The sequence below is a fragment of the Lepidochelys kempii genome, chromosome 1, assembly GCF_965140285.1.
Source record: "Lepidochelys kempii isolate rLepKem1 chromosome 1, rLepKem1.hap1, whole genome shotgun sequence".
In the NCBI taxonomy this organism is placed as follows: Eukaryota; Metazoa; Chordata; order Testudines; family Cheloniidae; genus Lepidochelys; species Lepidochelys kempii.
Window position 1 is genome coordinate 304,738,106 of NC_136380.1, and position 137,013 is coordinate 304,875,118.

General features: G+C 40.9%; 1 protein-coding gene across 4 annotated transcripts; it reads left to right on the top strand.

Annotated features, from left to right (window-relative positions):
• The first annotated feature begins 30,946 nt into the window (after positions 1–30,946).
• Positions 30,947–106,369, top strand: MDFIC (MyoD family inhibitor domain containing). Of its 4 annotated transcripts, none has more exons than XM_073328136.2 (5): positions 30,947–31,187; positions 31,581–31,735; positions 43,252–43,383; positions 76,973–77,248; positions 90,522–94,605. In XM_073328136.2, the coding sequence occupies exons 2-5, from the start codon at positions 31,642–31,644 to the stop codon at positions 90,767–90,769; spliced, it is 750 nt and encodes a 249-aa protein (XP_073184237.1). In that variant the 5' UTR covers positions 30,947–31,187; positions 31,581–31,641; the 3' UTR covers positions 90,770–94,605. The 4 variants fall into 4 exon arrangements, with proteins under 4 accessions (XP_073184237.1, XP_073184239.1, XP_073184240.1 ...); XM_073328138.2 differs by lacking the exon at positions 90,522–94,605 and adding an exon at positions 87,149–87,192 and having other exon boundaries at positions 30,951–31,187; XM_073328139.2 differs by lacking the exon at positions 90,522–94,605 and adding an exon at positions 106,004–106,369 and having other exon boundaries at positions 30,953–31,187.
• The last annotated feature ends 30,644 nt before the right edge of the window (positions 106,370–137,013 follow it).

Consider the following 137,013-nt stretch of genomic DNA (forward strand, 5'->3'; position numbering starts at 1 on the left):
GAACTCTAGAATCAATCTCCGGAGGTGGGTCAGGAAACCCGGGGCCGGGGCCAGGGTGTTGAGCCGGTACCAAAGTGTGGGCAGGACTAGTTGGTTAAGCATCAGTGCTCTCCCTCGGAGGGAGAGACATCGGAGTAGCCTTGTCCATTTCCGGATCCGCTCTATCACCCCGCCCTCTAAAATTTGCCATTTCTCCGGCGGGGAAGGGTGCGTGGCGGAAAGGTAAACGCCGAGATAGAGCAGTGGACCCGCACTCCACCAGATGGTCTGAAGCGCTGGTGGGAGGGAGCTTACCTGCCGCCAGTCCCCCACCGCCAAGCCAGAGCTCTTGACCCAGTTGACTCGGACGGAGGAGGCTGCCGAGTAGATGGCCTGGCATGCCTCCACTCGCGCCAAGTCGCTCGGGTCCTGGACCACGAGGAGTATGTCATCGGCGTACGCCGACAGGACCAGCTGCAGCTCCGGCTCCCGCAGCACCAACCCTGTCAACCTCCTGCGGAGGAGACAGAGGAAAGGCTCGATCGCCAGAGCATACAACTGGCCCGAGAGGGGGTACCCCTGCCACACTCCTCGCCCAAAGCTGACCGGTTTGGTCAGGGTCCAGTACAGCCTAACCAAACACTCCGTGGAGGCATACAGCACCCGGAGAAAACTCACAAACTGAGGTCCGAATCCAATCGCCTGCAGAGTGCTCAGGAGGTACCAATGGTCTACTCTATCGAATGCCTTGTCCTGATCAAGAGACAGGAGGGCGAACGACAGACCATCTCTCCGCCCAAGTTCCAAAAGGTCTCGGACTAGAAATAGGTTGTCAAAAATGCTGCGACCTGGGACAGTATAGGTCTGGTCTGGGTGGATCACGTCCGCCATCACGGACCCTAGCCACAGCGAGATTGCTTTCGCTACGATTTTGTAATCCATGCTAAGGAGTGAGACGGGACGCCAGTTTCGTAAATCGCGGATGTCCCCCTTCTTCGGCAAAAAGGCGAGCACTGCTCGCCTGCACGAAAGAGGGAGGATCCCGCTCTGCAGGGACTCAGCCCAGACAGTGACTAGGTCTGGGCCCAGGATGTCCCAGAACGCACGGTAAAACTCCACGGTCAGCCCGTCCATGTCCGGAGATTTATTGGTGGGCATGTGACGGAGGGCTTCCAAGAACTCGGCCAGGGAGGATTTTCTGGACAAAAGTCAGGATATGCTTCTACGGGCACAAAGCTCTAAAGATTTAGAGCAGGTTGCACAGCGGAGCCAAGAGGCCAGTGAAGAAGCTTGGCAACATGTGATCTCCAGAAGAAGAAGGGGGAATGTCCGGGTTTCAGCAACACGGACACAGGTAACTAACCGCTTTCATGTTCTCTCCACAGGTACCATTGCGGAGAGTGGACCAAATGATACATCTGGAGGGAGAAAGCAGAAGGAGACTCCGCTGGTTGGAAGGCATGAGATGCACTGTCCTGAGATGGGGGGTTCCACGACCACCACTCCCAAGAGAAGGAGGCGGGTGGTGGTGGTCAGGGACTCTCTACTCCGGGGGACTGAGTCATCTATCTGCCACCCTGACCGGGAAAACCGAGAAGTCTGCTGCTTGCCGGGGGCTAAGATTCGCGATGTGATGGAGAGACTGCCGAGACTCATCAAGACCTCGGATTGCTACTCCTTCCTGCTTCTCCACGTGGGCACCAATGATACTGCCAAGAACGACCTTGAGCGGATCACTGCGGACTACGTGGCTCTGGGAAGAAGGATAAAGGAGTTTGAGGCGCAAGTGGTGTTCTCGTCCATCCTCCCCGTGGAAGGAAAAGGCCTGGGTAGGGACCGTCGAATCGTGGAAGTCAACGAATGGCTACGCAGGTGGTGTCGAAGAGAAGGCTTTGGATTCTTTGACCATGGGATGGTGTTCCATGAAGGAGGAGTGCTAGGCAGAGACGGGCTCCACCTTACGAAGAGAGGGAAGAGCATCTTTGCGAGCAGGCTGGCTAACCTAGTGAGGAGGGCTTTAAACTAGGTTCACCGGGGGAAGGAGACCAAAGCCCTGAGGTAAGTGGGAAAGCGGGATACCGGGAGGAAGCACAGGCAGGAATGTCTGTGAGGGGAGGGCTCCTGCCTCCTACTGAGAATGAGGGGTGATCAGCAGGTTATCTCATGTGCTTATATACGAATGCACAAAGCCTTGGAAACAAGCAGGGAGAACTGGAGGTCCTGGTGATGTCAAGGAATTATGACGTGATTGGAATAACAGAGACTTGGTGGGATAACTCACATGACTGGAGTACTGTCATGGATGGTTATAAACTGTTTGGGAAGGACAGGCAGGGCAGAAAAGGTGGGGGAGTAGCACTGTATGTAAGGGAGCAGTATGACTGCTCAGAGCTCTGGTACGAAACTGTAGAAAAACCTGAGTGTCTCTGGATTAAGTTTAGAAGTGTGAGTAACAAGAGTGATGTAGTGGTGGGAGTCTGCTATAGACCACCGGACCAGGGGGATGAGGTGGATGAGGCTTTCTTCCGGCAGCTCGCAGAACCTACTAGATCGCACGCCCTGGTTCTCATGGGTGACTTTAATTTTCCTGATATCTGCTGGGAGAGCAATACGGCTGTGCATAGACAATCCAGGAAGTTTTTGGAAAGCGTAGGGGACAATTTCCTGGTGCAAGTGCTAGAGGAGCCAACTAGGGGGGGAGCTTTTCTTGACCTGCTGCTCACAAACCGGGAAGAATTAGTAGGGGAAGCAAAAGTGGATGGGAATCTGGGAGGCAGTGACCATGAGTTGGTTGAGTTTAGGATCCTGACACAGGGAAGAAAGGTAAGCAGCAGGATATGGACCCTGGACTTCAGAAAAGCAGACTTCGACTCCCTTAGGGAATGGATGGGTAGGATCCCCTGGGGGACTAACATGAAGGGGAAAGGAGTCCAGGAGAGCTGGCTGTATTTCAAGGAATCCCTGTTGAGGTTACAGGACAAACCATCCCGATGTGTCAAAAGAATAGTAAATATGGCAGGCGACCAGCTTGGCTTAACGGTGAAATCCTAGTGTATCTTAAACATAAAAAAGAAGCTTACAAGAAGTGGAAGGTTGGACATATGACCAGGGAAGAATATAAAAATATTGCTCGGGCATGTAGGAATGAAATCAGGAGGGCCAAATCGCACCTGGAGCTGCAGCTAGCAAGAGATGTCAAGAGTAACAAGAAGGGTTTCTTCAGGTATGTTGGCAACAAGAAGAAAGCCAAGGAAAGTGTGGGCCCCTTACTGAATGAGGGAGGCAACCTAGTGACAGAGGAAGTGAAAAAAGCTAATGTACTCAATGCTTTTTTTGCCTCTGTCTTCACTAACAAGGTCAGCTCCCAGACTGATGTGCTGGGCATCACAGCATGGAGAGTAGATGGCCAGCCCTCTGTGGAGAAAGAGGTGGTTAGGGACTATTTAGAAAAGCTGGACGTGCACAAGTCTATGAGGCCGGACGAGTTGCATCTGAGAGTGCTAAAGGAACTGGCGGCTGTGATTGCAGAGCCATTAGTCATTATCTTTGAAAGCTCGTGGCAAACGGGGGAAGTCCCGGATGACTGGAAAAAGGCTAATGTAGTGCCCATCTTTAAAAAAGGGAAGAAGGAGGATCCTGGGAACTACAGACCAGTCAGCCTCACCTCAGTCCCTGGAAAAATCATGGAGCAGGTCCTCAAAGAATCAATCCTGAAGCACTTACATGAGAGGAAAGTGATCAGGAACAGTCAGCATGGATTCACCAAGGGAAGGTCATGCCTGACTAATCTAATTGCCTTCTATGATGAGATTACTGGTTCTGTGGATGAAGGGAAAGCAGTAGATGTATTGTTTCTTGACTTAAGCAAAGCTTTTGACACGGTCTCCCACAATATTCTTGTCAGCAAGTTAAAGAAGTATGGGCTGGATGAATGCACTATAAGGTGGGTAGAAAGTTGGCTAGATTGTCGGGCTTAACAGGTAGTGATCAAAGGCTCCATGTCTAGTTGGCAGCCGGTGTCAAGGGGTTGGTCCTGGGGCCGGTTTTGTTCAATATCTTCATAAATGATCTGGAGGATGGTGTGGATTGTACTCTCAGCAAATTTGCGGATGATACTAAACTGGGAGGAGTGGTAGATACGCTGGAGGGCAGGGATAGGATACAGAGGGACCTAGACAAATTGGAGGATTGGGCCAAAAGAAATCTGATGAGGTTCAATAAGGATAAGTGCAGGGTCCTGCACTTGGGACGGAAGAACCCAATGCACAGCTACAGACTAGGGACCGAATGGCTAGGCAGCAGCTCTGCGGAAAAGGACCTAGGGGTGACAGTGGACGAGAAGCTGGATATGAGTCAGCAGTGTGCCCTTGTTGCCAAGAAGGCCAATGGCATTTTGGGATGTATAAGTAGGGCCATAGCGAGCAGATCGAGGGACGTGATCGTCCCCCTCTATTCGACATAGGTGAGGCCTCATCTGGAGTACAGTGTCCAGTTTTGGGCCCCACACTTCAAGAAGGATGTGGATAAATTGGAAAAAGTCCAGCGAAGGGCAACAAAAATGATTAGGGGACTGGAACACATGAGTTATGAGGAGAGGCTGAGAGAACTGGGGATGTTTAGTCTACGGAAGAGAAGAATGAGGCGGGATTTGATAGCTGCTTTCAACTACCTGAAAGGGGGTTCCAAAGAGGATGGATCTAGACTGTTCTCAGTGGTAGCAGATGACAGAAAAAGGAGTAATGGTCTCAAGTTGCAGTGGGGGAGATTTAGGTTGGATATTAGGAAAAACTTTTTCACTAGGAGGGTGGTGAAACACTGGAATGCGTTACCTAGGGAGGTGGTGGAATCTCCTTCCTTAGAAATTTTTAAGGTCAGGCTTGACAAAGCCCTGGCTGGGATGATTTAATTGGGGATTGGTCCTGCTTTTGAGCAGGGGGTTGGACTAGATGACCTCCTGAGGTCCCTTCCAACCCTGATATTCTATGATTCTAGGGTGAGAGGCAGCTCTAGTCGGTCTCAGTCGCCTACGCTGACTGTGGGGAGTTCCTCCCAGAGCACCAGGATCGGTCGGATCCGGGGAGAAAAGGCTTGTGTAGAAGTCACGGGCCCTCCCACACATCTCCTCCGGATCCGTGAGGGGGTGCCATCTTCCGCTAGAAGGCAGGTGACTTGTTTCTTGGCCCCCCTCATTTTCTCCAGGGCATAGAAGAAGGGGGAGCCGCGGTGCATCTCCCGAAGGAGGCGGATGCGGGACCGAACGAAGGCAGAGGCACGGGTCCTCGGGGTTGGCGGCCAGGCACCTCTCCATCTCTCAGACCTCCCGTTCCAACTGCTCTATCGCCGCATTTCTCCGTCGGCTGGTGCCCCGAGTGTAGTCACGGCAGAAGAGCTTGGCGCGCACCTTCCCGAGATCCCACCATCGCCGCACCGAGGGAAAGGCACGCCACTGCTCTCGCCAGGCCAGCCAAAACTCCCGGAAGGACATCACAAAGCTCTCATCCTACAACAGGCTGTTGTTAAAGTGCCAATAGGCCGGCCCCGGTCTCTCTGCACGGAGGGAGACCGTTACGGTGGCTAAATGATGGTCAGAGAATGGGGCCGGCCGAATGGCGGAGGAGTGGGCCTGTGAAAGATGGAAACGGGATAAGTAAATACGGTCCAACCGAGAGTGGTGTGACCGATGGGCCTCCACCTGGACAAAGATGAACATGGAAGTGTCATCTGGGTGACGGTCATGCCAGACGTCCACTAGGGAGTGATGTTCAACTATTCCTCGGAGAATGTTCGCGGCGGCCGGGCTCGGCTCGGCCCCTGAGCGGTCCCGTTCCTCGAGGGTGGTGTTAAAGTCCCCTCCCAGGACCAGGCACTCGTGCGAATCTAGGGTGCAGAGGAAGTCGGACACCCGCTGATAGAATTGTGGCCGCTTTGGGCTAGTTTGCGGGGCATAAATGTTAACAACCACGAGCCCCTCCATACGGACTCGAAGGTGCAGCAGGTGGCCTGGCACGGCCTCAGTGACCCCAGCACCTCGGGCTGTAGGGTGGGGGAGAACAGGGTCGCCACTCCAGCTTGCCAAGTCCTGAAGTGGCTAAAGTATACCCCATCCCCCCACTCCAGCCGCCACCTGGCCTCGACGGTCGGGTCCATATGGGTCTCCTGCAGGAAAGCTACAGAGTACCCCCCTTCCCGAAGGTAAGAGAGCACCTGGGACCTGCGGAGAGCCATCCTACAGCCCCTGGTGTTCAGGGTTGCAATAATGAGAGGCGTCATGCAGAGGGCTGAGGGGGTGGGGGGTTTTTATTAGTGGGGGTGTCCATGGTCCCCAGCGGGTTGCGCAGCAACCTGTGACCCATCCCATGGACGAGTAAATCTTTTCGGAAGCCGCAGGCCCACTCGTAGGCCGCAGCACCGCGCTTTCCTTGCCTCCTGCCCTCCTTTATAAAGGCCCTTGTGGCCTGAAAAAATTGATCAAAGTCCCCCCATAGCTGAAGAGCTAGCTGTACCCTATTGCGGGCGCCACGGGTGTGTTCTAGGAACTTCCGTAGTGCATGCCGCAGCTCATGGTGGGGGGTTACGATTTCCGGGGTGCTCCCTGGTGGGGCTCTTAATGCAGCCTAGTGGTCCGCTAAGGCCGTAAGGTGGGTAGACAGGGTGCGGACCACCGACGGGGCATCTGACAGGCTGGGGTTATTAAATTCATTTCACGCCTTGGGGTGGAGGGGGATGGCAGGGAAAAAATTGCAACTCCTAATGGGTCACGCCTAGAAAGTGCAAAGACTGCTCCCTGGGGGAAATCTGCGAAAGGCGGAAAGGAAATAACCCCAGGGGTGGCATTAGCATTGCAGGAGGAGGGGACTTGGGCAGGGACAGGGGTGGGGGCAGGGGCAGGAGTAAGGCTCTGGGGTTCAGGAGGCAAGCAGCTAAAGGAAAGTGCCTCCTGAGCAGAGTCAAGGGTTAAGGGGTAAGGGAGGGGGCTCCCAATAATGCTAGGCACTGGCTCCATGGTGGTCTTAGCGGCCATGGCATCAGGGGGTGGACCAGCTTCTGCAGGGTGCTCGCCCGGGAAGGCAATTAGGGGGAGGGAGCATGGGGAAAGGGGGGCTGGGGTAAGGTTGCCCAGCTCGAGGTCAGCCAGCAGTAGATCATCCTCTCCCTGGGTGACCGGGGTCAAATCTAGGGCCTCAATCTCCGCATACACGGGGGAGAGGCCAGCTCCTGCTACCCCGGGGGCCTCTCCTCTAGGGCCCGCCTCAACGGTCACCTCGGGGTTCGCGGGGGGTTCGGGTGGTATCCAGGCAGAAGGGGCGTCCTCAGGAGTCTTGGAGGAGAGGGTGTCCCGTGGAGGGGGGATTCTGCCCTCCAATGCGAGTCCGTCTTCCCCTCCCGACACCAGCGGATGGATCTCACTTGTGGCCGGAGCGGGAGGCTCAATATCAGTGCCTCCTTTCCTGGTCTTCTGGGGGGCTTCCGCGTCGGATGGATGCAGCGGAGCTCGAGCCTTTCGCTTCCCCTGGACTAGGGTCCAGCCCTCCATAGCGTCATCTGGGGGTTGGTTAGCAGGGGTTGTGTTGGGGGGCGGAGGCGATGGTTCAGGGGTGCGGGGGGGTTGCGGTGAGGCAGCATGAGGGGTGGGGGTTTCTCCTTGGGGTGGGCCCTCTCCTATACCCGGTAATATCCTTGCCACACCCTCCTCCATAGGCTCTGCTGGATTGGTAATAGCAAGGGTGGAACTCCCTTGCTCGCCCGGGCATTGTAGGGAAGGTATCTCGTGGGCCCGAACTGGAGCAGCGATGGATCGAGTAGGAGGAGGGTTGGTTTCAGGTGCCGGGCAGCCAGGGGCATCGGCAGCGAGGGGGCCAATGTCCTGCCGGGTCTCGGGGGTTTCGGGTGCCCCTCCCCCCCGGGCCAAAGGGCAGTCTCTGCGGACATGCCCCGCTGAGCGGCAGAGGTAGCACCGGGCCTCTCCGGTGGAGTAAAAGACCCGATAGCGGGCTCCCTGGTAAGGGACTAGGAAAGACCCCTCGAGCGCCTCTCTGTCACGCGCCCCTGCCGGCGGTAGAAGCTGCACTTGCCAGCGGAACGAAAAAACGTGACGGAGGGTGGGGTCCTTGCAGCCCAACGGGAGAGGGCTGATGACAGAGACAAGTTTCCCCAGAGTGGAGAGAGCGGTTAACAGGGCAACATTGGGTAAGAAGGGAGGAACGGAGTAATGTTTACTGGGGTTTCTCACCTTCCCTCTCCTAACTCCTTAGTTTTGTCTTGCTAGAAGGTAGCTCCCTACCTCCTGAAGAAATTAAACAGCTACATCTGCCACAATGAGACAGCAGAATTTCAACAACTTTATACAGGCTTCTAACACCTAACAGGATGGGCTGACAGAAGATCCCTGCTACCCAATTACAATGGCAGTAGGAATATAAACCATAAATTATATGCCAAAGTATGTGAGTTCACTCTTCAGTCTCATCACTCCAATTCTACACAGGTAATCCCCCCACGATTATTTGTTTTTTAGCCTAAGCCTTGAAGAGAATGACATTCACTTTTTGAATTACCACATGTACTTCACTTAAACCTTGCTCTCCGTGTCATATCTTAAGCAGCAACTGCATCACAGAACTTTCAAACGTTCACCTATCTAGAAAAATATTATCCCCCCCCCTTACATTGTTTCTTAAATCTAATTCTGCCTTCCTGGTTCATAGGAATAATGTTTATGGGGTTGGAATAGTCTAGCAATAAATAGCTCTTGCAGTTACCAATGCCTCAGTTCTACTTCAGCATTTAATCACCCTCAAACTCCATAATTGCCTCATATACACCACCACCCTGAATGTTATCCCTTAATCAAACTGGATTAATAAGTTTTAGAGACATTACACATTTACATACATTTGGTGGGTCATGAGAGTGATGAGCCAGATGTAGTGGTGATGTAAATGGTGGCATAAGTTAGACATCAATTAAGTTGCTGTAACTCTTATGAAAGCTGAGAGGAAAGGCAGACATGTCTGTAGCAGGAAAAACTATTAACAGGATTGTTCAAGCTATGTTTATTTTATACCACCATTTAAATTTGGCCCAATGTATTTATTCTGATTCAAGAGCTAAGGTTATTTCTTGCCCCAAATAATAGCTATGGAAAAATTGAGTGTTTTTAAATATGGACTTTCTTGATACTGTATCATAGTTATCTATATTTTACATCAAGTTGTGATATCTATCAAAAATAGTATTTAGCCTAACCAAAAGTTATAGGTTTAATGCAGGAATTAGTGGTGAAATGTTATGATCTGTATTATGCAGTTGTTCAACTACATGATCATATGGTCCCATCTGGCCTTCACATTTATGAATCTATTAATGTTGTAAGTGTTTTACTTATTGAGATGTAAATAAACTAACACCAAAAGATGCTTATAGTGGGCTGTAGGTGCCCAGGCTATTAATTAAAACAAATTAAATACAAAAATCATTACAACTCAAACAGGAGCACAAGCCTCTCCCCACTTCCCTGTTATACAACATAGCACCAGTCCTGAAATGTATTACAAATCAAAATTACCCACCCTCACCTTCCCCAAACTGTCTGAGCCATCCCCACATGCCTGCTGAGCAGAAAAGTTCTACAGTGTGCCTGAAAGGTCACAGACTTTGGCAATTTACAAACAACATGGGTGGGGACCAGGGTTTGAATTCTGAAGCTGACGAGCCCATAGAGATGTTCTGTGAGAATCTCTCTCTCATATATGCACCCACGTATATCAAAGGCTTCTGCTGATCACAGCCGTGTCAGTATGGCTTATGCCATACTAATTTACACTGATGACTGGTGCAACACTGCTCATAAAGAGAAAACTAAAAGCTTTTTTTCTGTAAGTGTATTCAGTGTTTGTGAAAGGTGCTAGAGAGACAGTGCTGGGAACTGAAGTCTTCTGTTTTTGCACAGAATATAACAGAAGCAGCAGCCGTGCAACCATACTACATGACCAAAGTTCCTTTACCTGAATCTGCCCGACTATCAATCCCCTAAGCCACACATGCCTCACAAAAAAGTAATGGTTTGCAAACATTAGTCATTTTATATCGGTTTATTTTTGAATGTATAAGTCATATGCACATTTTTAAAATGTAACCAAAAGCCAAAGAAGGGAAAAGTCAACTTTTTTTTACTGGTAGAGTGAAAAAAATCTGACAAATTATTTAATTTCATTATTTTCTACCTCATCAATAAAAAAGTTTGCAGCACTGTTTGCAATTCTCAGTGTACAGTGCCACCTTATTATTTTCATTCTGTCAACCTTAACTTACCACTTTCACATGTTTACAGTGGTTCTAGCTCCTGTCATCTGAACTGTCATCTGTCACATTGGTGAAGTTAGGTGACAATTATAGTTCTTTGATGCTACATTGGGGTTGAAATAAGTACCCCTCTCACAGAACTCTTTTTAACTATTGTGTAACAAGAACTTCAGCTCTTCAGCTAATGTTTTCCTTTCAAAAGCCTTTTCCTTTTTAGTACTATAGGTTTGCCTTACTATTACCCTGTCTCCCCTCAGATTGATGAGGATAAAATACATTATCCTTTGCCTCTCATGAGTGCTAGCCATTCACCTTCAAAAATGAGGATAAATATATAATCTCATGTCCTACTGTACATAAGAACATAAGAATGGCCCTACTAGGTCAGACCAAAGGTCCATCTAGCCCAGTATCCTGTCTTTCAACAGTAGCCAGTGCCAGGTGCTCCAGAGGGAATGAACAGACCAGGTAATCATCCAGTGATCCATCCCCTGTCGCTCATTCCCAGCTTCTGGCAAACAGAGGCTAGGGACACCATTCCTACCCACCCTGGCTAATAGCCATTGATGGACCTATCCTCCATGAATTTATCTCGTTCTTTTTTGAGCCCTGTTATGGTCTTGGCTTCACAACATCCTCTGACAAGGAGTTCCACAGGTTGACTGTGCGTTGCCTGAAGAAATACTTCCTTTTATTTGTTTTAAACCTGCTGCCTGTTAATTTCATTTGATGACCCCTAGTTCTTGTGTTATGAGTAGTAATCAACACTTCCTTATCTACTTTCTCTACACCAGTCATGATTTTATCGATCTCAATCATATCTCCCCTTAGCCGTCTCTTTTCCAAGCTGAAAAGTCCCAGTCTTATGAATCTCTCCTCATACGGCAGCCGTTCCATATCCCTAATGATTTTTGTTGCCCTTTTCTGAACCTTTTCCAATATATCTTTTTTGAGATGGGGTGACCACATCTGCAAACAGTATTCAAGATGCGGGTGCGCCATGGATTTATATAGAGGCAATATGATATTTTCTGTCTTGTTGTCTATCCCTTTCTTTATGATTCCCAAAATTCTGATCGCTTTTTTGACTGCTGCCACACACTGAGTGGATGTTTTCAGAGAACTATCCACAATGGCGCCAATGTTCTTTCTTGAGTGGTAACAGCTAATTTAGACCCCATCATTTTATATGTATAGTTGGGATTATGCTTTCTAATGTGCATTACTTTGCATTTATCAGCATAAATTTCAGCTGCCATTTTGTTGCCCAGTCACCCAGTTTTGAGAGATCCTTTTGTAGCTCTTTGCAGTCTGCTTGGATCTTAACTGTCTTTAGTAATTTTCTATCATCTGCAAATTTTGTCACCTCACTGTTTACCCCTTTTTCGAGATCATTTATAAATATGTTGAATAGGACTGGTCCCAGAATAGTAGCATATCTAAAAATGGGTGTCTAGACAGATATCTAGATAAACATTTGTGTATATGTATGGTAGTCTGTAGGAATACAACATTTCAAATATTGCTAGTTGCATGGTTCAAGATTCTGATCTCATTTATACCACTGTAAAGCCAAATAACTGTGACTTCAGGACTGGTATAAATTAGATCAGAATTTGTTCTACTATAATTTAAAAAAATAATAAACAGCCTCCACTGCTGCTGATACCTTCTGCAGATGACCATTGTTCAAATATGCATCAGCAGATGTCACAGGAAAGAGGAATTTAAGCCAGTTCTTTCCTGGGGGAAACCATATTTTTGGAACTTTTAGTGGGGGCGAGGGGTGAGAGAGAGAGAGAGTGATGCAGGACAGAATCTGGGCCACCACCTTACTCTATTGTAAAATAAAAATCCTTTACAATATACATTAAGTCTTATAATGTGAGAATACTGTAAGTATCAGAAAATGCTAAAGAACTTTACTTGTGTAAGGTTTTTTCTTTAGCCTGTAAAAATATTGGGTCAGATGTTTGAACCGTCCTTATGTGCTCTCAAGTGTTTCAGAACAACCTTTCAATCACTGACTCAGACCACTTCAGTTAACTCTCTCCAACTTTGTAGGACTCTTTTTATTTCCTTTGGTTGTGTCATTGATAAGAAAATATAATAAAGGTAACCTGGAGTCATAAAGGAGACTTTAGATATTTTGATACAGAAATTCACATTTTTCATGCTTACAAAAATCTGCTATTCTTTTTCTTTTTAACTGTAGAGGTATAAAGAAAATCTGGTTAATGATAATTTAGATATTTCTGAAATTTGATTTTTGTGCTAATTCTTCCCAAATTTCATTAAGACTTTTTTTATAACCGATATAGGATAATTTTGCATACCTTCAGACAATATTTAAATTGCTTTTCTTTTATCATTGTCTGATTTTCGTGTGGATGTTTTGTATCAATTACTCTTTTTATTTTTAACTTATGTGCATTTCTGAAAATTTAAATAAAATGAAGAAAAGATTATAGCTTTTGGAGGCTGTCTTGATGGATTTACCCCTCTTTACCTCCTTTCCCCAGTTTCTTAGGACAGTTTTTCCTTTGCTATTGATTAAGGACATACACTATGGATATTTGTGTTGAAGCACAAGATGTTGGTTGATTAGTCCATGTTTGTACAGTGCATTGAAAATTTAAACACTATTTAACTGCTTGGTATTATTTTTATTTCTGAAGTAAAAAATACAGGATAAATCACAGAGTGGGGAACGAGCCATCATAATGGTTGCTACCTACCACTCACTGTGACCAACATCTTGTAACCAATGAGCTCTACCTTTCCCCCCAGTAGCTCCTCATAGTTTCCTAAATTCTTAGGACCAGAAGGATGAAAACAGAAGCTTTTTTATGTTAGTCTGTTTTTTCTCTGTGAATTGATTAATAGGGGTTACTGCTGGCTAAACACAGTAGTTACCGCATTCTTGGGTCAAAGTGTATCTCTTCTTTGCGACATAATTGGAGCCCAGTTTTGCTCCCATTTAAGTCAATGGTTAAACTCCTATTGGCTTCAATGGGAAGAAGATCATGCATTTATTTCTGGCCTGAACTCTGACTGTATCCTGGAACCCCAGGCTTTTGAATAGCTGTGGAAACACTATGGCTGGAAGACACAATTCATAGATTTTTTTTTTATTAGTACACCTGCTTCACCAGGAGTGACATTTCTAGATACAAATTGGCTCTTTTGTTATATAACATACAATCCCAGCATGCTTTGCTTTTTAAGAGGCCCTACATCATCCTTTCCCAACTTTTAGTCCAAAGGCTGATCTTCCTGAATCCAATGGGAGTAGGATTGAGCCGCAAATGTTTTTAACAAAATGTAGGCTATAATGCTGTAGCTCTTATACAGAAAATTCTCCAATTGATTTATTTTCTGTTATGTAAACTAATTAAATGTACCAAAATCTATTCTAATCTGACTCCATAACTGCAGTCTGAGCACCTGCCAAGGTTAGGAAGTTAAACCAAAAGACTGTCTGTCTATAGGAATCATGCTGTAACCCCAATTTCTGAATTGCCTGAGGCAAGAGTTAGAGGATTTTCAGCCATCTGCTTTTTGGGCCAAGTGATCTTTTAAAACTCTTTGCCCCCACTACTGTACAGTCAGGTAGGCTGTGCACAAATTCAGGGCCCTTTTTAGTAGTGAAGATTAGGCCATAGACAGTATATGACAGCATTTTTGGGGCCAGGCCATTTCCACTGGCATAATCAGGTTGCACTGTAGTTGTCTGCTCTGTGCTTGGCTGTAGCTTGTGTTCTGCAGATCTTTACTTTTATTACCATCAAATAACCAATAATAATTCAAAATCAAAATAATTTTGTATGTATTTTTAAAGACCAATGCTGCTAGGATCAACCCTGGAAGGCCACAGAGGAGTATTTTATTTTGTTGGTTGCTGATATTTAAGGTAATTTGAAAATGACTAGAATTTTAAGCATATATGTTCTTCAAGAAAATGAGACACAATAGCTGTGGTGTTGGATTCTTACTAAGTAATCAAATACTATCTTTTTTAATTTGCCTGTTTAAAAAAAAGCCCACCTCAAACCCCCAAATAGCTGCTTGTATAAGTTTACATAAAGCTGTTTATAAGGCTTGATAACATAAAGTTAAATAAAATGATACTTTAACATTACAACTTTTACAGCATTTTCATTAATACTTCAAAAATGGTAAGAATAAAATATATTAGATATAGAGGAAGAGAGAAATGAATGAATTTGTACAATGTAATAACCTTGCCCACTAAACTGTAATGGTAACCATTTACTTTATAAAGGAGAAAACACTAAAATTTCAGTGGTTTTTTTTTTCTCCACTGTAACTTTGATAAATAATGATGTCATGACATTTACTTGCTCAGTCTACTATGCAGGATTACCCTCCCCCACATTAACTTAATTTCACTGTTCCTGCTGTATTTGGGGGACTTTCTTGGTTCTAGTTTCTATGTTATGACCTCTTAATTTTCCAGCTGAGGCACTATTACATTTACGTGTGGTTTTATAAACATCTTAGGTTGTTGATATTTGATACTTGCTAGGAATTATTTGAGAGAATGTTAAAACATATTCGAGATACTGTCTCAAAAGTAATATTAAAATTATACAATAGCTTATGGACTACGTATGAAATACTTGTTAATAATAATGCTTATTAAAGTAATACATCTGAACATACTTTGAAACTTCTGCCTGTCAGTGAGGTCACGCTCATGTTAACATGCCCAGTAAACGTACAATTCTAGTTGATTGATTTTATTGTTTGTTACCTTATTTTTAAATTACATTGCCTAATAATAATACTAATAGGGCAATCATCATAATCATCTCCTTTTTCCAACACTAGGGTTGGGCTGGGCCAATCCTATGAGCAGATTCCATTCACATCTGTTTTGATCCACCTGTGGAGCTTGTTGGGGGGTTGCCCAGATAGTTTTGTATACTGTATTATACCACTATCTTCTTGGACATCCACGGCCTCTCTCACCATGCACTCTTACATAGAGAACAATTTTAGACAGTTGGTATGGGAACAGTCTAGCTATGTGGTTGAACCATTGTAGTTACCACCTTTTGATGATTGCAGGCATTCATTGCATTTTCAGTCTTCCATGAATGTCATCATTCCTTAGTTTGTCTAGCCTTGTGAAATCTAGGATATGATGCAAGAACCTCATTTCAAATGCTCCTTTTGCTTCACACGCTTTGTCAGGACACATGTTTTGCATTGTATATAATCTGGTTTAAGATTCCAAATGTTTTTATTCGGGCACAGGCATGTTCTGCTGGCAGCAAGTATGTGCTTGTCAATAGAAGTTGCATGTGTTATGATGGAGCCCAAGTAGCAAAAGCTGTCTGCTTGTTCAATATCTATACAGTTAGATACATGACTACTTTAGCCTCTTTCTTGATATTTGATATTACTATTAATTTGGTGGTTTTGTTCATTCAATTTTAATCCTGTTCTCTGGCTGTAGTGTACAGGTTAATTGCTGCTTCTTGGTTGTAGTGCTTCATTGTCATTATCATTAGGATATGATCTGCAAAGTCAAGGTGACTGATAATTTGCTCTGATATCATGCAGCCTCCATCAATATTCCTAAGGAAGGCGGACAAGATGTTTTCTAAGTATACAGCAGTATGCATCCCTGTTTGACTCCAGTTTTCACTTCAAATCACTCTGTCATCTGTCCATTGATTCTTACTGCATGCCAAGCTGTGCTACACAGACCGCAATATTTGAATCAGTTTGCTGCTAAAAGCATACCACTTGAGCATTTGCCACAGATTTTCTCTGTTAATGGAGTCAAATGCTTTCCTCAAGTGAATGAATCTACAAAACAGGAGTTTGTTGAACTCTGTCGCTATAAGATTTGACGAAAAGCATATTTCTGATCTGGAACATCTAGATCTAAAGCCAGTTTGTGACTCAGAAAAGATTTCTTCTGGTCTTCATACTTCAAAATTTGCTCAAAAACAACAATAAAAACACAAGAGAGTTTATAGTTTGAAGTTTTGAAAAATACAGACACTATGGTTTTTTTAGAATACAATTGGTGAACACTTTGCTCCACTTTAGACCTAGAGGGCACCATAGTGGAACAATTCTGGCAGAGGGCATATCACGAATAAGGAGGTTTTAGTGATAGGGTCGAATCCAAAAAAGAAATATTGGGTGACACCAGAGATCAAAAATCTGTGAAGAAGAAAAAAGGAAGCGTATCAAGAACATGTGAAAGTGGAAGACTGTCCTGAGGTAAAAAACAAATAAATACAGCTCAAGAACTAAAAAGAAGACTCAAAAAGGCTAAGAAAGACCGTCTTCAGAGAGAAGGCAAAAAGTTTGAAAGACAATTTCCAAAAAGCAATGCAACAGGCTTTTTCAGAAAGCTTCATTACTATCAAAGAAATTAACACCTGTAGCAAGTCATCTATGTGACACTCAGGGGAATAATATAGCAGAAAAAGGATCAGAAGCTCAAAAGGTGGAAAGAATATTTTCCTCGGCTATTGAACGTGCATAATCTATTTAACTCAGCTATCCTTGAGGCCATCAACTGCAAAGGCAACAATGAAGAAGAACAACACATACTGGAAGCAGAAACTGAAACTGCAATCAAATCCCTGAAAAACAACAATGCACTTGGTCCAGATGGTATACTCCCTGAAGTGTTAAAACATGGTGGAAGAGGAATGGTTATGCTTCTTTGCAAACTGTTTAATCTCATTTAGTTGAAGGATGTAGTACATGGAGAATGACAATGCTACCACTCTAAGAAAGGTGATCCGACAGATTCCTGTAACTACGAATGAATAAGTCTGAATAAGCAGCTATGCTGCTGCAATGCCCCTCTGCCATATATATTGGCCAAACCGGACAGTCTCTATGAAAAAGAATAAATGGACACAAATCAGACATCAAGAAATGTAACATTAAAAAACCACTAGGAGAGCACTTCAATCTCCCTGGACACTCAGTAAGAGACTTAAAAATGGCAATTCTTCAACAAAAAAACTTCAAAAACAGACTTCAACAAGAAACTGCAGAACTGGAATTAATTTGCAAACTGGACACCATCAAATTAGGACTGAATAAAGACTGGGAGTGGATGGGTCACTACAAAAAGTAATTATCCCTCTTGATATTCACCCCTTCTTGTCAACTGTTGAGAATAGGCCACTTCCACCTTAATTTAATTAGCCTTATTAGCACTGACACCCCACTTGGTAAGGCAACTCTCATCTTTTCATATGCTGTGATATATATATATATATACAGCTTACTGTATTTTTCACTCCATGCATCTGATGAACTGGGTTTTAGCCCATGAAAGCTTATGCCCAAATGTGTTAGTCTCTAAAGTGCCACATGGACTCCTCATTTTTTTTTTATGGAGACAGTGATGCAAATACTATGCATTATTTGCACAAGTTTATCATGCTATTCATCTATCAATATAGTAATACTGTCACCTAATTGATCAAAATATTGTATTAGTGTCATACAATTTTATGCTGTAAGAGACGAATTTCACCCAAATGACAGAGCTGGAGTATGAATGCCAGGAGAGAGACAGAGAGAATGTACAGAGAGAGAGAGAGAGCGTGGAAAAATGTTAAGTATGTTTTGCAAATAATTTTGAAATAAATAATCATTACATTCAAAATTTTCCAGTGCATTTTTTATTCTGTTGAAAAGTTGGGTGATTTTTTTGGCTGGTTGGTTGTTGTTGGGTTGGTTTGCTTTTTTACAAAAAATGTTTTGATGAGGTCTATTTATATATGACTTTAATATGAGCTTCTGGCTGCTCTGCACTTTTGAGAAATCAGAACACTTGGGTGCCAAAATACAAACTCAGGAACACAGTTCAGGCATCCATTTTTAAAATCTTGGTCATGGTTATCCCAGGGTGAGAGCAAGAGAGAGAAATGACTGTCTGAAATATCTTGCAGTAAGAAAATAGTTCATTGAATTGTTACAATTCAGAACTGGTTTCAGAGTAGCAGCCGTGTTAGTCTGTATTCGCAAAAAAGAAAAGGAGTACTTGTGGCACCTTAGAGACTAAGGTGCCACAAGTACTCCTTTTCAATTCAGAACTAGTTTTCCTCAACAGTTGCACAGACATAAATAAGAAACAACTCCACAAAATGGCAGAGGTGTCTGAGTGAAAAGCATGAGTGACCAGCTTCTATGTGTATGTATAGTAACTACTTTTTATAAAAGATTTTACTATGCATTCAATATTACGGACTCATAATATGCAAATGCATTCTACTGTTAATACGTATTCACAGCATACACATTAATGGTTCCAAAGGAGCTGTTACAAGATATGCTCTGAATATGTATTAGGAATAATACGCAATATGTAACTAAGAGTATTCTATATTATGAATCCATAATACTGAATGCATAGTATTGTTAATATCCATTCATACCATACACTGTAACAGCTCAGAAGGAGACATTATGGTGTATGTTATGAATGCATATTAAGAATAACACACAAAAAACTTGACTAAATTTTTATGGGTCCCTTGATGTGATATCCTGATGTAACATAGTAATATACCGTACAGTATTCTGTTCCAATGCATTCATTATTCATTCTATTTGTATAATAGGCATATTTTTGATATTTTTCATTTTAATATTTTGAAAGGGTTGCAGAGTCTTTTTTACATGGAAATCTTTGTGTGTGGAGGAGTGTGTGTGTGTGTGTGTAATTCTCTGTATTGTATTTTTACTAGCTTTACTTGATGGTGACAAATTATTAGTATGATACTGTTACAAAACTGTAATGTAAGTACTTATTAAAATTACAATTGTATATGTAAAATATAAATAGTGAGTGACACTGCATCCAAATATCTACTGAATTACAAAAGAGAAAGGAGCACAGTCAACTTGAGAATCACATTTGTCTCAAATTTCTTTTACCTGTTATAGATACAAGTAACACCAAAGATTACTATAACTGGAAGACGTAGGTGAGGAAAAAATTATTTAATCAGTTTGTTTACTTGGTGCATGTGACAGTGCTCTGTGTACAGTCAGTACTCTGTTATGAACTTCCTATCCCATTCACTAGCAATTTTGTGTTGTTGACCATTTGCTCTTCTTTCTGAGAAGATTCTTATAAACATCAGGGGAGCAGAAAAACCTTTAAAAATGTTATGAAGGGATTTAATAAAAAATCAATATACTGTACTGGAAGGGTGCTCTTTCAAAAACCTGAACGTTTATTGAAATTAATGATTCTTATTGATAGGCTCTCTTTAAGGTTGTATTGTAGTGTGAAAAGTTGAATGCTGAGAATATGCTGCAAATAAATTAATTGTTGCAACCCAACTCACCTACTTTTGCTTGATTCTTGAATAATTCTTCTTGACTTATTTGTGGGAATATAGTGAATTGCTCGTTGACCATTTGTTGTGATGAAATGTCAGTTTGCATGCTTCAATATATGATCTATTCCTTTTTTACATCTATTACCTCCTTGAGTAAACTACCTGCTTGAGCTTGCTCAGAAATAACTGAAACTACCATAAACAATGCCATATGTCTGATCTACTTTGCTAGACATGGGATAAAGTTTCTTGAGCCAAATTCATCTCTGGTGTAAATTCTTTGACTTCATTGGAATTGCATCTGCAATGAATTTGTCTCATAATATTTTATTTTGCTTTACAGAGTAAGTTACATTCCTTACATTATAACGTTGCAGAACATGTTATAAGTATTTCTAACCTTCGCTGAAGAAACAAAGATCACTTTATTAAATGTAGAAAAGGGAATGATAAAAAATTATTTTTCAATAAAACTTATTGAAAAGGCCCAGTTTTCCATTCTTATTTACATTGGGTTCAATCCTCCTCCACTGACCTGAGACAGCAAAAAGCATGCAGAAAACTGCCTTAAATGGGTAGCCAAGGATTCCCCCATGAGAGAGCAATCCTCCGGTGGTATCGAGCCATCACAGTCTGCTCTATGCTACCTGCTCCTCCCCTCAGAGGAGCCATGTTGGGGGCAGGGAAAGGCCAAGCCAGCCCAGGCCGAGGTGGCATGTGGTGCCTAGTCCTCAGTCATTACAGTGGGCCTTTGTGGGACTACTTCAGCTAACACAACTTAGAGCAGCCTATAGGCTGCTTTAGGTCACACCTGGTTATTTCAACTGAATAGAAGCCTAGGAAAGGATAGTTTAGGGCCCTCACCATTCTTCACAGCTGCACCAATTGTAATTTCAATGCAGGTGAGGAATGAACCCATTGCATAACTCAATGGAGGTGAAGATTGGGGAATTAGAACTACAGGGCAACACTAATAAGATTACACAGTTTTTTGGCCAAGTCTAGTGGGTGTCATAATTGAATAAAAATGTGGTACCACCACAAGTGGGTCTACACATTCTCATGACATTATTAGGAGTACAGCAGAGATCAACTGCCTCACTTAAATGGAACATATATGATTGCACTGCACTTGTAGCAATGAAATGACTTTATTTTAAATTTTTTCAAGTTAATGTCAGTAATCCATGGGTTGACTGGCTTTGCTGTGTTTTGATTCACTCTGGAGTATGGCAATTTAGGGCAAAGAGCCTTTTAAACAAGCCCTAGAAAAATTTCAGACCATTTGGGGTGGGGAAAAAAAACAAAACAAAAAGCTATGTTGTGGAAACAAGGCCTTGAATACCAAGAGCCAATGGCATCCCACTACCACTGTACCAAGCACCCTTATTCTCCTTCAAATTCCTGTTCAATACCCACTTCTTTTACCTTGCTTTTTCACTGTTGATCTCCACTTATGTGCTGTATACTCCCTATCTCGTACTGAATTTAAAAGAATAAAACATCAGAATGTATAAATTTCACTTGCAACATCATATTCTTTTACAGAATAACATTCTTTGCTTTAATTCTCATCTGTCTATCTCTCTTCCTTACCTCCCCTTTTTTATTTGTACTATTATTTTGCTACATTTGGCTGTTGGTACACTATAAAATTCCCAAGGTGGAGACTACATCCTTATTTTGTTTACGTTTTGTTTTCTTATACTTGAAATAGGGCTGTCTATTAATCACAGTTAACTCACGCGATTAACTCAAAAAATTAATTGTGATTCATCTCAGTTTTAATCGCACTGTTAAACAATAGAATACAGATTTAAATTTTATTAAACATTTTTGGATGTTTTTCTACATTTTCAAATATTTTGATTTCAGTTACAACACAGAATAAAAAGTGTACACTGCTCACTTTATATTATTGTATTACTAATATTTGCACTGTAAAAATTAACAAAAGAAATAGTATTTTTCAATTCACCTCATACAAGAACTGTAGTGCAATCTCTTTATCCTGAAAGTGCAACTTACAACAGTAGATTTTTTTTGTTACATAACTGCACTGAAAAATAAAATAATGCAAAACTTTAGAGCCTACAAGTCCACTCAGTCCTACTTCTTGTTTAGCCAATCACAAAGACAAAGAAGTTTGTTTACATTTATGGGAGATAATGCTGCACAATTCTTATTTACAATGTCACCAGAAAGTGAGAACAGGCATTTGCATGGCACTATTGTAGCCGGCATTGCAAGGTATTCACATGCCAGATATGCTAAACATTCATATGTCCCTTCATGCTTTGGCCACCATTCCAGAGGACATGCTTCCATGCTGATGGTGCTTGTTAAAAAAATAATGTGTTAATTAAATTTGTGATTGAACTCCTTGGGAGAGAATTGTATGTCTCTTGCTCTGTTTTACCTGCATTCTGCCATATATTTTATGTTATAGTAGTCTTGAATGATGGCTCAGCAATCTTGTTCATTTTGAGAACACTTTTGCTGCAGTTTGACAAAACGCAAAGAAGATAGCAATATGAGATTTCTAAAGATAGCTACAGCACTCGACCCAAGGTTTAAGAATCTGAAGTGCCTTCCAAAATCTGAGAAGGATGAGGTATGGAGCATGCTTTCAGAAGTCTTAAAAGAGCAACACTCCAATGCAGAAACTACAATACCTGAACCACCAAAGAAGAAAATGAGCAGAACCTGTCATCAGCATGGATACATGTCCTCTGGAATGGTGGATGAAGCATGAAGACACACATGAATCTTTAGTGCATCTGGCATGTAAATATCTTGCGACGCCAGCTGCAACAGTGTCATGTGAATGCCTGTTCTCACTTTCAGGTTACATTGTGAACAAGAGGCGGGCAGCATTATTTCCTGCAAATGTAAACAAACTTGTTTGTCTGAGTGATTGGCTGAAGAAGAAATAGGACTGAGTGGACCTGAAGGCTCTAAAGTTTTGCATTGTTTTATTTTTGAATGCAATTATTTTTTGTACATAATTCTACATTTGTAAGTTCAACTTTCATGATAAACACTGCACTACAGTACTTGTATTAGGTGAATTTAAAAATACCAATTTTGTTTTTTACAGTGCAAATATTTGTAATAAAAATAAATATAAAGTGAGCACTGTACACTTCATATTTTGTGTTGTAATTGAAATAAATATATTTGAAAGTGTAGAAAACATCCAATAATATTTAAATAAATGGTATTCTATTATTCTTAACAGTGCAATTAATCACAATTAATTTTATCACATGATTAATCATGATTAATTTTTTTATTGTGCGATTAATTGTGATTAATTTTTTTAATCATTTGACAGCCCTAATTTGAAACCAACCAGGGTACGGTTATGCATAAATATCTTAAGAGCACTGTAGTAAATTGTTTTACTGCTACCTAAATCTACCTTTCAAAAAACAAACAAACACCAATATCCAGTAAGGTTCAGTGGCTAGAAGTTGAAGCTTGACAAAGTCAACATAGGAATAAGGCACAATTTTTAACAGTGTGGGTGATGAACCATTAGAACAACTTAATATGAGACATGGTGGATTTACTTGAAATCTTTAAATCAACACAGGATGTCTTTCTAAAAGATATGCTCTAGTTTGACCACACGTTATTGGGCTTGATTCAATGGTGATTCTATAGTCTGTCTTCTGCAGGAAGTCAGACTTGATTATCATAGTGGTCTACTCTAGCCTTAAAGTCCTTGAATAACAAAAAGGAATTCTGTATCTTTTACAGTTTTCACAGAAAAAGGAAATTGATGAAACTCATATAATGCCTCAAAAAAATTGCCTCCTTTCCCAAATTCATCATCTTGATATCAGTGGTAGACTACATCTTTTACACCAGATCTCTATGAGACACAGGCCACTATCTCTGTAATAGTGTCCCCCCATCCCCACCCTCCAGCTGCTGTCTCGATCTGAACAACGATCATGCCCACCTTCCATCTAATCTCTTGAAAACATTTTAAATTCCCCTTCCTACCCATGTCATAGACTGCCATTATGGGCTGCAAGAGTATGCAGGGATTTTATTATCACATAATGAAAGAACATATTGAAATATATATGTGCAACAGCCCAGAGCTAAGGTTGCTGTGGTAACAGGAGTGGGATGGAGGACTTTGTCATATCTCTGCGTCTCATACCATATGTGAAGCATGGTACAGATAGGGAGGTTGATGTTAGAACCTTAACTGAGAACTTCCTGACTATGAAGTACTGCAAATGCTTAATATAACATTTTAGAATTTTTTTTTACTCTACCGTCTACCTTAATTTACATGAACTATGTTTTTATTAGAAGAATTATAGTGTGATGTTACTGAATAGTTCCATTCCCCTTATGTGTCTTATTGCAGTGTCTTTACTTATCCTTGACATATCCCATCAATGATGGCCACAATTGAACCCACTGGGCTCCAGGATTCTTTGTTAATTTCTTGCTGCACTTTCTAGTAAATACCGCACTGAGCTGAATAGGAACTTTTTGCACCCTTGAATTTTAATTATCTTGCTCACCAGGCAAATTTCTTAAAGCTATATCACAGATCAATTAATTACAATATGGCAATCTCAACTGAAAATGTTTTTTGCTTTTGTTCATTTGTTTCAAACTGTTGTAATGGATCCAATCTAAAATATGTAGACTCCCTGCTATCTGAAACTTGGCAGAGTAAACTCATACTATCATCCATGAAGTTTATTGTGAGCATCTTCCAGATAAGACTTGAAAAATTAATGTCTGCTCCACATTGACATTTATGATTCAATGGCATGTTTTGAAGAAGTAGTTTGCCGCAGTGCACTTGGCTAAAATTTTCCTTCACCCACTGTTTTATAGTGTGTGTACTGGAAGAATGAGCATAAACTAGGAGTCAAGAAGCTTTGAGTTCTAATCCCTGCTTTGCCACTGACTTGCTGTGTAGCCTTAGCTAAGTCATTTTACTTTTCTGTCTCAATTTCCTTGTCTGTGAAATGGGGATAACAATACTTTCCCATCTACTTCACAGGAATGTTCGAAGTAATATTTCTACACGATGCTTGTTAGAGGGCTCGTTCCTTCACCCTCCCACTTTCCTGGTCCTTCTCGCGTGAATAGAGAGCAACAATACCTGAAGTCCAAAGGTGCAAACAATTCAATGTTTATTGGGGTGAACTTCCAGCAAGCTTAAATCCAAGTTCCTTTTTTCTTATTTTTGAATCCCAACTTACTTCCTGTTTGCCCCTAATTTATACAGTAATATTCTCAGCTATACCTTAACCAATCATTTTACTGAAATTTACCTAACCAATCCTAACATATTGTAACATGATTAGCTAACCAATTATATCCCACCACTTAATTAGTTTACACCCAGCAAAATTAATTATACAACAGATAGAAACAATCACAGAACCAGACAGAGACCAGGCAAATAAACAATAGAAAAATGGGAACTATAATGACAAAACAATACAGAAGTGAGGATTTCACAACTACATCTATAAAGACATAAGGGTTTCCCAACTAAGTCTATTGATAAGTGAGTTCTTACCAAACAGAAAGCTATCAAACTAAATTTCCTTTTACATCTTCTAGGCTCTTCCCTTTATCTGGAGGTGTCATAAATATAAAGGAAAGGATAACCACCTTTCTGTATACAGTGCTATAAAATCCCTCCTGGCCAGAGGCAAAATCCTTTCACCTGTAAAGGGTTAAGAAGCTAAGGTAACCTCGCTGGCACCTGATCCAAAATGGCCAACGAGGGGACAAGATTCTTTCAAATCTGGAGGGTGGGGGAGGGACAAAGGGTTTGGTCTGTCTGTGTGATGCTTTTGCCGGGAACAGATCAGGAATGCAAGCCTTACAACTCCTGTAAAGTTAGTAAGTAATCTAGCTAGAAAATGCATTAGATTTTCTTTCTTTAATGGCCTGTAAAATAAGCTGTGCTGGAGGGAATGGATGTTCCTGCTTTTGTGTCTTTTTATAACTTAAGGTTTTGCCAAGAGGGATTCTCTGTGTTTTGAATCTGATTACCCTGTAAGGTATTTACCATCCTGATTTTACAGAGGTGATTCTTTTACCTTTTCTTTCATTAAAATTCTTCTTTTAAGAACCTGATTGATTTTTCATTGTTCTTAAGATCCAAGGGTTTGGGTCTGTGTTCACCTGTACCAATTGGTGAGGATTATTATCAAGCCCTCCCCAGGAAAGGAGGTGTAGGGCTTGGGGGGGATATTTTGGGGGAAGACGTCTCCAAGTGGTCTCTTTCCCTGTTCTTTGTTTAAAATGCTTGGTGGTAGCAGCATACTGTTCAAGGACAAGGCAAAGTTTGTACCTTGGGGAAGTTTTTATCCTAAGCTGGTAAGAATAAGCTTAGGTCTTTCATGCAGGTCCCCACATCTGTACCCTAGAGTTCAGAGTGGGGAAGGAACCTTGACAGGAGGTGATAGATTGGATCACCTTTCTAAGAGCCCCAGATTGCCTTATTTCCATGTGACTAGTTTGGAATGTGCGGATGTTACCATAGGCTTCCCAGCTTATGGCTGCCTCTGCTGCTTAGCCAAAGGCCTTAGCCAAAGAACAGGGCCTCAGACTGTCACAGTAAGAGAAGGCCCTCACACAGGCAGACAGTGATTTCGATTCTTTCTTTTATATCTCTAGAACTAGCTAAATGATAAACATATACCTAAATTCTTAAAGTATAGACCTTTACAGACAGGCCTGAATATCTATATCAGAGGTGGACAAACTACAGCCCGCAGGACCCTCCTGCCCAGCTCCTGAGCTCCTGGCCCGGGAGGCTAGCCCTGGTCCCTCCCCTGCTCTTCCCCCTCCCCCGCAGCCTCAGCTCACTGTGCCACCGGCACAATGCTCTGGGTGGCGGGACTGCGAGCTCTTGCCAGGCCACAGCTCTGCAGCTGCGCTGCCCGACCCAGTGCTCTGTGCTGTGCTGCGCGGTGGCGGGGCTGGCTCCAGTCGGGCGGTGCAACTGCCTGTCCCGGTGCGCTGGGTGGTGCAGCTGTAGCACCGCCAGCCACCGGTGCTCCAGGCAGCACGGTAATGGGGTGGGAGCAGGGCAGGGTTGGATAGAGGGCAGGGGAGTTTGGGGTGGTGGTCAGGGGGCGGGGGTGTGGATGGGGTCGGGGCAGTCAGAGGGCAGGGAACAGAGGGGTTGAATGGGCACAGGGGTTCCGGGGGGGCAGTCAGGAAGAAACAAGAGAGGGGGTTGGATGGGGTGGTGGGGGGCAGTCAGGGGCAGGAGTTCTGGGGGCAGACAGGGAGAAGGGGTCGTTGGATGGGGCAGGGGTCCCAGGGGGAAGTCAGGAATGGGAGGAGGGGTTGGATGGGGCAGCGGGGGGCTGTCAGGGGACAGGGAGGGAGGGGTGGATGGGGCAGGGGTCCCAGGGGGGCCGTCAGGGGACAGGGAACGGGGGGGTTGGATGGGGCAGGAGTCCCAGGGGGGCCGTCAGGGGGCAAGAAGCAAGGGGGGTCAGATGGGGGGCAGGGGCTGGGCCACGCCATGCCTGGCTGTTTGGGGAGGCACAGGCTCCCCCAACCAGCCCTCCATACAATTCTGGAAACTCGATGTGGCCCTCAGGCCAAAATGTTTGCCTGCCCCGATCTCTATCCTAAAACTCCATCCCCCCACTTCCCCTTTTTTTTCTTTTGGGATTTTTCTGCCTTGGCCTTTACAGACAGGCCTGAATATGCTGTATAGATATGAAGTTTTATATACTATGCACCAGTTGGCTGGTATCCACTGTCTAGCAGCTGGAAGAAAGTATAAAAGAGGGGAAGTGACATCATCACTTGGACTTCCCCTTCCCCTCCCCATCTCACCTGGAAAAATATTTGTAAGAAAAAGGGTTTGAACTGGGGAAGTTTGGTCCCAGGCTGGAAAGTGGTCTAGTCTGTGTACTGAGGAACTGGAACCTGCTTGTACCATCTGTTAGGGTGAGACATTGCTTGATTCGAATCTTGCTTAGTCTGTTTAAGTAAGAATTTAGGCTGCGTTTCTATTTTCGTTTCTTAGGTAACCAACTTTGATCTATGCCTGCTACTTATAATCACTTAAAATCTATCTTTCTGTAGTTAATAAATCTGTTTTATATTTTACCTGAAACTGTGTGTTTTGGTGAAAGATCTTGGGAAATCTCAGCTCAGATTACAAAGGCTGGTGAATATCCACTTTCTGGTGAACAAGTGGCGAACTAGGTAATGAGCTTACAGGGGCCACGCCTCTGACCAGTGCAAGACGCTACAGTTCTTGGGTGCAATATTGGGGAGTTAGGGGGAATTGGCTGGATCCTCTCTATTGATGGTTCATGAGTGACCAGGAGATCAACTCAATTGTGTGTGTCCCTGCCTGTGGATGGCTGTGTAAGTGCAGTACCAGTCAGAGGCTTGTAGCTTGACATCAGCATCACAGTGTGAGAGGCAGCCCAGGTTGTTGCGTTTGGAGGGCTCAGCAGTCCCACAGTCAAGGTTGTACCCTGGGAATCCCATCACACCCACTGTCCCAAAGGTGACTTTATACATATAGTTTCTGAAGTGCTTTGGGATGCTTCAGGATAAAAGATTCTGCCACATAAATGTAAAATATTATCTGGATTGCTTTAATAAAGTTATACAAATAATTCCATTAAAACTGTATGTATGCAAATGATTATAGAATAGAACATAAATATAAAGAATATCTTTGTAGAAAAACAAAAAAACATGTTAAGAACATAAAAATGGCCATACTGGGTCAGACCAAAGTTCCATCTAGCCCAATATCCTGTCTTCTGACAGTGGCCACTGCCAGGTGCCCCAGAGGGAACGAACAGGTAATAATCATGAAGTGATCCATTTCCTGTCGCTCATTCCCAGCTTCTGTCAACATACTTAACTTCTTATGCATACACCTTTTCAGTTCAGTCATTTTGTTATGAAAAGCTTTAAACAGATATTGTGGGATTGTTAAATCTACTTGAAATTATTAAAATTGAAAGAAAATTGTATACAATCGAATTTAAATTTCACTCGCTGTAGTTTTTCCTTTTTTATTTCTCATCTTGTCAATAAACAATAGAGCGATCAATTTCTCTTTAGTAAGTTTCACTTTCAAGTTCTTTTGCACTAGCGCTATTAATTATTACTTATAGTGGTTGTCATTAAAATGTCTGTATTTTCCAGGAGATACTACAATTAAGTTATTTCCTATTCAAAGAGAGAGAGAGAGAGAGAAATTGTGATGTCTTGGATACCAGTGTGAGGCAACTGATTGCACATGCTATCTTTTCAGTTATGACAATGAATATACAATAGCATCATAGGAATGCAATCTTGTTTTAACTGAAATCAACTGCAAAACTTCCATTTATTTCCACTGAAATAAGGTTGGGCCCCAAAGCTGCACGATACTTTGCAGGCAAATAAGGATGGCTCCTAACCCCAGGAATTTACAATCTACAATGGCTGGTTTGCAAACACTGCAGAGAAATGTTTCTTTAAAATGAAAAAAGAAAAGGAGTACTTGTGGCACCTTAGAGACTAACCAATTTATTTGAGCATGAGCTTTCGTGAGCTACAGCTCACTTCATCGGATGCATGCCGTGGAGCATGTTTCCACGGCATGCATCCGATGAAGTGAGCTGTAGCTCACGAAAGCTCATGCTCAAATAAATTGGTTAGTCTCTAAGGTGCCACAAGTACTCCTTTTCTTTTTGCGAATACAGACTAACACGGCTGTTACTCTGAAACCTTTAAAATGAAACTTCTCTCTAGAACACTTGAGCCATGTCTTTTAGTGCTTACAGTATCAAAACTAGCATCCACCTCTCACCTGCTCTCAAAATTTTATTACTTAGACTATTTTGTCCTTAGTCACATTTTTCCTACTTAGTTGTGTTTTTTCAGTCTCTCAGAGAGAGAGGTGAAAATATGCTTTGATGAAAGATAAGGTTCAAATATGGGGACTGAACCATGGTGTATGATCTGCTAGTGAGTTTAAAGGAAATTACAATTAAATCATACAAATTGCTTTTGTTTTAGAAGTTTGAAATGCTGACATAGAGGAGATTGCTTTATAGGAGCATATTAAGGCCCCCTATCCTGCAAACACTTAATACATGTGCTTCATTTAACTATCAAGCATGGTCCCACTGCAGTCAATGGAATGCTCATGGTAATAAAGCTAAGCACATGCCGAATCAGGGCCTAAGGGCTAGTCTATACTAGAAACGCTACAGCGGTGAAGCACTGCTCGTGCAGATGCTCTATGCCCAACAGGAGAGAGCTCTCCCGTCAGCATAATTTCTCAACCTGCCCAAGCAGCGGTAGCTACGCTGGTGGGACTGCTTCTTCTGCCGACATCGCGCATCCACACCACTGCTTAAGTTGGTGTGTAATTGAGATCACTCAAGGGTGTCTCTTTTCCCACAGTGACTTATACCAAAGTAAGCGCTGGTGTGTACAAGCCCTAAAACTGACAAGAATGTTTTTTCTATATGGATGAAAACAGACCTGCAAGTGAGAGGTGCATGAGATTACAGAAGAGGTGCTGGTGGAAGGAAGTGGTTTAGCTTTCTAGGTATCTGCTCTGTAAAATCTTTGCTCCTTCCTTCTTTATTTATATATCGTACCTGTGCAATCATATGTAAATGTTGCATTGATTTTTTTAAAGTAAATCTCTGCTGTTGATGAAAGGCTTTAGGGCCTACTGCATCTCTGACTTTTGTAAATCAGCCACCTCAACCAGGTTGCTATTTGCAAACTGGTTGAACCTGAAAAGTAGCCTACGTTTTTCAAACCAAAGTGAATAATGTCAGAGTTAGAGGTTAACCCTATTAAAGTGCTACTCTCACCTAGCCCTATGCTACAGCTGCAAGCAATGCTCAGGCATGAAAGCCTCCTTTTTGGAAGTGGAAAGGAGTACTTGTGGCACCTTAGAGACTAACAATCTGTCTCTAAGGTGCCACACGTACGCCTTTTCTTTTTGCTGATTACAGACTAACAGGGCTACTCTGAAACCTGTCATTATTTTTGGAAGTGGTGGCCCCCTTCCCCCCCATTTGCTCAGGGCACTTGCAGGGTTACAAGCCCAGCATGGCCCATACCCAACCCCAGCCACCTGGTAGGAGGATGCTCCCAGTTTGGGCCTGGCTGGTGTCCATGACCTTCTTCTGGCCCAGCCTCCCTGCCCCAGCCTCTGGGGAACGGGTCGGGCAGCGGGACCTGGGGAGCCGCCGCCCCCACGCCTCGATCGCTGCCAGCCACAGCTGGCTGTTTCCAGTCTCCGGAAATGATGAAAAACGAAGAAGCTTTGGGGCGGGGGAGAGAGAGACGAAAAAAGTCCCCGTTTGGTGTGTGCAGCGCGCTGGCTGTAGAGGGCGAGGGCCCGCGCGGCAGCGGGGCGGGGTGCCAGGGGCTGCAGCCGTAGGAGCCCGGGGGCTGCACAGGAGGGAGGAGGCAGCCGCCGCAGCTGGAGAGGGGAGGCGAAGAGGCGGCCGCGCCGCCAGGGGAGATGCTGCTGCTGCTTTGGGAGCCTCGGTAAGTTTCCCTTGCCGGGGCGGAGGAAAGGGACATCCCGCCACAGGAGGTGGAGGAGGGGAGCGTGCCGGGGCCGAGCAGAAGGCAATGCCAAGGTATGGCGGGTGGCTCCAGTTGGCTATGGGGCGCTGAGCATCCCCCGAGCCCCCCAACGCTCAGGCACCCCGGGGGCTGTGCTCCGCCCTGAGCTGCCCGCCAGCACTTTGCGCCTGTGCATCTAAAGGCGCCCTCCGCATGCAGCGGGGAGGACAGGGGCGGAGGGACGCGCCTGCCGCGGAGTTGCAAAGTTGTTGCTTCTTTGGGGCCGGCCCCTCTCCAAGCCCCAGCCCCGGAGCCGTGAGTGTGCGGGGGAGCAACGCACTCGAACGGCCTCTCGTGTGTTTGTCCCTTCAGGGTGGCGTGTTAGGCTGGTCGGGGGGTGGAAGCTCCTAGGACGCGGGGAGAGAGCTGGCAGATGTCCCAAGCGAGGGAACCTCTTCCTCCGGGGCCTGAAGGGCCAGCGCCTGCAGCTCGGACCGAACGCAGCCTTCTGCTCTCGCTGCCTGGCGGTGAGTTGCTTTAAAGTTTCTCTCCAATTGTTGCGCCTCTGATTGGAATGGTACATTCGCTGGTTCATTCGGTGTGGGTAAGGAGGGGGGTGTTGAGCCCTGGTCTCTGCTGTTCCTCTGGACTCCGCTTGTTACTGAAAATGTGTCTCTGCAGTCAACAGAAAAAAAGTAGGTGGGTCTCACCCCTCCCCCCCACCACCCAAGTTCCCTCTTTTTAAAAAACAAGGGGCTTTCAGAGAGCCCCATCATGCTGTGCCTTAAACGCTCCCTTTCTTTCGCTTCTTAGCCTTGTGGTTTTGTTTGTAAGCACGTCTCTGTAATGCCTCTCAAATTCCCAGCGTGTCCTCCGAGCAGATTGCGGTAGGCAGCAGGTCTGTGACCATGACTTGTTCAGGTTGGAGGTCACTTTGTTTTCCCTTTGAGGCTACCCTTGAGATACTGCTGACAAACCCAGTTTGTGCTTTATTAACTTACTTTTAATCCACTATTCAAAGGGATGCATATCATTTGTTTTCATCTTAGTATGACACTCTCAGAATTAAATCTTATTTGATTTTTAGTTTGGCACCCAAATGAGTTGATTTCTGGAAAAGCTGCAGGTAAATTAGTTTGACAACTTATCTTCTGAAGATAAGATACAGGAGGATGTGGTCATTTACTGTACATACTTATGGTCTGTGGCAATCAGGCTTTATCTTTTTTTCTTTTACAGCTGGCAGTTTTGATTTCAAGAATTCTGATAGCGATATAAAATAAGTCTCTGAAGAATAGAAAGGAAGAATCTAATTTAAAATTGCTTCAAGTACCAGCTATGTATAAAGTTACACAGCATGGTAACTCAGTTGTACAACTGTATAATAAAGCCACACTCTCTTCTTTGGCAACATCTTTAAATCAATAGCTACATGGAATCAAAGTTGACATCTCATTTAAGAAACCAGAAAGTATCCGTAGCTAAATAAAAATGATCTGGCATGTAGAAATGTTAAATTGGCTTATACTGATCTTACTGTTTTTTTTGTCCTAGAGAGTGACTCATAACTGCTAAACAGCAATTTTTTTTTTAAATTAGATACAGAAGATCAACCGTGCAGAACTGAACTGTTAGCACCATGTTTTTGCCAGAAAGACCAATGTCTGTAATACATATTTTGAGCATTAAGTGCCACCTTTATTGTGTCATATAATCAAATGTCCATACTGGTTAAACTTTACATGTAGGCCATGCATAGAAATTATTGAAGTTTGGTCAGTGAGATAATTGATTTAGGAACAAGACTTTATTTTTAAGATATATGGCTTGGAATTGGGTTTTTGTATTTTATTAATATGAAATAAAATCATTTAGCTTCCCAAATATTAGGCTTTTTTTTTAACTACCTGGGACAAAATATGACCCTGATCTGGCCATGGGCAAAATATGTGTAAGAAGAAATTTGAATATCTATTACATGTGTAAGTATCATTTTAAAGGATTATATGATCATATTTTGAAGAGCCAATGAATCACAAGCGTTGTAAGTACTTTGGTTTAGATTTATGCACTGGTTGGGGCCTGTCACACTTTCTGGAGTGGTTCATGACTGTAAATGTCAGCCTCAGGGCAGACACCTGTAACTGGTTGTATGTTCTATAATTAGATTTTACCAACCCAGTCCTGAAGCATTATACCAGTCTTACTAGGAAGTCACAGATAGTCCCCTTGGGCACTCCAGTCTATCTTGCCACCTAGGCAAGCTGGATTTAGTGATAAATGGTCACTTACACCAAAGATCACAAAATATTCAGGTTGTTCCCAGTCCCAAGAGACCAGTCACTCACCCCAGATCAATTTGTACCTTAGATCTCACATCAAAAACAGTGCTGGTAACCAATCCTACAGTAAACTAACTCAAGCTATATTAACTAAGAAAATAAACAAGAGTGTTATTTTCAGGTTAAAGCAAGCAGACATATACCCAAAAATAAGTCTCTGGTTCCAAAAAAGTGACAGAGCTCTAGTAATCTGTCAATTCAAAATGTCTTCCAGGGTTACCCCTAGGTCCACCCTGAGGATCTCTTCTTCAGTTTAGTGTCTATGGCCCTGAGAGAGTCCAGACTCCAAAGATGAAAAATTTTCATGTCAGCTATCTTTATTTTCCTCTTTCAGAATTCAAACTGATGGGACAAGGCCTTCTGCATGTAGCCTGTGTTGACGTAATTAGCAGAGTCTTTGTATCCGCATGTCTTACAATGGCCCATTTAGTCTCACAGTCCTCTTTGGTGGGTGAGGGAAGCACTCCTCCTGTCTGAGCTCTCAAGTTCAGAGCAGGCATTTTTACAGCTATAAAGCAAAAGATACATATTATCTTATAGCATGGGATACAGAGATTACAATAAGATTAATGCATTCAGCAATTTACAACCAATTTATAGAGTCTAAACACATCCTTACAAGTTTTACATCTATCTTAAACAATACTAACATAGAGATGAGCTGGTCTGGTTTTCAGCTATGAATTTGTCAGTTCTCAGCTGACACCTACACCTTGTCAAGAGCTGGCACAGGGTCTACCAGTGTCACAGCCCCTGCAAACTCTTAAGCACATGTTCAACTTTAAGCATGTAAAAAGTTCTATCAATGGATTGGGGTCTTATTTGCTACAACTTTAAAATGTGATGTATTTTGATGATGAACCTAAACTTGAATAGTATTTGTGGATATTTATTACTTTCTTTTAGCCTAAATCTGTTTTTGAAGGGAGGGGAGAAGGGAACAGGTGAGTTTATATCATTGTCAATCATTATTCCAGCGCTTCAATCAGTTTAGCAGTATATGGTTACAAAGCCAGGGTAGTTCAGGAATTACAGAACTGAAGGTTTAGGAAAAATATTTAGGACTTGACTCTTTCACCTTTACACATATTAATCTCCTGTTGCTTAGTAAGTTATTACTCAGTGTTAGGGTGAAAGAACTGAGTTCATAGTTTAGATCAGTGGTTTTCAACCTGTGGTCCGCGAACCCCTAGTGGTCCACAGACTATGTCTAAGATTTCCAAAAGATCTGTACCTCCATTTAAAATTTTTTAGTGGTCTGCAAATGAAGAAAAGGTTGAAAACTACTATTTTAGATTAATAAAATTGTTTTGGGGAATCATAAATAAACTAATGTTATGCTTTTTATAAATGTGATCCCAGTACAGTATGTGCTCTAGTAAATTAAAAACTGAAGAAAAATGACATCTACAGACTAGCCGTGGAAGTATATCTTGTAGATCAGTGGTTCTCAAAGCCGGTCTGCCGCTTGTTCAGGGAAAGCCTCTGGCGGGCCGGACCGGTTTGTTTACCTGCCGCGTCCGCAGGTTTGGCCGATGGCAGCTCCCACTGGTCACGGTTCCCCGCAGCCCCCATTGGCCTGGAGCGGCGAACCGCGGCCAGTGGGAGCTGCGATCGGCCAAACCTGCGGACGCAGCAGGTAAACAAACCGGTCTGGCCCGCCAGGGGCTTTCCCTGAACAAGCAACGGACCGGCTTTGAGAACCACTGTTGTAGATTCAGTTAAAGAGATTAGTTGTATGATGTCTGAAGGTATGTTGTATATAATGTAAGGAAAACAAAAACAACGAGGAGTCCTTGTGGACTCCCATCTTTTCATGTACTATGTATAAATATACCTGCTACTGTATTTTTCCACGCCATGCATCTGATGAAATGGGTTCTAGCCCACGAAAGCGTAAAATGTCACAAGGACTCCTCATTGTTTTTGCTGATACAGACTAACACGGCTACCACTCTGAAACCTGTAAGGAAAACTGTGTCCACTTCACCTTCAACTTAAGACCCTTGTGAAATATTTACAGCATTTATTTTAAATAGAGGAAGTTGCTGCTTTTTAAATCCGTATTTAAGAAGAAATATCTCTAAAATACTCTTTGCTTTGTTAGGAAACTGACAGAGGAACGTATGGAAGTGGAGTACCAGTTTTTCCCAATAACTCCAAATATTAGCAAATCAATGTGCATGAATTTTATTTTGAGAACAGGACTTGTGGGGAAATAGCAACGAACATTTGCAATATTCTGTAGCGCGATTTCCTTGTGACTTGACCCTGTTAGGTGCTGCTGAGGACCTATGATTCCACTGACTTCGCTGGAAGTTGTAGGTTCTTGAAAAGCTTTTCTTTAGCGTACTGAAAGACCAGAATGTTTTTTGGAGTAGGTCAGGGGGTTCATGGAAATAATTTGAGTAATTAATTACACAATTCTTGATATCATTTTCTTGAAAACTTCGTCATTTTTAAATTAGGACTCCGTACATTTGCAGTAAAGAGTATAACTGAATTTCTATTTGCCTGAGAAAACTGACCAAGTTTCATTAATTAGATATAATTGGATTCTTGTGTAGAATAGAAAATATTAAATGCACTTCAGTCAGAAAAACTATAATACAACCTTCTAAAATGTTTTCCATATTTGTCCAACTATTTCAAAAGACTCACTTCTTGAGCACATCCATTTCTTCTTCTCTTCCATAATTCTGCAATGTGTTGCAAGGAAAACAGACTCTCCAATGGTGTTCTCCTCACTCAACTAATTGTACTTTCAGTTGCGCTGTCAGATAGATAGCTTAAGCCTAAATGTGCTCTTCCTCTTAAAACAAGACTCTTTATAAGGAAGAACTGTTTAAAGTTTAAATGTCTGAAAAATGCCGCAGTTATGTGACTAAGAAAAAAGAAGTGAAAGAAAATAGCTTCAGCAGCTAGTTGGGCACACCCATGCAAGTTGTGGGGAAAGAAAGATGATGATGCTAGCAAAAGTTATAAAGTGTATACTTGGCCACGTTAAATGTTTTTTACACCATGCTCACTGACATGGCATCGGAGCATCCTCCAATCACCTTTCTTATGAGACCATTTTAAAATTAATTGGTAAATATTTGTGTGAGTAAGGTAATTGGAATTTGGCTCTTCATATTGCTGGGCTTACCATTGGTAGCAAATGAATTAGTCATGTCGTCCCTTTTGAAATTGAGCCATTTTAATGCTTAGTTTTGAATCCTGAGAGCCTCATCGGTACCAGTGAGGTACCTCATCAGTACCAGTGAGGTATACCTGGCACTGAGGAGAGTCCTACGAGTGCACCTTTGATACACCTTTTAAAGGTGCTTGTCCATTTCCTCCCCCCAGTAGTGATTAGATCTGCTTGGGTGGGGCCCTGATCTTTTCTGGACAGGCCCCTTGTAGTTGTTGAACTCGTAGTATTAGCACCTCTCACCTCCTGTGCTCCCCGGCTGCCTGACTGTCCCCTGTATTAGTGTTCTGTGGGATGTAGATTGGACTGTGAAGGACCCCTAACACACCTAAATAAGAAGTCTGACTCTCACCAGTAGCTCCCATTGAAGTAAAATGCCTAAAATGTTAGCACTGACCTGGTGCTGATTATTACTTGTACCCATGGACAGACTTTTTTATATTAAATCCTGTGTATTTAAATAAACTGTATGCTATTAAGAGGTTGATCTTGCACAGAACTCCAGCTGAATAATCAGGCCATATTTTAGACTGTTTTGGAGTCTCATCTAAGAGTACTGAGCAAGCTTTTACCTTGGCCTGTTATTAACTAAAAATAATCTAGAATAACAATTAGTGAACATTGTCTAAGTGTTTGCAAAATAGAGAAACAAACAGTGTTAGTATGAAAGGAAGAATAATCGTATGACAGGAAGAATACTTTAGAGAGTAACAGATATCTAAAGATGATTTAGAGTGTTGAAACGGATTCAAACACATCAGTTGAAAAAATAGAAGAAATAGAGACATTCTGAAAATGACATCCAGCAGCCTCCTCTTTCTCTGCAAAATATACTTCCATATGAATTCAAAATATGAAATTTAATATACTGTTTGAAAAAAGAAGAATTAATGTTCAGTGCCTTGCTCAACTTCAAGCATGTGCTCAAAGTACCATTGACTTTGCATGCTTTAGTTCTTATGTGAATGGGGATTCTTTCCTGAATCCTGGGGCCATTAAAGAACACTGCACCCAAATTGGATTTGGACTGTAATAATCCTGCTTTACGGGGACTCCTAGAATTTCTTAAGGTTACAGCTAGCTACTCCAGTTGCCTTAATAGTCACACTTTACCAGCAGTTTGAGTGTTATGAATAATGGGGATTTTTTTTTTCAACTGTTGGGCAATTTTAGTTGTTTTTTTCCAAACTAGTTAAGTAGTTACTTTGTGTGTTTCCAAATATAAAATTATTTGGCTTATTATTTTTGTGAAATTGGTTTACTTCATAGTTGTCAGTGTTGGTTCTAAAGTGGCACCAAATGAAAAGCAGAAACTCATAAATGCCTAACTGTAGATTTTCCGTAAACCTACTTCTGCTTTCAGTTTCATATGCATAATACCAGTGAAATGATTCATGTCCACAGGGCTGTGATACGTCTGTAAAGCTTTGTGGACAATACCAAGCTGGGAGGGGTTGCAAGTGCTTAGGAGGGATAGGATTGAAATTCAAAATGATCTGGTCAAACTGGAAAAATGGTCTGAAGTAAATTGGATGAAATTCAATAAGGACAAATGCAAAGTGTTCCTTCCTAAGTGGAGTAATCAGTTGCGCACATACAAAATGGGAAATGACTGCGTAGGAAGGAGTACTGTGGAAAGGGATCTGAGGGTCATAGTGGATCACAAGCTAAATGAGAGTCAACAGCATAACACTGTTGCAAAAAAGGAAATATCATTCTGGGATTTATTAGCAGGAGTACGCAAGATACGAGAGGTAATTCTTCTGCTCTACTCTACTCTGATTCGGCCTCAACTGAGGATTGTGTCCAGTTCTGGTCACCACATTTCAGGAAAGATGTGGACAAATTGGAAAAAGTCCAGAGAAGAGCAACAAAAATGATTAAAGGTCTAGCAAACATGACCTATTAGGGAAGATTGAAAAAAAATGGATTTGTTTAGTTTTGGAGAAGAGTAGACTGAGGGGGGCAGAACAGGTTTCAAGTACATAAAAGGATGTTACGTGGAGGAGGGAGAAAAAATTGTCGTCCTTAACCTCTGAGGATGGAACAAGAAGCAATGGACTTAAATTGCAGCAAGGGTGGTTTGGATGATTAATAGAAGAAACTTCCTGTCAGAGTGGTTAATCACTGGAATAAATTGCCTAGGGAGGTTGTGGAATCTCCATCATTGGAGATTTTTAGGAGCAAGTTAGCCAAACACCTGTCAGGGATGGTCTATATAATACTTAGTCCTGCCATGAGTGCTGGGGACTGGGCTAGATGACAACTCGAGGTCCCTTCCAGTCCTACGTTTCTATGATTCTATCAGGGCCTTAGACTGTAGTTAGCTGATAGATCAACAAAGGAATTTAGGCACCTAATTGCCAGTTTTCCTGCCTAAATCCAAGGATTCTAGTGAGAAGGAGGTCAGCTAAAAGTTGTAATGTATAAGTACCTTTGTGGATCTAGTCCTGAGCTCTTTGGGGTAGGGACTGTCCCCCCCCCCCTTTTTTTTTTTTAAAGCAGCAGTTCCTAGCACAAGAAGGACTTGATCCTGAGTCAGTACTGTAATACAAATGAATAACCGTAATAACCAGGGAAAGGGTATGATGCTTTTACTGTATCATCTGAAAAAACTTACAAAAGTTTTGAAGAGAGGTTGGTTTTCTGGATGAACGCATTCTAATGAATATCAAACAAAATATCTAGGATGTTAGAGTTTGGAAATAAGCTGGGTTGAACAGTGTCTCTTTTTCCTACTGGCTGTCAATTTTGAGGGTTTATTGCATATAGGCTGAAGAATGTAATGGAGAAGAGAAGGCTAGTATACAGAGAGAGAAATTTCAAGACCGAACTTGTTTGAACTAGAAAAGTGTTATAAGTTCCTACACAAAACCCATGAAAAAGGAGTGCCTGATCATGCCATTGCTCTCATAGCAGCTTTAGGCTCTGTTTGGAAAACTTTCTGAGTAGGTATGACCCATCAACCAAGGTTCAAGCATTTCCTTGGATTGTTGGTAATAGTCATTGTAATGCTTTAATTTAGTGACCTTGCTTTCAGGCATATTTCATAACAAAATGCAAAAATAAAGTAAAACAACAAAATACCTACAAATGCAATTTTTTAAATTGTAAATTATTGCCGCAAATGGAGGCAATGTTCGTCTTCATACATGCTTGGACAGCAACTAGCACATTGTGTCAGCACTTCCGGAATCAAGAAAATAATCATAAAATCATAGGAGTGGAAAGGACCTTGAGAGGTTATCTAGTCCAGTCCCCTGCACTTATGGTAGGACTAAGTATTATCTAGACCATTCCTGACAGGTGTTAGTCTATTATATAATCCAAGATGTCTCCATTATTTGAAGCCTAATAATGCAATCCAAGAAGCCTAAGATCTCAACTATGGGGAAAATTCCCATTTAAAAAAAAAAAAATTAGATAGTCTAAGGCCAGTCCTTGCCTACAGACAGTCCCCCAACCTGAAGCAAATACTCACCAACAACCACATACCACACAACAGAACCACTAACCCAAGAACCTATCCTTGCAGCAAAGCCCGTTGCCAACTGTGCCCACATATCTATTCAGGGGACACCATCACAGGGCCTAATAACATCAGCCACACTATCAGAGGCTCGTTCACCTGCACATCCACCAATGTGATATATGCCATCATGTGCCAGCAATGCCCCTCTGCCATGTACATTGGTCAAACTGGACAGTCTCTACGTAAAAGAGTAAATGGACACAAATCAGATGTCAAGAATTATAACATTCATAAACCAGTTGGAGAACACTTCAATCTCTCTGGTCACGCAATTACAGACATGAAGGTCGCTATCTTAAAACAAAAAAACTTCAAATCCAGACTCCAGCGAGAAACTGCTGAATTGGAATTCATTTGCAAATTGGATACTATTAATTTAGGCTTAAATAGAGACTGGGAGTGGCTAAGTCATTATGCAAGGTAGCCTATTTCCCCTTGTTTTTTCCTACCCTCCCCCCTCAGACGTTCTGGTTAAACTTGGATTTATGCTGGAAATGGCCCACCTCGATTATAATACACGTTGTAAGGAGAGTGGTCAGTTTGGATGAGCTATTACCAGCAGGAGAGTGAGTTTGTGTGTGTGTGGGGTGTGTGTGTGAGAAAACCTGGATTTGTGCTGGAAATGGCCCACTTTGATTGTCATGCACATTGTAGGGAGAGTGGTCACTTTGGATGAACTATTACCAGCAGGAGAGTGAGTTTGTGTGTGTGTGTGTGTTTTTGGGTGGGTGGGGGGGTGAGAAAACCTGGATTTGTGCTGGAAATGGCCCAACTTGATTATCATACACATTGTAAGGAGAGTGGTCACTTTGGATAAGCTATTACCAGCAGGAGAGTGAGTTTGTGGGGGGAGGTATTGTTTCATGGTCTCTTTGTGTATAATGTCTTCTGCAGTTTCCACAGTATGCATCTGATGAAGTGAGCTATAGCTCACGAAAGCTTATGCTCAAATAAATTGGTTAGTCTCTAAGGTGCCACAAGTACTCCTTTTCTTTTTGGAAATGAGAAGGTAAATCAGTGGTTATTACTTTCACTGTGAAATTTGAAAAAAACATTGGGATAGATTTCATCTATGGACATTCGGGGGCAGATCCTCACTTGGTGAAGTTAATGGTGTTATGCTGCACATCTGTCTTTTGATATCCCTTCAGCAATTTAAGAAACTCATTTTTAGATAATCCTCAGATCAAGAGTTATTTTACTGGTTAGTTGTGACACTCCTTTCTTAAATGCTGCACCTTTGTTTTCTTGATGTTAACAATTTAATCACAATTTCAGGAGTGGTTCACAGAATAGCCAATGAAGTAGTGCTGGCTGGCAGCGTACTGTACATACCATCATAGTTTTTCAAACAGGAATCAAAAATGAGAGAATTCAAGTATGGTTTAGTCCTCAGCAATGAAAAGATGTTGGGAAATGAGTAGAAAGCTAATAGAGAAGTAAAATTAAAGGTAATTAATTATGAATTATTCCGCAGACTTCAGATATTGAGAAGATGTCTACTTAAGACTGAATGACAACTGCTGTAGGTGTGGTGACATCTAAGGAAATTTGACACTTACAGTTGGTTCTACGCTCAGAATTCTAGTTCACTTGGCTAAAATTTAATTTGGAATTTTGACTGCCCCAAAATAGTTATTCTTTCAGTAGGACTGTTTAATATAATCTACTATATCAAGATTTTAAATAGGATTGTGCACTATCACATCTTATACAAAACAGTTACCGCTGCACAGTGAAACATCAATTGTCTTCCAGCAATTCAGGATTGGTTTCATAATCTTCCTAATTTTGCTACTCTGGTTAGTTTAAGAGCAAAATCTTTTAAAATGATTTAAATCGTTATCTGTGTGCTAGAGATACAGTAAATTAATAAAGGTAACATTAAGAATTTCATGCAGTTTCCTCCCCACTATTCAACAGGTGGTAGTTCACTTTATTTTAAAATAGCTTTACATAGCACACGTTATAAAACACATTCCAAAAATGTTATGAAGTAATATTTCAAACTGCAACTTGAAATCTAAGTGCAGTATTTTTATGAACCATTGTAACATGGAATATAGATTCTTAAACTACAAGGAGTCTGGTGGCACCTTAAAGACTAATAGATTTATTTGAGCATAAGCTTTCGTGGGTAAAAACCTCACTTCTTCAGATGCATGGTGATCTATCAGTGACTGGTGTGTTTTGAATAAAATAATTGCCTACGGAAGATACCTATGAAAGCTTTCATTTATTTTGGTGAGTGAAAATATGAGTCAGTGCTTGTGAGCAAGGAGAAACTTCATATGGGAAACTACATCTGAACATATTACTGTTGAATTCTCTAGTACTTGTAAAGAAGGCTTAAGAATCTCTTGGCCAACACGGTGAAACAAGCTTTCTTACATTTGGAGCATGTTTATTACAAAAAGAAAAGCATTTTGTAAATTTGGTTAGAACTTCATTTTAATTCAACAATGACTTTTCATATCTATAAAAAAACAACAACTGAAAGTTCTGTTACCATGGGATTTTTGTCTCCATCAGTTTTGGCTATTAGTCAACATAAGTTGTCTTATTAGTCATATGTTGAATCTCAGACCTTTGGCACAGTTCCTATAGCTTTCATGAAATTCCCACATAGTAAGTAGTTTCTACACAAGAAGCACATCTGCATGGGCAAAAATACTGGATTTTGTGTGTCATTTAGAGGTTTTATCTGAAAATGTTGTTTTGGGAGGTAAATAAACGTTGTTAAATGCCAAACACAGTTTGCCATTAAACTGTTGTCTTAAGGTATATTTGCATATGAACATGTAAAATGCAAGCGCACTGAAAGACTTTCATTAAAGAACTAGTCTGATTAGATGAGCAAAAATGATGGGAAAAGTGGTTGAAACTAACATTATTATGCATTATTTAAAAGGGGAAAATAACAATACTAATGTTATCAGTGATTTGAAATTAAAATATGTTTTTTCTTTGATTTAGAAAAATGTGATAAAGAGAATACAGCTGCAGGAGAAAGAGACATAACACCACCTTCCAATAACCAAAGCATACAACCAAAGATACAAGACCAGTCTGTCTGGGGAAATCGCACTGATGGTGACCTCATCAGAAGTAAGTATTTCCAGAACAAATTGCTGTCGTTTAGGCTTGCTTTACTAGTGTAATGGGGTACTGACTGTTGACTCAGTTAAATGTGTGTCAAATCAATTATGTTGCAACCATAATGTATGTCAACAGAATTTCTTCCCTGGAATGATTCCTGTCAGCATAATCAGCAAAAGGTTGAAACCAAGACATAAACAAGATGTTTTGGTGATTTGAGTGTCTCTGCATAACAGTATGATAGGGAACTCCTGTACAATTTACCTTTTAAAGACATAATATTATGTGATGTGATATACTTTGCCTATAAGTTCATGACCAGATGAGTTTATGTAGCAGACAAACTAGTTGCAGTGTGCAACTTTACTAGGTACTATCACCATAGATTTATCAAGTTACATGTTTAAGTGGCAGAGTAAACTAAGCTCAAAGCAGCTTTTTTTAAAGCGAGAGCTTCCATTCAGATACATTGAGCAACTGAGGAATTTCAAGTCCTAAAGTAGCATGCTTGCAGAAACGTCTTGCATAACAAAATGTAGCCTCTCCAGACACCGAACTAAAAGAATGTTGTAAAACATACCTTAAAGCTTGATTGGTAAGGGATTAACACTAGATAGACTAGGGTGCAGCTTCTAAAACCTATAATTTATTTTAAATGAAGAATGTAAGGCTATTTTCATTTTCTTTTTCAGTCAATGTTTATGCACTGCCCAATGTATTCTGAACAGTTGCACATGCTTAAAGGTCAAATGTTTTGCTAATAACTGTTAGTGCTAATACTGTGTTTACTTTAACATTCTGTAAATAGTTGAGCTTTTGAAAGTCAAAGGAGTGGTAGCATGGGGAAATGTCTCTAATTATAAGGTATATTCATAAATTGAATAAGCTTAAAGCAGCATTTTGCATCTACTTTCAACCTGAGGAATATGGACTGACCATCCACTTAAAGGTTAGCGTTGCGGCATACTCTGCATGTATTGTCCTTCAGCAGCGTGTCAGCAGGATAAATTTGTGCTACTCTAGTCCTCAGAACTCTCCATAGTTAAGCATTTCTTTTCCCTTGTGTGGTCCCATCTCCTCCCCTTTCTGTAAGCAGCTGAATAAAAGTCTCTCTTGAAATATCAACTTCTCCCTTTTTTTAGATAACTAACTCCATAAATATTTTGCCATATCTTGGATGTATTGTGTTACTGGTTAGGTGTTTCTTAGGAAAGCTTAAATTTACCTAAAGGGTAAATCTGCACATTTTTCATAGTTTGGGGTAATAGTTGTTGTTATATATGGTGACATAAATGTATGTAAAACAGCGTGGTGGGAGAGCTGTGCCACCATTAACAGGTTCCTTATCCCAAAGGACTATCAGTCTAAGGGCATAAGCTAGGGCAGTTCAAAATACTGTACTGGGTATTAAGGTGTGTGTGCACTACAAGATCTACAGAGGCAAACCTTCTACTGCACCCCTGTAGTGCAGACATTTGCTACAGCAATGGGAGAGCTTTTACCATTGCTGTAGGACATTCCTCCCCCTTCCCCCAAGAGGTGGTAGCTAGATCTTCTGTGGACCTGGTGGTGTCTATATTGGGGCTGTGGTCATCATACCTACGTTTTTCAGTGAGTGATGTAGCTAGGTTGACCTAAGTTTGGAAAAAGTGGATGTTAAATGGTTTTGGAAAAGAAGAGAGTGATGTTCTAAATGTAATGGCGACAGGCAAGAAGATGCAGAGTTGAGAGTGAGCAAAGAGAGAGATGGGTGTAGTGGAGGAGATGAGGGTAGAATTGTTTGCAGAAGGAGGGGTCTGGGGTTCCTTGTAGGTTAAGAGAAAAAGTTTGAATTTTATGTGGGATTAGAAAAGAGGCTGGGGAAGAAGGCCTAGAGTTCTGGGAAAGTAAAATCAATTGGTAGCAATATTTTAGATGGACTGAACTGCAGTGGAGAGAGAATGATATAGCAGAAGGTTGCAGTAGTCAAGATTTAAAAAAAACAACTAGTGCGTGGATTCTGTTCTTGGCAGTTGGATTGGAGATGGGAGGATGATTTTTTTTTCTCTTTATGGTATAGGAAGAAGCAGCAGGAATTGGCAAGTGCGTGGAAGTAAGGAGAGTCTAAAATGACACCATGATTGAAAGCCTGAGTAATGGGAGGGATCATCTCATCATAAATATTTTGGTGGGATTTTCAAAAGGGTTTAGCATTGGCCTAATTGTTCCCATTTAAATCAATATCAGTTTTACCATTGACTTCAGTGACAGCAGTTAGGTCAGTGCTGAATACCTCTAAAGCTCCCATCCTTTACTGCTATATGAAACTCAAATATAAAGTGCTGCCATTATGATGAAGCATGTGTGAATAACTGTTGTGAAATAATGAATACTCATTTTTTATTTCACCACTGTTTTTTTTTTTCTTAATTTTCTTAATGCAGAGCAAAGTGATCCTCCAAGAAAAAGTAGTAAAAATCATGATACTAAAGCAGATTTTCTCACTGTTCTTCAGTTGTGGGCATGAGGAGAGACGTAGCTTTTACATCACATTAGCAGTATTTGACTCGATTACATACTGCAAGTGTTATTTGTAAAAGTTTTATGCATTGGTCTTCTCGATAATTGAAGCTTGAGTAACAGAACAAGTATAATAAAGAGAACCTTGTGTGTCTAAAACATTGTTTATCATCTTAATAATAAGTACTTCAGCTAAGCATGATAATTATTCAACCAAGTATATTGTATTATTCAAGTATGTTCAAGAAATATTGTATATAAAAACCAGTCTGGGACTAGAAGTAAACAGTGTTTTGGCATATTGTTATGTTTTAAATAAGAAAATTTACATAACGCTGCCTAGTCAAATAATTAGTTTTTCATGTTTTTAATTAATTTTAAACAAAGGACACATTGTAATTTTTGTTCAAAAGTCTTGCCATCTATTTACCACTGTCCTAATGATTCAGTTTCTCTTTTTCCATAAGGATTGTTTTGTCCACCCACACAGTTGATACATGCTCCCTTTTGTAATAAGAACCTTTTAGTTTTCATATGATAAATGTTTCCATCTGTTAATTTTCCAGGTTTTTCTTTTTTACAGATGTTTCTTATCCTGCTGTGTATGTAACTAAATTCATCCGTCAGTTTTACTGATCCAGATACAGTACAATAGATTAGAATTTTAGGGACTCTGTGTAACGAGTTCACTATTTTTATCATTGCTCATTTGCATTTGTAAATTCATGTTACAAGGCAGAATTAATAAACTGAAATATCTCATCCACTCATTGTCTTATACAAACCCCTTCACACCCCTTAGCTTGCAGCCCGTTCCCCAAACCAGCTGCAGTTTTGCTACACCTTTACATGCTTGGACTCCCACATATCCCTCTTGTTACCACCCCCATCCCCCCAAAATCCCCAAACCCAAGTCTCAGAAACCAGTAATGAACACCATCATACTACCCCTGACAAGTGATCTACCCCCAACGTGCATCTTTCTCCCAGTTGATGATCATTCAGACCATAGTGTAGGCATACTTACAAGATGGGGAACTGTATTCTGGAAAGGAGTGACTCTTAAAAGGACCTGGATGTCATGATGACCATGAGTTCCCTCTACACTGCTGTGGCCAAAAGGGCTAATGCAATCCTTGGATTAATGAATGGGAGAATAGGAGTTGGGAGGTCATATTACATCTGTTTTTGGCACTACCTGAATGCTGTGTCCAGTTTTGATGTCCACACAAGGTTATGCTAATAAATTAGAGAGGGTTCAGAGGAGAAAGATTAATAGGCTGGCCCAGCCAGGAAAAAAGAAACCTTCACAAGCACTCATACGCCCATTCACATACACCCCATAACCATATATGCTGAGCCCAGTAATCTTATCCTGTCCTTGCCTGTTGCTGTGCACCCACACCTTTCAAAGGCTCTGTATGTTTTTTTCCCCACTGTTAAGCTGAAATTAAAGAAGGTGCTTAAGTTTCACTGCATTTGCTTTAACTAGTGTCTGTGGGAAAGGCTATGATGCAACAGCACTGCTTGTGGTAGTGCTCATCTCTCCCAGTCGGAGACGGGGTGTACATGCTTTCACCGATCCCAAACTACAGTGGCTTCTGCAGTTTAATACTCAAGCTATACCGGCACAGAAAACATCTTTGTTATAGTCAAAACAACATTCAAAATGATTAAGTAGATAGATTTTAGACACAAGTCTTATAGAAAGTAAAAAGTCGTCATTAAGGTATGTTTTATGTAGGAAAAAGAATGTGTGTGAGAGATGGGGGAGAGTTGCAGTCACTTGATCGTTATTTACTTGTGAGGATTTAATCTCGTTTCTGGTTTTCAAGAAGGATAGCTTTGTAATATTTAAGAAAACAAAAATCATCTCCAATAGATTCAAATTGCCATGAATAATTGATTAATAATAATTCAATTCTGAAAATTAAATAGCCTAAAATATGCCCATGTTTTACAGATAGAAAGGTCATTGCTATCCATCATTTCTCTGCTTCAATTGCCTCTTTCTCCTCTACTAAACAGCATCCTGTGTAAGCGTTCTTCTCTTCGGAAAGGGATACTTTATCCATCTCTGGGGGGATAAACTACTATGTACACTGTGGTGCCCACTATCTTAATTAAAGAAAAGGAGGTAAGGAAGGTGGTGTGATTACATTACTCTAGGAGGTTTATGATCTTCTCTATTACTCAAATTTACCCAGAGATTTTATTTTCTACAGTTAATGAATGAAAACAACTGCTCTAGGAAAAGGTCTGTTTCGGGATTTGCAATGCAGTATTTTTGTTTTTTGGTAGGTTATATTATACAATTTAAAATTAGGACATTTTTATAACTCCCATTATAGTATCTGATTTTTAGAATGATCCCTTCTGCTTGATTTCAGTCCAAAGATGAATTTTTCTTAGAAATCTTAGAATGTATTAAACCGTTTTAAAGTTATGAGAATGAAAAATCTTGTTCTGTTTAAAAAAAAAAAAGTCTTAGTGCTTGGATTAACTCAAATGGCTGTTTTCAAACTTCAGAGCTGGCAAATCCTCTGTGATGGCTTGTTACTCTGTAAGTCTAAAATGCTTTACAAATTAGATTAACAGAAATGAATGAAAATAGCATACTGATCTTAAATAGTACATCCTCATCCTTAAAGACATAATTGTGCCATGTTCCAAATGGGATAGATGCAGTGCCTGAGCAGGCACGTGACCAGAAGTGTATCTAAATAAACAGTCCAGCTTTGTTTATTTCAATGCCCAGACATTCAAATAAAGGCAAGTAGGATATGAACTTGAATGTTTGATCCCCTTTGAGCCATTTAACACATTTTCAGAGGAAGCGTGTCCAGACAACAGATACAGTAGTTGTGTCTAGGAGCACCTTTATGTGTAGCCATTTCTTGGGACACCTAAGCAATTTCTCCTTCAACCAGATCACCCTAACCTCTGACCCATCTACCAAACACCTCCTTTACTAACTTCTACTTTTCCCTCTAATGTGCTTCCTCTCTCTCAACTCTCAGATCTCCTTCAGTATGTATTGACTGGCCTAATGTCATGTGTATTTTAATTTATTCTTCCCAGCCAGTTGTTTAATTCCTTATCTGAAACTAAATCTATTATACATGATGTTTATTCAAGTGAACTATTACAGTGAAGTGGAGAAAAGAGTTTGGCACCCAAAAGGCTGATGACCTACCAAATAGTGAGATTGCTCATACAGTGATTTCAAAAGTATGCACTTTTATTTCAAACTGTTGAGCATAAGCTAATCATTTCAGCACTACATAAGGATGAATAATGTGACTTACTGTGACAGTTTGCAACCAGTAAGTACCAAAACATTAATTCTGATTATTTAACTTATTTTAAAAAGACAACAGAGGATAAGTTATATGTCTTGCACTATATTGGTTATACATCTTGTACTATATAAAGTTTTTCTGATAAGCTTGATCTTACATTGTATGCCAGTTGTTGTGGGAATTCTGATCTTGAATGAGATGTTTAAGGGCTTAGTAAGCTTGGGGCAGGTCATTGCATTATGTGGTGCTTGTATTCTAGAGTGGGCTCTTAACTGGTTCTTTCTATGGTACTTGAGTTTAGTCCTGATACAGGTGCATCAAACCTAGAGGAGGAGAATTTAGAAGATTTTAATAAAAGTGCAGTTGCTGGAAACTGGTAAATGCAAGTGAGAAATCGTAAGCCATTACCAGCAGTACACAGACAGAATAACAATCTTGAATATTCCTAATATAATCATCACAGTTCTGAGGTAACACAACAAGTGGAGTCACATTATATTTTTCCATAATGGATACTATTCACCACTACCTCCTGATGATTGAGCTCTGATGGTTTAGATCTCTTTGCCCCACACTTTCTTCTAATTAGAAATGTGGATGAGTTCTTTCCTATTGTGAGGAAGGCTTTTGCAAAAAGGTAGGCTTTACATTGTCCCTGGAAAGGGTCCATATTGGGATCATTCTTATTTTTTACTGTAAGATATTCCAAGGTGCCTCAGCTGAGCATGCTCTGCCCCTTACTCTGGAGAATTTCACCCTGGACTCTATCAGCTGCAGTATAACCTTGAGTACATTTGTCTTGGTGGCCTTATCAGTTAAGGTCCTTGAAGGTTAGAACCAGGACTTTGAAGTTAACCAGATATCGGAAGCCAGTAGAATCAGCAAAGTGCCAGTGATATGCACTTCGTAGCCTTTTTTGCTTAAAAAGGGGCGGGCAGGATTCTGCATTCTGTATAAATTGAAAATGTCTTGGTTTTTAATCCATAACCCCAGATAGAATGAGTTGCAGTGGTTTAACTACCATGGCTAGTTTTTCATAGTGTGTAACCTCCTGGGTGACTGAATGTGGAAGAAGGTGATGGGTGTTTTTTGTTGTTGTTTTTTGGCTAATCCCACTACTTGTGTATGTAGTAGCAGTCATGATTCCAACAGGAACCTTAGATGCTGTGCTGGGTGATCATAGTGTGATGCACGTATGCTACATATACTAATGGCCAAGGTTATTTGAAACCTTTTGTTTCTGTATTACTGCATGCCTGCCTCAGCAGCACTTTACCTGGTTGCTTGGATGACCATCATAAGTTCTGCATATAGTTTGGGATTTCCAGATAAAATTAAAGATGATCGGGTTTGCCATGTTTTGAATATAAAGTAAATTTTAGCTACATTTCAGAATAGTGTCTGTTGTTGGCACCATGTCAGATAAACTGAATCCAAAACTGTTATATGCTGAATTGGTTTTAAAAATAGTTCACTATAATTGTAATTACTTCTGTTAATTGGAAAATATGTATATTTGTCTTGTGCCTTTAAAGTGAAAGACGAATAAAAGTGTGACCAAATTCAATGAGAAATGGTATGGAGCCCCAGAGTTAGTGTGGCTTCAGTCTGCCATTTTTGGTAATACTCGTTTCAATTAGCCATATTTAGCATTGCAAACAACAAATTACATTCTGTACAAAAACATGATCATACATGGTTTGTACTTTTAGAATACTTTTTTGCCCCCCCCCCCAAAAAAGTCATGAACGTGAACCATTGCAGAAATGGTTAGCCTTTCTCATTTTAATTTCTATGTATTTTTCGTGTATTTTATAGCACAAATTGGTGTAGGTTGCATGGCTGAAGAGTGTTAATGCGTCTTCCATATAATGTGTTTGTGCATGCATATATAGGTTACATACCATAGTGAATTCTCTCTATCACTTAAATCAGCCTCTGTACAGATGACTGGAAGATAGCTAAATGTAATGCCAATTTTTTTTTTTAAAAAAGGCTCCAAAGGTGATCCTAGCAATTACAGGCTGGCAAGCCAACTTCATCTACATGTCTAATAATTCTGTTCTTTACTACAGTTTCAACCAATTTGCCTGGTAGTGAACATGATATGTTGGACTAGAGTCAACACAGCCTTTGTAAAAGGAAATAATGCCTCACCAAGCTATTAGAATTCTTTGGGGGGACTCAGCAAGCACATAGACAATGGTAATCCAGTTTTATACTGTACTTGGACTTTCAGAAAGCGTCTGACAAAGTCTCTTAAACAGGGTAAGCGGTCGTGGGATAAGAATGATCATGGATTAGTAAATGGCTAAAACGTAGAAAACAAAGACTATAAATAAATGGTCATTTTTTAGAATGGAGACGGAGAAATTGTGGGGCCTCCCAGGAACCTGTATTGGGACCAGTGCTGTTCAGCATACTCATAAATGATCTGGAAAAGGGGATAAATAGTGAGGTGGCAGAGATTGCCGTTGAGACAAAATTACTCATAAATCCAAAGCTGATTGCGAAGAGCAACAAAAGGATCTCAGAAAACTGGGTGACTGGGCAACAAAATGGCAGATGAAAGTAAGTGTTGATGAATGCAAAGTAATGCACACTGGAAAACATAAACCCAATTATACATACAAAACGATGGGATCTAAACTAGCTCTTATTCAAGAAAGAGATCTTGGTGTCATTGTGGATAGTTCTCTGAAAATATCAGCTTTTTTGGCTCTTGCTTTACATTGAGCAAACAGTGCTAGGAACTATTAGGTACGAAATCGATATTTTCTGTCTTATTATATGTCACTATGTAAATCCGAGGTATGCCCATACCTTTAATACTGCATGCAGTTCTGGTTGCCCCATCTCAAAAAAGATATATTTGAATTGGAAAAGGTACAGTGAAAGGCAATAAATGTTGTTAGTGTTATGGAACAGCTTCCATGTGAGGAGAGATTAAAAAGAGTGGGACTGCTGAGCTCAGAAAAGACTCAACTAAAGGGTGATATGATAGAGGTCTATATAATCATGATGGCATGGAGAAAGTAGATAGGAAAGTGTTATTTACCCCTTCATATAACACAGGAACCAGGGGTTACCCAATGAAATTCATAGGCATCAGGCTTAAAACATATATAAGGAAGTACTGCTTCATACAATGCACAGTCAACCTGTGGAACTCATTGCCAGGGGATTTTGCAAAGGCCAAAAGTATAACTGGGTTCCAAAAAAATTAGATTAGTTCCTGGAGAGTAGGTCTCCCCAAGCACTATTAGCCAAAATGGTCAAGGACATAATCCCTAAACCTCTGACTACCAGAAGGTATGACTGGATGACAGGAGATGGATCACTCGATAATTGCCCTATTCTATTCATTCCTCTGAAGCATATCACACCATCTGCTAGACAGCATACTGGGCTAAATGGACCATTGTTCTGACCCAGTATGCCCCTTCTTATGTTCTTAAAATGAGAGAGCCAGAATAGTAGTTTACCTCCTAGTCTTTTATAAACACTTTGTGGTTTTGACCTGTCCTGACTGACAAACTAGCAATCGTCTAAGGGAACTTAGGTACCCAATTCCCACTGCAAGTTAATGAGTGATTATGTGAATCTGAATTCTAACAGTCCAGAGGATAGAAGGATTTCTAAACATTATTAATTTATTTTGCATTCCAGTAGTCCCCGCAGTGTGTGAGGCACTGCCTACTAATAATATTGGTCACCCCAGTTTCGAGGGTGATATCAACAATCACAGTGTGTACTAATGGGGCTTTGCATGGCTCAGTAAACTAATTTGGAGAGAACATCATTTCCCGGACTGACCACAGAGCCATTTGCTTGCCAGAGTTAATTGAGTTGCATGTTGTTTCCATGCCTGGCTCTGTGCTTCCAGCTGCACAGCGTGGTTCTCCTCAAAGTTGTGGATACTCACACTTAGTGTGGTGCCATCTGATGTGGTCAGATGCCAGTTTATTAAAGATCGAATCAGAAATATTCATCTTGTGCAGATTTTGTCTGAGTATCTTTGAAGTGTTTTATCTGCTCTTCATAGTTACGGTTGCTGGAGCATAATTCAGAATATAGAATTTGTTTTGCTAGACAATTCTCAGGCATACAAATTACAATGCTAGTTCATCTCAGTTGGGTGCAAATCAAATGAGCCTCAATACCAACCAATCTTTTGCCAAGACTTCTGTGTTGGACAGCTGGTCCTACCATTTGATGCCCAGCAGTCGTCATAAGTGTTGCAAATGGAAACTGTCAAGGTTTTTAATGTGCCATTAATAATAGATCCATGTTTCACCCCATAGAGCAATGTCATTAGGACAACAACATTATACACTTAGATTTTGTCTGTTTTACAGAGATTCCATGTTGCTTTCTGATTCAGTGATAAAGGAAACCATATTGCGGCACTGGCTTTCTTTATTTGCATATCCACTTTTTGATTGATTGTCATATCATTGTTTAACATGCTGCTGAGATTACTAAATTGTCTGACGTCTTGGAGCATGGTACCTTCCAGGCTTACATGTAGATCTCGATAAAGTCATTGTGGGGCAGGCTAGTACATAGTTTTTATTTGAATGACGGTAAGTCCAAAGTTCTGAGCTGCCACAGCAAAGCAGTTTGTAAGGTTTTGTAGTGCTGCTTCAGAACGTGCTAGGAAGGCACAATCATTGGGGTAGAGTAGTTCCTGGATCAATGCTTCAATCACCTTGGTATTCACATGTAGGGGATAGAGATTAAAGAGCTTGCCAGTGTGAAAGTGGATAAAGACTCCATTTGAAGAGTCTTGGAGGATTCCTCTAGTATTACAGTGAAGAATAAACCAAACATCCTTGCTTTGCCCCATTTGTGATTGGAAATGGGTTTGTTAGATCACCATCAACATTAACTCTTCCAGATGTGGTTTGTGGAATAGCCAAATGATCATAAAATTTTATGATCTGGACGTCCAAATTTAGAGACCAGTTGCCAGAAGTCAGTGTATTTGACCATGTTAAAAGCTTTGGTTAGATCAAGAAACACAATGTACAAAGGTTGATGCTGTTTGCAACATTTTTCCTGAAATTGTCGGATGATGCAAATCAAGTCAACAGTACTCTACTGAGCATGAAAGCTGCACTGTGTCTCAGATAGAATTTTATCGATAATTTGGTCCAGGAGCTAGTTAAAGAGGATCCATGCAAGAATGGAGAGCAAGGAGATACCATGGTAGTTATCACAGTTGCTCTTTAAGCCTTTGTGCTTATAGATATGACAATGTTGGCATTTTTCAGTTGTCATGGTATGATTTCTTGAGGCCAGATATGTGAGAAGAATTCAAAAAGCTTGTCAGTGTGAACATTTCTTTCATGTTTGAAAACTTCAGCTGGAATGGCATTAGGACCAGATTTGCTATTTTTCATTGCTTGGATAGCCTTCAGCACCTCAGCTCATGGGGTGGACTGGCAAATGCATTAGATGCAGATAGTTTGGGAACATTATCCAGTGACACGTCAGAGACAGTAAATAAATAATTAATTCACGAAAGCATTCACGCTGCCGTTGGTGGATGGCAGTGGGTTCAGTGACAAGAAATTCACCATCAGCACTTGTTAGTGGTATCAAGGGAGATTGAGTAGGGCTATATACAGCTTTGATTGCAAGCTCACACTGCAAGTCAATGCGTGATTATGTGAATCTATGTATTCTAACTGTTCAGAGGAAAGAAGGTCTCTGAATATTATTTATTTTGTATTCTGGTAGTATCCGCAGTGTCTGAGGTAGTGACTATGCATACAGGAAGACAAGGTGCCTACCCTGAAGAGCTTGCAATCTATGAAGATTGGTCCTCTGGTCTTCTAGGAAAGTCTGTGGGTGCCTAGGTCCTCTTTGTGTCTTTGACTACTTGATTATTAATGCTCAGGTTCATTAAGGCTGTATTGATGTGGTGTGTTTTTTTGTGATTTCCAATTAAGATCCAGGTTGTATTATGTGTGTTTGAGATTATATAAAACTAAATTTAGAAACAACCCACTTAGAGTAGCAAAATATGAGGTGTAGCACAATGTTGATCACTATTTGTGTGGGTATATGTAGGCAAGGGAGAGCAGACTGTTGCATCTTCAGATATCAACAGGACTTGAAATATCTATTTGTCTGAGAACATAGACAACTAATCGATTTGCTTGTAAAAGTCTGATGGTAACTGTAGTCATCTGCAGTGCAAGTAATACATTTAAAATAAAATCTGACTGTCATTAGAGGTACACTGTTGGATCAAATTTAGCTCAAACTTTAGCCTATGTAAAAAAATTTTTAAAGGCCAAGTCCCATAAAAATGCTTGCATAAAATAGTAAAATTTAATGAATTAAAAAACAACAAAAACAAATTACCATTCCTCTCGAGTTTTTGGAACCCAGGCATTGCAGCAGTGTGCTAATACATGAGAAGTCAAATGTAAAATTGATAGGAAACAGCCTATAAGCAAAAGGAAAGCTGACTATTCCATTTTAATTTTCTAAGGTAACTGAACTGCAAAAAGTATAGAACATAAATTGTGAAAAGTGAATTCGAGATTAAAAGCTCTCTCAGGTTTAATAAGTGAATTTGATTCAGAAAAATATTAGTAGGGAATTTAGTTTTAAAGAATAATTCTTAATCTGATACAAATTTTGAAGAGAGATACTATCAATATAATTACTAAAAAAAGAAGTTATTTTCACTTTCAGGAAAATATAGCCTGTTCTTGGTGTTAAGACTATAATGCGATTTAAAAAAATTAAAAAGCTATAATATTTGAATAGGACTTTAACTCTAGCCTGCCTGTTGACCAACACTGGGACTACTTTTAACTCAGAATGTGCATTGCTACAACAGAAAAATTTGAGCTGCTCCCCCTGACTGGTACATGTTACTCAACTTGCAAATATGTTTATATATGGCATTCCACATAAGCCGCTAAATTGCTCTCTGGGAGGACTGTATGTGGCAATATTCCGTTGGTTGCTTGATAATGGATACTATAGGTCAGGTTGCAAAACAGTCTGAACTATACTTTCTTGTTATCCCTTACTAGTTGCTGTTTGATTTTAAAAATGTCTGTGCTTGGTCCCTGTGAAAGGGTGTGTGTATATATGGGGGTGTCTCTTGAGTGGGTGGGGATGTTAATTTTTTGGGATGTTAATTAGTAAATCACTGAACAGATTTTACTCATCACTTTTTCACAAAAGTTACTCAAATTGGTTGATCTTTGAAACTTTCATTCGTATGTTTATGACTAAGTTTGGTAGGAGATAGGAATTGTCTGGATGACAGTTTTGATAAGTGACTGTAAAATCACTTCTCAGTCTCGGTTAACATCATAACGGACTTTAAATATTGAAGCTATATCTAAAAGATTTTCTGGAACCTAATGATCTTTACCCAATTTGTAGCATACAATGTATATTTTCTCTGCCCGGATTTTGTTGGGATAAGTTTCATAATGTAGTTGTATATGTCTCTGAAAAATCCTTGACATAGCCCACTAAAAATCCCTCTTTCCCCACTTCATTGGGAACAAGAGAAAATAATGTGTGTGGGGAAAAAATTACAGATCCTACCAAAATTTTTACTGCATTCTGTCACCGGTAAGTTCTAATCAATAAATTCCATGTCTTACCAGCTGAACTATATTAAATAGCTGTAGGTCAATCATGACTTGTCATTAAATACATTTTAAACCCAGAATGTGATTCGTGAAAATATTGTAAATATATAATTCAGACTACAGTACATTAATGAACAATGTTCATTTTGCTTGAATTTCCAAAGAAAGTGGTTAGTGATAGTAGAGGATTTGGGGCCAGTCTGCCATGGATTGAGGGTCTGAATGGTAACACTGAGTGTCCTGTAGAAGTTTCATTATGTATTAGGTATACTGGGTGGTAATGACAGGTGCAGATTTAAGACTTTGAGTGACTCTAAAGTAGACTTCCATATTTCCAGTTTTATATAGTTTCACTATTTAGCATTTCCTGGCTTTTTGGTGTGTAAGTACAGTGTTCTTATAAAATATCATTTGCCCCCCTTCAAAAGTCCATAATACAATTGGTAAATTCTTCAGTGGAGGTTATCACTGCATCTTTATATCCCTAAGTATGTCTTAAGAAAGATTTTTGTCTGGGAAAGGTCTTTGCAAAAGATCTTTACACTAACTCCTTTGCAATGCCTCAAGCAATATGCACCCATAATCTGAAAAAGTTATCAGGTCCTCAGTGTATTTCTTATATATACAGTGGCAGTCTTAATTATAGCCAGATTTAGTAAGGTGTGTCGTACTGGAACAAGACTTGGAAGTGTGAAACTAATGTGAATTTTCACCTTAGAAAGATTACAGTTATTGGAAACAAAGGAGATGCGAAAAAGATGATAAAATATTTTTAACATCCTTTATTTATTTAAAGTTGTTTGAATAATTAAAATAGAAATAATCAAATTCTCCCATCCCTACTTTGCTTTGTCTTGCCTTTCAGTCCCTTTTAATCTGCCTACAATTTCCTCCTTCCCTGCTAATCTTCTGGTTCTTATCTGCCAGGCAGGAATGCTGCTAGTGCGGCTTCCGCAGACTTGAGTTGCCCAGCATTGCAGTTTATTTAATTACAGCCCTTATTATTGGTGCTCTGGTCTCTGATCCTCTGATAGATGGTCATAGAACAGATCAGACATGTTGAAAAGGTGATCAGTTGCTTGCGCAGCCCTTCTCTGCCTCATAAAGTGCTGACCAGGAGTCAGAAACTAAAATCTTGGTAATATAAAAACAACATTTGAATGTTTTGATTATACAGATAATTTTCTTTAAAAAGCATTTATGCAAATTTTGGAAGAAATAGGAGATAGGATATGGAGCATAAACAAGGTAGATGTAGAATAATGGTTACCTTAGTTGCATGGCAGGTGGAGGGGAGCAAGAGTTCTCTCCATAACCACAATCCTTCTAGTTGCTATATGCTCAATCCCAGCCTTCCTCTACTTCCCACAGTTCACTTTGGGTCCTCCTGCATTTTGAAACTGAAATAATACTTTACACCAATCACATTGCTTTAAAATTGTTATTAAGTTTATTTATTTATTTTTGGTAATATTCTGCCATTTAAAAATTAATCACATGCATTTGTCATATGAAGAAATGGTATAGAAGCTATGCTACCAAATAGCTGCTGATTTTGTAAATACAAAATAATTTATTTTATAAAAATACTTTAACTCGCTGCTTCTGTTTAATCCTTTTCTACGAGTGCATTCTTCTTGCTCCCCTTTTGTCTCACTGGCAACTCAGCCTTCTGTGTGCACATGTGAAAATACACATATGATAATTTAAAATCACATATAGACACACACACTGTACACACAATCATCTTTCTTAGTAGTTTCTATTTCCTTTATAAGTCATGGTGTCAGCACTGTTACAATTACTGCATCCAGACTGTCGTCTTTCCCCTCATTTGTTAGCTTTTTTTTTCCCCTTCACTTTTTCTGAACACTTTTTTTTTTTTGCTTCCTCCCTACTATCTCCCACTGCTTTCTCTCCCTTGATCACTGGAAAGTGTTTGTGCCTCTCTTCTGCATCCTCTTCTCTACTTTTGAGAGTTTGAAAGTCTTTCTTTTTTGAAAGTTTCACTTTTTCACTGCTTGCGTGCAAAGGTATGCCGTGATGGGCAAGGAGTGGAGAAAGAGTGACTGGCATTTTTTTAAAAACAAATTGTACAACGTAAAGGCTGTATTGATCCACTTTGGCCTACATGGTATTTTATATCAAAATCTGCTTGGAAGTCTTGTGCTGCTCAACATTTTTATTATAACTGTTTAGACTACTGAGGATTAGAGAACAGTGCATTAACAATTTTATGAAAAAGGTCACCATGCATTCATAGAGTTCTTTTTTCTGGATGTCTCAGCTCCTAGAGTTAGCGTTGCCAACTTTCTAATTGTAGAAAACTGAACACCCTTGCCCTGCCCCCTGCACTGCCCCTTCTCTGAGGCCTGGCCCCCTGCTCACTCCATCCCCCCTCCCTCCATCGCTCGCTCGCTCTCCCCTATCCTCACTCACTCGCTCATTTTCACCAGGTTAGGGTGCGGGGGGTGTGGGCTCTGGGGCGGGGCTGGGAATGAGGGACTTGGCGTACAGGAGGCGTTTCCTGGCTGGAAGGCGGGGCCAAGGAGTTTGGAGTGTGGGAGGGGCTCAGAGATGGGGGTTGGGGCATGGGGGCGGGTTGGGATGCGGGCTCTGGGCAGCGCTGACTTCAGGCAGCTCCCAGGAAGTGGCAACCTGTCCCTCTGGCTCCTAGGTGGAGAGGCAGCCAGGGGGCTCCGTGCGTTGTCCCCGCCTGCAGGTGCCACCCCCACAGCTCGCATTGGCCCCACTTCGTGGAGCCGGTGCTTGGGGTGGTACCTGTGGGCACAGAGTCCCCCTGGCTTCCCTTCCACCTAGGAGCCTGAGGGACATGCCAGCCACTTCCCGGGAGCAGTGTGGAGCCGGGCATTCAGCCTGCCTAACCACTTGTGGCTAACTGGGCTTTTAGTGGTCCGGTCAGCTGTGCTGACTGGAGCTGTCAGGGTCCCTTTTCAACTGGGCATTCTGGTGGAAAACTAGACACCTGGTAATCTTACCTAGAGTCAAGTGATTGATTATGTGAGAATTTCAACTTTCATTAAAAAAAAAAAGTTTCTAGTCCTCCATGGTTGCTGAGAAAACTAGAAAACATGAACCCTAAAGGCTCAAAACCCAGACAATAAGGGGAAAAAACCTACTTTTTAAATCCAGTGTTTTTTAAGCCAGTCTCGTAATTTTGGGGGGATGGGACTGACTCATATTTTTTTATGCTTGGGGTTTGCAATACTGCATAGTATAGCAAATGGCAACAGTTCTTGGTCTACAGAAAAGTCACAGTTGAAAATAGACAGTATAACACTGACTAAATACTGGGTGGAGGCCTGGAATCCAGAAAAGTGTTGGAAAATTTAAAACAGCAGGAGCAGAACGCAAGCCTTGAGGAACTTGGACGCAAAAGATTTTGGTAATTATTTCTAGGGAGATGTTCTAGTACTAAGATAATTCATTCTGTTTATAATCAGGCCCTGTGCATGCCACAACGTAGTGGGACCAAATATTGTGGCAATAGCTCAGAAATTCTGCAGCAGCATTACTTTATTCTCTTGCTATAAAATATCCTTCATTCCCATCCCCTCAATCCCCATGAAAATATGTCCTGTGGTGGTTTATAGTTTAAATTATTCATTGATGTAAATTCTGTTTATGATGATGATTTTCAAGAAAGGGTGATTCGTTATGGTCTCCAGGCAGTTGGCTCCACTCCCCAGGGATTGGCTCCCATTATGGTCTCCAGGCAGCCCAGTTTAGAACTTCCTTGTCCTCATGTGTGCCAGGGTAGGAAGGAAATGGTAGCTGACTTCAACTGCTTACTTCCCCAGCTCTCAAGCCTCAACGCTGCACTGTTCTCCTAAATTGCCAGCCGCCATTTGTGTCTCCCTCTCCCTGGCTGGTAGCTGGACTCCAGTTGTTGCTCCCCAAGCCTCTTCTGCCTACTCGTGTGGTTCAGTGCAGGGAGTGTGCATTATAATCCTATTCACTTCTTCTATGGGGAAAACTGCAGAGCAAGAGGCAGTTTAGGTAGGTTATGGCATAAGAGAGAGGCAGAAAACAAAATGTCAAGTGTCTGGCTTCAGAAAAATTAATTCTGTGTCATCTTGGGAAAATGCCAAATTATGCAGCTACAGAATTGTGAAGTCCAGGAGGCCCTGAGTGAGGTGAATGGTGAATCATACCTTTGATAGCTATAGATTCAGGCTCTCTGCAGATTCAGGTGGTGACATTGCATCTGTTTACACTTGATTCATATTTTTGATGTTTTCTCCGCAAACATAAGGACTAGAAAATCAGTCCTTTTGTTAAAAAAACAAAAGGTGAAATTATGCAGCACAATTCTCTGGCAAAATCCATGGCCACAGAACACATGGAGCCTGGTTATAGATAGATAGAAAGGAGAGGAGGGAGGGTTTAGGAGAGGAGATACTGGTGAGCATGTTTGAAGGTTTAGTGAATGGGGCTAAAGAACAGAGAGATTAGTGGGGAAGAAACAGTAATAGTGAGTTGGAAGGAGCAGAGGCTGAAGGATGAGAAATGTAAGATAGGGCGCGCTTCAGGGGCTGAAATGGAATAGAAGTTGGAGTCGGGGGAGGTAGAGTGAATATAGGAGCAAATAAATGAGAAACAGGAGTTCATGCATCCCACTAACTCTCAGTCTAGCCTGCATGGAGTGGTGAGAGAAGGCATTAAAGGGTGAAATTAAAGATGGAGATTATGGGATAGACAGAAGAGAGGATAGTGAACAATGGTGAAAGAAAGAAGGGGAGCAGGGATAGGTGTGTGAATATGGAAAAGCAAATGGAAGTGAAAATTTGAGAGACACCTGCAGGAGGCTGTTGTAGGGAAAGTGAAGGTAAAAGGTGCTTGTTAGCAAAGACATGGTAGAAAACAAAGGTTGGTAAAATGGCAGGATTCCAGTGGCAAAGGGACGTGACATGGGGCAGTACGGTAAAATTAGAGGACTGGCTACTATGAAATAGTTTAATGCAAAATAAAAATGGTGGGGTTAATTAAAACTGGCTTGACAAGACAACAGTGTAAACGAAATCGCAGAGTATATAAACCTTGAGTGCTGCAGATGAGAAAGTGGCAAGAAGCTGGAGCTCTGTCCCTCTGGCAGTAGTTGCAGTATGGGGCTGGGGGCTTTTATAATTGAGGCCAAGAAATGCAAGGACGAGGGCTGAGATGTCTGATGCAGCTGCTTAGTCCTTTGGAGACAAAGGGAAGGAGGCAACAGATTTGGCTTGTTAAGTAGGAGCCTGATAGAGCAACACTTATTGGTGATGATGGAGTGTTTTTGTGGAGATTGTGGGGGCTTTTATAACCTCTGTAGGGAAAAAGGCTGTTAGCATAGGATGCAGCTGCTTTCTCTGCTGTGGGTAGAGGTTCTGCTCTGGAGCTTGGTCCTGTTGGGTAGGTGAGAGGCAGTGTTTTTAACTCTTGTCTTTTTAGCTCCTGAACTGGACAGGTACAGAAAAAGGAGTTTGACTAAAAAGTTGAGCACTTCAATTTAAAACAGTGTTCCTTGGCTGTGAAATGTTACAGCAGAGTTATAAAATCCTGTAAGCAAGGGTTTTGTAATGGAAATTTTGACACTCTTACCATAGTATCACGAATAATGCTACTATAATAAAGCTTTCACTAATGTGTCTGCACTTTGTGTTAAGAGAAAAATCACTGTTAAAGAGCAGAAAACCAGATGTGTGTTTTTTTAAAGTGGGAAAGAGTTCATACAAGTCTTACAGCATCTGCCTTCTAAACATACTCCAGCCAAGGCATTTTTCAGAAAAAGATCCATGTTACAAGAAGCCCTTGAGTGAGAATCGTTCAAAAATTGAACATTAGCAGATTTTGAACATTAGCTAGGAATATTTTTAAACATGCGGGTCCATTAAATAAGCTGCAGCAGGGCCAAATTAGTTTTACAAATTAAAGGAAAAATCTTCAATATATAATGAAAATAAACTCTGATTTTTATTGCTGAATGCTTTTTATAATGTTATAATAAGACTACTGTAGTCTGTTAGTATGTTAAAGATAAAAAACAGTATTCTGCTGCCACTCAGTTCATTCCATAAGATAAGGACTTGTGAGTGCCACTGGTCTCAGCTGTATTGAAATTGTGTGAGCATAATGATTTCATAGAGATTTATATCTTGTTCCATGAACTGCAAGGAGGATCAGAATTTTAACTTGCTGAAAAAAAATGTTGTATGGGTAATTTCATCCCATTATGGCAGTCTGCCCTACCGCCTCAGTGAGTGTTCTATTACTCATCTTGACCTGTGAATTTGTATTTTTGTTTCTCCCCAGTTTTTGTGCCTTGCTGCCCCTGCTCGTCACTGATGTGACATCTTAACCGGTACTGTATCCTTGCCGCCAGTTATTTGATTCAAATACCAGTGCTGTTTCCCAGATTGTTTGGCACTGTTTTCGAGCATCTTGTGCTTTACTTCCTCTCAGGAAACTGAGTGCGTCACTTTTACAGGAAGTTCAGTCTTCACAGGGCTTGATCAGTCATCCCACCTTCTACAGTCTTGTATAGGGCAGTTTACAACTGATAGTAAAACAGTTTTTGTCTAATAGGTTACAGTTAGTTTTTTGTGTATCATTTCCATGCAATGAATCTTATGTATGAAAGGATTACCAGGATGAATGAGCACTGTAATAGTGCAATGAAAAAAGAATTCTTTCTAGATCGTTATATTTTCTCTGGTAGAGTAGAGTAAAATCAGAAGTAAGAAAACCTACTTTCAGATGTGCTGAATATCAGATTGATCAAATCAAAGTTGTATCTGCAGTTAAATGTCCAGTAAATGAATACTCATAGACATGGCAGATAATTTATTTTTCATGTATGTTTTTCAGTGCTGAAAAACAACATTTGTAAGCATTTGAAACGTATCAAGAAACAGGAGTTTATCTACATGCATTTTTTGCACTCATTTAATTGTATCAGTTTTGAAACAGCTGTATAAGTCAGTACAAAAATTGTGTGGACACCAGCTCCAAGATTCTGTCTTTTTTTTTCTTCTTCCCCCACACACTTGTGCTTTTAGAACATAAAGTAAATATGCTGGGCGAGATTCTGTACTGCAACTCCAGAACATACCACACAAATAGCTGCAGCCCAAGGGCAGCAGGGACAGCCACCGTTTTACCATTCTGATGCTGAGCTGGTGCAGCCTTGACATAACCTAGCCAAGGGAGTTGCTCTGCATTATGACATCCCTACCTGAACTTGCTGTGCATAGTTCCAAAACCCAAAGCTGTCCTGGAGTCCCCATAGTGCTGTTTGCTATGGAGATCCCCTCTTATGCCTGTTCTGGCTCCAGGCATATCTGCTGCAATGGAGCTTGAGGGCGCCAATCCAGGTCCCTTATATAGTACCTGCGCTGGGGAATGTCCCTGGTGAAGGAACTGTAGTAGTGTACAGGGGCTGTCGTGGAGGAGAATTCCTCCCAATATGTCAGCATAATAAGTGCAAGTACATGCTGCTTCTCTACCTCCCCATCCCTTGATTCTTCACCTTAGGAAATCCTCTTCTTGGGAGTCTCAAGGACATCTCCCCCTTCCACTGTTCTCCTCCTTCTCCTCCCTCCCGTTACCCACCCTCATGTCTCTCAAAATTGCATCTAGTCCTCTAGAAGAGGAAGACTGGATGTTAAAGCACCATGAATTGCACCTTGTATCCCCCTCTCCTCCTTTCCCTATCTCTGCCCCAGGTCTCCATTTTATGTCTCCCCACTTGAACACAGTGTGGCTGACTTCCAGCCTGATGATCTGGAGTCAAACTCTGGCCCTGCATAAGAGGGAAGCGTTGTGGTGGTATTAGATCACCATGCTGTTCCAAGTAACCCCTGTTTATTATCTGTGTTTCTTGCAGTGTTAAGCTGACTGCTGACTTATCTTTCTTATTTCCATTGCATTTAAAAATTCTAGGAAATCATATAGCTATTTCCATATAGCTTTTTACATCTTTCAGACTTTTGTTTTGCTTTGAGGGGCTTCTTACAATTGTTATGCTTCTTTTTACCCCAGAAAATCCCAGTGGTTCTGTCTGCTTTCTCTTCTGATACTGTCTTCTCCTGGATTGTCAGGTGGCTGCCACTATTTTCTCCCATTATTTTGCCTTCTCCACAACTCAGGTATCTTGTTTGAATAATGAAAAATATGAAGTCTCTCTTTCTGCTGCTTGTGGTTCCTGACCGCTCTGCTTTCCTCTAGTTTCATTTTCATTTCTACTGTGCTTTAGCTGCATCTTTCTCTGTCCTCTGATACATAAGAGACAAAAAGAAAAGCAGGGAGAAAATCGGTGCAGCAAAGGTGTCAGAAACACAGATCAGAGGATCTACTTCCCTTCCCTCCCTCCCCTTTTTTTTTAAATTTGCACTGATGTTCTGTTTCCATTTCCCCTTCTCTTGGAGGATATTTCCTTTTCTCTGCCTTTACTCTTTCTATTTTTACACTACTTAGCTCTTTCTGAATCTTATTGTTAGGTCTGAGATATGGGCTCCAGTGGTGCAATGGGTTAGCGTACATTACTTATAGAGCAGTGTTGCATGGAGTGATGCTGAGGTTGTGAGTTCAAGCCTCATCTGGAGCACCAGTTTTGGGGGGTGGGATAGCTCAGTGGTTTGAGCATTGGCCTGCGAAACCCAGGGTTGAGAGTTCAATCCTTGAAGGAGACATTTAGGAATCTGGGGCAAAAATTGGGGATTGGTCCTGCTTTGAGCAGGGCGTTGGACTAGATGATCTCCTGAGGTCCCTTCCAACCCTGATATTCTATGATTAAGTGTTGGCTAATATATAGCATTATAGATCTGAGAAAAACTAAAATTGGAAACAATGGGCCAAATTCACCCCCAAAGGGTAACTCTGTTGAAGTCCACTACTGACATGAGAAACAACTTTAGGGGACTAAGTCTAGTATGCGTAGCAATGGTAGAAATCAAGAGAGATACAAATTTTAAAGAAGCTCCTGAATTTTTGCTTTGTTGGCAGTTTTTTGAAAGCGTGCATGCACGTGTGTATTTGTGAAGCCCCAGTCGTATGAAAGTTAAATATACAAGTCACATTGTGAATAAGCCTGATGATCGTTTCTGGAGGGGGTGAATGGCAGAAGTGGGGAGAATATTGACAACTCTGTGGAATGGGATTAGGCTGCCTTTACTATCTCCGCAGTCTGTCCTTGCAGAGGACGGAAATGGCAATTTTCCAAATAATTTTTCAACTGTGGTGTTTTTTCATAGAATCATAGACTTTAAGGTCAGAAGGAACCATTATGATCATCTAGTCCAGAGGTGGGCAAACTACGGCCCGCAGGCCACATCCGGCCCACAGGACCCTCCTGCCTGGCCCCTGAGCTCCCCGCTGGGGAGGCTGTCTCCCTTCCCCTCCCCTGCTGTCCCTCCTCCCCCACATCCACACCGCTACATGGACAGCGGGCCCTCCATACAGTTTCACACCCCAATGTGGCCCTTGGGCCAAAAACTTTTCCCACCCCTGGTCTAGTCTGACCTCCTGCACAACGCAGGCCACAGAATCTCACCCACCCACTCCTGTAACTCACCAGCCAGACACCCAGGAAAGAATTCTCTGAAGTAACTCAGATCCCATCCCATCACAGGCCATTGGGCATATCTACCGCTAAAAGTCGAAGATCAATTAATTGTCAAAATTAGGCTATCCCATCATATCATCCCCTCCATAAACTTATCAAGCTTAGTCTTGAAGCCAGATATGTGTTTTGCTCCCACTGCTTCCTTTGGAAGGCTGGCCCAGAACTTCACTCCTCTGATGGTTAGAAACCTTTGTCTAATGTCAAGTCTAAACTTCTTGATGTTTGGTTGTTTGTGTGTAGGGTGGCTTTCACACAGGGTCTAGCTGATGGAATTACTGATGAGAATGAGAAACTCCGGGCTCTCTTTGGGTGGGGTGATTAGTCCTGTTTTGTACATCCTGAAGTGCAGCTTAGTAGTGACAACCAGCAGCCAATATCCTGTCTTTGGTGTCCTCTGTTAAACACTGTTTTGAGAGCTTCCAGGTAGAATAGCCGGGAGCATCAACATTGTTCTAACTACGTGGTTTAATATGTCTAAGTCTCATTGGACACCTGTGTGTGTTTATGTCGTGGTATGACCATGTGTTGTAATATGTACTAATTACATGAGTGCTGTAATTGTCATTCCAATTGTGCAGTTTACTTTTTGGCGCCTAGTGGTACACTTGCCTTCTTTATAAAAGTATAAATCTAGAAGCATAGCTCTGTTTTTCAGTGAAACAGTTGATCATATTGGTTTGTTAGGATCTTATATTAAGCGTAAATTCTAGAATTTTCCTGTATATTTTTTGGGGTAAGTCTTTTTTCATTTATTACAAATAAATTCTCGATATTTGACTTAGAGCAGTGGTTCTCAACCAGGGGTCCAGGGTCCCCTGAGGGGGGCTATGAGCAGGTTGCAGGGAGTCCGCCAAGCAAGGGCAGCATTAGACTCACTGGGGCCCAGGGCAGAAAGCCAAAGCCCCACCGCATGGGGCTGAAGCCCAGGTCCCTGAGCCTTGCCACCCGGGGCTGAAGCCGAAGCCTGAGCAAGTTAGCTTCAAGGGGGGGCCCTGTGGCATGGAGCCCCAGGCCGTTGCCCTGCTTGCTACCTCCTAATGCCAGGCCTGGGTTTTATATGCAGAAAACCAGTTGTTGTGGCACAGGTGGGCCATGGAGTTTTTATAGCCTGTTGTGGGGGCCTCAGAAAGAAAAAGGTTGAGAACCCCTAACTTAGAGAATTTTCAGTAGTGCAGAAACTCACAGAAAAGCTTAATTTCTGTGACCTCTGATTGGTGCATTATTTTGGTCTATCATACATGTATCCTCAAGCCCAGGGATGGGTAAACTTTTTGGCCTGAGGGCCACATCGGGGTATGGAAATTGTATGGCGGGCCATGAATGCTAACAAAATTGGGGGTGGGGGTACAGGAGGGGGTGAGGGCTCCGGCTGGGGGTGCGGGCTCTGGGGTGAGGCCAGAAATGAGGAGTTCAGGGTGCAGGAGGGGGCTCCAGGTTGGGGTGCCGGGGAGTGAGGGGTCTGGGGTTGGGCTGGGGATGAGGGGCTGGGCTGGGCTTGGGCTCTGGGGTTGGGCTGGGGGTTTGGGGTGCAGGAGGGGGCTCCAGGCTGGGACCGAGGGGTTTGGAGGGCAGGAGGGGGATTAGAGCTGGGGCAGGAGGTTCGGGTACAGGAGAGGGGTGTGAGAGCTCTGGCTGGGGATGCAGGCTCTGGGGTGGGGCCGGGGATGAGGGACTTGAGGTACAAGAGGTGGCCCTGCGCTGGGATCGAGGGGTTTGGAGGGCGGGAGGGGGATCAGAGCAAATTTCAGAAGTGAGTACATTTCTACTTTGACTGTTCTGGCTTTGTCTGGTTTTCCTGACAAACTATTGTATTGTGGCTCAGAGAGGGAAAGCCAGTTTCTTTCTGTAAGTAACTTGAGACCTGGCCATTTAGGGCCTTGTAGCAACCTTTTTTTTTTTTTTTAAGGGTGGGGGAGGGTTGGGGGTTGCTATAAATGGATTGACAATTGCTGCTGTGTGTAAACCAGAGATGCATTATGTCTTCAAAGGTCCTCCCTGCTCTGGAGGTTGCTAGCTACTTTGTGCTCTGTTGAGAGCATCCAAGTTGCCTTTAATCCCAGGTAGCAGCATAGTGGTTTAGCCTAAACATCACACAAATGTGGATGAGGGTGGCATAATTAGCATTTGAGAAGGAACGAGAAACCGCTTGGCCAGTTGAAGGTAATGAAAGGGTAGGAAAATATCCTAATGTTAGAATATTAAGACATCGACAATTAAAAAAAATATTAAACTGAATAATTCAGCAAAAGTTCATAACTTGCTATTTTTAATTAAAAAATTGAATAGGCATTTCTTAGATGGCGACTCCTTCAACATTTGAAACTCCACTTGAAGAAAGAGGATTCATAAATGGAATAGTTAACATTATTTCAGTGGGAATGCTGGTCAACTGTATGAACTTGTAGTTCTCAACCTTTTCCATCAATGTTATGGATATATCAAAGAATCTTTTGAACAAGTTCCTGCTGCCCTTCAAAGGAGGTGCAGGATCCTGCAGTACTTCCAGAGGAAGTACTATAGGCATGCATACACATATTTGAGAACCTTTGGCATCTGAAGAACTGGTTGCAAGTGATGGAGGAAATTAAGTTCTGCGAAAGGTTGGAGATGGGATGGGAACCAGGGTGGACTGATTTAAATCAAAGTGAGTTAAATAACTGATTTTAATCATGATTTAAATCAGCAACCAGGAAACCTGGATTTAAATTGTCATTTTAGTCTTGTTTTACATTTGCACTTTTTAGTTATAGCTCTTAAGAAAGATAATGATTGGTATAACTTGGTATTAGTTTTTGCTAACCAGGAGGATACCCTGTATCTATACACATTTATTTAAACAATTAGATATCTTAACACACATTTAGTCAGATTCTTAATTTTTATGTTATATTAGAAAATGGTGACTAGCACATTTCTTATTTACTAGATATTTTTGTTTTTTACTCATAATTTGGGTCAGACTGCATTTGGATGGAAATTAGAATTTAATTAAAATGCACAAAACAGTATTTTAAATTTTGTTTTTATTAGCTAAATTAAACTCCCTTAAATGTGCTAGATATATAAGGAAAAAAATCAAGTTTTTATTAAAACATGTTTAGTATATACAACTGATTTATTAAACAAAGGAAGCATTATCTGTAGTTAGTGAATCGAATGGTCACCATGTCCATTAAGACTTTAGAACTAGTAGATCTCATCCTCACACCTAGTTTTTATTCATAGATGAGAAGAGGAAAAAAAGCTTTTCCTGCCCCCCCCCCCCAACTCTTTTGGTTTCTCAACTTTGAATGAGCTAGTCATTGAACTGAACTAGCTGAATGAACTGAACTGCAGTTAATGTTCTCCCTGCACCTACAAAAGAGAATACTTCTGTCAAAAGCTGGTTTAGCACTTCAACAGACTCTGATTCCAGGTGGTTAGCCAGTGACTTCCACCAGTTCAGTGATTTGACTTTCTTTAAAATTTCAACAGCGAGTACTTGTATTGCTTGATACTGTTTTTTATATTGAATGTAAATTATTTTAATAGATGATAATAAGCTTAGGTCTTAACATAGGTTATCAATTTCAGATTTAATTGTAAGTGGGTTTATTTTTAAAAAGAAAAATGTATTTTAATGTAAATAGAATTTGATTTTTAAACTATTTTTTTAAAAACCTTTTATTCAGCCTGATGGGAACAGGTTTGTGACACCTTTTCACCTCTCAAACGTGCACACAATTGCCAAAGGCTTGTCTTCCTCTCCCTAGGTTGAAAACTGATGTTATAAAATTTATTTTTCCACTCCTATTATGTTTGGTGTTCTGTGGATGTGTTTTCTGACACATTCTAACAAACTGTTCTCAGTTTGGGTCTTGTAAAACTTCTACCAGCAATTTCACCAAAGTATTTTCTTTACAAAGAAATCCTGTTTCATAGTAATACATTGTATTCATTTTGAAGATGCTTCTTGTAAAACATGAAGATGTTTCTAAAAAAAAATGGTTGATGCTGTTAGTTGGTACTTTGTTTTCCTTCTAAAGTCAGCATGGTATAAAAAATTCAGTGTGAAAAATTGATTTTAAAAGATAGATTGTACCTTGATGGTATCTTGTTATTTAGTTAATGTATGCTTTCTTTGATACAGAAGGTGCAGTATATGCTATTTATTTCCTAGAAAATATTCAAAAATAATTGCTGACAAAAGCCACTTCACAGGTTGACTCAAAGGGTACATCTTGTAATCTGAATGTTAATATTCTAGATAGCTATGCAGAGCTACCTATTGATGTAGTTTGAAGATTCATGTAGAGTCTAGTCAGGATTTTAGTTTGGAAGGGAGGGGGGAAGAAGGAGGGGAAACTACTGAGGTCTTTGAGTCCTACAAGCTTTAATAAAATGATATGCTTATGGAAGGCATGAACACACTCAATTTGTAATTTTTAAAATATAAGCTTTTGTGCAACAGTCATTTTGAAATGTTGCCTTTTACATCAGGATTTTCTTAGAAGCAATTGTACAGTCATCTTAGTTTTCCATTAAATAGAGACCAATACAGTTCTGGGATTTTTTTTTTTTTAAATAACCCATGGTTAGTTGTAATGTGTTTTTTGTTTTTGTTTTTGTTTTTTCAAGACAAGGTTTGTGTCATGAAGATGAGCAGGCTAGAAACTAGAGGTCTGACTTTTCACTGCTTTGCTGTTTGTTGCATACTTTCAGCTTGTGCAGAGCAGATGTAAACAGTTACCATACAAAGCGGTGGAGAGCCAGTCCTTTGATGTTAGTAGACCAAAGCAGGACCTTCCTATCTCCTAATAGATGATCACTCCACTTGCTGTATTTAAAGTCGTTGGGAGAAAAACAAGTGACAAGTACACTTTTAAATTGCAATAGTCCTTCATATTTTCTCAGTACCCTCCAGAAGACATCATTTTTTCTTTATTAAAAAATAAATTGGAGAAATCATATCTCTTAGCGTCTCCGTTACATTTTTTTTATATTATTTCAAAAATGTTGCTCCAAATGAGTATTGTGATGCCATGTCCTGAACCACCACACAGTGTTGGATCTTCTTTCCGGATAATAATCCAATGATTCAGGTAATAAACTGGAGGACACTTTTCCTTAGATGGGCTGCTTGGTAAACTCCACATTGTGTCGCCAGCCTTGGAGTTGTTTTGAAATGTAATCAGCTGTCTCAGGTTTTCTTCCTCCTGATGTTGTCGTCATTTGACTCCCTTCAGCTCTGACAAATTTTGTGTATTCTACATATATATTAAGTTTTTGTGTAAAATCCCAAATGTCTTTACACAGATCTTCTTATGCTAAAAAGGGAATTTCCCCATGTTTGCATATATTTTCCCTTTAGATGAATAAAGGTTTAGTCACAGATACAATAAATGTGTATTGTAGTTTTCTAAATCTTTTTCCAAATCATTACAAAAGTCATATTCTTTTATGTGTATGGGGTATGTGTTTATATGTATATTCAAGTAAGCCTTTTTTTTTTTTTTGACCTAGACATCTGGCTTGCATTCAGAATCTGAATGAGAATGCACATAATCACTTCAAAATTATCAAAAGCATAGTAAATGTATTGTAGTTTTCTAAATACTTTGTTACCATTTACTCAGCTTACAATTGCTTTATTATATAAAGTTGGTTAAATAACAGCAGTTTCTGTATTAAGGCCCACTTTGTAAAGAGACTCATGACAGGGCAGCAGTGAAACACGCTAATAGATTATATGTTATAGCAATATATTGCCTTTTTATTGCTTTTCCACAGGCAGCAGATTCATGTATAGTTATTGCTAGCTACATTATCTGCTAGTTTTCTATCAAGAGATTCACTCTATTGAATCATTAATCCAATATTTATCATTCTTATTGAAAATTCACTAGTGTTAGCACTGTATAAAATATTGCTCTAAATTTACCGGTTTTGCTACACACTGAAAACATTTTAACCTAAAAAGCATAGTATTTCTTAGGACATTTGAAACTATTCATTGTGGATATTCATTGTGCAAGGAAAGGTGGGGTTTTTTTTTTGTTTTTGTTTTAAATGTCTTTAACATATAGTAGGTGACCAGTGCCATTCTGGTTTTAAGATACTGAATGTTCATACACCTGCTATTTGAAATTTTGATGTGTATTGCATTAGTTACTGAATATCAAGAATAAAATTTTTGCTCATACATAGAGTGTAAAATGAGGTCTTTTGTAGCAGCACGCGACCTGTTTAGAATGATATAACAGACGCTGAATGTTCACATATCAAACAAAATGCCATCTTTCTGTAGAAAAGAGGTGTCAAAAAGTTTCTTTGTACCTTTAACGCATGTGATTATGTAGTACAAAATGCAGAGTTTGTAAAATTTCTTGAATATACAGGCAAAAAATGAATAATTCAAAACAACTCATAAGTTCTACATTCTATTGTATCTTTTATAACGCAGGCAGAAGATAGCATTGTGTTCCCAGTAGAGCTGAATTTGCACAAGTTACACCTCTGAAAATGCCAGATGGTCTATGGTCTACTTTTGAAAGCTGTCACATATGTAAAGATTTGAAAAAAGAAAGACAGCTGAATGAGAGCAGTGGATCATTAAAGGGAGAGTGAGGGTCCCTGGGTATCACTGTATTTTAAGAAGCATTGTGTCATTTCCCATATTACTTTTCCCATATTCCCATATTATTTCCCATATTATTTTTTAAAAGGTTGTTTATATCTTAAAAAAAAAAAGGTAAAAATATTTCTGTTTTAAACCAAACGATTGTGGCTTAATCTTAAAACTGTCAACTGCTTTTGTTCTTTATGCTAGAATGCAGTCCTATGGTTCCTAATTGGTTTCAAGTGTATTTTAACCATAAGATTCAAGTCTCCCTGGTGAAAAATTATCAATAAAGTTAAAATAAATTTAAATTGAGATAACTAATACATTTGGGGGTTTTATTCAGATTTGGCCTACATATCATATGTGAATACTGTAAAGCCAGTCAGCTAAAAAATTGTATGTTAATGCTAAAAGGCTGAAGTAAGAGTACTTTGGGAACAGAATTATTAAAAAAAAATCCCTAGTAAAAATAAAATAAAACAAATAACTGAGTATAGCTTAATTACCTCAAGACTTCCCATTCATGCACAAATTGACAGAAACAGACATAATTTTGAAGATTGGATAATTTGTCAAGTTATTGTATTGTAATAAAGCTCCAAACATGCACAAACAATTGTAAGCCACCACCACCAATTTAGCTGGCTTGGAAAAGGTCATAACTGTCAATTTTAATAATTTTGTGTCTAGACACACAGAATTCTTTCTACCTTCTCTTGTTTTCATCTGTTGAGGAAGGTTACCCACTCCCTCAGTAACTTCAGGCTATTGGTGTGCTGCTGTAACACTTGGTACCATTGCATCTTAAGCAAAATACTTACTGGCAGAAATTTGAGTGGGCAAAGCAAGTTTTGTTTCCACGGAGAACTGGAAAGGATCACTTCAATTTTCGTAATTATATACATTAGAAATGGAAAAGAACTATTGGGACATAATGGTTAGAGCAACTAGAAATTGAGATGTAAGAATTCTATTTCTTACTTTGCAAATAGTTTGCTGTGGGACCATGAGCAAACCATTTAACTTATGTGCCTCCATTTTCAAAATGGAGCCAATGTCATTGGATAGTGGTTTGAGACCACTGGATGAACTTAGCCGTATGTGTGTACAGTTTTACTATTATGTAGGTGAAATTTATATAGATTGTTCCCTAAAGTATATTTGTAATTCCCTGTCTAATCCTCTTTTAGATGGGTTCTTTCCAAGTTTTCCTTTCCCCAAAAAATGTTTCTAGACCTTTTATGGTTATGAAGACACGTTTCCAATGTTAACAAAATGTATAACAATACTCTCCGGAGTCTGTAGAGAAGACAGCCTAAGTGCTTGTAGTGTTGTTCCTAGATTTGCCAAGCTTCAAAACACGAGTCAATTTCAGTATTTCTATTCCAAATCTGCAGGCAACAGTGAAATGGTCAGGAATCAGGCGCGTTTCAAGTTGCTGCACTTGGCAAAGCTATTAGAGGAGGCAGGGGAAGAAGTAACCAATAAACAAAGGCAGGGTGATTAATAGAATAATAGAGCCTTCTTTGCCTCCACTCCCACCTCCTCTCTGTTGCCACACCAACCAGGAGGAAGGCAACATGTAGAGTAATGAAGGCCTGCCAACTCCACCATCAGGCAGATTCTGGACGGGGGGGGGGGAAGAGAAGCACGCTCTCTCTTATCTGAAGAAGGGCTCTGTGTAAGCTCAAAAGCTTGTCTCTCTCACCAGCAGAAGTTGGTCCAGTAAAAGATACTACCTCACCCATCTTGTCTTTCTAATATCCTGGGGCCAACATGGCTACAACACTGCATACCTTTTCTCTTACAGCAGTGTGGATGATTCAGCTTCAAATATATCAGATACACTAAGTGAAGGCTGATACAAAATGGAGATTCCAAGCTGGGGACAAAACTTTGTTATCCCTCTCCTGAGTAAGAAGAGGACAGGGGGCTCATCTTCTCACCTGGCAGTGTTCCTGGAGCTCCACTGAGTGTGTGTGAACCTTTCACCCTCTGCATTTTTGGTCTGCTCAGTCTTAGTAGGGTTAGACCTCCAGGTAGTATTTTTAGTGTCCAGTAATTTTTTTAAGTCATGATCTAAAGGACAAGAAAGGGGAGGTAGTTAAGTAATAGGAACAATTCATTGTATTTCTATCATTGAAGCTTTGATCTTGAGTCAGCATAGTGAAGAAGGCATGTATCTGAGATAGGCAGAACATTCTGAAAAATGGGAAATGAAATTGTAAAGAGAGGAGAGAAAATAAACAACTCCCCCTCTTTTTTTTCTGTTTTTTTTTTAAATCACCCCAGCAATGTTCGTTTAGCTATAGTATGTTCATTTGGGATTACTATAGAGGAGAACATCTGGTTCAGGGGCACATTAAAATTATTCCCTGATTTCAATCTGTATGTTTTAGTATAATCTGTTTGCAACTAGATGAAATGTTCATAAAAATCTGATAAACTGCTTTCATATTATAAATCTGTTGTTGTGATTTATTAAATGCAAAATGGCTGATTTGGTGCCTGAGTGAGATTTAATCTGGAAAAGACTGAGTCAGTGTCAGTAGTTTAGGGGAAGCAGCTAAAAAACCTATACTGGATAAAAGGAATCTGTCCACTCTTTATTACTCAAGATTGAAATTTAGGAGTATTTTTAGATTCTGCAGTGCTCATGTATGTGCATTCGTGGCCTCGAGCTGGTGCTTTGTATGGGCTCAAACCTCATTATGTCACTATAATGTGACTTCATCCATTTTAAAACTCCATAGGTATTGATTTTTTTTTTTTAAGGTAAAGTGACTAGTCCAGACTGGGGACTACTATTTCTATTTAAAAACACAAACTTTTTTTTACATTAAGAGCATAAAAAGCATATTTAAAAGCCCTAATTACTCTTTTCCTTACATATAAACTTAAAAATTCTTGGAATAGATATTGTCCAAAAATATTTCCTACTGCTTTGAGATATTGTATGTCAAGTTTCAGACCAGAGAGAATCTTTAATCAGAGATAAGGACACCCTAGTAATAGGCATTTATAACAGAAGTATTTGTATAATCTTAGCCAGAGCATTGTGAACTCATGTTAGTATGTCCTGGACACAGTTTAGACAACTGTTCTTTTGACTGTTTAAATTTGTAGCTGTTAGCATTTGAATTGATTCATTAGAAACATTTTTAAATTGTGACTTTGAATTGGGAGGATTTGATTTTTGCATGGGTTGTTGGTTGCCATACAAATCAGTTGGCATATTGCTTTTGAAAATGCTGCTCCTGTCAGTTGAACTGACTGCCCTGCTCTCCAAAGCCTGTGTCTTAGTCCTTCCCAAGAAACATTGGCCTTCATGGGTTCCAGCTCAGAATTTTGCTGGCTGTCTGGCCTCCCTTTACTTGTCATCTGGGATGACAGCCAGCCTAGGTGCACTGCCTTCCTCCTATTTCACTTCTGTACTGTCATGCTTGTATACTCTTCTTCATTCCGCTGCTCTCCTTTCTTTCCTGTTCTGTCTATTTGCCCAATTATCTTCCCATATCCTTTTTACTGTTACAACATTCTAACTCCTTTTCTCTCCATTCCTGTATCTTCCTTCCTTTTCTGCAGCTTCCTGTTCTCCCTCTCTCTTCCCATTTCTTTCCATCTGCACACGTTTTCTCTGCTTTCTTCTCTGTTCTTCCTGCTGTCTCCCTCTAACTCATGCTGAATTGTAAACTGTTCAGGGTAAGGACCATGTCTTATTCTTGACTTTGTAAGTGTCATATATTTATGGCATTATATGAATGTTTAAATTGCACTAATCTCCATAATTTTTAGTCTAGAGATTCTTCTCATTAATTTCTACTCTTCCACTTTTTCTCTCTGGTCACTGAATAAAGGCAATAAATAGTTATGTTCCCTGTCAGGTCTCAGTCTGTTCAGATACCAGTTGACAATTGTATTAACTATTTCTCTTTTTCATTTTAAGCACAACCTCAACGTTTGCCTCAGCCAAATATTTCAGCATTGGAAAAGAGCGAGGAAGAAACTGGCAAGATACAGAATGGTCATGCAGGTCTGAGTAATGGAAATGGAATTCACAACGGGGTCAAACATGTAGCTACAGATAATAGAAAATGTTCAGTTCCTGTTTCACAAAAAATGCACAGAAAAATTCAGTCCAGCTTGTCCGTCAACAGTGATAGCAGCAAGAAGAGTAAAATAAGCTCTGCATATTCTCAAAAACCAGGTTCTTCTCCTGAAGGTAAGATGAAATTCTTATTATAAAAACAAACAAACACAAAAACCCACACCAAACCAAACACAGACTAACCAAAACCCGTTTTCTCTCATAATTACACAATCAACTAAAAATAATTGAAGAGCATGGCTCATGCTCCAGAAGGAAATAGAAATCATTATGATAAAACACAAGTTACTTCCCCAAAGGAAAATATTAAGTATTGGAGGGAAATTGAAGCAATAGGTGATTTCCTGCTTTCAAACATTTCTCTACCATAGTTGGATAATATTTTCAGACTGAATAGTTGCAATTCTAAATTGGCAACATCCTCACAAATACACCACAAACAGTGTACAAGCATTGGTTTGGGAGATTGGTACAGTGTTAATTCCTGTAATGGCAGATTCTCCCAGGGCAAGATTTGTTGTTGAAAATTTGCTGTTAGCAGATTTCCTGAGTTCCTGTGTGGTCTGAAAATCAGAAGTTAAAAATGGACCAGTGATTTTGTTTTATTAATTATTATTATTATTATTATGCATCATACTATATTTAGTCTGTAAATAGTTTGCATGGAACAATTGCTTCTTACGCTCTCTTCCCTATGCCCAGCTTAAATGAATAAAAGTAAAATTTTTCCTTATGTTTAGCTGTGTTTTTTTCACTCCCCACAATTACACTAATGGTCCCAGAGTTCCTGAGCCCATTTTCAATCCATTGTCTTTCCATTAGTACTAATATACTCAGAAAGCTTTGCTTCTGCCTGTTACAGTAGGAGCTACGCTAGAAGCTCTCTTACTTTTATTGATGGTGAAGCAGGCTTTCATGCACTGTTGTGGGGAGGAAGGTGGAACTGGCTTAAGCAGTCTGGGAACACAGGTGAAAACACAGAATCATAGGGGACAGGGACTGGGAGGTAATTTTGTTCAGAGACATGGGGGAGACTCTCAATCTGGATGGGAGGAGAGGAGGCATAAGGAGGATTAAGGAGAAGGGGATCAGAAGATAAGTACATATCAGGCCTGAACCAAAGACTATTACAGCAGTGGAATGATTCCCATTGACTTCAGTGGCCTTTCCTTTTGAGTGGAAATGTGTAATTACTGTAGGGGTAGAGTCACTCATACTGGTACTGTGGGGCTCATTCTGGTTCCTGTGGATTTATTTTCATATGATATTTTCAACTACCTGCTATTATTCTCTGGTTACCCTCTCATTTTTTTTCAAATTTACTTCCAAATGCACCATCTTTTGCTTTGCTAGACCCCTCTATTGCTTTATTTCATTTTAAAGCCACATCACCTCCCTACCCAATATTTTCCTCATACTCACTTATTTTTCATATTGTCTTTTTATGTGGCTCATGTGGGCTGAACACATGGCTATTCATGTGGCTCATGTGGACTGAACATTGCTGAGTTTAGAAAATCCAGACTCTTAAAAGGATATTTTAGTATTCCTAAAAACTGGTGCTCCTGTTGGTGGGTCGGGGAAAGTGTACAGTGGGAATTTGTAAGACTGTAACTGCTACTTAAGAAGTCACTTTATTGGCAAAAAATTAATCATGACTGGTGTTCAGGGGAAACCTGACTGCTAAGAGAGGCAGGTATAGCTATAAATTCCAATTCAAGATTTAATATCAATCGTGAGACTAAAAGCCACAGTCATATTGGCATGATAACCAGCACCCTTATTGACAACCTCAGCAAAGATTGAATGAGGTTAGATACTAAATTATTCTCTTATCTCTGGCAGTGGTAACCCTGAGTCAAGGTTGAGGCACATTCACAGTGCACTGTGAGGAAGTTTGCTCTGCTTCTGCCTGTGCTCTGTAATTCCATAATTACTTCTATTTGAAAGTCAACACATTGATACAAGTGAAGAATCTGACTCACCACTTATAAACATAGAGGATGTCAATTTTTTGTTGTTCAATTTTACGTCTCTAGGTTGCTTTTCAGAGATGCTAAACTCCTGAGACTCCACTGACCTAATTAAGATGGTGAATGCACTTATCCCCTCTGAAAACCAGGTTCAGCATGTCTCAAATTAGGCACTCAAATTAGTGGATATTTATCATGCAAAAAATAAAAAGAACAATTGGATGCAAGTCAGTGTGCAGCAAGTCAGTGGCATAGTTAAGAACATAACTGGGAAATCCTTTCTCTCAATTCTGTCTTCAACAGCTAATTGTAAACATTCAAAATAAAATTGGCAGAAGTATTACTTTTTTTTTAATTGAACACTAAACAACAGCAATTCAGGCCCTGAAATCTCTTATGAACCATTGTCTTGTAACAAGAGTCCTATATGCAGGCACAACTTCTCAGTAACTTAATTCTCTTTTCAAAATCAATTACAAAGCAAAATAATCCCTTTTAGATATGTGTTTAAATTGAGTCTGATTTTCCCTTCACTCATTATGCTCCCATTTCTTTGGCCCAAATGAAAAATCAGGAGGTTCCCTGTGGATTTGCTACTTTGTAGTTCGACATAGACCCTCCATACGTTGTAAACACATGGAACATGGAAAGTTTCAATAGTGACACATACTATGCTGTGTATGCTTAGAAATGACACTTTATAGTCAGGACTGGATTGTGCAGTTTGCACAAAGGCCTGTGTAGGGGTGGCACTGAGCAACACTGCCGCTGGGGCAGCACCAGGAACATCCTGCCTCAGCTATGCACAGTCTGTCCTGGGGAAATCAGGAGTCAAGTAAGCCCTATCGGCCTTTTTTTTCCCCCCTAAACGCCCCAAGTCCACTGAACAGATCAAATTGAAGGGTCCTCCTGCTTACCCCTTGCTTCCTCTATTGTTTACTCCCCAGGGGAAGCAAGGGGCAAGCAGGAGGACCCTTCTGTATGATCCGTTCATACAGTGGGTGTTCTTTAAATAAAATAAAATAAAAAGGCAGATAGGGCTTATTTTACTTCTCTTATTTATAGGGATCTCCCGAGTTACTTCGGGCTTAAACAAATGATCTAAGCCCTACCTGACAGGGTTTAAAGTATAAAGTAATTGTTTATATGTGAAAACATGCATCTAAATGAGACCTAAAAATTGCTACGGAACTGTTAGCAGGTCCTTACTGTTTTCATTGTTTGAGTGATTCTGATTGATACAATTGTGGCTTCACTTTGTGTCATCATTTATAAATTGAGGTAATTTCTTACTTGTGTCCTGTAAATTAAAAATACAGTACACTCCCTGTATAGTCACAAATAGTACACTGTCACATATAATCTCTAGATACAGAATTATCCAACAGCTAAAATTAGACATGTTTAATTTGGTGCTTAATGCTATGGTTTTTGGAGGTGAGAAAATTTGTCTTGGCTCTGAATAGTATGATCTAAGACAGCTGCTGAAATTGTTGCTCAGGTTCAACTGTTTTCAGTTTGAGTGCAGCATAGCTTTATTGTGTCGTAATTAAACTGTATGGAGGTATCAGGTGATGAATACACATCTGTGGAAAATGTTATTTTTCTCTTCAGTAACTTGGTTTATTTTGCATTGTGGTCCTATGGCAGGCACTTCTGCATCTGTGTCAAAAAATAGGATAAACCTGCTGGCAACTTTTTCAGCACTTGAGTAGTTTATTCTGCTGGAAGTGGAGGTGCAGTTGTGGAGACTGTTGGTGATGTTTGTATAAGTCCTTATCATGCAGGAAATATTCGTCTTGCTCTCTCATCACTCCTTTTGTTGATTAAACCCCCAAGTGGACACACTGGTACTGGTCATTTGACCTAAATGAAATAATGCACAGGGACTAAATCACCACTCCAGAAAAGAACATTTATTTAGAACAGTTCTCCGCTTTATTTGCTCATGATCCCCTTCGTTGTGTGTGAAGGCAGAGCTGGGAGTGGTGGCCAGACGCCCAGCTCTGAAAGCAGCACTGCCACCAGCAGCAGTGGAGAAGCACGTCTGCACTACGGCTGGCAGTGGCATGGCCTTCAGAGCTGGGTGTCCAACCAACAGCCGCTGCTTTCCAGTGGTCCAGCTCTGAAGGCAGTTAGGAGAATGTTACCCTTTTGTAACTTCTTATAGAAGGCTAATTTGCTTATTATTAATCAAATGCATATGCAATCTTCTTTAACTATATTCAAAGTAACAAATATAGTTAGCTGGACAAATATATAGGTTCACACGCCTCAGTGCTGTAACTAACATTATACATTTATCCACCCAGCAATGATGTGCACAAATTTTGGGCATAGTTTCTAAAACCTTTTTCATATTGTGAACCTTATCTTCCCTAACAAAGAGATTGACAATCACATCACAATGATAGCAGTTGTTTACACAGAAAAGTAATGTTATCAGATTGTGTTTCAAGAGCTCACATTATGAGCTTCCTTTTGTTGCGCAAGGTTATATGCCTGTTTATTTCAGGTAGCTTTTTAATTTTCCCGAAGAAGAGAAATGACTTTTGTCAGCTTTTAAAATGCTTAAACTATCCTGTGTCTTCTCGTGTTTCACATTTTTATATTTTTTCCTAAAATAGGGAGAACTGTACTGTTTGTGGCCTGTTTGTGTATTTAAAATTTTAGTTCACTATTTTGCTTAGGAATATTGAATATTTTCAAGGTGATGTGCACAGCAGCTGGAGAGGGGGTTGATCACATAGATAACAGTTTTTTTAATCTGTTACCTCTTGTACACTGCTTTGTAAATGTAAACCATATCTCTATTTAATTTAATTATTATCATCATCATCATTATTTTACTTTTGTTCAGCTGGCTTCTCTTCAGCTTGTCTCTTGTTTGTCTCAGACTGCTGTGCTGCTTTGGTTGTGGCCTGTCTCTTCTGACAGTGCTCTGTGTTCATCCTTGGCTTTCTCCAGGTCTGCTCCTCCGATCTGCATGAGACCTGTAACACCTGCTGAGACTTCTGTTCATCTCTCTGTATGGGCCTTGAGCAAACCCCTGCTGAGGACCTCAACTGCCACTTTGATTGCGGTTTTGCCCTTTTTGATTCTTGCTGTGAGACAGCAGAGTGCTTGGGAGATCTGTTTTGAGTTGTCTGAACTGTGTGAATATAGTTAGCTAAAAAGCTGACCAAGGTCTGCATTCTGTAAGTGAGCTTATTTACCATTACAGACATGAAAACCTTTTATTGTATATGACCTGCCTGCCTGGTATGAAAGCTTATTGAGTCAGTTTGTGACAGGTTAGTGTCAAGTATTGTAAAAGAAGCAAAGATCAGCCTGCATGTGTGTTTTTGCTATACGTGTTGCAATTTAACTTTGGCTGATCTTGTGCAGTTTAGATGGTCATGTAATGGATCTCTTAAAATCTGTTTGTTAAACAGATCTACCCAGTTTAAATAAAAGAAGTGGGTGGAGATAGCAGAAGGGAAGCTAACCTTGTTTCAAAAAATGCTTGTTTCAGTCTTGCATATTAAACTGGGATACTGAGGAATTGTTAATGTGTGTAAGGAAGATAAAAAATGTTATGCTAATACTGCTAGTTATAATAATTATTGTGACCCTTAAAAACAAAGTGACATTAAAATATATAACTAAAAACGAGGAATGATTTGGCAAACTTTGGTTATGGAAAGTTAAGTTTAGGCAGCAAGGCTTTACCCTAACTTAGATCCTTGCTGTTTGTTGTAGTTAAAGTGGCTTTTTTTAAATTTTTTTTTGAGGAGTTATCATCCACTTGCAGCAATGTGCTGCATGTGTGCAACCTCTAAGATACTGAACATGTTCTTAAAAGAAATAGTGATAAAGAAAGGGACTGTTAGTTTTCAGAAAGTATATTTCAAACAGAGAAAGTTGTTTTTAAACCAAAGTTTGCTGTTAAATACAATTTTTGCGGGACCCTGGGAAAGTTTTGTTCATTTTTGGGTCTTTTGCTCCCTAAATTGTGAGCGGTGAATCTCTCATTTGGCAAAAATAAATAATAGTAAGAAGTTAAGACTGCTAGGTCCAAACCTAGGTTGGATCTTCCCAAATCTACCGAAAGTAACTTTGTGCATATGCACTGTTTGAGCTGCAGAACCTTGACTAGCTTGTGGTATTTATTGCCCATTTGTTCTGACACTGACAAGGAGTTTTTAGAACCCTGTCCAAGAAATCTTAAAATACAGAACTGAGAAAAAAAGTTAGTAGTGTGCTAATAGTTAACAGAAGCTCAGTGGAATGACCTGGGTAACTTCAGGTTGGTTAGCTTAATGTTGATCCCAGGCAAAATCATGGAAGGGTTGATTTGGGATGCAATTAGTAAAGAATTAAAGAATGGTATAATAATTAATGCCAATTGACATGGCTTTAGGGAAAATAGGTCTGGTTGAACTTGATATTGTGTTTTGATAAGATTACAAGTTTGGTTCATAAAAGGAACTATGTCATTCTTAGTCTTCCGTTAGACTTTGTACTACACAATTTTCTGATTACGAAAACAGCACTATTCAAAATCAATGTAGCACATACTAAATGGATTAACTAACTGATATGTCTCAAAAAGTAACTGAGCAATTGTTGTTCAATGGCAGTGTTTGTTGTGGCATCCCACTGAATGGCCCAATGTTCTTCAATATTATTTTCAACGATCTGGAGGAAAACACAAAATCATTGCTAGTTTGCAGGAGACAGTTACATTGATGAAGTAGTAAATAATGGTAAGGACAGGTACGCTTCCATAGAGCAATTTGGATCACTTGGTGAGCTGGGCTGATTTGAGTAATGTACGTTTTAATACAGCCAGAAGCAAGTTCATACATCTAGGAACAATGAATGTAGGTCACGCTTACAGGATAGGGGATGGTATCTTGGCAAATAGTGATTTTGGAAAGGGCTTAAGGGTTGTACTGCATAAACAAGAGAAATGAGCCCCCAGTCCAGTGCAGAGGCAAAGAGAGTAAATGCAATCCTAGGATGTATGATCAGGTATTGAGTAAGTGGAAGGAGGTGGTGTTACTTCTATATATTGCATTAATGAGACCATTACTGAAATACTTTGTCCAGTTCTGGTGTCCACACTTTAAAAAGGATGTTGAGAAATTAGAAATTGTTTTAGATTTGTGGGGAGGAGAGTGAAAGAGAAAAGGTCTATGTAACAGGGCTCTCTCTCTGCCCCTGTCTTCCTCTGTGCACCCAGACCACCTGGAGAGACTCTGCTAGTAAACAACATGTGATTTAATTGGTGCTACAGTGATCAGAGTGCTGCATAGTTGCTGTTGCCCAGCACTCTGACACAGTCTGTTATAAAGAGCAAGTTCTACACCTGATCAAAAATAGAGGAAACCTGATTACCAAAAGTGCTGCACCATTAACTTTAAGGCAAATATATCTTGGTTTATGGTGAAGGGGCACTGCTATGTGGGATGGCAAACTGGGAGATGAAGAACTAAAGAATGCTGTTGTGACTGTGTGGGCCCCAGTTTCTCCAGCCTACACTATGTTAGGAAATGTCCAATTTTTAAAAATGGATGAATGTTTTTTCTGCACAAAGAGAGATTTTTTTGAAGTTAGCATGTCACTGAGGTGAATAGTGGCTTTAGTTCAAACCTTTGGCTGTTGTGGTTTATCAGGAGACAGTTTTAGGCCCAGCAACCCTACTTTGTATTACAGTATAAAGAGGAAGACTGTATTGCAACAGAAAAGAATAGGTGTTTAAAAAGTTGCAAAAAGATACACTCCACCCCCAGGTTGCTGGCTTTATTCTTTTTCCATGATTTTTGCTCATCTTTGGGAATGTAAAATGAAACTCATGTTCCAGATAGTTGGCTTAATGTGTTCCACTTCTGACTCATCTGTAGCACCTGCTGTGTTTTTTTATGTAAGTGGAAATAAACTCCATTGGAAACAATCTTTCATACAAGCACTATCATCAAAAATATTTGTGCTTATCCAAGATCTTCTAGTTAAGTAATCTGTAGGACTTGGTTTTGGAGCCTGGGAAAAAGTGTTTCAGAATCTTATGAAAGGAGTAGAAACATAACTGTCTACAAAGGAGTATTGAAAAACCTGAAATTATCTTTTTGACTGAATCCTGTGTAATATACCAGTGGTGTGTGTCCTGTTGCCTTTAAGTGACTGACTTACAAAGAATATAAGGGACCCTCTACCACCCACTAAGAGAGAGATCAACTAGGCCAAGTGACAGACACACTTATAGTTTTGGAGATGGAAGAACTAGGATACATCTGCCAGTACCACAGCCGGGCATGTGTGTGGTTTCTGCAGCACATTGATCTGTTGCATATGCTCGTAAACCCAAGATTAAATCTCAAATATTACTTTGGATGTGAGACTTGTCTCTTCCTTCTGCCTCCCCTTATGTGTCTTTTTCTTCCCCTACTTTATTTCTTCTCTTTCCGATCCTTCTCTTTTCTCCAGCAGTGACAGAAGCTGCACTTCAATCTTTGCTGGGGGTTTTTCTCCCTCCTTTTGCAAGTGTTTGTCTTCTTTTGTCTTCTACGAAACAGATCAAACTTTAACAACAGCTTGCTACAAACTATCCCTACAAACTTCTCTTTTCCCCAAAAGGACAGTTATCTTTAATGCAATCTACGAGTCTATCAAAGAAGAGGATTTTCCCTTCTAAAAATGCTCCCCAGCTAAGGGGAAAGGGAGCAAAGGAAGGTGATAAAATGAAAACCGTATTCAATGCTTTACATTTCAAATGCTTTAAACTGCTTTTCCTTTTTTTTTTTTTTTTTTAACTTTCATAAAAGGTTGAAAGGATTTCTAATAGTGTGCTTGCCATGGTACTAACCAGGCTGAGGTCTCTGTATACCAAATCCTGAACCTTGTTTAAAGTTAAGGAGTACTTGTGGCACCTTAGAGACTAACAAATTTATTTGAAAATAAAATAAATTTGTTAGTCTCTAAGGGGTGCCACAAGTACTCCTTTTCTTTTTTGCAGCTACAGACTAACTACTCTGAAACTTGTTTAAAGTTGTTTAACATTGGACAGTGACTTGGTTATGTTAATACCTTTGGCTCATATATTCCATCTAAATTGATACAACTAGAACTCTGCTCTTACTAGTGTGTTCTATTCAACATAACCTCCGGGTCAGTTGTACTTTTGGCTATGGTACCTCTGGTACCAACCAAAGTATAGAGATTTTGGAGAAACTACTGAGAGTCACCAAAAACCTGAGGTTAGGTGGATGTGGTGATAACAACTTGCTCATCACAACATATTCTATAATCTTCTAGTCCAACACAGCTGTTCAGAGTCCAGATTTAAAATCAATAGCATGGGCGGGGAAAAGTTTCATTAATGTTTCAACTTTGCCCTTGAAACATGGCCCAAAATTCTTGTTCATCATACAGTTGAGTCACTGGTCACTGAAAGGATAAAGAAAGTAACACAGATGTTATGCCTTTTTTTTCTTTTCATTCTCTGAAGTCTGTGTAGGCTAGTAAACCTCATAGGAAACTAAGGTTTCAGAGTAACAGCCGTGTTAGTTTGTATTCGCAAAAAGGCAAGGAGTATTTGTGGCACCTTAGAGACTAACCAGTTTATTTGAGCATAAGCTTTTGTGAGCTACAGCTTCATGCATCCAATGAAGTGGGCTGTAGCTCACGAAAGCTTATGCTCAAATAAATTGGTTAGTCTCTAAGGTGCCACAAATACTCCTTTTCTTTTTATAGGAAACTAAGTATCTTCTGAGTGGAGAATGTGTGAGTTTGCTACGTCAGGGCAGCTTAGATCAGAATAAACAGTATGTGCATAAGTTTCTGCTTCACTCCTGTGAAGAAGAGATGAAAGAAAAAACATCCATAGTGACACCCATAATAGAACCATCAGCCAAAATTAACAGTGCATCATTTCTTTGTGTAATTGAGCATGCATGGATAGCTTTGGCCTTTGATAATTAGCCAAGAGTGAAGTAGCTTTATGTAGACCAACACAATCGGTCTGCTTCAGTAAATATCTACATAATGGAAAGCTTTGCAGGTTCCACGGAATGTCTTTCTCTACACTGAGAACTGAAAAGTAGACTCTGGTGAGTTTTTTGCTTCTTGCTTTAAAAGCCAGTATATCAATGTGTGCTATATCCTGAGTGTGTCTGTTTGCCTCTATCTCTGATTTACACATCGCTGGAAAAGGAGGCAGTGATGAAGGTTAGTGTATGTGTTTCTGTATTTTGGCCTTTATCTCTCTGTGTAACAGTTGTGAAATGTCCTGCAGTCTACTCAAAATCATTACCTGTTTTCTTTCGTTGTTAACCTCTGTCTATCTGCCTGTTTTGAGGGTAGAGAATAATAAAAATAACAGTTCCTCAAATGTGGACATTCCATAGACTCATGTGACTGTTGTCTTCTACCTCTAGTTACTTTACATCAAAAATGAGAGAGGAAATTGTACCTGAACAAATCTATGGTCCCCAGCTAATTCCATGACATGGTCTCCATGACAGCAAGCTAATTAATCACAGTCCCTGTGGCTTTGGTCAAATTCACTTAGCTAATATTTCCCAACTTCATTTCACATATCTGCAGAGTTTTGGATGAAGGTCACTTATATAGGTATAGGATTTTTTTCCATATAAAGAAGCCACTTTAACAGACATAAGCAAAGTGGTTGTTTTTTTTTTTAAAAACTGCTAAAGCTTATCAGCATTTGCGTCTCGCAGTTCTCCTTACCACACAACGCTAAGGAATTTCTGAGAGAGTTGTTTTGTTTTTCTCGCTCTTTCTCTGGCTTTACTGCATCTTGAGGGTTTATTCTAGGCCACCTCTATTTATTATTTATATAAATTCATTTGTTGGCTTAAGTACTGCACCTAACCTAAGATATTTATGTATGCAGATGACAATGTTCTTACCTACTGCTCCTGATAATCCTCTTGTCAACGCTTTCCTGTGTCAACTGGCTCAATGAAATCACCTCATTCATTTATTTTTTTAAAACATGAGAACTGCAACTTTGCTGTTTCCTACCAGAAATTCTAATTCGCCTTTAATGTCAAAAATACACATTTATAATTTTAATTTCTCAGCTATTAAATGTATGTAAAAACCCATAAGTCTTGCTTGATCACAATCACTCAGGGTATATCTATGCCGCAAATGAAGATGTGATTGGCAATATGGGCTTTGGCATGGGTTAGCTGCGCCAGTACAAGCCCGCCAGGAACTCTGCGTATGTACTGAGGTTACTGAGTTGTGAGAAATTAAAGATAGTATGGATGTACTTATAGTCACCCCTTTTTTTACAGTGTAGACGTATCTTTAGTACGTACACTGACTTAAATAAGATTTCTTCCAAATTTAGTACATCAGTTTGGACTCTGCCTACTATAAATAAGTTAGTAAGCTCATTTATTATACCACATCTGGACTTCACAGATATAGTTTGGTCACGTTTTTCCATAAAGCCTTTCAAAATGTGACATGGTCTACAAGTGAGCATCTAAAATTGTTACTGTATTCTTGAGTGCTATGTTATCATCACTGTTGCCTCTGGTTACATTTGTAGGTTAGCATGAAAATCACCTTGCGATAACTGTTTATAAATAGCTAAACAGTTTGGCATCAAGTGTTTTTGAAAGGACAGACTAACTTACAAGTGTACCAGTAGAAAAAACACTAGGACTATATTTTCTCCACTGAGTTATAAATATTAATCTAATTTATGTTTTAGTCTGTCTAATTTTCAAAACTGATTGCCCATTCTGATCAGATTTGTTTTACGTCCAAGTGAGCCGTTAATTTCTTACAATATTCCACAGCTTTAAAGATGTAACCCTGTAGTGTCCTTTTGCTTTAAAAAGTCTTGCAACTTTAAAAGTTTCATTTGTGTTCTAAGTATTCATGTCTCTTTCAGATTAAATATACTCCTCCCCAAATAGTATCTGTTGCTGAATGATGAACACAAAATCAAACTTGTGTGCATGATATATGGACCTATATCGGGGGGGTTAAGCTGAGCATTTCAGAACATACTGTATGTAATTGGGTTTTCTTTGGGTTGATTTTGATGACAATCTGATAAATGTATGCCTCAGTACTATAATTTTCTTCTCAGTGCTCAATGTTTTGCTGTTCTTCCAATCTTTGTGTGACAATTATTTGATGTGATTACATGTATTCATTATTTGGGTGCCATCTCTCCAACCGATGATGTGTGGGGTAGCAGTCAAGTGCACTTTCTCATTTACCATGTGTGACTTACTGGTGCCCATGACAGCAGGATATTTCAGTTCAGGTTTAGTTCTAATTTCCAGTTAGCTTTAAAAATTAATTAAATCTAATACTAATAAGAGAATTGTGCTGAGGAATAATTTAAAATGTGGGATCAGAACAGATTTTTTTCTTCATTGTTGAAAATGTAGATGTGTGTATATATAGCATGTTGATATGGCTGGTTTTGGGATTACTTTCTCTGATATCACAGAGAAAGCAAAATCCTCATGCTGTGGTGGCATCTCCTTGGCTATAACTACTTTTTTCCATAAACATCAGCAACAAGCAAGCACATAATTTATGCATAAATTATAAGCAGCTGGGACCAACTCTCAGTTCATAAAGTTTCAGTGTTCTGTTTTTGTCTTTGTTTCTCTTATGAATTATGTCTCATGAAGGTGGCTCTCAAAATAGTTGGGTTTGATTTGACTTGAAATGTGGCTGAGGTATGGTTCTTAATTCTATTCCTCCCCCCAGCACCAGTTCTCCTGTCCTTAGTCACACAACTATAAAATTACGTGTAGCAAAGGTCCCCAATACAGTATGAACAGTAAAAGTAAACAGTACATAAATTGTATTGGACCTTTACCACACAAACTGATCCTGCTAGAAGAAACTAACATGTTTATATGCCAGCTCTGTGGTTGGTACCATATATGGCACAGATATAAAATATGGTGAGTTTACAATCTAGAAGACAGATGCAAAGGTAGACCAAAAGGAAGCAGTCACTTTAGATAACTTGATATTTCTTTCATAATCAGGTAATTTATGGGTGTCATGGAAGAAGTAAGTTTGGACAAATTTGAATGAGGAGATGATAGAGATATGCAGGGGGTGATGTGAAAACAAGAGGAGAGAAAGGACATGAAGCCTGGCATCGAGGCTAGCATAATTGACTAATGGAGGGGGACATACAAGATGAGATCCAAGATTTAAGCTGACTGTGTTGTGACCTTGAAGAGGAGGACACAAAATTTGAACTTCATGTTGCAGGGGAGGGGAAGCTTGGCAGATTGTAAAGCAGTGCCAGTAATTATTATGCGACATATTTGCACATAAAATGTAATACTGATTTGTCCTTTTTTCCCCTCTTTTTTTTTTTTTATATGCGGCACGCTACAAAACTGGTACTTACGAAGATTGCTGTGTTCACTGTATCCTGGCTTGCTTGTTTTGTGAGTTTCTCACCCTCTGTAATATTGTTCTGGGACAAGCTTCCTGTGGCATCTGTACATCGGAGGCCTGCTGTTGTTGCTGTGGGGATGAAATGGGGGATGACTGTAACTCCCCTTGTGACATGGATTGTGGCATAATGGACGCTTGTTGCGAATCATCAGACTGCTTGGAAATCTGTATGGAATGCTGTGGGATTTGTTTCCCAACATGAAATATTTGTATCTTTTTTTTTTAAATTCTGTTAAAAACTGGAGAGCTTTTAAAATTACTTTTGAAGAAAAATAAGGTAAGAGTCTCACACAGCAACCTAGTATTTGCACTGTTAATTTGCTATGTTTAAAGAATCTTTAGAGAAAACAAAAAACCTGTACTTTAACAAATGTTTTATGGTTTAGTATGTGAAATTCTAGTTACTTTCCAACCCTCTTTGGCTTTGCAAATGGAATAGTTGGCTGTAATCAACTTAAAGGCCTGATACAATAGGCCTTGCTTGGCTAAAATAGCAATTTGAGTTAAGTTTTTGGCCAGAGAAAAGACTGCAAAGTAGCCTTAAATATTTTCCCCTCACCTACTTTAATGCTTAAATGCTTGAATAGCCTTCCATACCTAACACACTTTTGCAGGAGTTCTTGAAAGCAAAATGTCTTTACTTCAACCTTTTATGGTTTGAAGTAACTTTGGCCTATTATATTTCAAAGTGAATTTAAAATATGCAGTGGGAATCTACAATTGGTCTTGGTGCAGTGGTCACATTGAAATGTTTCTTCTGTTTTGAAAGATTCCATTGGTTTGAGAGAGATTCCCTGTGCTTACCATGGTGAATACTGATAATAGGTGAAATCCAGGTAAATTAAGTCAATGAGAGTTTTGTCATTGACTTAAAAAGGGCCAGGATTTCACCCACCGTCTTCCAAACCACAATAAACTTTTTATATGGGACCTGTATTTCCCTTCAGTGTCAATGTTACTTGAAGTGATCAGTTTTAGAACAAGGTTTTGAAAGCCTAGGCAAACATGAAACATACCATTTCTCAGTTAGATGCTCAATCACTCTGATTATTTTAAGGAATATCATGAAAAAAAAATTGAGATTCTAAACCTACCAGTTTTTGTGGCTTTACAACCACATTTCCTAATTTAATTTTCTCTCCCCCCCCTCCCCCGCCCCCATCCTCCTTCCTCTGCTGTAGGAAAGACCCACACAAACAGGGGGAATGGGCAGTCAGAGGAAATAGTGAAACCAGCTAGAGAGGAAGTACTATCAAGTGTAGAAAGTAAACTTATGAAATATCTTATTCTCAAATATTGGTTCTTTTAAGTGTTACTTATAAACAGTATGTAAAGAATTTTCAAATAGTTACTTTTAAGCTGATTGTGTCGCTTTAAAACTGAAGGAACTGTAGTAATGTCTTTTAAAAACACATAGGATTCAATGGGCCAAATTTTTCTCTTAATTACACCATGTATATCTAGATTTTCTCAGTAAGTCTAAATTTTCCCAGTGTAATTGAGAACAGACTCTGGCCCAACTTAGCTAGTGATTACACAATTTCCAGATGTTGAGAAATAATGGTGCCCATTTACCTTAGCATCTGCTAGTTTCTCCCCTCAATACCTCTGCCTCATTTGTTCTGTTATATAAACTACCTGTACGTCTTGATCTCACATGTTTAACTTTGCTATCTAGACTCCATATTTCCTGTTTGTAGCTTGTTGGTCCTAGTAGATTTAGGTCTCACTACAACAGTCCTTGATGAGTAATATCACATTTCCTTAAAGTGAATTGACCCTAAAACAGTTCTTTCCAATGTAAAGAATTCAATGTATGCAAATGTGACAAACTGAAAGAGCATGGGAATGTGAAATTCACGGTGAACACATTGTTCTTACCTAGGGCCTGGTCGTGTAAACACTGACTAGTAGTGCTTACTACTGTGAGTTCTCACTGAAAATTATAACCTTAAAATAGCTGTATCCTTCACAATTCTGTGGAACTAGGGAGGTGTTTCCTTCTGCCTTGACCTCTCCAGGATTGTGGTATATTCCAGTTCAATGCAGATTTATTCAGCAGGTATCTTTATCTATTTTTTTTTGGCAGTTATTACAGTAGCTTTTCCCATCTCTTTTTGCTACATAGATAGATCCAGATTCTGATCTCACATTAAGGTAAACCAGGTGTTTCTCCACTGTCACCGTTTTCTAATGGTGTACCTTCATTAAGGAAGTGCTCAGATATTATGGTAATGGACACTATAATAAAAATCTACATTGTTAAACTGATAAAATAACTGAGCTCAGAATCAGGCCGATGGGGCTTATTTATGACTCCTTTTAGTCTGAACCTCACTGGGACGGGGGAAGAGGCATGCTGACTGAGTGGCAGTGCCTGGAGGCATTTTGCCTTTGTAAGATATAATGCCTCTGGGGAAACTGGGGGCATCACCGTGAGCAGTAGGACTTGCTGCACCTTGGGAAAGTGTAGACAGTGCTTCCCCCCAGCACAACGCTGATGGATATCACCACGGTGGTGTTGGGGAAATGTTCTCTGGAACCAGGTAGCACTAAAAACTGTGCTAACTGTCCCATCCCCTGTGTTGCTTAGCACAGCCAAATAAGCTACGGCTATCCCTTGTTTTGAATGCGTTTGTGAGTCAGGGGAGAAGGGCTTCCTATGTCTTCTCTTTGTGCCAGAGCAGTCACATTTTGGTTTATAGATTTCTGGAAAACTGAACATCTGCATTATTAAGCTTTTAGTAAATATTGAATTTTAAGAATTGTTTAGTATTGTTCTTGAAAATAAATTACTATACCACAGGCTGCTATAGATGGGCAAACAATTATGGTCTATGCAAACTACCTTTTCATGGTTTAAGGTTTGTTTGTTCACTTAGATTGTTATACACACAAATGGTTCTGCTTGTAGGATGCTTTACAAATGGAAATGTTTTGGGTTCAAAGTAGAAAAAGGTGGGAAATGCACATATTTCATTTTTTTTCTAAAGAGTATAGTCCCAATATTGTTAAACCAAAACCAAGAAGAGCTCTGTTTATAATTTATATATAATCAGAATCTGGATATTTATATATACCTAATTTTAATATTTCTCTTGTGTCCACTTGATTTGTGAAATATTAGGAAGTGAAAATACTAGCAGTTAATAGGACATTTAAAGCCTTCCAATGACTTGGAACTATCATCAGATTATTGCACATTTAATTCTGAAATTTTTAACCGTGTGATTTGTTTAACATTTAAATCTATTCTGCTATTCTTTGTCATAGAAATATTAGCATTTTTGTAATATTTATCTCTGCAGCAGAGAACATTAGTGAGTAGTTTAAAGAACTTTTTTAATATTTATATTCTTAAAATTCTCTTTTGTTATGTCCATTCTGTAGGCAATCTTATGAGCACCTTGTGTAACAAAAACAAGCAGAACTAAAAGTAGACAATGTGAAATGTAGTTTAAATAAAAAATCAGTACTCATCAAGTTTGTAAAATTTCTGGTGGACATTTCACAGTGTTTCAGTTTTACAGTTTTGCAAACTGGCCCTGTTTTTTACAAATTGGTAAGTTACTATTTGTATTTTATATTAACTGGATCTGTGTAATTGTAAAACACTATTTTGAAATAAAAGAACTTTATTTTAAAACTTTGGAATACTTTGTTACTGTCTTGTTACTGTTTTGCATTTTAACATCATGTAGAAGTCTCTGCATACAGACATTGCTTTACGCAAGACTTCCTGCTACAGCTTGTAATCTTTGGCTGACTCACAGTGTGAGTGAACCAATATCACTATGTATAATTTCGCAACGCATAGCAAAGAAATAATATCCGAAGAAATAACTTGGGACTTTGTAATATGGAATACATTTAAAATACATTTTATGTAAGTTAAACACTAGTGGGATAAATTTATCCCTGGTGTAACTCCATTGACTACAGTGGAATCACACTCAGGGTGAATTATTGTATTTTTAATATATTCACTGACATGTCCCTTTCAAATGACTAAAAAGCTACACTAAACATGGAGTAGTCGGTTCACAGTATTATTTAATTGGCAGTAAGATTAATGGACTCACGAGACTGCAAAAACTTAAGGTTCATCCACACAAGAAAATAGCATTGCTTTAATTTAAGGTGTGATTTTTTTTTAAACCAATTTAACTAAACCAGTGCAAAAGGCTGTTTGGCACTTACTGTGGTTTAAACTAAGGTTATTTCAGTTTGGCTCAAATTGAGTGGGAACAGGGTTAAGCTAAACCTAAATAAGCCTCTCAAACTGAAAGAAGAGTGTCCACATGGCCTTTTACAATGGTTTACTAAATCTTTTTTTTTAAAGTGATAACAACCCTCCTGTATACATGAGACCTTAGAAAATCAAAAATAATTCTAAAGACTCTCCACCAAATGTTACTAATATTTTAGTTGCACTGAATGAAATTCTGTGCTTAAAAGGCTACACAATGAAATGTTGCTTTTGGGATAATAGCTAAATTTCTACTAGAAAATAATAGTGCATATAAAAATACTAATAAAAACCTCTACAAATAGCCGTGGTTTGAGGTTTACTCCAGTTATTCAGATATAATAGTAGATGGCTATATACAATAACATTTTTGGAGAACAATGTCTTCAGTCAAGAGGAGACCTGATCCACATTTAGGAACTTTAGTGTGCATAGTAATTGTATTTTAACACTAGTAGTTTATAGTAAAAACTGTTAGTTAAACTCAAAGGGAATCGCCATCTTTTAAGAAAAGAATTCATTTCTAAAGGGAAAAGCTTTTTCATTGTAGGTCTAACTATTTTATTATGTGATACCCAAATAATATTCACAACAACAGAGAGAGAGAGACTGTGTGTGTGTGTGTTTGGAGACGAACACTGTGGTTACACTGAGGCAAATCCATTAAAAGCCCTTAACAGATACGTTACAGCTTTCTGCAAAACTTCTGTTAATCTGAAATTTCTTGCTCCTCTCAGTCCTAAAGATGGCAAAGAGCTCTCTGCCTGTGCTTAGAACTTTTTTAGACATTTGGAAAACCCTGTCAAAATTGTCGCCATGTGCTCTCGTTGGGAGTGAGAGAAGGCAAATCAGAGAATTCTATCTCTGAACCAACAGTGGTGCAGGTATTTGGAATACTATTCAGAGCACCAGAGTTCAGCTTGGCTCAAGTAAATAGTGACCTGAGGGGTCCTACAAAAAAAAATGAGGATTCACTAAGTGGAGACTAATCTTTCTCCCCTCCTCACCAAGCCTTCTGGTACTTGTATGCTGCTAATACTTTCCAATTCCAAAGGTAACAGGATGATTTTGACCCAATCGGGACATGAGGAAATTGAAATGTTTCCTTAAAATAGCAATAAAAGTTATCCTGCACCTACTTGGACTTGTTCAGAGCACTCAGCTTTTTAGAAGATGATGTTGACTACCTGTACAGAGATCTACCTATTCATCAAGGAGCTTTGTCATGAGCATTCACCAAATCTTTGACAGTGATTTTGGCACTGACTAGATGAGAGAATGGTCTTTCCTCCCTTATCAGCCTTTGCCATGGTGAACTATTTCCACCACAGTTTGAGAGGAGTGCCATCTCCACTCTGCAAGATAGGGACAGATGTAGGATTTGATTACAGGATCAGAGCCTGTATATGAGTTGACTTTTTAGTATGAGGATTACCTTTGTTTTTAAATTATCTGCAAGCAGTCTAATTTTGCCCTCTTGTGCCTATGCATTACAGTACAGTCTAAAATTAACGCTTTACTGAAGTACAAAATAGTACACAATATTTTTCTATAACCTTTAATACTCATGTAGTATCTTATTTATTTTTATTCTGGAATGTATTCACTGATTTCATTACCGTAATAGTCCAGGATAATTTGGCATCTTTTTTATATGACCCTCTAAAGTGTGTAGTCAGCAGCCAAACACTATCACAATTTTTTTTTAAACAGCGATGCAGCCTTCCTCAACTACTTCATCCCTGAGTTGCACCTTTATGTGCACTAAACAGACAGCATACCTAAGTTATATACCTAATGTAGGTACACTGCAGAAGATAAGATAGTTACTACTAAGTAAACTTAGGTCATCATCCTGCATACGCTTCTGGGGACAGCTGGTGTAAATTATTATAGCACTGGAACTATGACAGTTTATACAGTTGAGGCTCTGCCCCTTGATATCTATGGTGTTGCACACATGCTTAAATGTTTGAAGAGTCTAGACCTAAGATGGCCTATATATGCTAGCAAATATCACTGTTCTTTGAGTGCTTGCTCATGTCAATTCCATTCTAGGTGTGTGCGCGCCCACGTTCACAGTCGTCAGAGATTTTTGCCTTAGCAATATCCATAGAGTCAGCTGTTGAAGGCCGCGCCCATGCGCTGGTATATTATGTGCCGCCAGCATCTCTCACTTTCTTCTTACCACCCATGATGGTTGATCGGAGCACCTCATCTTGCATTGCAAACGCGTTAGACAATGGGCTGTAAAGAACCGCTGTCTTCTTTGTACATAGTTTATAGGTAATTAGTTAGCCATTAAGTTAGTTTGGTAGTTAGAGTCCTGGCTGGGACTTCGCCCTGGAGCAGGGCATTCCCTGTTCCCCCGCTTCAAATCATGCTCGTCATGCAACAGGCCGATGCCTATTAGTGACCCCCACGACAGCTGTTTGAAGTGCTTGGGGGAGTCCCATAGAAAGGACAAGTGCAGAATCTGTAAAAACTTTTGCCCTAGAACCCAAAAGAAGCAGGATATCCACTTGAGGGCCCTCCTCATGGAGGCTGCACTTCGTCCTGTGTTGGAGCCCTCCCGCTCGGACCCCACGCCAAGCACCTCGGCATCAGTGCGGCACGCTCTGCAGCATGCTCTGCTGGCATTGGGCTCTGCACAGCACTGTTCCTCCTCACCGGTGCCTAAGCAGCAGCAAAAGAAGAGCCCTCAGCTCCAGAGGGGAAAGGGACTTCAGGCAAAGGACCTATGTTAGGCTATGTGCCTGCCCCAGGGCTTCATGGGGGTACCGCTGCAGTCGGACCCCCCAGCCTGGCCAGGGATCGGACTCCAACTCCTGGGAGTGGCAGGGGACCCTGGCTTCTCCTAGGGCACTCATTGCCTGAAGTGGACCCAGCGGCTAAGGAACAAGCAATGCGACTGGCACCGCACCATCCCCACCTGCCTGGAGGAGTCCTCCAGGGCCAGCGGCAGCCTCCTCTTCCCTCCCCTCCCCAGATCCCAAGCCGCATGGAGAAAAGCATGTGTTTTCTCTTCTCCAGAAGAAACTTTTTCTATGCCCCAGGCAGGTTCCGGGGTGGCTGAGCAGGCTATAGCACATACCGCCTCCTCAGCCACCCCAGAACAGGCATGGGGCATAATAAATCAAAAACTTCCCTCCAAACCCTGCAATTGGGGATCTGGTGGCTTCCCTGGCCTACTATACCCACCACCCATGCAGTACCTATGGTACTGGCAAGTCCCGCCAAAGATTGCTGTGGCACAGGTCACGTTCACCTAGACAGTCTCCCAGATGTCAGTCCCCCACCGGGGCAGGATCGCTCGCCATCATGGCACCAATCTACACCTCCCTGGTACCACTCATCGGGCAGGCACCAATCCTCGCCCCCATCTCACTGATCGCTGACTAGGGTCAATCGGTAAACTGAGGCCTCGATAGCCCTGTGTTGGTCACTGGAAGGGCAGTGGTCGGAGTCGGACTGGGAGTTCAGCCTCTCGGCAAGGAGGGGTGATTCGCTGCCGACCCGCGAGACCAGTGTAGCATCTGCAGCATGGCAGCAGGCACCGTGTCCTGCTCAATGGCCATGCTGGAACCCGTGGGGCCTGCCCGTAATGCCAGTCCCATATTCCCACCATTCCTCCCTGGCTGCCTTGGAAAAACCGTCTCCAGCACCGCTGCACCAGAGTCAGAACACGGCACTGAATCCAATGCGGGGACAGTGCTGCAGGCTCCAACACCCAAGGAGCCAGAGAGGGAAGGGGAACCCGCCCCACGCCCGGTGGTGCAATCATCGTTGTCTTCAGACGAAGTGCTGGCGGGTCCCTCCCAAATGGGCAGTCCCCCCAACGACTTCCAGGAGCACCAGGCCCTCCTTAAAAGGGTGGCTTCCAATTTGAACGTAAAAATTGAGGAGTTCATGGAGGAATCCAATGACCTCTGTCATGTTATATCCTTCTCCAGGGCCCGTCCACGCAGAGGTCCTTAAGATTGCCAAATCGCTGTGGCAGATGCCCTCTCCATTCTGCCTATTTCTAAGAAGGTGGAAAAGAAGTATTACATTCCTGCAAAAGGGTTCAAATATTTGTACACGCACCCTCCAGTGTGTCTGTTGTTAATGAAAGGGACAGGCAGGGCCAAGTCAGCGGCATGCCAAAAAACAAAGATACCAAGAGACTGGATTTGTTTTTCAGAAAAGTTTATTTGATGGCAAGTCTGCAATTTTGAGTGTCTAACCACCAGACCCTGTTAGGCAGGTACAATTTTAATCTGTGGGACTTACTTAACAAATTCAAAGGGGCCCTCCCACAGGACTGAGCCCAGAAGTTTGCCTCTTTGGTGGACGAAGGCACAGTGGTGGCGAGAGGGGCCCTCCAGATAGCCTGGGACGCTACAGACTCAGCGGCTAGGGTGGTCGCCTTCTTGGTGGCCATGAGGCACAGCTCCTGGCTGCAGTCCTCTGGGTTATCCCAGGAGATGAGGCACTCCCATCTCAGGGGATGGGGCTCTTCTCCATGCTCATGGACTTAAGGCTCCACAGCCTTAAAGACTCACATGCCACCCTCCACTCCTTGGGCCTTCATAGCCCTCAGCAGGACAGGAAGCGGTTCCATCCTCCACCTCTTTCACCCCCCAAGTCTAAGTCCTGGGGGAGTCCTTGGCTGAGCACCTACAGGAGAAAGGATAGAGACAAGGGTCCTCAGCGACGACACCCATCGTTCTCCGGTTCGTCTGCTCAGCCTGGCTTTTCCAGGAGAAAAGGAAGCCAGAAGCAGGCATTTTGAGGTTGTGCTCGAGGACGGCGCCCCAGTCACTTGCCAGGATCCACCCTCCCACTCTTTCCTCGACTGACTGTGCCCCTTCGGTTGGGTTGGTATCGGCTGACCTCAGACTCTTGGGTGCTTGAAGTAATATTTTCAGGTTACACCCTGCCGTTCATGACCAACCCTCGCTCCCACCCACCTTCCCATTCCCTTTCCAGGGACCCTTCTCATGAGCAACTTCACGTTCAAGAGGTCGAGAACCTCCTGCAACTGGGAACAGTGGAGGAGGTCCCTTGAGACATGAAAGGAAAAGGGTTCTACTCCCGCTACTTCCTAATCCTGAAAGCAAAAGGGGGCCTCAGACCCATTTTGGACCTGTGTCGCCTCAACAAGTCTCTCAAGAAGTTGAAGTTTCACATGGTCTCCCTGGCCTCCATGAGCTTCTCCCTGGATCCGGGAAACTAGTACATTGCCCTCAATTTGAATACTTTCATACTTCCATATTTCCATTTTCCCAAGGCCTAGGGACTTCCTCCATTTTGTGCTGGGCCAGCGCACTTCCAGTTCATGGCACTGCCATTTGGTCTCTCATCAGCCCCAAGAGTTTACTCCCTGTCTTGACTTGGGGCGATTAATAAATGAGAAAAAGTCAACCTTCAGTCCAGTGCAACACATAGAGTTCATTGGAGTGGTCCTCGACTCTACTTGGAGCAAAGCCTTCCTCCCGGGGGCTCAGTTCCAAGCCATGATGGATCTCATCTCATCCATGCAACCCCACCCTCTCACCACTGTTCACAGATGCCTGCAATTGTTGGGCCACATGGCAACCTGCACTTACGTGGTCTGACATACACAGCTCTGCCTCAGGCCCCTGCAGACATGACTTGCGTTGGTCTATGGACCGTGTGGTCTGGGTCCCAGACCTGTACTGTTGTCACTCACCTGGTGGCAGAATCCTGAACTGGTGTTGGAGGGAGTTCCCTTCGTGGCTCCATCCCCGTAGGTGACCCTTGTTTCCAGTGCCTCAGACCTGGAGTGGGGAGCCCACCTGGGCGATCTCAGCATGCAAGGCCATTGGTCATATCATGATTGCTCCCTACACATCAATGTCAGGGAGCTCAGAGCAGTTCACCTGGTCTGCCAAGCCTTCCTACCTCACATAGAAAGCAGGGTGATCCAGGTCCTGATGGACAATACAGCAGCTATATTCTATATCAACAAGCAAGGCAGAACCAGATCGTCTGCCCTTTGCCAAGAAGCCCTCAGGCTCTGGGACTTCTGTGTGCAACATGACATTCGTCTCCTAGCTGGACACTGGGGCCATGAACACATCGGCAGATCACCTCAGCAGGACCTTCTCATCTCGCCACGAGTGGTCCTTCCATCTGGAAGTGGTCAGCATCATCTTCCAGAGGTGGGGGACTCCCCAGGTGGACCAGTTCACACCCAGGGAGAACAGGAAATGCCCCATTTTCTGCTCAATTCGAGGGATCAACAGAGGCTCCCTGTCAGATGCTTTTCTACTCCCGTGGTTGGGGCCTCTGTTGTATGCCTTCCCCCCCAGTGCCGTTAATTCACAGGGTCCTCATGAAGATCCAGCAGGACAGGGCGAAGGTGATCCTCAGAGCGCCGGCCTGGCTGCGCCAGCACTGGTTCAGCATGGTGCTGGACCTCTCGGTGGCTGCTCCGTTACAGCTACCGCTGAAGCCGGACCTGCTGTAACCAAAATCACAGCAATCTTCTGTAGCAGAACCTGGCAGCGCTGCATCTGATGGCTTGGATGCTGCATGGTTAAATGCCGGAGGAGCAGGAGTGCTCAGCTGGTGTCCAACAGGTCCTGTTGGGCAGCAGAAAGCCCTCTACCAGAGCAACCTACCTGGCCAAATTGAAATGGGTTGCTTGTTGGACCTCGGTTAAAAGCATTCTGCCCGAGTGGGCCTCGCTGTAGTTAATCCTGGACTACCTTCTTCATCTCAAGCTCAAAGGCCTGTCCCTTTGATCTATCAAGGTCTACTTGGCTGCGATCTCGGCCTTCCATCTGCTGCATGAGGGTAGGTCGGTTTTCGCCCAGGATATGACTTCCAGGTTCCTCAAGGGCCTCAAGCACCCTACCCACACATTAGGGAACTCATCCCTCCATGGGAGTCTCGTGCTGTCAAGGCCCTTCCTCATGGGGCCTCTGGCTTCCTGCTCTCTCCTTCTCCTTTCCTGTAAGGTCACATTCTGGGTTACAATAACATCTTCTCACCGGATCTCTGAGATTAGGGTGCTTACCGCAGAACCGCCCTATATGGTCTTTTACAAAGACAAGGTCCAGCTGCGGCCTCACCCAGCTTTCCTACCTAAGGTGGTCTCAGTTTCATATGGGCCAGGACATGTACTTACCTGTCTTTTTATACGTTGGAGGAAGAGCCTAGGTTGCATTTCCTAGATGTCAGGAGGCCACTAGCCTTCTACATTGAAAGAACCAAACCATTCCGCAAGTCGACACAATTGTTCGTTGCAGTGACCAACTGGATAAAAGGTCGTCCAGTGTCTGCTCAAAGAATTTCTTCTTGGATCACTGCCTGCATTCGCTGCTGTTATGATCAAGCGAAGATGCCACCTCCAGCAATTATCACCGCCCACTCAACCTGGGTGCAAGCCTCTTCGGCAGCTTTCCTAGCCTAAGTGCCTATCCAGGACATCTGTAGGGTAGCCATGTTCACCTCCCATTACACACTTGCCCAGAGGGCCCAGGACAATGATGGCTTTGGTAGAGCAGTACTGCAAGCCGCTAGATTGTGAACTCTGAGCCCACCTCTGAGGATCCTGCTTGCAAGTCACCTAGAATGGAATCAACATGAGCAAGCACTCAAGAAAAAACTGGTACCTACTTTTTGTAACTGTTGTTCTTCGAGATGTGTTTCTCATGTCCATTCCATTACCCGCCATCCTGCCCCTCTGTCGGAGTTGCTGGCAAAAAGAAACCGAGCGGGCATAGCGTCAGCTGCCCCTAACGTACCAGCACATGGGCACGGCACTCAAGGGGGCACCACAGCTGACCCTACGGATACTACTAAGGTGAAAATCTCTAACTGCGCATGTGGGCGTGCACACACCTAGGATGCAATGGACCTGAGCAATACATCTCGAACAACAATTATGTAAGGTAGGTAACTGCTTTTTTTTCTGTATGTGATTATTTAGTCTTTAGTATGCTGAGTGAAAAATCAATTTAATGGTCTATTTGTCCTGCACAGGCAGAATAAAAATTGTTCAGAATGGAACTTAAATTATTGGGGGGAAAAGTATATTAGTTGAGAAATAGCATGTGATCATGTAATGAGATTATATTTATATGTAGAAAGAAGCAGAGTAAAGCTTTTATTGTGCAACGAAGCTTTGGCATTTTCTGACTTTTGTGTGCTTAACCATGCAACTTTACCATTCTCATTCCCCCTTCTTTTTTCAAAAGAAAAAATATAGAAATTCTATGTTGTCCAATTCTGTGGCTGAATACTACTGAAATGCCCCACCCAGGCATCTTATTAGGTCTTCAGGAGCATCCTATTAACCTTAGCAAATCTTTTTAGACCCCCCCCCCTCTCCTGCACTCCTTGGGCGTGTATGACATTTCTATGAAGTTTTTGCCTCCCTCGTTATGCACCTCCATTAAAGTTTTCATTGTGTAGCTAAGTTAGCCACGCTCTGTCAGCCATGCATTCATGTACACTATGGTCTTTTTAGTTGCATCGTTAGAGAATTTATGGTTCGATCCAAAGATTTCTCTTGATTTCATTGAGTTTTAGATCAGACACCAAATGAGAGACTGGGCAAAATGTACTGAGGTTGCAGAGAGTGTAATTTTCAACAGCTACTAACTTGGACAAATTCATTAAGGAATTTCCACCAGAAAACTTCTTAATGAAGGCCACATTTCAACTTTGTACCCTTGTGTGTTTTGGTGTTAGAACTGGATTAAAAAAGAAATAAGGAACTTGTGTGTACTCCAAAATGTCTGAACTTTTCAAAGAAAGATTAAACTTTCCAAAGAAACTTACCTTTGGGCAGAGACCAAACCTGTAAAATTATAGTCCAAATGATCAAATTTCCAGAGTTAAATAATTTAAAAACAGTGGATGAAAATACAAATGTATATACAACTTTAGTTAAAGCACACCAATGCAACTTTAAATAGAACAAAAGCAAGCTTCAATACATAGAACAAAATGTGTGTTAAACATTCCAACTCATCTTCCTGGGTTTTGATATTTCCCATTCTTCATCTGTATGTATTCTATTTAAATGATAAATTCAGCACGCAGTTCCATCTTTGGGTCTTTTTCAAGTGATTAGCAAACTTTTGACACTATATAATTATAAAATGTTTCACTGCATATTAAAACTGTGTTTAAAAATGCTGGAATCAACCATACACAAAACAAAACAAAAATAGCATGATTTCACACGTCAAACATTCCCCAGTGCATGCTTTTGTTTAACCTGATCTCCATCTATTTTAAATATTTGTATTCCAAAGAAGAGAACAGGTAAAGACACATTCTTCCTTTGTAGATGTCTTGGACCCTTTTGACATGTCAAGGTTTTTGTCCTATGGTAGATTAAATTCTTATATTTTCCATATTTGGTACTAGATCCAACTCCAAGAAAACAGACTTCTGAAGGTAATATATTTGGAGATCTCCAGCTTAATCTCCATTAAGTAACCTACTATGGGTTTTCTGCAGCAACTGTAACTCAGCTATATTTTAAATGTAGAACATGTAACGGAGAAAATGTATCATCCATGTATAGTAATAGATAGTGCTACTGATGCATAGGACCCTGAAATTATGTGCACTTGAATAACTACACTCACTTGAGTAGAATTGCAGCATTGGATCCATAATGGATTTCTTCTTTCTATGACCGCATTTGGCCTCCCTTACTCCTGCTGAGTAGTATCCCACTGCATGAGTGGTTTCTTTGAAATCAGTGGGATTAACCATGGAATAATGGACTACTGCTTCCTGAATCTGGGCCATACTGAAGTTGTCACATGGAGGGAAAAAATTACTTCATTTTAAGAGGTTTCCACTGTAATAGTGTATTTGAATTCAAAATATGCTAATCCATCATTATCATTGATATTTTTCATATGAAATTACTTCAAATAAGTGCCAAATAATAAATAGTACTCTATAAAAATCTTGGTTAATCTCTGCTTGATTAATGTGTCCAATTAAAGAACCAGCAGATCTCATAATTTGAGCCATGCTCTATATAATTTTTATAATTTTTATATCATTTATAATATAAAGTTGACAATCTTGAAACAGTTTCTACTGTGTGGCCTGCACATTTTTCTAAACTTGGTAGATAATACAGTGGAATGATGTAGTCTAGCTGCTGAATTCTATAATGCTTACAGCTGTTGAAAACTGGTAAGTGGAAGACCTGCAAGCAGAAATGTAAGAGGTGAGATATGATTAAAAGACAAGGTTTTGCTAGCCTGCCTAGAAAACATAACTCTTCATTTGTCTGTTTCTTGATGTGGTGGTAAGACACCTTGATTACATAATTAATGAAAGCTTCAAGTGATGGCTTAGAATCCACAATAACTTGAAGGTCATCATGAACACTGTCTGAAGGATAAAGAGAACCACCATAAATGACAACTAATATCTTTGTATGAGTGATCACTTTTTGGCAAGTATGCTTTGGTGAAGTTAAGTTTGAGAAAAGGGACATCATCGATGACTGAAATTTATATTCAATCTTGTTGCATCAGAAAGAATAATTTAGACATATTTACGCAATTACATTTTAGTAAACTATTGTGCCAGCTTAACTGTAACACATATTCCGGTAAAAGTACATTAAACAGCAATCCAAAAGCAATTTAGCTGCTGAAGGCATTATTTTGTATCTAATTATTCACAAATTAATGAAGAAAATTAAATTCCAATCACTGAAAAAATGAAGCAATTGTGAGAATCAGAACTACAGATTAGTTAAAGCAAAGCTATGCAATGCATAACATAATTAAAGCATTCTTTTATTCAAATTCAATGCTTAAAAAAGAACAAATCCGTCATCTTGAAATTTGACTTGTAGCTTGACATTAAAAATAATATGAGTAGAATTTTCAGTGGGGTAAGCACAAAACTAGTTCAAGTAGTGTCACTCTCAATTAATGTACTCAGGTGGTGTGCCCATTAAAATTCCCACTTGTGGGTTCAGCTCTCTATGCAAATGGGGTCATTACCTGGAGAATTTAATTGGGTATGACACTGGGAGTAGGAATTTTCCTTTCAAAATAAACCCACTTGCACACATTTTCACTAGAAATTTGATTGTTACATATACTTCATATTGTTTGGCTCTATAAATATTTACCAAAATCCAGAATGTCTTCACTTTATTTATTTATTTATTTATTTATTTTACAGGTGATTCATAATTCATCAAATGATTTTTAAATTGCAAGACTTGTTAGAAGAGGCCTTTGGTAAATATCTATTTTTTTGTTGTTTGTTGAAATCATGTTTTTATTTTACTATCCTTTAAGAGTTGTATCAATTTTTTTTTAATATGTAAAACCAGAACTACTTGGTTTCTAAAATATGAACATAAAAATAAGGACAAATTGTACTATCGGGTATGTATTAAAACATTACAGAGATTGTTTCATATGTGCTTAAATATGTTACATTTCTAAGAAGCATTATTTATTACTTTTATTACTGTATGGAGCAGAAGAGTAAGCTTAAATGAGATTAGATAGAAAAAATTAAATCCCAAAATACTGTAAAAAATAATATACAATGGTATGAAAATAAACACATCCCGTAGATGTAATGTACCGTGAGTCGTAAATGTTCCACATTCCTAAGTGTCAAAACTTGGTCTATTGGAACCAAGCTGACAGAAATAGGCCTCAGGTAGGGGACATGCTTGGTGTTGGGAGTTAGAACTGTTGCATTTTGAATGGAAGAGAGGAGCCTGGGCGGTGTATACAGGCACAGAAACACTCACTTGGAAAGCTGAATAGGCCTTTGTTAGAATGAAACTAAAACAGTAATTCTGTTGCACTCTTACTTTTGGAAGGGCTGGAAGTAGTCCTAAGACCCCACATTATTACTGATTTATGTATACAGCTCTCAAACACAAATCACATTGCAGGCTTTCTGGGGGCAGAAACATATATTATCTAATGGTTGGGGAAGAGAAAGTGTATGTGCACAATTTTTTATTTTATCCCATCCCTATTTGTCACTATTCTATTCCTGCCCAGCCCTAAAGCTTCTCACTGTTTTTACCTCTTCTATATTTTCTTCCTTACAAACCAACCTTCACCTATTCTCCAAATGTCTTTACCCGTTTTTTATTGCATGGCTTTCTACTGCCTTATACCCATTTGTGCATAAATGTAATTGCTAAGTAAGTGTGTCAGTGTAAATTTCAGCCTTATGATGTGGTTGCAACAGTTTGGCCAATTTGATAATTAAATTTATGATTGTGAGGTATGTTTCTATTGTAGAACTTAATGTTCCAAAAAGATTAGAGTGCCAGGACTGTGCCAATATTCAAAAAGGGCAAGTGGAATGCCGCAGGGGAGCCTGACATCCATTTTGGACAAAATAATGGAAAAACTAATATGAGATTGATGAAGAATTAAAGGATAGGAATGTAATTAATATAAAAAATCAATATGGTTTTATTAAAAACAATAGGTCTTGTCAAACAAACTGGATTCCATTCTTTGGTGAAACTACAAATTTGGTTGATAAAGGTAACTGTAGATATATACTTAGACTTTTGTAAGGCATTTGACTTAGTACTGCATGGCTCTCTGATTAATACGTTAGCACTATAAAATATCAATTAAGCACACATTAAATGGATTAAGATACTGGATAATTGACAGATCTCAAAAAGTAGCTGTCAATGGAGAATCATCATGGAATGGTGTTTCTAGTGGGGTTCTGCAGGCATCATTTTAAGCTGCATGTTATTCAACATATATATTCATGACAGATGTGGAAGCAAATATAAAATCACTGCTGATCATAGAATCATAGAAGACTAGAGTTGGAAGAGACCTCAGGAGGTCATCTAGTCCAACCCCCTACTCAAAGCAGGACTAACACCAACTAAATCATCCCAACCAGGACTTTGTCAAGCCGGGCCTTAAAAACCTCTAAGGAAGGAGATTCCACCACTTCCCTAGGTAACCCATTCCAGTGCTTCATCACCCTCCTAGTGAAATAATGTTTCCTAATATCCAACCTAAACCTCCCACACTGCAACTTGAGACCATTGTTCCTTGTTCTGTCATCTGCCACCACTGAGAACAGCCGAGCTCCATCCTCTTTGGAAACCTCCTTCAGGTAGTTGAAGGCTGTTATCAAATCCTCCCTCACTCTTCTCTTCTGCAGACTAAACAAGCCCAGTTCCCTCAGCCTCTCCTTGTAAGTCATGTGTGCCAGCCCCCTGATCATTTTTGTTGCCCTCCTCTGGACTCTCTCCAATTTGTCCACATCCTTTCTGTAATGGGGCACTCAAAACCGGATGCAATACTCCAGATGTGGCCTCACCAGTGCTGAATAGAGGGGAATAATCACTTCCCTCAATCTGCTGACAGTGCTCCTACTAATGCAACCCAATATGCCATTAGCCTTCTTGGCAACAAGGGCACACTGCTGAAGCATATCCAGCTTCTCATCCACTGTAATCCCCAGGTTCTTTTCTGCAGAACTGCTGTCTGGCCATTTGGTCCCTAGTCTGTAGCGGTGCATGGAATTCTTCCATCCTAAGTGCAGGACTCTGCACTTGTCCTTGTTGAACCTCATCAGATTCCTTTTGGCCCAATCCTCCAATTTGTCTAGGTCGCTCTGGACCCTATTTCTACCCCCAGCGTATCTGCCTCTCCCCCCAGCTTAGTGTCATCCGTGAACTTGCTGAAGGTGCAATCCATCCCATCATCCAGATCATTAATAAAGATGTGATAAAAATCTGTGGATGACAAAAAGATTGGAGCACTGATAATTTATGATGAGGGAGGTCAGTTAAGATGGGCTCATTCAAAGGAAGTATGTTTCTGGTATGTTTTTGCCATACACGTTATGCTTTAGTGAAACACAAGTTATTGGGCTGAATACAAGGGTGCTACAATATCAAGATCTAGAGATAGACTGTGTCTGAAATGTGAATTGTTTCTTACCTGATTTACTCTAGTGGTTTCTACAATGTCTTTGTACTTTCCCGTTTCCCTTCCAACAGTAAATTATATGGGCCCAGAGAATATGAGTTCTTCAAGTGCTTGCTCATGTAGATTCCATTCTAGGTGTGCACGTGCTCAAGTGTGTGGCTGTTGGAGGTTTTTTCTTTATCGATATCTGTAGAGTTAGCTGTGGTGCCCCCTTGAGTGCCATGCTCATGCGTCGGTATATTAGGCACCGCCGGCGCTATGTCCTCTCAGTTCCTTCTTACTGCCTGTGGTGCTTAGTCGGAGTGCCTTTTCCTTGCCTACCAACAGCTAGCGGTTTTTGTCTCTTCTGACTTCAAGACTTGGGGCCATGTACAGTTTGTTTACAGTAGTTACTCATTGGTGTTGTTAAGTATAGTTAGAAGTTAGAGTCCCAATGGGGACGTTACCCCAGGCTGGACATGCCCCATTCCCCAGGGTTTAAGCCCTGCTCTGACTATAACAGGGCTATGCCTGTTAGTGAATCATAGAATCATAGAATATCAGGGTTGGAAGGGACCTCAGGAGATCATCTAGTCCAGCCCCCTGCTCAAAGCAGGACCAATCCCCAACTAAATCATCCCAGCCAGGGCTTTGTCAAGCCTGACCTTAAAAACTTCTAAGGACGGAGATTCCACCACCTCCCTAGGTAACGTATTCCAGTGCTTCATCACCCTCCTAGTGAAAAAGTTTTCCTAATATCCAACCTAAGTCTACCCCACTGCAACTTGAGATCATTACTCCTCATTCTGTCATCTGCTACCACTGAGAACAGTCTAGATCTATCCTCTTTGGAACACCCTTTCAGGTAGTTGAAAGCAGCTATCAAATCCCCCCCTCATTCTTCTCTTCCACAGACTAAACAATCCCAGTTCCCTCAGTCTCTCCTCATAAGTCATGTGTTCCAGTCCCCAATCATTTTTGTTGCCCTCTGCTGGATGTTTTCCAATTTTTCCACATCCTTCTTGTAGTGTGGGGCCCAAAACTGGAAACAGTACTCCAGATGAGGCCTCACCAATGTCAAATAGAGGGGAATGATCCCGTCCCTCCATCTGCTGGCAATGCCCCTACTTACACAGCCCAAAATGCCATTGGCCTCCTTGGCAACAATGGCACACCATTGACTCATGTCCAGCTTCTCGTCCACTGTAACCCCTAGGTCCTTTTCTGCAGAACTGCTGCCTAGCCATTCGCTCCCTGGTCTGTAGCGGTGCATGGGATTCTTCCGTCCTAAGTGCAGGACTCTGCACTTGTCCTTGTTGAACCTCATCAGATTTCTTTTGGCCCAATTCTCTAATTTGTCTAGGTCCCTCTGTATCCTATCCCTACCCTCCAGCGTATCTACCTCTCCTCCCAGTTTAGTGTCATCTGCAAACTTGCTGAGGGTGCAATCCACACCATCCTCCAGATCATTTATGAAGATATTGAACAAAACCGGCCCCAGGACCAACCCTTGGGGCACTAGAAATGCCAACTAGACATGGAGCCATTGATCACTACCCATTGAGCCCGACAATCTAGCCAGCTTTCTAACCACCTTATAGTCCATTCATCCAGCCCATACTTCTTTAACTTGCTGGCAAGAATACTGTGGGAGACTGTGTCAAAAGGTTTGCTAAAGTCAAGGATTAACACGTCCACTGTCTTCCCCTCATCCACAGAGCCAGTTATCTTGTCATAGAAGGCATTAGATTAGTCAGGCATGACTTGCCCTTGGTGAATCCATGCTGACTGTTCCTGATCACTTTCCTCTCCTCTAAGTGCTTCAGAATTGATTCCTTGAGGACCTGCTCCCTGATTTTTCCAGGGACTGAGGTGAGGCTGACTGGCCTGTAATTCCCAGGATCCTTCTTCTACCCTTTTTTAAAGAAGGCGCACTACATTAGCCTTTTTCCAGTCATCTGGCACCTACCCCGATCACCATGAGTTTTCAAAGATAATGACCAATGGCTCTGCAATCACATCCACCAATTCCTTTAGCACTCTCGGATGCAGCGCATCTGGCCCCATTGACTTGTGCTCGTCCAGCTTTTCTAAATAGTCCCAAACCACTTCTTTCTCCACAGAGGGCTGGTCACCTCCTCCCCATGCTGTGCTGCCCAGTGCAGTAGTCTGGGAGCTGACCTTGTTCGTTACCCACATAGCAGCTGCCTGAAGTACTTCGGGGAGTCACACGTGAAGGAGAAGTGTTGCATTTGCAAAAAACGTTTAACCCAGGACATAGAAAGTGTGTGACATCCATCTGAGGGCCATCCTCATGGAGGCTGCTCTCTGCCCGGCTTCCGAGTCTTCCTGGCTGGACTCTACTCCAGTACCTCAGCCTCGCTGCGTAGCGCACCCCCGGCACTGGGCTCTGCCCGGCACCACTTTCCATCACTGGTGCCCAAAAAGAAGGCCAAGAAGCACGGCTCACCAGCACCAGGGAAGAAAGGCCATGGGATTTCAGGCAAAGGATCCGGTTTGGGCCGCCTGCCCACACCAGAGATACATGAACCTGCCTCCCCAGTCGGGGCCTCTAATCCCCAAGGGATCCGCAACCCACTCCCAGAAGCCTCCACAAGTGTGGCTAGCATCAGTCTATATCCACAACAGGCACAACCTGTGGTAGTCAGGGTGCCAGATCACAACCTGTCATCCCTGGATTTATGGTTGGACCCTGAATCAGTGTTGGATGGAGTTCCCTTCACGGCCCCATCCCCGTCGCTGATCCTGGTCTCCAATGCTTCAACCTGGGCTAGCTCAGCATGCAAGGCCGCTGGCTGCGGGACGATCTGGCCCTCCATATCAATATCAGGGAGCTCAAAGCAGTTCGCCTGGTCTGCCAGGCTTTTTTGCCCCACCTGAGGGGCAAGATAGTGCAGGCCCTGATGGACAATACTGCTGTGATATATTACATCAACAGGCAGGGTGGAGCCAGGTCATTGGGCCTTTGCCTAGAAGCTCTCTGCCTTTGGGACATCTGTGTATGGCATGCCATTCTTCTGGTAGCCGTGATTCTGCCCAGGACCAGGAACATGTTAGCAGATGACTTCAGCAGGACCTTCTCATCTTACCATAAGTGGCTGCTCCATCTGGAGATGGTCCATACGTTCCCCCAGAGGTGGGGGTCTACCTAGGTAGACTTGTTCGCGTCCCATCAGAAAAGGAAGTGCCACGTGTTTTGTTCAATCCAGGGAATGGACAAGGGCTCCCTATCAGATGCTTTTCTGCTCCCATGGTCAGGGTCCTTGATGTACGCCTTCCCACCAGTGCTGTTGATCCACAGAGTCCTTGTGAAGATCAAACAGGACGGGGTGAAGGTTATCCTGATAGCCCCTGCATGGCCTTGACAGTACTGGTTTGGCACGCTGCTGGACCTTTCGGAAGCCACCCCGTTGCAGCTACCTCTCTGGCCAGACCTGCTGTCCCAGAACCCCAGCAGTCTTCTGCACCCAAACTTGGCGGTGTTGCACTTGACTGCATGGCTTAATGAGGAGGAATGGAAATGCTTGGCCTATGTCCAACAGGTCTTGTTGGGTAGCTGAAAGTCCTCCACCAGAGCAACCTAACTGGCCAAGTGAGAAGAGGTTCATGTGCTGGTCCTCAGACTGCAGTATCCGGGCTGCAGGCTTTGCTGCAGGTGATCCTGGACTATCTTCTGCACCTCAAGCTCCGAAGGTAGTTCTTGTCATTGATCAAAGTCCACTTGGCGACTATTTCTGTCTTCCACCCTCTGCTCCAGGGCGGGTCGGTCTTCACTCATGATGTGATGGTCCAATTTTTGAAAGGTCTGGAGCACCTCTACCTGCACATCAGGAATCCCATCTCTCCCTGGGACCTGAACCTTGTGCTGTCACAGCTCATAGGTCCTCCCTTTGGGTCTTTAGCTTCCTGTCCCCTTCTCCTCCTCCTCCTCGTGGAAAGTTTCTTTCTTAGTCACAATAACACCCGCCCCCGTCTGAGATCAGGATGCTTACTTCAGAGCCGCCCTATACTATGTTCTACAAGGATACGGTCCAGTTGCGGCCACACCCAATGTTCTTGCCCAAGGTAGTTTCACAGTTTCATGCTGGCCAAGACACATATTTACCGGTCTTCTTTCTGAAGCCTAATAAATCGGAAGAGAAGTGCAAATTGCATGCCCTGGACATCAGGAGGGCACTTGCTTTTTACATCGAAAGGACTAAGCCATTTCACAGGTCAACACAGTTGTTTGTTGCAGTGGAGGACAGGATGAAAGGTCACCCAGTGTCTGTGCAGAGGATTTCATCCTTGATCACAGACTGCATCCATTATTGGATGAGGTGAGGCCTCATCTGGAGTACTGTGTCCAGTTTTGGGCCCCACACTACAAGAAGGATGTGGATAAATTGGAGAGAGTCCAGCGAAGGGCAACAAAAATTATTAGGGGTCTGGAACACATGATTTATGAGGAGAGGCTGAGGGAACTGGGATTGTTTAGTCTGCAGAAGAGAAGAATTAGGGGGGATTTGATAGCTGCTTTCAACTACCTGAGAGGTGGTTCCAGAGAGGATGGTTCTAGACTATTCTCAGTGGTAGAAGAGGACAGGACAAGGAGTAATGGTCTCAAGTTGCAGTGGGGGAGGTTTAGGTTGGATATTAGGAAAAAATTTTTCACTAGGAGGGTGGTGAAACACTGGAATGCGTTACCTAGGGAGGTGGTAGAATCTCCTTCCTTAGAAGTTTTTAAGGTCAGGCTTGACACAATGCCCTGGCTGGGATGATTTAGTTGGGGATTGGTCCTGCTTTGAGCAGGGGGTTGGACTAGATGACCTCCTGAGGTCCCTTCCAACCCTGATATTCTATGATTCTATGATTATTGCTATGACCTGGCGAAAGCGCCTCCACCGGTGACCGTGACTACCCACTCAACTAGGGCACAGGCTTCGTTGGCAGCCTTCCTGACCCAAGGGTTGATTCAGGATATCTGCAGGGCCACTACCTGATCATCTAGCCACACGTTTACCTCGCATTATATACTTACCCAGCAGGCTGGAGAAGATGCTGGCTTTGGTAGAGCTGTGTTGTAAGCCACACAACCGTGACCTCCAAGCTCATCTCCAGGTATCTGCTTGCGAGTCACCTAGGATGGAATCAATATGAGCAAGCACTCGAAGAAGAAAAAACTTTACCTACCTTTCGTAACTGTTGTTCTTCAAGATGTGTTGCTCATGTCCATTCCATTACCCACCCTCCTGTCCCTCTGTCAAAGTTGCCAGCAAAAAGGAACTGAGAGGTCGGTGGCACCTAATATACCGAAGCATGAGTGGGGCACTCAAGAGGGCACCACAGTCGACCCTAGAGATACTGCTAAGGCAGAAATCTCCTGACGGCTGCGCACATGGGTGTGTGCACACCCAGAATGGACTGAAGATGAACAACACATCTCGAAGAACCTACAGAAGCTAAGTAACGTTTTTTTTGCAAATTTTTAATCAATTTTAAATTACACCTGGAATGGTATATAATCTAAGGTAGGTGTAAGTCCACCAAATCACAGACATGTGTCTTTAAGGAGGCTCCCTGGGATAATAGGACAGAGGCAGATGTTTTCAATACTAATATTCAAATAGGATGGGTATAGGATATCGTTCTGGACTAATAATGCAAATAAAGATTAATTTCTATTGCAAAAATGTAAAACACATAAAATGATCATTTCAAGGGCAATGCTAAATTGAAATCCCTGAGAAAATACTCTAAATTAGATGAACTACCTGTTAAACAAACATCATAGATAAAAAGTGAATTTACTTAATATACAAAAGTTAATAAAATGGGAGTGAGGGGGGAGAAGAGGAATGGCAGTGCACTGCTCGTTAAGCTAAATAGTCCTCTCTCAGTGAAATAAAACATGAAAGTTCATCCATGCTATAGGGGTTTATTGAAAGTTCACAAGACAAAATGCAGCCTGATGTATTAAAGAGAGTTACTGGGATTTCAGTCTCAGGAGCTGTCAGCATGGCTTCACTCACAACCTTTACAAATATATTCAAAAATTGTAAAAGAACAAAACTAGGTACTAGCTAGTCACTAGTCCTGTGTGCCTATGCAAAAGAGCAAAGGGATATAAGACACTCCCTTGATCTCTTTTGTGAGCTACTCATACCTCATGATGCAGCACAGGATGGGAAGAAGCAGGGAATATGGTGGTGAAAGGGGGGTGGGACAGTGTTTGGGGCTGGACAGTTACCCTTGAATGATGGAGTCAAAAAGCTATTTGGAAAAATTAAAAAGCATGAATGCTTTTTGTCAATTTTCTTATTTACAAAATTTGCAGACTTCTCTAAATATTTCAAATCTAAGGTGTCTCAGTGTAGATATTCATTTAGGGCTAGATTGTCACTTTATGATTTGACCCTCTCAAGGGGCGGCACAGAGTTTTGCTGTCTCAGGAGCATCCTGAGAAACAGATTGTGACTGGTGCTCCTGCTGCTGATTCAGCACCGTGTACTTTCTCCCTGGAGCATCTGGAGACCAACACTCAGAACCTCTCAGAATCACAGTCCGTTTCCAAAGCAGCTTCTGGATTCTGTCATTCAAGAGTAACCGTCCAGTCACAAATGAGCGGTGAGAGGTAGTGAAATAGAAAGTTTGACAGGGATTGGGGGAAAAAAATCTATTTCAAATTTCTCAGGCATGTAAATTGAGTGAGAAAAATAATTTTAGTAAACATAAAAAATTCTTCTTAAGTGTCTTTGTAGTAGTAAATTTTTCCTCAGTATTTACTTTTAAAACCAAATCTTTTGCATATATATATAAATAAAGTACCGAAATACTTTTTTGCAAAAAAAAAAAGTTGCCTAATTAAAAAATGCATATCATAATTACATTGAGACTTAGCATTAATACATTATTATATGTGTAATTTTTACAGCTCAAACTAGCACTGTGGTTGTCACATATAGTACACACCATTTGATTGTTGCAGAGTAGACATCTGCCAGAAACATTTCTGTTTAGCATGATGAATTTACCCTAGCCCTGTCAAGAATCACATCACAATGCCAAAGTATTGCTTTGAATATGGGTTGAAAAACAGAAATAAATTTGTTGAGGTAGGATTTCAGATTCCCTCAGAATCATGTCATTGCTGGTATTGTGGCTAGGCGCATATGCGCTCCTATTGTTCCATGGGGGATTCCCCAACAGCAAATGTCACTCATTTAATCAGTATGGTGAAAGGAAAGATATTGTTGACTGTGGGTGATACAACTAGGCTATCAGCACCTCATCAAGGATTCTAGCACACAAAGGGCATTCCATTACATGAAAGCATAAGGACTTTTTAAAGTGCAATCCATTGTTGAGCCTTTTATAGAAATTAGCATATGAAGTGCATATCCTCTGTTTATCAGTGGTCCTCCATGGTGAGTGTAATACAGAGATGCTTGATATAGTACTAATTATGTATGAGGTGCTACCAGGCTGCACTGTTTGGGTTAATGTGCTAGTTGGGCCCAGTTCTGAGCTCAGATACACATGAGGCATAATATGAGTGTCTGAGGGGCACATTGCTGTCTACACACGTAACTGTAATTCTCTGGGACCTTGACGTTTTGAAAATGACGTATGAGGAAAAGAAAGTGTGTTTTCTGCATCTGTGTTTGAAGATTCATCAAAATGAAATGTGATTTGAATAAGTGTGGGATGTCTTACTCTTTGCTCAGGTGAGTTGTTGTTTTTTCAGTAGGAGTCAGTGGTGTGCTAGGCATATTCCAAATAGACAAGAAGCATGATCTGTGTATGTATCACATTCATATTAATGTATGTGTTAATATATCTTGTATAAAACAGTCTTTCTATCATGTATTTTTTACCAAGTTTGTGTATGTATTTAGCTGTATAGTTAGGCCAACTATCTGCCTACCCACCTGAATGGTTACGCATCTTTCAGCTAAATCCTGAATGCCAGGGCATCATCTGGATATTTTATTCTCTTTTTAGATTTCTCATCTGTTGTTATTATTAGCCACAATATATATATTTAGTAAATCAAGTGTAATTAAAGGAAGGTGTTTGTTCTGTTACAAATATTCCTCTTTTGTTAATCTGGTTCTGAACATCACATGTGAAAGACTACAATAGAGTGGCAATTGCTTGTTATGCAGCATAGGATACAAGGTTTCTGCATTTGGTGGGATGCAAATTGTATTGTTAGTGACTTTCTGCCCTTTGGTCCTCCAGCGGCTACCTCCTGCCTCCTACCTTCCTCCCCCAAGTCACAGCAGCAAGAAGAATCAATTTTAAAGCCATTTAGATCTTGCTCACCAAAGCATGATGACTAGCCAAGACTCTCAGCACTCTGAGGTCCGGTCATTGACTCTCAGGATATGATGGAGTTTCCTTAGCAGCTGGATGTGGTTGAAATAGTTATTCCTAAGTGTTCAATGTTAGGGAGGAATCCTGGACCACTCCTGAACTATGAATTATCCTTTCAGAAGTCCACAGCCCCTTTAGTAATTTGCATAAAGAACATCCTCCATCCTCCCCATGGAAGGAAAAGGCCTGGGTAGAGACCGTCGAATCGTGGAAGTCAACGGATGGCTATGCAGGTGGTGTTGGAGAGAAGGCTTTGGCTTCTTTGACCATGGGATGGCCAAGAAGGAGGAGTGCTAGGCAGAGACGGGCTCCACCTAACAAAGAGAGGGAAGAGCATCTTCGCAAGCAGGCTGGCTAACCTAGTGAGGAGGGCTTTAAACTAGGTTCACCGGGGGAAGGAGACCAAAGCCCTGAGGTAAGTGGGGAAGTGGGATACCAGGAGGAAGCACGAGCAGGAGCGTGTGAGAGAGGAGGGCTCCTGCCTCATACTCAGAAAGAGGGACGATTAGCAAGTTATCTCAAGTGCCTATACACAAATGCAAGAAGCCTGGGAAACAAGCAGGGAGAACTGAAGTCCTGGCACAGTCAAGGAATTATGATGTGATTGGAATAACAGAGACTTGGTGGGATAACTCACATGACTGGAGTACTGTCATGGATGGATATAAACTGTTCAGGAAGGACAGGCAGGGCAGAAAAGGTGGGGGAGTTGCATTGTATGTAAGGGAGCAGTATGACTGCTCAGAGCTCAAGTATGAAACTGCAGAAAAACCTGAGAGTCTCTGGATTAAGTTTAGAAGTGTGAGCAACAAGGGTGATGTCGTGGTGGGAGTCTACTTTCTTCTGGCAACTCACAGAAGTTACTAGATCGCAGGCCCTAGTTCTGATGGGAGACTTCAATCATGATGATATCTGCTGGGAGAGCAACACGGCGGTGCACAGACAATCCAGGAAGTATTTGGAAAGTGTAGGGGACAATTTCCTGGTGCAAGTGCTGGAGGAACGAACTAGGGGCAGAGCTCTTCTTGACCTGCTGCTCACTAACCGGCAAGAATTAGTAGAGGGATGCAAAAGTGGATGGGAACCTGGCAGGCAGTGACCATGAGATGGTCGAGTTCAGGATCCTGACACAGGGAAGAAAGGAGAGCAGCAGAATACGGACCCTGGCCTTCAGAAAATCAGACTTTGACTCCCTCAGGGAATTGATGGGCAGGATCCCCTGTGAGAATAACATGAGAGGGAAAGGAGTCCAGGAGAACTAGCTGTATTTTAAAGAATCCTTATTGAGGTTACAGGGACAAACCATCCCGATGTGTAGAAAGAATAGTAAATGTGGCAGGTGACCAGCTTGGCTTAACAGTGAAATCCTTGCTGATCTTAAACACAAAAAAGAAGCTTACAAGAAGTGGAAGATTGGACAAATGACCGGGGAAGAGTATAAAAATATTGCTCGGGCATGCAGGAGTGAAATCAGGAAGGCCAAATCACACCTGGAGTTGCAGCTAGTAAGAGATGTTAAGAGTAACAAGAAGGGTTTCTTCAGGTATGTTAGCAACAAGAAGAAAGTCAAGGAAAGTGTGGGCCCCTTACTGAATGAGGGAGGCAACTTAGTGACAGAGGAAGTGGAAAAAGCTAATGTACTCAATGCTTTTTTTGCCTCTGTCTTCACAAACAAGGTCCGCTCCCAGACTACTGCACTGGGCAGCACAGCATGGGGAAAAGGTGACCAGCCCTCTGTGGAGAAAGAAGTGGTTTGGTACTATTTAGAAAAGCTGGACGAGCACAAGTCCATGGGGCCAGATGCGCTGCATCCGAGAGTGCTAAAGGACTTGGTGGATGTGATTGCAGAGCCATTGGCCATTGTCTTTGAAAACTCATGGTGATCGGGGGAAGTCCTGGACTACTGGAAAAAGGCTAATGTAGTGCCCATCTTTAAAAAAGGGAAGAAGGAGGATCCTGGGAACTACAGGCCAGTCAGCCTCACCCAGTCCCTGGAAAAATCAGGGAGCAGGTTCTCAAGGAATCAATTCTGAAGCACTTAGAGGAGAGGAAAGTGATCAGGAACAGTCAGCATGGAGTCACCCAGGGCAAGTCATGCCTGACTAATCTAATTGCCTTCTATGACAAGATAACTGGCTCTGTGGATGAGGGGAAAGCAGTGGATGTGTTATTCCTTGACTTTAGCAAAGCTTTTGACACAGTCTCCCACAGTATTCTTGCCAGCAAGTTAAAGAAGTATGGGCTGGATGAATGGACTATAAGGTGGTTAGAAAGCTGGCTAGATTGTTGGGCTCAACGGGTAGTGATCAATGGCTCCATGTCTAGTTGGCAGCTGGTATCAAGTGGAGTGCCCCAAGGGTCGGTCCCGGGGCCGGTTTTGTTCAATATCTTCATAAATGATCTGGAGGATGGTGTGGATTGCACCCTCAACAAGTATGCAGATAATACTAAACTGGGAGGAGAGGTAGATACGCTGGAGGGTAGGGATAGGATACAGAGGGACCTAGACAAGTTAGAGGATTGGGCCAAAAGAAATCTGATGAGGTTCAACAAGGACAAGTGCAGAGTCCTGCACTTAGGACGGAAGAATCCCATGCACCGCTACAGACTAGGGACCAAATGGCTAGGCAGCAGTTCTGCAGAAAAGAATCTAGGGGTTACAGTGGACAAGAAGCTGGATATGAGTCAACGGTGTGCCGTTGTTGTCAAGAAGGCCAATGGCATTTTGGGCTGTATAAGTAGGGGCATTGCCAGCAGATGGAGGGACGGGATCGTTCCCCTCTATTCGACATTGGTGAGGCCTCATCTGGAGTACTGTGTCCAGTTTTGGGCCCCACACTACAAGAAGGATGTGGAAAAATTGGAAAACGTCCAGCAGAGGGCAACAAAAATTATTAGGGGATTGGAACACATGACTTATGAGGAGAGGCTGAGGTTACTGGGATTGTTTAGTCTGTGGAAGAGAAGAATGAGGGGGGATTTGATAGCTGCTTTCAACTACCTGAAAGGGGGTTCCAAAGAGGATGGATCTAGACTGTTCTCAGTTGTAGTAGATGACAGAACAAGGAGTAATGGTCTCAAGTTGCAGTGGGGGAGATTTAGGTTGGATATTAGGAAAAACTTTTTCACTAGCAGGGTGGTGAAACACTGGAATGCGTTACCTAGGGAGGTGATGGAATCTCCTTCCTTAGAAGTTTTTAAGGTCAGGCTTGACACAATGCCCTGGCTGGGATGATTTAGTTGGGGATTAGTCCTGCTTTGAGCAGGGGGTTGGACTAGATGACCTCCTGAGGTCCCTTCCAACCCTGATATTCTATGATTCTATGATTGTTTCTTGATTTGTACCACGATTCGCATGGGCCCTTTTTTATAAATCAAAATAAATATCCTTGTCTAGAGCATTCACAGTTGACATCTTTTTCTGCAGTGCTCTTGTGAATAGCCCAGTATACAGAGTGACTGACAAGAGAGAGACCCTATTCTTCTACAGCTGAATTAGGACTGATACACATGTTACACAGTGTGCTGCCTGACAAGTTGAATCAGCTACTCCAAATTCATGCTGCCCTATTCCAGAGCACTGGAAAACTCAAAGGACATCAAATTGAATTACACAGATAACAGAGTTCACCCTGTGGTTTTGTGTCACAGAGGAAATCCCATTCCACATTAGGAAATTAATGGAAGAAGAGCTAATGCTCCCAGGGAAGCTCAGAACTGAACATGTGGAAGGCCCACATATCTCTCCTACTGTGATAGCTCAGAAGCCAAAGCATTGGGGAAAGAGCCAAATCTATGCTGACGTGCAGCTCCCAAACAATGCAAGAAAATGTAAACCATATCATCTGTCCCAGGGACAATGTAATTCCAGTCCTAAATGTAGCCCAGTTTCCTTTTCCCAAGCTAAATCTCACAGCAGGATACCACCAGCTAGGCTTCCGTCCAGACATATAACAATGAAACTACATGTAGGCCTGCATCTTTACACATTATTAGATCTCAGAATATTGTCAGTCACAGAGATAATTGAAAACATAATCTAGAAGATTTTACTACAGATATCTGGACTTTGAATGCCAGAGTGATCCATTAGTATTGGGCACATAACACTTGCTTTCACATTTTCAAGCTTTTCCCTTCAACCAAGGGGGCTAGAACCTTACTTTAAAAAAAAAAAAAAAAAAAGCTGAGATTCTCCTGAAAACTCTTGATTCCAGCAGCTGGGTCTTTAAATTAAAAAAAAAAAAAAGCACCAAACTTTGAAACTTTTAATTTTACTTCAGCACAAGGACCTGATCCCATCCCCACTGAAGTCAGTGGAACAAATTCTGCACCTGGCTACACAAAACCTAGAGCATCCGCCCATCAACTTTAATTTACACTGGTGTAATTGAGCTCAAAATTTTGCCCAATGACTGCTATGCAGCAGGAACAGGCCTTAGTTGGGTGTTTGTGGCTCTCATACTTTTAGAATGATTTTCGAACGCATTAAGCCTGGTCCTTGATGTCTTCTAGTTTCTGTCCATTTTCAGGTACATTTCCCGATTTGTTTTGTGAAGTTGCTATTTTCTGTTACATATTGTGAGCATAAGATTAATATTTTTCAGGTTAAGTTTTCAGTTCTCTTGGCTCTCACATATTAGATATTCTATCAATTATTGTATTTCCTTGTGTTGTCAATGGGCAAGATATACAGCACTGAAATAGTTCAAGTTCCGTATTTATTGTCTATATAGATGCTGAATACATTCAAAAGAGATGGCTCTGTCTTGTCTCTCATTCTTTCTTTCGGAAATTATTCCCTTTACTTGTCTAAGTGTATACAGAAGATTCATTTTCATGTTTATTTCTCAAAGGCTGGATATAACTCTATTTTTTTTGTATGTGCCTTGGTGCTGAACCACTCATAACAAATCTATTTTTATTTAAATCAAAAGCTCTCTTATAATCAATGAGTTCCATACACAGTGGTAGATTACGTGTGCATATTTAGCAGCTTTGTTCATCATATATCAAGATTGTCTATTATAGAGAATTTCGATTCAAGGACAGATTATTCTCTTGATTGGACTTGAAATCTATTATTTCTGTTGTTTGATGTCAAAATGTCATGATAAAATCTGTCCATATTACTTACAAGTGACTCATAGGTCTGTACTTTCTCAGGTCCCTTTTGCCACCTTTTTTAGCTTTCTTGTTTTGAAAATGACAATAGCAGTATTTGAGTTTTCTGGGAATTTCTACAGAGTGGTGCACACTGTGAACAGATTTTTCTAGTTCTGCTTCTGGGATCCCTCTGATCTTTATAATGTTCTATGCAGTGCTTTCTTCCCCAGGCACTCCTCTTACCACTTTTTTAACTTATTCTATTCCTAGTATAGGGAGAATCTTACAGAGCTGTGCAAAAAACATTCACACCACCAGCCAACCAGGTGAAAAAAAAACCACATTTTTGAGCAGTGTGCAAAGAGAGAGACAGTCAATCAATTTTTGGTTTTGTTCTTTTGCACTTTTCAGCAACTGCCTCCAAACAAAGTCAAGTTTTGGAGGTCAAAAGGGTAATATTTCTCTCTGGGAATGGCTATGTTTAAAACTGGTGATATTCATGAAGTTTCATGATTTATTCAATGACAGGTTTTTCAGGCAAACAAAAACCAAAACAAAACAAACAAAAAACCTTGTTCACTGGCAGAAAGAGTAAAATTTCACTGTTGACCAAATTTGTAAATCCCCTTGATTTCCCTCTCTCCATTTGCCGTATCATAGGAAGTGCTGAAATTTACCCTCCCTGTTTAGAGAGTTGGGGTTTTTTTTCCAGTTAATGTGTTTGCCTTTTATCTTCCTTTTTTCTCTTGATGTTCTTACATATATAGGGCCTGAGTCAATGTCCATTGAAGTCAATGGGGTGTCAAATCCCAAGAGATGAGCTATCAAAGTGTTTTAAAAAGAGGCTTTTGCAAAAAATCTCCTCACTAACTTGTTCTAACCCTCATGTACTGGGGGAGAAGGTGCTTGTCAACATGATGGACCACGAAGCTGGGCAATCTTTCTGCAAAGTTTTTAAATATACCTGCCCTTCGATGTCATTTGTCAGTTCCTACGGTAAAGATTTGCTCTTCAGAAATATTGTTAGAGCCCTATGAATATTTCACCTCTGGCAGGAGTGACAAAGCTGTATCCAAGCAGGGTGAATTCTATCAGAAACAGGAGATCATCCCAAACCTTCTTTGATTTTACTGACAATTTTAGCAAGGGCCTTAGGGAGCCCCTTCTTGCACATAATTCTATATAGAATTTATCTAAACTATCTGTCTGTTGCACCTCTAAAGCACCAATGATCCATGCCAAACAAGAAGCAGTGAGCATACCAACAAAGGGTTTATAATCTCACTCTTCCTGTCCTTTCCCAGTGGATGTTTGGTTGTCTGGTTATTTTATTTGTATTGTTAATCTTTTTTGCTCTGTTCACCCCATTTTCCAAATGTTTTGGCTGCTGCACATGATTGTCCAATGTCTACTTTGCAGAGTTTTTGCCTCTATTCTAGTTACAATAAGCTGGCCAGCCAAGCACAGGTAGAGGATAACTGGCCCTTCCTTCTTTTTCCAGCTGCAGTAGACTAAAGCAGTTCCTCCCGTGACCAATGTCTGGCAAAGAATAAATGCCTTCTCACAGCCAGCTTTAAAACAAATAAAAATATAAGGCTTCCTGCAGCTGGAATCTTAATGTTACATGAGGTTTCCTGCAGCCAGTCTTCCAATGTGTATTTAGTGCTGCAGCCCGTGTTTCTGAAAGCGCTCTTGCCTTTGGGATAGTGATGCTCCATTTCCAGTTAAACTGAGTAATGACTCCTCAGCACAGACCTGCCAAAAGCCCCTACTTTCTTGTGCAGCTTCCTTCTTTCTGGAGGGCTGATGGGGAAATCAGCAGAGCCCGGTCCTATTATTTCACAGCAGGGTTTCTCTGCAATTCATGCAGTGAGGGCAGACACTCTGACTCTTCCTTTAACTGCATTGCTCTCTCTAGCTTTGTATTTAATTAGATGTTACATCACTGAATTCTGTGATACCTTCCTTTCTGGCACTGGCTGAATTTTACAATATTGGAATAATATAGTTTGTCAAAAGTATACTAATCTCATTTTAAAAGCTGGGCATTTCATGCTCATTTCCTAGGCTGCTCTTGTGGAAAGCATGACAATCTTAAATCCTTATCAGAAAATTCTATGAGCCTGTCATTTTTTCACTCTTGACTTTCATATCAAAGAGATCTGGTTCTTTATATCATCCTGTCTACCTTCCCATTATATTTTTACATTATGATATTGAAGACATCTTTGATCGTTTTGTAGTTTTCTTAGATCCTTGTGTAATATGTACACTTGCTTGTCTGGTAGCATGTTCACTTTGCTTGTCTAGAACGCTGCATGTCAGGGAGACAATCTGCACAAGCCTAATCTTGTCTGTCTTGGGTTTTGAGTAGTTGGCATATTTTGTCTGATGCACTACATAAGTTGTCTTAGCATTTTGGCTGAGCCTTTGTTGATCATTAATATATTTTCTCCAGGGACGTTAATGAATATATTTCCTCCAGTGTTTTATTCCTTCTTTCCTTGATAGTACAAAATAAAAACCACTGTAATTTTTGAAGTGCCTTAGGGTTTCTCCCTCCCCTGCCTACACCTTACAAAAGTGGTTCTACTACATCAGTAATTCATTTAGGGTCTATTATATCACTGATAATGAGAAAATTAGTTTACTGATATAAGTAATATTCACTCTTCCTTAGCACTTGCATTATATTACAGAGTTAGCATGAAGTGACTGTTAGTTGTTCTTATAGATCTTTGTAGATTCAGAAAGCTCCTGTTATATTGGCAAAGGTCAGTTCCTCAAAGGCAGCCTGTTCAAACTGAGGGCTAGATTCTGCCACCATTACTCACAATGCGTAGTATCTGTACTTCTTAAGTAGCCCCATTCATTTCAGTGAGACTACTCAAGGAATAAGGTACAACAAGGCAAGGGTGTCAGAATCCAAATCTAAGTGATTATTTTCAAATGATGTTCCACTTGTTTTTCTCATGTTAGATTGTTATTCTGGAGCAAAATGGAGCTTTTGGTCTGGAGGCAGGTAAAGTTCACTTTTGACTATTCAGACTGGTGAGTAGTTCTGGTGCATCTTTCATTTTTGTCATGTATGAGATACATATCCCAGCCTCTAGTTGCATTTACAATGGATGTAATAGAAAACACAATATAAGGTATATTGCAAACTCCTTGGGGAAGGGGCTGCCTTTTTGTTCTGAGTTTGTACAGCACTAGCACAATGGGCTCTTGGTCGATATCGGGATCCCTAGGTGCTATTGCAATACATATAATACAGTAATATGAATAATAAGGTGTCGCTAAACAAACCTTTGTTATTTAGCAAACACAACAAAACTGCTTCTCCAAACCAATGAAAAAGTCTGAATAAAACCAGAGGCCAGTTGGTCACCACACACAAAGATGGTGGGGGAAGTAAATTCCAAAGTTAAGGGTTGTCATCTACTAGCCCCTGAGAGATACCAGCTGGAGGACTGTCAGAACAAGAGAGTCTCTGTACTGTACACAGTCATCCAGGGCACTCTGCAGTAATCCAGTCTGGAGGGTGATAAAAACAAGGCTAACTATGAGGAGACCCATATCTGGTATCTTTAAAAAAGAGATTACAACCTCCTGACCAGCTGCAAGTTAAAGAAAATGTGGCCCTCAATACTATCAGGCAATCTATATAATGCCTCAGTATTTAATCCTCAGTTTATTTGGAGTAGCCTAATGTAGTGTGGGACAACCCAAGGTGTTTTCCTCATTCTGCCACTTAGGAAAGAAGGCCATTGTGCTGAAACATCACTTGGATCAGCTATCATGCTGATATCCAATGAGGCCTTCGTACATCTAGGAAAAAAGGTTTGTGGATTCCACCAGCTTCCTGAGGATGGAGCTGGTTTTCAGTATGTGCTGCCCTCTCCTCCCCCAACCCATTTAATTATAAGCTAATAAAAGTTACATTGAAACTCCTTCATTCAGAAGACTGAGAAGTACCACCATCTTGTTTTGTTGCACTGTGTTCTGGAGTATATATAATAACAATGTGCATCACAGTAGGAGGAAACTGCTGAAAAATAATTACAATGAGATATTTCACTGACGGTTTATGGGGAGCCTGCTGGGAATTCCTCATGTGCCTTTATTTTTAATAAGAATATTTACTGTAATAAACACTGTAGATCTCTATTTTTAGTTTAATAAAAAGGTTTAAGTCAAAAATTATGAATTATATTACTCAGTTGTATCTCTTGAATCATCTTAACCATATGGGGCTGCTTTTAAAATTAAGCAATTTATTATTTTCTAAAGAGCAGCTTGGGGACCATTTAATACATATAACTGAAAGTGATGTAATTACAAACAGAGGGGCAGAAGTCATGTTATGCAGTCACAGTTTATAAATTGAACCTTGAATATCTTAATATACGTCTACATAAATTATTAGTATTGGTTTGGTACTGCGCTTGTCTCAATGCAATGCTTTTGTGACTATGTGTGTATTCCACCTGTTAGTAAGCCAGTAATCCACTGTTAACTCTGCCAGCAGCTATATATATTCTTTCCTGCAAATTTGATTGGTTTTTTTTACAACTTGTTTGCAATACAGAGTGCTTATTTCCACAATCAAATAAGAATGGGTCAAATCTCCAGAGATGGTGAATACTTTTGGAAAGGATCTTGAGAAAAGTATTCATTTTGGGGGAAAAAAACTGTTACCAGTATACTATTATTTTTAATTTTTTAAGCTTGTGTATGTATGTGTATTTAAAACTTTGAAGCTGTACTGGCAACCCCATGGTTGAATTTAGTACTGAAACTTTGTGTGTGTGTGTGTGTGTTTCCGTTCAGCTGAAAGTTTTTGCTCACTTATTTCAATAACAGATGAACTTAGCCTTTTTGCACCTACCTACCAATCTAAGTAGCTCAAACAGATTTTAACTATAGATCACGGCATGTGCATTTTCAAGGTTCTAGCTCAGCTTTTTTCGTGAACTCAGAAGTAAATATGAACCAAGGTAAAAGTTTAGATACATGGGCTCAATGTACTGAGTGGAAACCATGTCTGATTAGCATGCCTTAATGTTCTTACATGTTCTGAGATTACTATGTATTTTCTGTACTTTTCCCTCATAGTTAAGAAGAAAGTAGACCCTCCTCCCCCCCAAAAAAAGAAGGAAAAAGAAAGAGGAGGAGTAAATCTAATTTCATTTAATTGGCTCTGGTATGCCAAACTTGTGGCTAGGTCACTTAACTCCTCACTTTCATTATGCTATTTGTTTCCAGGGACTGGTCACAAGTGTCCCCAGATTACACCCTGAAGACTATGGTTCTGACATAGGGATGGATGAGACACAATAATTACTGTCCCTCACTGTTTCTGCAAATGCTCTACATAGGAGATATTGCTATCAAGTTTACAGAAATATGTATACGGTCTGGTCTGGAGAGTTTTCCAACATTGGTGTGAAAACAATGACTGTTGGCTATTTTGTCCTCCTTGCTGGAGGATTAAGAGGAGGAACGCCGTGCTATTTTCTTAAAGGCCTTAAGCAACATGTTATATAAGGGCTCCACGTTACTACCTGCAACCATATATTGTTAGTCCCCTGGTGTCTGAAAGGGTTAAAATTATAGCGAAGGATGCCTTTTTTTACAGTAGATGATCATGATTTTAAAAGCAAGGGTCATAGCTGTAGAGCTCAAGGATTTATTCACATTTCTTAGCAGAGATAATTCTGTACCAGTCTCATAAATGTTGCTCTTCTGCATTATTCAGGATGGCTCAGAATAGGGTGCTTTGAACTGATTTTCCCCCCCACTTTATTAAAAAATACTGAATTCCTGTTTTCCTTATTTTTTGAATGTTGTACATTTTATAGTGCTTTCTAATTAATGCCTTTGTTTTAAATATGGGGCATAGAGACTCCTATCTCAGCAAATATCTTAGCGAGTATACTTTTGCTTTGGGGCAAGCACAACTTAATATTCATAAATCTTGGAATGCAGAGGCATAACGTGAAGAGAATCAATGTGGATTCTCAAGCATTAGGTATTGGGGCTAAATATCTGATGTGAACAACTTATCAGAGGATTGGCAACATTATTAAAGTATCATGTAAGAACCAAGATATCTCTAAGTTTCAAAAATCCATGGAAAGAAGAACTCCAGTACTAGTTGACATTTCAATAAAATATGGCTAAGAAGAAAATACCATGTATAAAGAGATCTCAGTTGACTCGGTTGAATGAAACAATAAAGTAGAAGACAAAGCAATAAAATAAAAATAGATCCTTATGGATGAAGCTTGAAATATGAAAATCAATTAAAGCCAGTTTTTAAAATGAAATGCAATTAGACAATTTTATGAGAGGCACGACAAATTGCATCTCTTTGTGGATGGGTGCATGGGTGTGTGTCTTTTTAAAAATTAATATTTCATTTATTTTTGATTGCTAGAAGTTTCAATAGGTGTGCACCTCAATAGGTGCTCTGGGTGCTTTTTAGACAAATTAGCATTAACAATATCAATCATGCAATCTAATACCATGAATTGTTTCTCCCACTTCAAGGAACAGATAAACATCCATGAGCAAATATAGTATAAATAAAACAAAACAGCCCGTAGCAAACATAATAGATCCCTCCAACCCAAGCCCAACCCCCTTCCCAAAAACCTAGGGGAAACTATGGGCTTTGCAACATAACCAGAAGGTTAACACATCCAGGCTGAGGCACAAAGGGGCAAGTTCCAAAGTGGACGGTCTCTTATGGAAAATGCCCTGCCAGCAACTACCTCTCTTTTGTATTGAGGGGCCTCCGTATCAAGCATTTTGACTGAACTGAACTGTGACAGCATCAAATGGGGAGAGAAGCAATCTCCCAGGCAGCCAGACCCCAAACTATTTAAGACTGAATAGGCTAAGGCCTAAGGAATCTTCAGTTCCACCTGGAAACTTACTGGGATCCAGTGTAGATTCCTGGTGAGGCAGCATTAGGGACAGCTTTAGTTTGGGCTGTTTGAGGTAGGGGTGGAGCCTGAGTAATGTGGTTGACCTGGCAGTCAGCATTAGTGAGAAACAAGACTATTTCGGACTTCTACAGGTTAACCAGGTTTACTCTAGAACATATTCTGAACCCAGAGGAGATCCTGAGCCTGCTCTACTTTACCTTAAGGACTGTCCTGGTGTGACTGCATGGTGAAGCCTGAGCCCAAGCCCTGTTCTAGGGTTGCAAATAAACTGATGGGCTGGAGTCATTCTGGCCACTTTGCACCACTCAGGATTCTGGAAATAGCCAATGAGAATTCCTAGTGCAATCCCATTGCAATTAGTTTGCATATATAACTGCTGTTCAACTTGTGTTACGAGTTCCCTTCTGTGCCTGATCCACGAAGGATATGGGTTTGCTACAAGCAGGGGATAATGCCACAATCCTGCAAACATATAAGCATGATTGAAGCCTTAGCCCTTTAGCTTAAGTTCATGCTATGGAACTTCTGAGTTCAATCTTCCCTGACTACCAAGATTATGGTTGTTATACACAAGCATAGGTGATTGGAATTTTAAAGAATTCTGTTGAAGATGAACAAGGAGGAATAGAATCTTTCTTTCTCTCCTAGCTGTGTTCATTCTGCAGGTCCACTGCTTAAAAATGAGTAAAAGCTTTTTGTCACTAAAGTCAGCAGGTACAACTCAGAAAAGGAACAGCTCCATGAAATACAATAACTATTTTTACAGAGTCATGGCCACTTTTCATAGTAGAAACAAAGTTTAAGAAGCGCAAGACTTATCTGTTTTTTCAGGCCTTTTAATTCTGGCAGTGGTTTATCCATGTTAGCTGAGGCAAGGTTTTGAAGGTGTCTGCTCTTTTGGCCTGTGCTATCTGTTTTTTGATATCTGATTTTAGTTGCTTGTATTTGTGCATAGATTTGGTTTTGGTATGTGCTTTATAAAGGAACATTTAAATAAATATACATCAAATAATAGATTTTTTCATGCCACCTGCTTCACAGATGTTGGTATTATTAAGGTGATAAACTGTAATTACTCTGTGAAGGCAATATCTGGATGTAAGTAGGCGAAACATGACTCGTAAATGTGTGCACAGAGCCATTTTACAATCCTGGTAAAGATCATATTATATTTGATTCAAAATAAGGTAGGCAAAATCTACACCACCTTCATCTTTTAAATCAGTGGCACTTAGCTATAGAATGGTGTCCCAGAGAGGCAAAAAAATGAATCTGTGGCTCTCTTATCTGCCTCTCTTAACTGTGATACTCAGTTTTTATTTTAAATTATTATTTTTCCTTAGGGCACTACCACACCATTGTGAAACTTTGGAAGAAAGCCCCATACAATGTAAGAGACTTGGCTGACTATTGCTGCTTCAAATTATTTATGAGTAGACATTTTGGATGAGATTTTGAGAGGTATGTCTAGAAGCACAAAACTCTCAACCCAGCATGAGGGGAAGCTCAGCTAATCTCCTGATTCTAATCTAAGCAATTGTCAGAGCTGATGTGACCCTCAAGTAACTTTAAAAAGAAAAGGAGTACTTGTGTCACCTTAGAGACTAACAAATTTATTTGAGCATAAGTTTTCGTGAGCTACAGCTCACTTCATCAGATGCATTCCGATGAAGTGAGCTGTAGCTCACGAAAGCTTATGCTCAAATAAATTTGTTAGTCTCTAAGGTGACACAAGTCCTCCTTTTCTTTTTGCAGATACAGACTAGCACGGCTGCTACTCTGAAACCTGTCAAGAAACTTTGACTGCCAGCAGCCTGTCCCCAGCTGCCTCTGGAATCCCTGCTGTGCTGCAGCCTTCCCCCTTCCTGATGAATCCCTCCCATCCCCAGACGAGCCCCTTGTGCCAGAATTTGTGGTTCAGGGACAGAGAGCCGTGAAAGCTGCCTTGGATAAAGCTTGTACTCAAGGAAGGTCTCCCCTGGACAAATCCAGGGTGCTACTGGTTCTTTTATGCTCTCACAGCAGCATAAATAAGCCATAGTGGTGGGGATAATCTTACCCTTTGCGCATATATTCTCTGTGCCAGGGACCACTGTTCTATTTTAAAAAGAATCAAAATATCACTGTGGGCAAAATTCTGCCCTCAGTTACTTGTGCAAAGCCTCCAGTTGAGTTAGTAAGGAGTTGTGTGCATGTTTCAAAAGGAACAATTTGCTCTTTTGTGAGACAGACAGATTTGCTGAATTTACAATGTAAATTATTATTTTAAAATAAATAAAATACACATTTAGTAGATTAGGACCTATAAAAATTATGATTTCAGATCTTTCAAAATGATGGTTGTGTGTTGAGGAACTAAGAATTACTGTAGGAGGGAAACAACGTATCAAAATCTTTGTATGCATAAAATATGTAAATGAATTAATAAATATCATATGCTTGTGATATAAGATTGGTAAATTTCTAACTGATTACTGTGCTTTCTGTGTTGCATTACCTCTCACTCATCATGGTTTAAGCTTCTTCCAAATTAAAAGTGCAGCAATTTGGTGCTCTTTGAGGGTCCAACATTATGTTGTGATGACCAAAGTTGTAAGACATGTAAATAGGATTGCTCACCAAAAAGTTCTAGTTCTTAATGACACCAGGGGCAGCTCTACCAATTGTGCTGCCCCAAGCAGTCGCTGCCGAATTGCTGCCGCCGCAAGAACAGCGGAGCTGCCGCTGAAAGCCGTGGCGGCGGGAAGAGTTGCTGCCGAATTGCCGCCGCGGGACATGGACTGTCGCCCCATTCTAAATGCCGCTCCAAGCGCCTGCTTGGAAAGCTGGTGCCTGGAGCCGGCCCTGGAAGACATCATGCCATTTGCCTGGCATTATTTGTCTTTGACATCATATTGGTAGTTATTCACTGAATTTATTTCAATATTTTGTCATAGGGTAGTGTTCAGTAGTCCCCCAAGTGACTTAGGAGCCTATATCTCATTTTCAAAGCTGACTTTAGTCTATTGTTTTAAACCTCCAGTTACTGGTTTTAAGCTCCTACGTGTCTAAGTCTCTTTGAAAATGAGACTTAAGTGACATAGGCCCGGTCTACACTATAAACTTACATCCGTATAACTGCATTATTTAGGAGTGTGAAAAATCCACACCCCAGGCAATGTAGTTGTACTGACTGAAACCCCAGTATAGACAGAACTGTGTCGATGGGGAGGCTTCTCACATAGCTACCACTGCTTGTGGAGGTGGATTAACTATGCCGCTGGGAGCTGCTTTTTTCAATCTACAGAGTAGCGTCTTCACAGGGGCACTACAACGGGGCAGCTGCACCAGAGCAGCATTTTAAGTGTAGACCTGCCCTTAGCAGCCTGAGCTTTTGAAACTGTTACCCTATACACATAGCAAATAAGTAGTTTTTACTGTTGTGAGAATTGTCCACAGAAACAATGCAGTGTTCCATAATTATTTATGCATTTCCACCAGACACTAGAGCTTTTGTTTTATTATGGCACTAATGGAGAAAAATGTCAAGATTGTGGGCATAGGTTTCCTGTTTTAGTGCAACGAACTGCAAAATTTGCTTGAGCTGTGTATTGGAGGACAGATTTGACTGTAGCATTTGCTGACTAAACTCTGCAAACCCAAGATAATTCTTAGTATTTTCAATATATTGACTAAAAATATTTTGAATTCTGAAAAATTTTGATGAAAAGGGAACACATTTTTCAGAAAAATTTTCCCTTTTAACCAGCTCTCGTTCTCTGTGAAATCTGTACAATTCTTATCATGTCTACCAACCCACATGCAAAATTCATGGATAATTTTTTAAAAAGCAATGTAAGTCACAGAATCCATGAAAACAATGAAGACTTATGAATCTCATAAATAGACTGAGTCTCCTTTGGAGAAAATACAACAGATTGCCTTGATGGCAATGCAAAGGTGAGTAAAATTTGTACAGTGCAATCCAGATATAATGGGCAGATTCTTGGCTAGTATTAATAAGCATAGCTCCACTGAAATCAATAGAGCAATGTTAATTTGCACCCATGGAGAATTTGGCACACCAGTTAGTGATTGGAATCAGGTAAATAAGTCAAAATCAGTATTGCTGATTGTTATGATTGATCCTTTTTAGGAACTTGAAACTAAGTGACATAGGTGCTGGAACTAGAAGTGCCGGGGGTGCTGCCACACCCCCTAGCTTAAAGTCGATTCCACTATATACATGGTTTATAGTTTGGTTCAATGTCTCTCAGCACCCCCGCTATACAAACTGTTCCAGCACCCCTGCTAAGAAAGTGTAGGGAATGCTCCTGAACATTTAGGAAATTATTTAAGAATAGTTTCTTAATTTAAAAACATTATTCCTGTAATGCTAACAAGGCCAGAATAGGTCCATTATCTGCCAGGCAAATGCCAGTCACAGATATATGATAATGGTGAATAACTTTTGAAACATAACCCAAAATGTTAAAACTACTACATAACTTTAAAACAATCCTGTCTTCAGAAAAGATGTCAGACTCCTAGGTCCATAGAAATTTCATAGTTTTAGATCCCTTAGTCCTAGAGTTGTAAATCATTAAATAAATGGGCCAAATCACTTGTTTTCCTTTAGTCAACTCTAGATGGCAACATAGAAATAACACAATTGGGAGCAGTATCTGAAGAGAACACTGGATGGTCTTCTATAGCTGGTTCATAGGTTATTCCTTGTTGCCTCCCAGTCCTCACCCCTTGATCTGCTTCCAGCCCCTTCTTTGCTAGTGTTATGTTTGCGCAAGTACCTGGGATAATCCATATTCAGTCCAATTTTCAAAATCATCTTTAATGTATTTCAACATATGAATTTTATGCATTATTTACAACAGAGGGTTGTATACAGGGTTCATCCAGTGTAAGGATATCCCTTTTCTCAGAAACATGTTCTATACATTCCACTGACTCTACACCACCTGGGAATTCTTCTTACACTAGGGGTGCCAGTTAAACCCACTCTCTGATGCCAGAGCAGACCAGAAAACCAGGCCTAGGGCGTTTAAGTGACTTACAAAACTGTACGTATGCAGCCTCTTATCTGTTAGGTCACAGCATGTCTCATACACATTGGTTCAAATTTCTGTAGTTAATTAGGTCAGTGGTGAAATGAAGATAAGGAAATCTACATATTTTTGAGATCTACAGATGGAAAACACTAGAAAAAGGGAAAGCACGAGTAACAACATTTTTCAGAAGAGGTAACAGAGAGGGCCAGTAACTTAGTTAGGAAACACTATAGCCTGGAGGCTATATGTGAGAGCTATACAATAGCTTCTAGTCTGAAAATTTGCATTTGCTTTGTAGTTCTTCTTACCAACCTTTGGGGTGAAGACAGGTTGCACTGTGGCTGCATGTATGGCATACCAAGGGCACATGTGTGTCTTGTCACACATGCATCAAATGAGTTCGGGGTCAATGGGTGTCATTATCAGTTTACTCAGCCCTTCACTGTAATAGTCTGGTAACCCATCCATCCTAGTTACTGACGGCATCAACAAAATCTAAACAATTGAAAGCAAGGAAAGGAATAATTAAGGACATAAAAAGTCTTACGCTGCCCACATAAGCAAATACACTAGCAAGTATTAAAAAATGAAAATTTTATCAGAACTCAGAGGTTTCAATGAAAATGTCTGGGCCTATTCCTGCAACCATTAATCAGACAAACAGCCTTTATTCACAGGTGTAGTTCTATTGACGTCAACTAGTCATGTCTTTAACTGTCGAAGGATTATGCCCTACATTTATCTACAGTTTCAAGTTCCTAGAAAGGATCAATAATAATTTGCTACAGTGATTTTGAAATATTTTCTTAGTTGCCTGATTCCAATCACAGGCAAGTTTTCACTCAACATTTAGAGATATCTTCCTCTTCAACTTAATTTTGGTTTTGTAGAAGAAAAAGTAATAGAATGAAAATATAAAAAGTCATATATGTTTGGCATTCTCTATTTTCTTATTTCATAATCTCAGGGATCCGATGGATAATACCTAATCTTGTTCCACATAGACTGTTTCTTATTTGGAGGACTCTACTTCAAGACATAAGGGTCATGTCAGCAATCAGCACCGATTCCACCAAAACGCTGTTGTGGCCTGAAGCTGCATTAGCTTTTCCATAAAGGTCCTTCCATGCTAGGAAGTGTCCACATATCTATTCAGGGGACACCATCATAGGGCCTAATCACATCAGCCACACTATCAGAGGCTCGTTCACTTGCACATCTACCAATGTGATATATGCCATCATGTGCCAGCAATGCCCCTCTGCCATGTACATTGGTCAAACTGGACAGTATGTAAAAGAATAAATGGACACAAATCAGATGTCAAGAATTATAACATTCGTAAACCAGTCGGAGAACACTTCAATCTCTCTGGTCACTCGATCTCTGACATAAAAGTCGCAATATTACAACAAAAAGACTTCAAAAACGGACTCCAACGAGAGACTGCTGAATTGGAATTAATTTGCAAACTGGATACAATTAACTTAGGCTTGAATAGAGACTGGGAGTGGATGAGTCATTACACAAAGTAAAACTATTTCCCCATGTTTATTCCCCCCTGCCCCCCCACTGTTCCTCAGACGTACTTGTTAACTGCTGGAAATGGCCCACCTTAATTATCACTACAAAAGGTTTTCTTCCCCCCCCCCCCACTCTCCTGCTGGTAATAGCTCATCTTAAGTGATCACTCTCCTTACAGTGTGTATGATAACACCCATTTTTTCATGTACTGTGTGTATATAAATCTCCTCGCTGTATTTTCCACTGAATGCATCCAATGAAGTGAACTGTAGCTCACGAAAGCTTATGCTCAAATAAATTGGTTAGGCTCTAAGGTGCCACAAGTCCTCCTTTTCTTTCTGCAAATACAACCTAACACGGCTGCTATTCTGAAAGGTTTAACAAGGCTTCCAGGGCAGTGAGAGTCCTGGCAATACAGCATAGACCTGTACCTAGGGGCCTAAACCAGAGGTTAGGGTCCCCAGTGCCAATATTAAGGCACAGAGACCTCATACGGGTGGTCTTGTATCCTTATTAGACCCTTTAAAATTAGCATGTCTCAAGGGATCTGAGGTATCATTTAGTGGTATTCTCAGGGTAGAAGTGCTGCCAACTCTTCAAAGAACAGGCTTGTGGATGGGATAGCAGGAAATCCCATTTCCCCAAATGGAAAACTCCTTGAGGATAATGTTAATAATTTCCTCCCCTAAATCCACCTCCTGCAATCTGGTCCAGGGTCTTAAAAAATTACTGGAAACATAATTTCTTAATTGTTTAGGGTTTTTTCAACAAAATACATTATATGTTCAAAACCCGTTACCATAATATTCTATAGCCATCATTCTTTTGATCTGGACATCCACAGTAATATATCCCCAAACACAGTTCATAATTCTTTCTTGAAAGAAAGGTTCAGTGACTCCAAGACTTGCAGGATGGCTGGTTCTGCCACTCTCTCCTACCAAAATGTGACAGGCACAGCAGGATTGGATGGAGGTTTGGCCTTTGGGTAATTTTCTAGCTCTGCTCCTGTTCCTTATTTTCCAACAGCAGCCAATAATTATGATACTATTTTACATATATATAGACCTTTTCATGCCAAAAGATCACAAAGTGCTTTACAAACTCGCACTTGACTGTGGCAAATAACCAGAGGTCTGCCTCCAGGGTAGTGGGGAGCTCACTACTCCAAGAACTCCTAAGAGCTTTGGAGAATGCAGCATGAACCTGCTTGCTGCATCACCCGTGGACTGGGTGTGGTGTTTGTTCCTTATCTGCTTGGC

What these genes read in the sequence shown, in the direction of transcription:
- MDFIC (XM_073328136.2), top strand. Translation starts at nt 31,642, where the DNA reads ATGTCCCAAGCGAGGGAACCTCTTCCTCCGGGGCCTGAAGGGCCAGCG. An exon ending in TGATGGTGACCTCATCAGAA is followed by an intron (nt 43,384 to 76,972) that starts GTAAGTATTTCC and finishes TTTCATTTTAAG; the next exon opens with CACAACCTCAACGTTTGCCT. An exon ending in ACCAGGTTCTTCTCCTGAAG is followed by an intron (nt 77,249 to 90,521) that starts GTAAGATGAAAT and finishes GTACTTACGAAG; the next exon opens with ATTGCTGTGTTCACTGTATC.